This window comes from Grus americana, chromosome 14, assembly GCF_028858705.1.
Source record: "Grus americana isolate bGruAme1 chromosome 14, bGruAme1.mat, whole genome shotgun sequence".
Taxonomy (NCBI): domain Eukaryota; kingdom Metazoa; phylum Chordata; class Aves; order Gruiformes; family Gruidae; genus Grus; species Grus americana.
The window spans coordinates 10400025-10542988 of NC_072865.1; the positions used below are offsets into that span (position 1 = coordinate 10400025).

Consider the following 142964-nt stretch of genomic DNA (forward strand, 5'->3'; position numbering starts at 1 on the left):
CTACCTCTGAAGCCAGCCCTGCTTTGAGCACCAGGCTGGACTAGATAAGTGCTCAGAGGTCCCTTCCAACTTAAATTATTCCATAAAATACCAGAAACCTGTAACTTTGGGCAATGAACTTAACCTGTAATCTCTGGAAACTGAGGCCATAAAAATTCAAGTCAGAAATTTGTTCCCAATTTCAGTAGTGAAGGAAAATCAACCAGTACGCAAACCAAAGGATTCTACATTTCTAGCATCAAATGTAGAGTGACTCTTGGTGGAAATACACCTCAGCCAAGCATGGGACTCAACACATCAGGCACGACTAATTTCAACACTTGTGAAGATCAAGGTAAGGTAACAATCCCTCTGGTCTTAATCACAATGACTCAGTTTCCTGCAACTTGTGTGTCAAAAAGCTGCATGCTGTGTGTACTGCACACTCCCAGCTGCTGCAAACATCAGGAGGGTTTTCCCCGCCCCCCCCCCCCCCGAAGGTCACTGGGGCAGAAAATATGCAAATTTCATCTCGCAAGTTGTATGAGCAGAAAATAAGGTGACTTGCAAAGTGTCACAGAGAACATAAACCTCAGTTAAGCATCCATTTCCAGTAGAAACAGTTCACAAGCTCAGATGTGAAGCCAGGTACTGGCATGCCTACAGCTGCTGGAATCATAGATTTTCACTGACTTTACAGTCATTTTCACCCTTTACAGGTACATTTCAATACAGCGGTCTCTTAAGGAAAGCTCCAACAAGACTGTAGTAACTAACTTCCCATGGTTAGATCTCCTGTTTCACCACAACAGTGCCATATTCTCACACACGCAAGCAGGGAATCTTCCCCTCCATCCACGCACTATGCAACATTCCCATGATTAACTAATTATCTCTAATGTCAAAGCTCTGCCATGCTTGTGTGCTGTACGGATAACTGGAAGAGAGTTGCATTTGCAGATATTCAAGACAGGTATGCACGCTTGTATAAAGACAGGGTTCCTCACTACAGAGAGCTGTGATGCTCAGTACACTGCACACCGCACACTGGATTTGTTCCCAGACTTTAATATACATACACATTTACACATCACTAGTAAAAATCTGTACACTTCACATTACAGTACATACAAGCCACCAGTTGCTAGCTAACACCAGAACACTGATGAAGCCCAAGACGACTGCCCTAAAACAGGCAGGGGGGCTAGTCTTCCCCTCCAGGGAAGTTTCTTTGGGTTACACATTCCAACGAGACACTGCTTTCCAGAGGGGCAAGCGAAGAAGGTGGACCAGGTCCCAGAAACGGACCTCCAGCCTTTCTTCCTCCTCCAACAGCTGTTAACAGCATCTTGCTTGCACTCCAGCTCTGGATGCCAGGTGCTGGGATTTTCTGTCTGCCTGCAGCATCATTTCTTCATCTTCATGTCTGCCTCGATGGCACAGCGACGCCCTCTGGTGCCTCCGTCCTAGTCGCAAGGCAAACAAAAAGAGAGAGTTATGCAACCCTAAACGCAAAACACTTCCTCCAGCACTCGGGGAGGTAAGGAATTGTGCATCTGGTAACAACTTTTCATGCCTTCCGAACAGGAGAAAGGGAAGCTCTCCTAAGAAGGCTGGGGGAGGCCTGCCTGCAGACCTACCCAAAATTCACTCTGGACACAGCAGGGGTGCTGGGATTTGCAGCATCTCTGTGCACTGCTGGCAGCCAGGGCAGAGAGAGGCAACAAGGCTCTCACCCAGACAGATGCTTTTGGAGCCTGTACAGTGCAGGCTTTCTCCTAAGCAGCAGATTCTAGCTTGGCTCTTAAGATGGGAAGAGGAAACTGCTGACTAACCTACCTTATCAGCTGCTGATCCCTACGGGAAGTGCTCCTCCGGTTGAGTGACCCTGGCACTAGCTCCCTAGTTTCTCCGCACAGCTCCTTTCCATGAGTAGAAGGCGAGCTGAGAGCTTCCTTTGATCCGCTGCCCTCTCCCTCTGGCTGACATGCTGACTCTCCCGGAGTACTCCTCTGTCTTTAGATATATGCGAGAGAAAAAAACAACTCTCCATCTTCCTCCCCTCTCTCCTCCCCACAACTCAGAGACTTGGGGTTTCCCAGAGGGAATATTTTTCCAAACACTTCCAGATCACCACAGGCACAGAGCAAGGTATTTCTGCGGCATATCTTATTTGCTTTCTGGACCATGAATGATAAAGGAGTACACAGCTGACTCCTCACTTTCTCAAGACCTTTTGTACTGTCTCAAACGTGCGGAAGGGGCAGCTGTATAAGCATGAGAGATGTAGGAACTACAATACTGCACCACTTGGTCTGTCTTCCCACTTACATGGAAAGAAAGCAGGAGAGAAGTTGTGGAAAAAAGCAAAGGCAGATGATAAAACAAAAACACTTGGAACCAGAAGAAAAGACTGAAGCCCCTCCCGCTCACCCACGCTGAGAATAAGGGACTGAGATGTTTCTTCTCTAATATTCACGGTTGTACAGCCCCTAAGTTAAACACACACCGCTGAAATGCTAAGGATGCTGTGACAGCGCAGTGATCACCCAGACAAGGAGCAGAGCACACTGCCAGCAGTACCGCAGTACCTGCTGGAGCCTTTCAATACTTACAAAGAGAGAGAGAAGGAAGGCAGGAGAGCCCATTGGGACACTGTCCTGTTAAAAGGCCAAACAGAAGGACTTATCAGATATCAGATACGGAAATGCACACACCACATAGAAGCACTGAGCCCACACACGAGCGTAGAGAAACATGTGCCCCACTTCCCTTCCCGCATGGCATCAGTCTTATGCAGCAGGAACACAAAAACAGACAAAAGAGGGATACTGCAAGAGTCAGAATGCTAGGAAAGGGATATTCCCTCCTCAGCCGTTGGCAAGGCCTGGCCTACCAATCTCTGCACTGTGCAGCTGCCACTAGAACTAAGCAGGCAGTCCTTGCTGTCACAATGTTGTGTGCACCAGCTGAGAGCACTTGAGATCACTTAATCAGGTCTGGATGTGTCTTTACAGAAGGAAAAAGGAAATCTACACTGCTATTAGTTCAGATCAGTGTGGAAGTCAAAGGTTCTCTGGTGTGTTTTACGCAGCAAACCAGACAGGAGTGATTCCCTGGTTCTAAAAATCTGAGTAGGAAGTGAAGAACATGGCAGAGGCTAGTCTTCCAATTCTCTACACCTTCACCTTCCTGCCATACCACGGCTCTTCCAATACTCTGTTCACTTCCCCACAGTTTTCATCATTTGTCTTTAAAAACAGGGAACAGAAGTATTGGGATTACAGAAATAATTCGTAAGACCTGCCTCTGGGATGCTGTACAGCTCCAGAGCTAAAATCTCATTGATGGATACAATGGAAGAAAAATTTGTTCACATGAAGGTGCTGGAGCCACTGCAATCTCAGAAAACATTCTGCCTATTTTTGGTATGGGAACTTCATGCAGTACCGTGGGATTCTCCAAAAGATACCAAGTGCCCTTCCACAGGGTGTAGCATTCTCACCTTCTCTGAAGCATCTTGCTTGCGAGTGGAGTCTCGCCCACGCAGGCTCTTTGCACTGATCCCTGACTCCGATGTTTGCATGATCAGTTGTGTGGCCAGAAATTGCTGCAAGAAAACCACACTCTGTTAAGATTCTCAAACAAAACAAGCTCAGTTAGCGCACGTCAGTTAGCTATCACAAACCACGGGCAGGGAATGAGTGGGTCAGAAGCAGTTTCAGTTCCTTGTCTGCTGCTCAGAATAAGTTCCTCCATTTACCTCAGAAGCCACAAGTCCCAAGGAACTATAAAACCCCAGTTCAAACTTTGTTAGCCCTGCCAGTTGAGAGACTCTATTTCACAAGAAATTTTAAATGGCATATATTCACAGGACACGGTTTTATGTACACTTTAAACCGGCGTAAACCAGCACAGCCACCAAAAGAAGCAATCGCGTCCCTTGTCATTCACCGTTCTCATTGCTTGTTTCTGTTCCTGAACCACACCCTGGTTCTTGCTGTCCTAAGCATTTCCCTGAAGGAAATTAGAGCTGAAATTGGTCTGGGCTGAACCTAAAAAAATATTTTGCTGTGTTAGTTTTATATTATCCACAATCTAGTTCACCACAAACACCTGAGGTAGAGCAAGAGAGATGTAGGGAAAGACGGAACTACTTCACTGTAAGAGAAACTGAGGTCTTACATCCAGAAGTCTTTCCTATACCTATGGACCAAGGCAGATACTCTGTCCCGCACTGGCCTCGGTCAGTACTTTACCTGGATCTGCTCCAAGACATCTCGCTGCATCTCCACAGCCATGTGGTACACATCGTGGTCAGAGCTGTTGTACATAACCGCATTTTGAAACATCAGCATAATATCACGCTGGAACTCAGCTGTGGTTCGTATCAGCCCATTCTCAATGTTCTTTTTGATGGTAGATAAATCCATTGGCCTATGAAAGAAATGCAGTCAAAATAGCAACAGAAGTATTGAACTCTTTCCCCTCTCTTTTGTGAACAGCCCTGGGTCTGTGATGTGTCTAGTTAGACCACCTATTTAATTTAGCCAAACAGATTCTCTCACACACAGGCTGTGCTCCCGAGTACCAAGGCCTCGGGTCAGAAGACACAAGCTGTCCAACAGCTACCATGAATGGTAACAATGGCGTGACAGATGCCTCAGGAAAGGCTTTTGCCTTCCCCAGGCAACGCTGAAGGAGACCATAAGGAGCTAGAGCTGCAGCCACTGAACTGTTTAGGAAAGATTTTGGGGGCTAGGAGAGGATTCTGGTAATTCTTCCAGAAGAGTCCACTATCTGGGACAGTAAAAATACTGATTAAAGAAGATAGGTCTTGGAATGTCAAAGATTAAATCCTTCCCTTGGATAGAAACTGGAAGAAGCAGATCAGTGACATACCACCTTACTGATAAAAAATGTTCTGTGTAAGTCAGTGTACTTCATTCAAAGACAGGACTGCATAAAGTCATGTATCTGTTACTGAAGATGACCTTTTTTTGGGAAACCTGTTTCTGACTGAATCATGCCAGAAAAAAAATAATTTTCCAAGTCTTGCAGTCTGCATGGCAGCCAAAAATGACGTCGTTCCGGCCAGAAATCCCTACACAAATATGCAAATATAGAGTTCTAATGACAGAAGACTGCTGAGACTCACCTCTGCACAATACTGTGGTAGCCTGGTGCTATATCATCAGTTACAGGCTGCAGGAAGACATTGGCATACCTGTGGAGCAAAGGAGTCCACTTAGTACCCTGTCCTTGCTGGTAAATATTTGTTTCATGCTCTCACGTTCATTTGTCTGCTACCAGTACCAATACGATTCATCATCTGCTGGTACCAAGGCAGATGAGCCTCCGAGATGGGAGAGTGGAGACTTGTCTAGGATGAGTCACTTCTTTCTGCCAGTTCTCAAGACATCAAACTCACCTGTGATTAGCTGCGGCTCTCCAAACTAGCATGATGGCTTTCTTCCAGATCTTCTGGGCCTGTATTGCTTCCTGGTCCTCGCTGCACACTGAGCTGGGAAGAAAAGAATAGGGCTTCCTTCAGGAGTCTGCATACTGGCTTGGAGCAGAAACCTTGTGGTTTATTTTGCCTTTGAGATGTCTATGCTAATCCACGCCAAAGACAGAAAGAAAAAAATGGGACCTGGTAATATGGTGCTGCCTGTATACTTGCACTTGTAAGCAAGGAGAACCAAATCAAAGAACCAAATCATCAAATTCCCCCTTCAGACCCACTCAGTCAGCAAAAAAGAAATTAGAATCCTACGCTCCCTCCACAAAATAGCGTGGGATTTGCACCTGCGTGCCCAAGAGCTTCACTGATACTCACAACTGCGAGGAGGCTGGGCTGCTGGGGATGGAGTCGGCTAGCGTGTGAGACTGTAAAGGTGCATTATGGACACTGAAGCCATCATCGCTCTCACTCACAGGAGGTTCGTTATCCATCTCTGATAGATATCCCTCACCCTGATCTTCTTCTTTGGGTTCCTCCAAACTGGCAGCCTCACTGGCACCATCCTCATCGTCCTCTTCACCCTGCCCATCCTGAAACACAGAGTGTTCATGAGCCTGCACAGCCAGCTAGAGCAGCAGCTCAGAGCCTCCAAAGCAACTATGGTTCTGCAAGCAAAGTGATTTTCCTGCTACAGCTGCTAACATACAGGCACTTCCACAAAATCCTACTCGCTCTACACTGCCCTGCCTCCCCTCACAGACACACACGTACACACAGCTTGGTAGTGCCTGCAGCAACCTCTCCTTTAGCTCCCCGCAGACTGCCCAATTCTCTTCTTGGTGCAGAAAGCTGAAAGCAAGCTTTGCTTTTCAGCAAGTGGGAGCCAGGAAGCAGCACCAGCAGCGAGATGTTACTAATGAACCCAAGATGACTACAACCAACCCAGAATTACCTTCATCTGACTCCTAAACAGGGCTTGGGCCTCCTCCTTCATTGAGTCTGTGAAAGAAAGAAAAGCAGAAAGGTTGACTCTCCAAAGCAGTCTTTCCTACAAAAGCTCCTGCACCAATGCCTACTGTCCTGCAGTAATTACCACTGTTCCTACACATATCTTTTCTCCCTCCTCCCCAAAAAACCTGAACCAGATCACTGACATCTATCCAGCTAATAATGTTGCATGTAAAAGATTTCCTAGCTGAATTAAGTTACCTGACAGCTCAAATTTGTGCTGAACATCAGCCTGTGAGGAGTCTTCACTCACATTTGGGACTTGTGGAGGGGATGAATCATCATCAGGTGGGGTCTGGAGGGAAGAGAAATGCACAAATCTAGATGTTTGTGTCAGCTTACTTCAGTGAAGGTGTGGGCACATCTCACTCACCCTAACCTAACTCAAGGCAATGAAGTTCACTGAGCACCTTCCCAACAGCAATTCTGCACATGGGCGGGGGGAATACACAAAAGTACTGCCTAAAGCAGAGAGCTTTTCTGCAGATCGAACAGATCAGCAGCATGACTCCCAAGAAAACAGTCAGTCACATTCATTGAAGGGTCACCTTCAACCCAGCAGTCATCATCCTTCCTCTAAACTTCTCTCCTACCTGCCACAACTGCTCTTTCCTTCCCCACACCAGTTCTAGACAGCCTCTCTGCTCACATACCTCTGTCTTCACTGTATTGTGCACTGCGTCTTCTCCCTTGGCCGATTCTATCTCAATTTCAGAAGTCTCTCCTGCTGCTACAGCTGCTCTTTGATCCTCTTCTACCTCTTGACTTCTAAGCTCTGGTGTTTCCGTCACTCTTGCAGTTGCTGGTATGGTTTCCTCAGGGCCCAGCTGATTCTGCTCCTGCTCTGCAGGTTCTGTCTTTATTTCTGATCCCAGCTCGCCAATGCCCATTAGGTCTCGAATTCCCTTTGCCTCTGGCTCCTCACACTCCAGTCTCTCCTGCTTCACAGTCACAGACACTTGGGGTATCTGGGCCTGTTTCTCATGCTCCTGACGAATTGAGTGTTCCCACGGGCCAGGCAGGGTCTGAGGGTCATCGGTATCTTCGCAGAAAGAAGACAGAGCAGCTTCAACAACTGCTGCATCCAGGACTTCGGGGTGATCGTCTACCTTTATTGCCAAAACAAACACACAGCAGTGCAGGCCAAGGTCAGAAAGAGGGATTAAAATAAAAGTTCATGTTATTTGGTAATGAGACAATTGTGGAAAACCCAATGTACTGGGTTTACAAAGTTGCCTTTCGCAGCCAGACTCGTATCACTCCCTGCGGAGTGTCCCGTGGAGCTTCAGTTTCAGAAATACAGCAGCACTCCTGGAAAGTATGCTGCAAGCAGCGCTCATTTGTCTGCCAGAGATATGACCCAAACCCTACCCGACATGAGGAAGAAAGTTTTCTTTTTGCACTCTGAAGAGGAGCACCAGGCTAAACGTGGCAAACTAGCAGCAGTGGTGTCACAGGGTCACTTCCTATTGATCTGAACAACGATGGTGAGAACGTGCATTTTGGAATAGTTATTTCTTGCTTGTTTAAACTAACTAAATTGGTGAACAGCAATCACTTGACATTAACCTAACTGAATGTGGAGCAAAAGGCACTGGCACTCTGCTTTGCCTGTTTACCTTGTCCTCAATGATGGCTATAATATTTCCAACAGTATCGAAGTCCAGCTCTTCCCCCGTATAGGACACTGCAATATCCATTTTCTCAGCCAAATCCAGGTCTTCTTTCCCATCCATGCAGTGATCTTTGGAAGACCCTGCAGCGCTGCCAGCCCCAGAACCCAGGCACTCTTTCTTGATGGAATCAATGATCATGGATATTTCACTGCTGTCCATGGACACTGTCACAGTATGGGAATCAGACACTGCCTCCATGGAAACACAGGCTTCTGGTTGGCTCACTGCACAAGGATGAGAGTGACAATCAAAGACCAATCTGGAGAAGTCAAGCCCACATAAACAAATACTGCAGTGGATAAGACTAAGCACCAACCACAAGTATCTCAGCTCCACCCACACCACCACGGCTTAGAAAAATAAGACAACTATGGGTTTACTTTCCCACAGTAGTGACAAAGTGAGGTTCCAGCCCTTGAACCACAGTCCAGCAACATACCATTAGCACCCCCCGACCCAGCAAATCCTGTTTAAAACCATCGGTTTACTCCAGAACCCAGCCATAACCATGCTTTCAGCAAGGATGGCGAGTCTGAGGTAATAAAACGCCAGCTGAGAGCTCGCTGGGTGCCAAACCCAAGGGAAGTTCTGCTTTCCAGCAGTACACGACCTACGAGTGCGTAGTTCAGGAACGCACCTGTGGCTACGCTTTCTGGAGCTGCAGCTGGTGGCACAACGGATGGTGCTGACAGCGTGGGCATCATGACAATGGTTGCCTGAGACACAGGCTCTACGGGGGGTGGCAGGAGCTTAGCTGGAGGTTCGCTGGCAACAGCGGAGAAGGAAGCAAGAGGTGAGGTGAACTGTGCAGGACCAGCTTCTAAAAGCCGGGAAAGCGTAGGAGCACCTAACAGAGAGTAGAAGGGAAAAGCACATGAGCAAGAAGCAGCCACCACTGAAGGCCACAAAGCCACCACTGGGCTCTTCACTGTCTGGTGGCTTCTTCTGGGAAAAGACACTGAGAGGTACCTATAAACAGTCCCAAAAGCTATAGGGAGAACCTGCACCTAAAATGCACGACTCCTTTGTCCGTGCAGTCTGAGATAGAATCATGCGGACTATGGGACACTGTGTTCAATGTATGGGCTGGACAGGCTAAGCCACACATGCAGAAAGATGCCCTTCCAAAGGCTCATCCTAATACAACTACGGGAAATCCAAAAACCAGTGCTGAGAGAGCCACACAAGGTAAGCCAAGACAAACAGTCATCACAGGAGCTGGAAGGGAGCAGAGGGGATCTCTTTGCAGGTCTTTCCTGGAGAATTCCTCTTATTTCAAAGGTTGCCACTCATCTTAGCTGTAACTTCCAGTCTGAATTCACTGAACTGTCTGGACCAAATCAACAGGTCTTAAAGAACAGATGTGGATAAGGAAAGTGAGGTTATTCATACAGAATTATATATGAATGAATCGCATAAATCCTCAGTTCCAGACAATGTGATTAAACCACTGGTTAGTGTGAGCTGAGAAGAAATTTGACCATAGGCAGGTTGTTCTGAAAAGGCCCAATGCAAAGACTCCTGCACTGTCCCTCTCACGCCCTGCTCTGTGGAACGTACTCTGGAGCTCAAGAGTCCACTGTGGTCTAATCCTCAACAGACCTCTAAGCTAAAGCAGAGGTAAGACACACAAGTTCCCAGATTCACAGGGAGCTGTAGTTTGACACATTGGGAACTGCACACTGGACCATATTTCCCCAACTCCCTGTCAACTAACCCTTTGTTTCTACACCAAAATGCCTGGTATTAGCCAGTGTCAAAACCAGAAAACTAGACTGCATGGACCAGGATCGAATCAAGTCTAATTGTTTCAGCCATTTTAGATCAAGGCACTCTTTTTTCTGTAAGGATTAGGGTCTTAAAAAAAAGTAGGGGTGAGAGGGACGGGGGTACAGAAATAGGAATACAACTCGTAAAGCAGCCCCAAAACCAGCCAGGCTAGATGTCCTTCACCTCTCTCCAAAGAGAATTCATAGAACAGTCTGAAGGTATATCTGAAGGGAGAACTATACAGGGAGAGTCCCGAGTTACCTGAAGCAGCAGGAGATGCAGGGACAGCACCAGGTGCCGACTGCATTTCCCCGCTGTGCAGCACTGGAAGGACGCTTCCTACCTCCAGCAGGACTCCTGAGCTGTTCATGTGACCAGAAGCCACTGCCATTTCATTTTCACCAACCTGCCAAAGGAGGACACAACTGAAATTCCTGGACATACCACATCAGTGATTCTCTGCCCGATATGCACCTCCAAGAATATGTCCATCATTTGCTGCCTCAGCATTTCTTCTGTACTTTTTGTCCAGTCTAGTCCCTGCCTGAGGCCCCTTATACAAGTACACAACATGACAGTCTGAAGCTAGTTGTTGTTCTTCAGCTACAGTACAGCTGCAGTGCCACCTTCCTTTGGAGTGAGGCCAAATACATCATTTGCTCTACCTTAGTTCCTCTGTTCAAGGACCTCACAATCCTTTACAGATACCAGCCTCTCTATCCTCTGAGATGGCACAGAATTATCCCTTATTTTCAGTTGAGGGAAACAGAAGCACCATGATGGAAAGTAACTCTATCAAGGTCACAGAGTAAACCTATGACAGACCTTGAAGCAGATGTAAAACAGTCCTGGTGATACAAAGAAAACCCATTCTTCCACAGCCATTACCTTTCCTTGCTCCACCCTATGTTACATTGTGCCCTGCCAACACAGAACCCATGGAGCATTTACCCTAGCTAACAAAGAGAAAAGATCCCAAATCTGACTATTAAAAAAAAGCGAGTCAACAGCAATACACCTATTCCATCACACAAGCACCAACACAGGGAATCCGTGCCACGGGCAGGCTGATGGCTGCTAGTTTCAGACTGGGCTCTGAATGCTGTCAGCAATGGTCGCCCTCCTCAGACTTCCAGAGTCACTGACACCAGAAGTGGGTTGTCATCACAGTGATTATAGTAACTGTCTACAATTCAAGCACTTCAATATTGGTCATAAACCCCATTAAAGGGCTCCCTACTCCCATGCTAAGACCCAAATACTGAAACTCAACTTCCTGCCAAGATGTAAAGACAAACTGTGAGCCCAAAGTAGAAATCATGAAGAACACCTCCATGGAGGCCGATCAGGATGCTGCTGACTAACATGCTCCCTCCCTGAGGGAGAATGATTTCCTTTAGCAAGGCCTGCAACTCCAATTCCTCACGACTGAGGGGGAATAACCAGTCCTATGTGCTGCATGATCCCCGCAGTCCTGCACCCACAGCACTGCTGGGAAAGGGTCCCACCTCTGTGGCTCACAGAGGTAATTATATCTCTCAGATATCACTTCTGTTGGGACTCTCACAAAACTGTATGTTTTTAAAAAGCCTTTGCAGCTCCCCCTTTTTCAGTGGGAGAGTCTGGAGCAAATTGTTTGTGTGGTTGCATATACGAGCAGAGAGCTCCATACCAGCCTGGGGCTTGTGGGCAGGAGACTGCCCTTCTTCAGCAGCTCTGAGAGCAGAGGGGAAGGAGGCGGAGTTGCTTTTTGTCCTAGCATCTTTTTCTGGGGTGAATCATCAGTGACAGGGGTCATGGGGGCATCCAGGGGAGCAGAGCCTGGAGGGGTGTCAGGGATTCCAATGAAGGAGGCAACTGGGGTGCTGGGCAATGTCCCTGGAGTGACCTGAGAAAGAGAAAAACCACACTGTTCAAAGCCACACTCCACCACACGGACTAGCCCCACTTGCTCCTTCCCCCAAGAGCATTGATCCAGCACACCACAGACACCTACTCCATTCACTCGCTACACCTACTCCAGGCATATGCTCTCACCCTTTCCCTGCCCTGTAGCGCCATTTCCCAGGCACACACACAGAAGATTGCCTGGCCAACCCACTGACGCCCCTACGTAGCCTTTGATCCAGGCACCTGATCATCACAAACATGGAAGAGGACACGTATCTCGAGCAGCACTGTACATCAACCACACTACAGCACTACCACAGCAAAAAGTCTGCAAAACAAGGCAAGGGCTTCTCCCCAGGCTCCTTTTCCACGACGGACGTAGAGCCCCATGTCCCAAGCTGGTCTTTCCCTCTTACCGTGAGAAGGATCCTTACCCCTGGACTGGCCTCATCCACAGCCGGCTGAGACAGATCTCCCAGAGCATAGTCTCCCCCTGGGGAGGTGGAGCCTGCAGGGGAGCGAACCATCACACCCGTTAATCGTCGTGGTGGATTCTTAATGGCCTGACGAGCTGGAAGAGAACAGAACAAAAAGTGAGATTCTTTGACTCCATCTTGGACAGTCTCCCAGAGTTACCTCTGACTTTATCCTAAAGAACCCCAAAAAAACAATTTATACTGTAGGAATTTCTTGCACCACACCACGCTCAGTAATGCCCTTTAATTTCAGATTTCTGTAGCAGTTGGGTATTCACCACCTCCCACCACTGGTAGATTAGTTCACTGAATTGCCCCAAGAATTAGAAATGAATTAAACATTCAGAACAAATCTCTCTTCCTTTTATCTTCAGACAACAGTAAAACTATAGGGAAAACTAAAGGGGTGAAAAGCCTGACATTCTAACGGACAGCTCCTTGCTAATCCTGCTTCCTCTTAGATATACCTTTTCTACAGAATTTGTTCCCTTCTGAGAAGTCTCTGCATTTTGCCCTGTTACAAATACAATGCTGGAAAAAGAATATAATTTTCCTTTCCAACTCCTAGGGTCAAGGAATTCCTGAACAGGTCTTAACAACACTTAAATATTTCCCAAGTGTTCTTATGAACATAAGCATCTCCCTCTGAGGAGGAAGAAGTAAGCTCATTTCCAGCTTACCCTGATAAGCAGCATCTGTAGCCTTCCTCTTCACTTCTGCCTCCTCCTCCTCCATTTTTTTCTTTCTGTATATGGAACCAAAACCTACTGTCACACAGTGTCCCACTTCCCCTTAGTTCCTCCCGCAGCTTACTGCCCCCCACCCCATTATCTCCAGACAACAATGTCCTGCCTCTGCAGACTCAGGCTCAATTCCGCTGAGGAGGGAAGCAGTTGGAGGCCAGAGAACCACACACTGGGCAGGAAACTTCACATCCAGCCGATTATCAAAACGAAGGAGGCAAGCATGATGTTGCAAGCCATCACCAAGCTCTTCACTGAGAGAATCCAAACGATGTTCCACACAAGCTGGTGCCCCCCAGTCTAAACTAAGCCCACCCTCAGAGGCCAAAGCATCTGCCCAGCTGCCCTGTTTCTCTTAACCCAATGTATGCGGAGCAAGACGTGTCTGACAAACACATGACTTCAGGCAACTACAATCTCAGAAGAAAGCGTAACATGGAAATAATGAAATAACCCACATCATAATCTCATTGCACAGCTCCTCCAGTCTGTTATCCATGTGTCCAGCCTGGATCAGCTCTGCATCCTTCTTGAGTTGCCTGTAATCAGAAAATCTTCTTACTTACTTATCACTGAACAATACGCCCCAAGCATCACCCCACTTAAGCTGCTTTTTCAAGACAGGACTCTCAGGTGTGCCACAGCTTAATGCCTCTGCCACATACCTGTATTTCTCCTGCGTTTCTTTAATCATTTTCTTCAACTCCTCAACTCGTTCTGCAGTCAGTTTCCGTACAATAACATCCTCCACAGTTTCCACAACTTCTCCCTTCTCACCACGTTTTCTCCTATAGAATAAGAGAAAACCAAACCAGTTCAGACACGAAACACAGAAAACCCCAGTTCTCCTTTCATAAATGGCTGCCATCTGTCATTCCTGACACAAACATGCACCAAAAAAAATAATCAACCTCTTCCAATTTCTCTTAAGTGATATTGGACAGCACAATGTTCAAACAAACTCTTCTGAAGTTTATCTAATTCTTAAACACGTCCGGTGTTAAAGACTTCAGGAATAGATTAAAGATGCAAGCCCACTGCAAATTCTCAACCTGAAAAAAACCCAATCACTCAACTTCAGAGAAGCTTCTTACTACCCACGAAAAAACATCTATTTTTCTTCCTCAGTAAGTCTACTAAGTCCCGTGTCTTTGCAACTCTAGTGCTGAAGATAACCCAGCACTCTCACAAACAAATACTACTTTTAAACATCCTGCCTTTAATTTCATTTGATGTGAATTCTCAAAACAAAATGCCTGGATTTAGGAGTGAGAAATACCTGAGACCACAAAGCTGTAGCGATAGCATTGATAAAAAGAAAAGAAACCACTGCCAAAGATAGACAAATACAAAATGTTTCCCCTTCTCACTCTTGCTGTCTTTTCTACCCCTGTTCTGAAGGATAATTTTATGTGTAAAGCTGCTGATCAATAAGACTAATATGTAGTGTTTTATTCCAGCCAAATAAATGTTTCTTTTTCCTGCATTGTCTCCAAATGCACACTGCAACTCTTACAAATGGAGCTGTGGCAGAGAGACCCTGATTACCCTGCCATGTATTGTAACGACAGTAGGCGCACGTGGAAGACACTGACAAGTACAGAGTGACCAGTTTTAGAACCATGTAATACTGAAATACCTGGGTCTTATGAAAAAGGGGAGACAAGATAAGGAAATATGGGAAGCACCTTCTAATACCTTGGGCTTGCCTACCTCCCCCCTCTGCCATACTCTGATCCCACTGTCCACAACTGAATCTCCTCATTCCTGTATGCTCCTTTTGGGAGCAGCACTATCAAGTCCTTTGCTGTAAGAACTGACAAGTCCACCCAGAATTGCTGCAGACTGCACTCGCTTCAGACTTTGTACTCACTTAGGGGTCTCCGTAGTCTCCAAGAGCTCTGAATACTGAGATGCACAGTGCTAAGAAGAAACAAAGAAAGTTAGAGGACACCAAAGAGTTGGCTTCAGCAAACACCTATCAACAAAGCCTACAGTGCACTTATTCCTACTTCTTCAGAGGTCTCACATGTTACAAACGTATCTGACAGTCTTCCCCCATGGCTATAATTTAGCGCAGCTCAAAGCGAGGAAGCATATTCACTCTTTTACTCTAGCACTGCCCAGGCTGATCTTCAAAACAAAGCCAAAGAACAGATGCTCCCCAACTAACAATTCAGAAATCAAAGCAAACAAGCATGATTAAGAAAACGGTAGCTGTAATGCTTCTATCTGTGAACAGGAACCAAAATATTTCAATAGAGAAGACAAAATAACATTATCTCAAGGTCAGTTTCATAGCTTAACAGAAACAGTAAGCAACATAAAAAACCCCAACATCTCTGCCCTTGACTCTCTTAATCTCTTTCAGTCCCTTATACAACAAAAATCTCAGGCGCCTGCCCAAACAGCAGGGCACACCAAAATACATGGGCATTCACACATTCCTGGGGCAAGGAATTCTATAGTTTAATTACATGCCTGGTGAAGAACAATCTCTTTAGCTTTGCTTTGAACCTGCCTCCTGTTAGTCTTACTTAATAGCCTCTAAATCTTGTATTGGACAAAGCACTGAACAATTTATCCTTGTTCATTTTCAACATGCCACTTCTGATTGTGCAGACATCTGTCATATTCCTGCTACTCATCTCTTTTTTATGTTAAGGGTTCTACCTTACTTAGCCATCCCTTCATGTCTTTGATCATCCTTGTCTTTTCCTTAACTTTATCCAACTGTATTCTAAGCTCAAATTTAATTTCCAAAACAGGGAAAAGTATTTAATCTGATTTAAATAAAATTGATTTTTTAAAAAATTAATTTCTCTATCTTTTTTAAAAACAAGAAATACATTCTCTTAGGCAGCTGTCTCACATATCCCACGCAGAATTCATTTTTTCCAAGATTCAAATGTGAGTATCTTACCTTTTGGGAAAACCAGTCAGGTGGGCGTCCTGGCTCTGCAAAAGGTTTGATAGCTCTGCTGACTGAGACCCTACAGGAGAGAAATGGCAAGTCACTGCCAACTTACTTTCTTCCCCAACCAACATGCTGACCTGCTTTGACATTCACCACTGAATAGCCCCTCTAAACTCAATGAACTTGCCAAGGAGTTGTTATGTTTGGGAATTATTCAAGTACAGCCCTTGGACTCAAAAATATTTGCCTGCTCCTAATAAAAAACCAGCTTTACTCCCTTGCTTCTTAAAGCAAGTTTCTAGCTTCTGACGACACCATTACATTTCCACAAAAACCTTACTTTGGTGAGGGGAAGAAGGCAGCAAAACAGAGCTACAAGTTCAGAAGCAGTGCACAGGAATGTGTTATCAAATATCCTTCCTGACCATAACTCACCTCTTCCAATTTATAAACATGTCACTCTCTGTTCTGATTAACACACTCCTGCTTTCACGCAGTAGTTACAAAAGAAGCAAAAAGACCATCAGCGTACGCCTCTACTACCTCCATCTCCAACAGCCCCATCTTTGTTGTGAGCAGAAAGCACACAGAAAGCAGAAGTGTTTCCGACTAGCTGTCGCCCAAGGAAGCGGCGGCGTGAGCAGCCGCGCACCGGTACCGCACACAGCCCACGCACACCCGAAGGCAGAGCGCCGCCGGGCCAGCTCGGCGCTACCGCGGGACTCGGCCCCCGCCGCGCCCTGCTCCCTTACCAGTTCTGGTCCCCGCTCCGCATGACGGACGAGGCCAGGCAGAGCTTCTCGCGGATGGACCAGGGCTCCGTGGGACCGGCGCTCAGCAGCTTGTGCTCTGCGGGAGAGGGGAAGGAGTGCAGGGACCCGCGGGCACCCGCCGGGACCCCAGGCCTGGGACCCCGCCCCCGACCGCTGGCCCCGCCCCTCCCCGCGGCCACACAAGCCGTGGCCCCACCCCTCCCGGGGCCGTTGGCCCCACCCCCCTCGCGCCACCGTTGGCCCCGCCCCCTCCCTTCGGAACCGCTCAATTCTCATCGGGCCGTTCCCCTGCCCCCTTCCAGTCCCAGCCTCGCTACCGCGGGCCGCCGCCGCCGCTCCCTCTCCGCCGCCCACCCGTTCCCCGCCGGCTCTCCCGACAGGCCCCGCACTCACTGCCCGTCCCCGCCGCCATCTTCCCCGCCCGGCCCGAGGGAGGCAGGGCGGAGCCGCGCGCAAAGCCCGCCGGGAGCCGCGCGCACGACCAGCCGTCCCCGGGCGCGCGGGCGGTCGAGCGCTACGGGCCCCGCCCCTGCGGGCCTCACGACGGGCGCTGATTGGCGGGCGCGCCGACGTGGCTCCTCATTGGCGGAGAGGGCGGGCGGCGAGGTTTGAAACCCCAACAGTAGGCGCCGCGCGGGCGTCAGGTGTTGGTGCCGGAGTCGGAGCGGGGTCGGTGCCGGTGCGGGGGCGTCTGTCCGTCTGTCCGTCTGTCCGTCTGTCCGTCTGTCCGTCTGTCCGTCTGTCCGTCTGTCCGTCTGTCCGTCTGTGATGATTCCCTGTGTGGCGAGCAGCCCTGTGCGGCAGCCTCTCTCTGTCCGTGGGCAGGCCCCGTGTGCTCGTCTCTGGGGTGTGCGTGGGGTGCTGTGTCTGTGGGGACCCGTGTGGTTGGGGGGGTGGGTGTGTGGGTCCTCTGTGGTGGGGGGGTGTGCACGGAGGGGTTCAGCGTGGTGGTCCGCGTGTGTAGGTGCTGTGTCGGGCCCTGTGTGCTGGTGGGGGGGGTTGCGCATTTGCCGCAGTGTTCTGCGTGTGGAGGGAGGGTTCTGCACGGCAGCCTGTGCCTGGCTTTGTGGGGAACAGATGGGTACGGCAGCGGTGGCAGACTGCGTGTAGTGGGGTGTATGCGTGGGGAGCAAAGCTTGTGCTCCAGGAAGACTGCTGTAACATCGCTCTGTCCTCGCTGTGTCCCTTTTTCTCCAGGAACCCTGTGAGAGCTATGGCACAAGCACTCGCCTCCCCAGGGCTGTTCTCTGATGATGATGTTGCAGCCTCGCCTGTTCTTGAATCCACAGCAACAGGGTTTGGGGCCGATGTGCGCAAGGACCTGCTGTCGGAGTTCTCTGCCATCTCCCCAAATCTGGAGGGCTCCCAGCAGGTGAGGTTGGACCTTTTCTGTCACAAACAGGGCAGTGTTTTGACTTGTGGCTGCTGTCTCCCTGCACAAAGGTGTTGTAATGCAGGGCCAACAGTCTTCAGAAGAGGCTAGAACACGATGTTGTACTGGGGGGGAGCAGTTCCTGTTATAAGCAGTGTACTGTAAAGCGCAGTCAGTAAGCGCCACCTAACACGATGCCTCTTAGTGTGGTGCTTGGTCTGGGGGCTGGTTTTGGTGTCAGGTCTTCAGGTTGTTGGTCTGAATCACTAGATAAACAAAAGAAATGCTCGTGTGCCTGGAAAAGCCTTGGAAAGCTGGCATTGCTGGGGATTTTGGGACCAGAGAAGTGTCCATTAGTTAGAGAGCACTAGTCAGGGTAGCCACACGTGTGTTCCATGCTGTGATTTCTGTTAGTGTTCTGACAGATGGTTGTGTCCTGCCTCTCTGTTTAACCTGTGCTGATTTTTTGCAGGCTGTACCTGAGGACAAAAATGGAAAATTAAAGGTGTATCTGAGAGTTCGACCTCTGAAATCTACAGAAGTGGAAAAAGGGGAAGACCAGGTGAGACAGAGTGAAGCAGACTGAGTGCCTGCTGGGAGATGCTATTATCTTTTGCTGTCTACGCTATGGTCTCTTGCAAGTCACTCTGATGATGGAGTTTTATGTGTTCTTTAGGGCTGTGTCTGCATTGAGAATTCAGAGACTCTTCTTCTAAAAGCCCCTAAGGACTCCTTCACCATGCGGAGCACAGAACGTGGAGTGGGACAAGCAGCACATAGATTCTCTTTCACCCAGGTGGGTAATTGGGACAAACAATCCATCTTGGAAATGTTTCCAGTTTAAACCAGCCTTACAGCTTGAAAAGCTCACTTACTGATACACACTGATTCCAATGCACTGTGTGAACTATGTAGTTTTGTCCAATCCTCTCAACTTAAGTTTGTTTCTGTTGCCATTTACTTAGTTTTTCTCTTTTTAAGTGAATCCTGACAACTTTGTCTGCAGCAAATGCCAAACTTGTTTTGTTTGTGAGGCTCTAAACACACTAGAGGCTGCAGTGATACAAGATATTACTGGATTAAGCAAGTGAACAGCTTGTTTTTGTAGGGGGCTTGGACTGGAATTACTGGTGGGTCTGTTGCTCATGATGCGGGGCTAGCAGAGAGAACAAAGGACTGGCTAATATTGCTTGAATAACTACTAGCAGTCAAAAGATAGGAAAGATCTACATGAGGCCATTTTTCATGTCCTGTTTGCAGATCTTTGGACCAGATGTGGGGCAGAAATTGTTCTTTGATGAGACAATGAAGCAGGTGGTAAAGGATGTACTGAATGGGCAGAACTGGCTGGTTTATACCTACGGCATTACCAATTCAGGGAAGACTCACACTATTCAGGGTAAGGAAAGCACTAGTGTTAGTAGCTTGTTGAGGAAGTTGTCTGCTCTACGTGTGAATCCTCAGCCTGCTGCTGCTGTTCTTGCTTCAGGCAGCAACAAAGATGGGGGGATTCTGCCCCGCTCCTTAGCGGTCATCTTCAACAGTGTGGGGGACCGGCTGTACCAAGCTGTGGATCTTAAGCCTTCCTTCTCCAATGAGGTGGTCTGGCTGGACAGCAGGCAGGTGCGACAGGAAGAGACCAAGAAGCAGACCATGCTGCGGGGTGGTCTGTGGGAGGTAAGCGTGCAGCTTCTAGGCTTAATAATAATAAGGAAAGGATGGGGGAGCATACACACTCACGTTCTCCGTTTCCTTCCAGGAGGAGCTGTTAACACCACTGAAGAGAAGTCACAGTGCCGAATCTCAGCTCCAGGCCACCACCAGTGGCAGTTTTGACAGTGGAGTTGCTGGCCTCTCTTCATCTAGCCAACTCACCAACCATTCAGACATCAGTCAGACAGAAGGTATGTCTGGAAGTGTATTGTGTGCTATCTGCTGCTTGTTGTTGGAGGATGAGGGAAGAAAGGGTGACAGCTATTTGGATGCCGTGTTGTGGGTAAGGTAGCAAAGCTGCTGTAGTCTCACAATTTTCCCTTTGAAAGACAAGGATGTTGGGGCTGAAGAACTTTGTACGTATGTGTTGCCAATGTACAAAGAACTCACCACTGCATGATAACTCAAGCCTTGTGAAACTAAAAGTTACCTGATACCCACTTACTTTGTTCAAGGGATGTGGTTATTGAGCAGCTGAATGCCACGTGATTGGGAGAGGTGGAAAGTAGGGTGCTAAAGTGACGTGTTGCAGTGAGCACTTGCACCCAGACTTTCAAACCTAGGAACTACTAGCTGATTAGGTATCTAGAAGCATGGAGGGACTGAGGTAATGAGGACTAAAACTTCACTTTTACTGGGGAGAGTTCATGTTTGAAATATCCTATACTTCTGCAGCCAAGATCAAGTGTTTAAGAAGCCCTTACTTGGAAAGAAGGATACTTTTAAAGGGAATCTCAGGCTGTCTGACTGGGGACAGGCATTAGTGTAGGTCCAAATCTATCCAAATAGATTTGAGTCTGGGATAGTGTTCCTGCTGAAGATGGATACCTCAGTCTATAGCTAAACCATTCAGGTTGGACTGGTGAAAAGCTGCAATCCTGACTTTTTACCTTTTTTTTCCCCCTTTATCTTTCCCCAGAACTGGGCCCTCGCTGGGCTGACCTGGACCGCATTTCACTCCCCAACACAGGAGATGTGCAGTTCTCCATCTGGGTCTCCTTTTTTGAGATTTACAATGAGTTAATCTATGACTTGTTAGAACCAGCTTCACCTGGCCAGAAGCGCAAGAGGCAAACACTGCGGCTCTGTGAAGACCAGTCTGGCAACCCCTATGTGAAAGGTAGATTTACCTGAAAGATATTTTTAGTGGCCTGCTAGGGAGACTTGAGGACTGGGTGGGTGGCTTGCAGTGGCGTGTTGGGGAGCATGATGTCCTCTACGGCCTCTGGGAGGTCTCAGACGTCTGGATTATGGGAATGTTAAGTTTGTTAATGTCAAGGAAATGCAATGGTGAAGTTGGGGCTGAGATAATTAAATTTTCTGCCAGTCTCCTAACTGCCTTGCTCAATGTGTGCCTGCTTTTCCAGATCTGAACTGGATTAATGTCCAGGATGCTGATGAGGCCTGGAAGCTCCTGAAACTGGGTCGGAAAAACCAGAGTTTTGCTAGCACCCACATGAACCAGAACTCCAGTCGCAGGTCTGAAGGGAGAGGGGCGCTGTTTAGGCAGGCATACAATTCTGAGGGGCTTTTTAAGGTTGCATTTCCCTTTTAAAATATCTGCATGTTTCTTTACAGTCACAGTGTCTTCTCCATTCGGATTCTACACTTGCAAAGAGGTAGCAGTGAAATTGTTCCAAAAATCAGCGAGTAAGTTTCATGCTCTCTACGATTTGGGGGCGTTCTCTGTGGAATCAACTCTCCTGTCTCTCTTGTTGTGGGCCTGGGATGTGGGAAGTATCTTGAGGAAGGTCTTGTTGAAAGTACTTGGAAGGAGTAAATGTTCTTACTCTTAAGTCTTGGAACTGACCGAGGAGTTTGTGAGGAGTACTGCAAAATACAACTTGAGGTGGTTCTCAGGCTTTTTGAATGAATGTAAATGTGAGTAACCCTGCTCTTGCAGCAGGGCTGATCAGAGTGCTGCCAATGCCTGTTCCTGTGATGTAGTTATCTGGAAATGGGTCGTCTCAATACTCAGGAAGCGGCTGTCCTGAGGACCGGCAAAGGATCTTTGAACTTGACACCGCAAAGCTTGCGTTGATGCTATCTTGTGTAACCCTTATACTTAGGCTAGGCCTTTCTGTCCAGCAACAGCCCATACACCCCAAAAGAGCTTTCTGTGCCCTTACGAGGAAGCTGGGAAAGCAATCACAGGGTATCTGAATTGTAAACCTGGCTAGAACAGGACAAACCTAATAGGTCATGTGAATGTTGCCTGTGTTTTCTTCAGGTTGTCCCTCTGTGACCTTGCGGGGTCAGAGCGCTGCAAAGACCAAAAAAGTGGGGACCGAATGAAAGAAGCAAACAACATCAATACCTCCCTCCACACGCTGGGTCGTTGCATTGCTGCCCTCCGCCAGAACCAGCAGTCCAAGTGAGTATCCAGAACTCTGCAGGGAGCATGTGGGCAGGCTGTTTTGCTTTCCCACGGGCTCACTCTTGTCTCTCCCCACAGATTGAAGCACACTGTGGTTCCCTTCCGGGACAGCAAGCTAACCCGCGTGTTCCAGGGTTTCTTCACTGGACATGGGCGCTCTTGTATGATTGTCAACATTAACCAGTGTGCATCTACATATGATGAAACTCTGTATGTAGCCAAGTTCTCAGCCATTGCCAGCCAGGTAAGTAGCACGTGCCGTGGTCAGGATACATTCTGCTTCTGTGGGAATGGGCCCCTTGCCATCACAAGGCAGGGGGAATGCCTTCCCTATGCTTCTCCAGTGGATTATTACCTTTACAGTATTTCCAAGCTCTGCTGAACTGAAAGGGTTGACAGGTTGCAGAGAAGTGGTGTGTTTAAAGACTATGCAACTTCCAGGCTTTGTGGACTAGTAATGATGGCCTCTTCCCCTTCAGCTTGTTCAGGCACCTCCCACAAAGCTAGGACTCCCATCCATACAATCAATCATCAAAGAGCACAGCAGGCGAACCAGTGAGGGTGCAGAGGCAGCAGCAAAGGAAGAAGTAGAATCAGAAGATGACAGCGAGGATGCAGCAGATGCCGCCGTGTATGAGAAGGAGGTGGGTTTGATTTGTTTTAAGCCTTTACGGATAGAGGGGCAAGGTTTAGCCTGGGAGGTGGAGTGGGAGCTTGGCACTATACCAAGAGATGACAGAGAACCTCAGAAGGATATGGGACCTAGGAAATTGGGAATCCATGAGGAAAACATTCCACAGTTGTTCTAAATCTGAAGCATGTGCTTAATTTGGAAACACTGTCATCTGTGGAATAGGGACAGTAAGAGCTCATGTGCAGCCCTATAATCCCTACTCTGGAAAGGAAATCTAGAGATCAGAAAACATGCAAAACAGATGGTTAAATTGAAGAAAAATAATTATACTTCCTAGATACTCAAAGCAGGCAGCTGGAATAGCTGAAAGATCATGAAGGAAGTCAAATATCTACAGGGAATTGAATTGTAATGTATCAAGGCAGCAAATGCAAGCACAGTCCTGGGCAGTGCAGTGGGGGAAGCTGCTCTGGAGACAGCTCCATCTGGAGTGCAGTGTTGTTTAAGTCATCTCATGGGAGAGGAATTAAGAGCAAACCTGGCAACTTCATTTTCCAAGCGACTACAAGAATCTTAAACCTAGATCACCCCAGCCTACAGACACGGGATCACCTAGTTTATTCTAGGTCTCAATTCTGTTGTGCAGTGTGCACAATGGAGTTTGTGTCCTTGCAGGACTTGTTGCGTGTAGTGGAAGCTGCACGAGAACTGCTGGTGCGAGAGCGGCAGGAGAAGCTGCAACTAGAAATGCGTCTCCGTGAGGAGATCTGCAATGAGATGCTGGAGCACATGCAACAGAAAGAGCAATGGTGCAGGTACGGCTTATGCTGATCTCCCTCCCTTTGTTCAGGGTGAGCTACAGTACCAGGAACTGCCAGACCCTGACATGTAGTTGTTTGTTCTCTTTGTAGCCAACATCTGGATGCTCAGAAGGAGCTGCTGGAGGACCTGTACGAGGATAAACTGAATAACCTGAAGGAGTCACTGACTGACTATTACCAGGAAGAGATCCAGGTTTGTTCAGGGCAATGAAATGACAGCAGGAAAGTGGCAGTGGGTTGGGAGGGGACTTAGGGTACTTGAATCCAGGAAGGTGATTTATACAAGCTGAAAGATTTTGCTTTTTGTGGTATTTTTCTGATTATATTTGATAGTTTGATTCACAATTTTAGCTTCTTGTCTACTGCTTTTAGGTAGTTCGCTAGGCTTTCTAATTTTCAGCCCTTAATCTGGAAGCTAATGTGCAACCATTCGGATTCCTCTGTTTGTTCAACATGATTCTCCCTCCCCTTACCCTTTTTGCTAGTGGCTTGCTTTGCACTCTTCAGAGTAACACAAGTTCTGTGACTCTCTCTTCTTACTCTTGCTGTGATGATGAGTATGGGCCTGTCTGTATTTTTCATGCTATGGCCTCTGGGACTTGGTGCAGACATCTCTGAAGATGCCAACTCAAAAAATCCCTTGCTCGTAGAGGCTGTAAAAAAGCGGTTTAGATTCCTAGGAAATGGGTTCACTTTTTTCACTTAAAGGACATTAAAGGCTGGGTCCAACATGTGAAATGTGTGATTGAGAGGTCTCCCAGAAGACAGACATTGAAAGTTTCAGAAAAGCTGCATTAAGAAAATCTTGCTGAACATTTGAACAAACTTGCTTTCTAAGGAGCGCGATGACAAGATTGAGGAGCTCCAAGCTGCTCTACAGGAGGCAAAACAAAAATTGGAGAGCCTGGATACTAAGCAAAAGGACTCAGGGCAAGGCTTGCGTCGATCAAAGCGAGTGGCTACCTCATGCGCTCTGCAACAGGAGCTGGCAGATACTAAAGCTGAACTGGAGCAATGTCAAATGAAGTTAAATGCTGCAACAGCAGGTAAGGCACTGATGCCGGACTGGTTCTGAACTATGCCTGAGGAATCCTTGTAGAGTGTTAGAGATACTTATTTCAGTAGAGTGTGTTGGATTTGGACATCCTGAAGCCACTATTCTGAGTTGTAGATGATAAGAATAATGTGCTGGATGGACATGGTTTCATGACAGTTTCACATGAGAATGGACTTCAGGGCAGGATCATCTCCCTGTTCAAGCTCTAAAGTCCCTTTACGTAACTGAAAGGGAGAAGCCTGGAACGTTTGTGCATGTCTGTGCAAACTCAAAGCTTTTCTCGGCTTGCCTGTGGCCGCTTGTCACAAGGGAAGTCCTGACTTCAGAAAACCCAAAAGCTTATGAACATACTGTTGCTCACTGCTTCTTCTCTGTTCCTAGAGTTGCGCAAGTACCAGAAATTACTGGAGCCACCTCCCTCTGCCAAACCCATTACTGTGGATGTAGACAGGAAGCTGGAGGATGGACAGAAGGTAACTCCATCTCCGTTACAGAAAGAAATGGTTGCAGGGCAAGGTGGTTGCCAGTTTAAACAGTATTTATAGCTGCTGTTTCCAGGTTTTTAAACAAATGGTTGAAGTTGAAATGGGTCTGTTGAAAGCAAACCCTTACTAGAGATGTGGAAGGTGTTGGTATCTGTGATCCTCTTCAGTACTGCATGTCCGAATTACTCTGGAGTGGCTTTGGCAGAGCGATGTCAAAGCTAGCTGTTGTTTTAAATCTTTCTCCTGCAGAATGTCAGATTGCTGCGTTCAGAATTACAAAAACTTGGGGAGTCTCTTCAGTCTGCAGGGAGGGCATGCTGCCACAGTACAAGTGCAGGGAAACTTCGAGAAGCCCTCTGTACATGCGATGACATTCTGGCTAGACAGGTAATGTGTCTGTTTTGTTGTGGGTTGCGCAGGGGGACTTAGTCTATGCACTCTGCTGTAATCAGCAGAATAACCTAGGTTCTTGCAGCTGCAAATAACAATGACTTATCTAGATGTGTGCTGTTTACTACATTAAGGGAGCTATATTGCTAATTTTTTCAATGGCTGAGTCAGATTGCATATTTAACTCTCCAAAGGAGACCCAAATTGTTCTGTTAACTGACAGCCTGCACTTGAAGTAGGAGAATTCAGAGTTCTCATTCCCTTATCCACTTCACTCTATCACAGTTACTATGGCAGCATGTTTGCAGCAGGATGGATTCAGCTTTTTCCCAGCCTTACTGTTCCTATTTTGTTATTGAACTGCTACACTGTTGACAGTAGAAGCTTTTATGCAAGGCCTTATTTAGCACACCCGTTAGTGAATTTTGGCAAAGGCAGTTTATCCTCTTCGGTTCATAGTAACCAGGGCGTTAGGCAACTTGTCATATCTTAATGTATATTGCCTTCCCCTTCTCAGGACCAAACACTGGCAGAACTGCAGAACAACATGATGCTGGTAAAACTAGACCTGCGGAAGAAAGCAGCTTGTATTGCTGAACAGTACCACACTGTGCAGAAGCTCCAGGCTCCTCCAACATCTGCCTTAAAGAAACGGTTCTGTACTAACAGGGAAAACCTACAACCTAATCAACCTCCTGGTAAAAAGCCCTTCCTGCACAACCTGCTGTCACGTTCAGCTACCCGTCCTGTTGCTGGCAGAGGGTGGCAACTTCGTTCAGTTGCTCTATGACTTTTCACAAAGCGTTCCCTGCCACTGGAACAGGTGGCAAATCCAATATAATAGCATCTGTTTTTGTTTGTGCGCTTGTTTATTGTTATTGTAGCTGCTTGAGAGCTTATGTAAACATTTTTTGATATGTATGGTTAAACTTTTAATTGATACCAAAGTGGACAAAATGACCTTTTGTAATTTAAACACTACAACAAGGAAAGTCTTTAAATAGAAAATAATGTGGCTGATCAAAGTTGTTTAACAAAAGGACAAGTTAAAAGTGAGTTCTCATCTTTAACTACGTTGGCACATGATTCAAAAATAAGTTCACAAGATCCTCCTTGAAAGATATTTTCCCTTCCTTGAATTATAATCCTTTATTAAAGTATACACGTTCTAGTTCAGGGCTGTTCTCTTGGATCTTGGCTTGCAATTCTGGTTCCAAGCGTGTTACAGGCATAGAACTAAGCAAAAGAAACAGTAAAATAGTTATATATAACAAGCACTTGAATGTAAAATAAGATGGATGATGCATCTGGTTAAACTTCCTGGATTGTGAACAGAGTTTTTCAGATCTTTTTTAACTTCTTATGAAGGAATTGTGCTCACAGACCAGGGGCAAATGCATCCCTGCTTAAAAGGCAGTAAGTCTAGAGAGTCAAGAAACAGCTGTTGCTACTACAATGAGGATAGGAATCTACTTAGTTGCTGGCAATAGAAACTTACCTTCCTTAAGGTGTTTTTATTAAATATAATGTATTTGCCTATTTAACTTACTACCTGATTTTGTTCAGTTGAATAAAAGGTTTATTTTTGTAAGAGTCATCTCACAGTAAACTGAATTAAGCTGCCACGTCATTTAAACAACTGCAATTCCTTAAATACAGTTTAAGGTCTAATCTTCCTATGAAATAGAGAGCCCTGGTTAAAACCAAGACCTGTACCACACTTGCACTGCTAGTTTGCCAAGTCACCTCCAAGTAGCCTAGTGACCCCTAATCACCACAATTCTATGCCAGGCAGAGAAGCAGATGGTGTCAGACTGCTTTGTTGTACTCAACTGCAACAGATGAGAATTAGATATTGTTTTCTGGAAGTCAAAAGCTACTTTAGTTGCTCAATGTTTTAACTGATTCAGCTCCAGCTTGCATTGTTTAAGCTACATTTGGCAGCTTGTCAAGTTTTGACAACCACTAATGAGAGGGAGAGCTTCATTGAATTTAAGACCCTGTTCATACTACATACTGCTGCAAATTGAGCTAACTTTGTAGGTAACCTATCCAGGTTTCATTATGATTTCAGCTATAATGAATATTGTTTCTAAGACAATTTTCAGTACTGAGCTATTTGTGTATTGATGAAAATTTTTTTCTGGAAAAATATGAATCAAATTACAAATAAGCACATATAGTCAAGTGCCGTTCTGTATAACCAGAGGAGTTTCCAGCTGAAAATAAAATGGGCTCTGACTGCATTTAATGAAGCCATAACCTTACTGGACATAAATATACTGTTTGGACAACATTAGCTTTTTTTAGGAATCATACCAGTGATTCCTAAGTCTGTACTATCAAGCTCAAACTTCTCAGCTTGAAATCGCGTGGTAAAACTACGCACCCAAACTTCTTGTTCACTGATTCTATGTAGTTGCATCTCAAGCTGCTACGAGTTTGTAAATAGATAAACCTAATTCAACTATTATATATTACTGATGAGTTACATAGTTATTACTTTTATGAATATTCTCATGTTTATCACACTTGTTATATGGCAATTAAGACTGTATGCCCTGGGAGGCAATGACTGCTTGTTTCTGTCTTTTTGCAGTACCTTGCATGCATTGGAGAGTGTAACATTAAAGAAAGAAAAATGTTAACAGGAATACGTACCTTTTTTGAGGAAACAGTGCACAACACAGGGGTGTGGCAAACACAAGACTAGAGGAGACAAAAATGGGTTTACAATATTTAGGGTGCTAAAAGAGAATTCAAAACCCTTAGACATGGTGGTCTTGGCAGGAAACTTTTTTTTTCCTATACAGTGAGGTAAAGTTCCATGAAGTGCTATGTAACCTTTATTTCTCATTAATTTTCTGCATTATACCTTATGAATTCATTTACTTACTATGTAGTACTAAATGCATCAGTCCCATGCTTACAAATGTGTATAAAATTATTTGATGTCCTTTCAGTGTTTTGCATTGGTGTGCATGACAACATAAAATGTTAAACAACAGCAAATGAAACTCTACATTAACCAAACGTTTCAAGAATTCATCAACCTACAGGATTAGATTCTAATTATTGTTATGGAAGCAGCAGCCAAAACATCTTTTCTAATCAAGCTGCTATATGCTTTTTTTTTGTGCCACTCCCTTTCTTTCTCCCTCTGCTTTTCTTGGCAGCTTCTTCATTACTAACGGCTTTTTTTAAATGGTATTATCAGTTACAGATATGGAAGTGAAGTAACTGCTGTAGCCTCAATAACTCTCTCAACTTCTCTTTCTTTAAACAAAGTGCAAATATTGCTACCTCCTCCAAAAAACCTACAAGTATCTCTTAAAATAGCAGACAAAACCTGAAGAAATCACTCACCAGAATCCAACTAATCCAACTTGAATGGGAGCACTCATCCAAGGAAATCTCTGTTAAAAATAAACCACACAGAATGAGCATGGTACCTTTTCTTCCCCCCCTTCCTGGAATTCTTGTATTGTAAGAGACAGATTGCACCTAAAAAACCTCTTGGACATGATGACAGCAAAACAATTACCAGCATACCTTAAAGCTGAGCTCCAATTTGAGAGCCCAATCCCTTTGAAAAGTAATAAGAAAATTCCTGGTGATACCAATGTACACTGTTATCCTGAGTAAGTGTCCCTTAGAAACTACACTAGGTGGCTGACTTTTACAACCTGATCCTGAGTCGCACAAGCCCACAGCAGCTAGCAACATGGCCAAAGTTTGGAGTGGTGCTGCAGGTGCAAGGTGCTGTGGCACAGGCATCCCTAAAAAGAGCTAGGTCTGGTTACAGCTCCTCTCTGGTGACATCAAGTGTCACTTACAACTGGAAATTTACTTTGTGAGCAACAGCAATTGCAGCCACCAACCATAAATAAGGGAGGTGTCAAAGAAAAATACAAGTCTGCCTCTCTCAGCCCTTTCTCATGATTTTCTTTGATGTGGAGGAGCTTGCCCCGTAGCACAGTCTGGTACACTCCAGTTCTGCAAGAGGTCACCTTATATTAAAGGAAAAAAGGTAGAAGAATTGGGGAAACAAGGCTGAGAAAGCAACACATAACCTATGGATGCATTTTTTAGCATATTCCTCATTAATGTAACTTTTGCAGAACTTGAACATATGCCAAGAAATATGATAGTTTTCTTGTAGGCCTTTAAATGATTTAGGAACCCATTCCCCCCCATGTTAGAATTTTAGTTGAAATTACTAATCAAATAAGACCAGACCTGTTTAAATGGCACTGCTACAATGCCCTTATGTTGCTACAATAAAATCAGTGTCTCCAGTAAGTTGATTTTAAAACTAAACAGCTAATGAGTTAAAAATCACATGTTACAGTGGATGATGTTTTCAACAAAGAAAGATGATGTTTTTTTCTGCAAGAAGCGTTTCTCAAGATGTAGAAGTTAGAAGGGAAACAAAAGATGGGCACTATTTGAGAATAGAAATAGCAAAAAAAAAATTAGAAAGCTCGGTAGGACAAAGCTTGGTGCTAAGGAAAGTCAAAGCAGCGTAAGAGGCATGGAAAACAAGCCTGTATGGATTAAACTTTCTCCAGAGCCTGAGGGAGAAGAAATGATGTAGAAGATTGCTTCTTTTTTTTTTTTTTTCCTGGAGTCAATATACAATCCAGAAATGAGTGCAAGAAGAACTGTGCAATTCAGCAATAACCTGCAACAATAGATAACAAATGGAAAAAAGACAGCAATAGCAAGAAGGATAGAGAGTGAATGCAGTAGTGCTCCGCTGTTGTGGCATTCCGCTAAACACGCTTTCATTTGACTCTCAGCTGAGTTAAATTAACTCAAAATTCTTCACATTTTATACATCCAGAGAGTTCACAATAAGAGATGGTGTGACTGACAGCAGAAGGGATGTAGGACTGTGGCATTGGTAAATATTACGCGGATTTGGGAACACAATTCAAACTGCAAATGACTTCAGCCTCTGAGGAGAATTAAGGGAGAGAGATGCTACACATCGCAGTGTGAGTCCCATGATACGTAATGGAAAAGCCACAAATATGATTTCATAACTGAAAAGACTGTTGGAGGGTGTCATGAGAGTAATAGCTCAAAAAGTTTCATGCCTTTATCAGAGTTGGTCATTAATCTGAGATGGAAAGGTGTCTGCTAGTACAGACAATATAAACAACATCTATTTCGTACCATTGAACATTTTTTGCCAAGGTACTTGATCTGAGTTACAGCCTTTATTTTTTCAAGGATGTTACCAGGCTATGCTAATCAAGAAAGACGGTGAGGTAAAACTCTGACACTGGGAGGTCAATATTAAGAATTGGAGTTGCCCAGGTAACAATGTAAAACAATAAAGCAAAACCCAAATGCAGGCTGTACATCCCTACAAAGAGATAAAATGGAGGAATACAAGACAGCAGAAGAATTTACTGTGTTAGATACTATCATTTAACTCTGGAAGAAGGCAGTACCCGATGAATTAGGATTTAATTTCCAGCTGTCTTTATGGCATCTTTAGTGGTTAGTGCAAACAGAGAAAATGGAGAAATGATAATTAAGCAAACAAAAGCCATAGGGAGAATCAGCTTTTTTCTAACTGCTTCCTTTCACTGTTGCATCTCAAAATCTGTCGCCTTTCCCAGGCTAGCTATGCCTGTTTTCAAAAGGAAAAAAAAAAAAAAAAAAAAAAGAGTTAAATTAAGAATGCATGGAGGACTCTAAGGCATAAGACATTCAAGAACAATGCTTAAAAAAAAGGCTCTCTGTTCTAGTTTTGTAACAGTTTTGAATACATATCTTAGTTGCAGACTAAGAGACCCCAAGGAGCTTGTTTTAAGGATATATGAGGAAATTTCTGGAATCAACTTGGATGTTAATAAAGCATGCAGAACAGGAGAGAAACAGTAGCTGAAGCTGTAAGACTAATAATATAAATAACTTCAGCATTGATTGGAATTTTCAGAAGTTTCTATGGAAAAAACCCAATTTCTTTCCTTAGGAGAAAGGTTACCTGTTACTAAAATAAATCTATAAATAATGTGCCTCAGAGCGAGGTTGTTTATGGATCCTCCTGCTGCAGCAGATAAAATAACTTGGTTCTGCACAGAGCTAGTCAAGTGTATGTCAGTAGGGATAACGAATACAGACATTATACAGCCTAATCAAGAACTACTACACTGCATAATTGCATAAAAGGCAGCCAAAGCCACTGCTGAAGCCTGTAGCAAAAGCACATATATATAAAAAAAATATTTTTTTCAAGTCAAGAAATAATTAGATTCTTTTCAAAGCAGTATGTGCTAGTGTTCTAAAAACATTCTTGAGCCATTTTCTAGCAATAACTTTTGGAAACGTTGTTAATTCATACTAATGTTACCATCAAAATGTCCTCATGCAAAACAATGTCAGAATATGAGCAATGAATAGTGCTACATAACCTACATCTTATTTCAAATATCAGAGGATGATAGCCTGCTATCACTGAGAGCAGCATTCCAGAAGCATTTCTTTTTCTCTCTCTTACTGTGGAACATCATTCTGTTTTCTTCACTATTTCACAACCATTTGGCTATTTTCTGGCCTTGTGTGTTGCTTAGTAGGCTTTGGCAAGCATACAAGAATTATTTTCCAGAGTGATGGTGTACAAAGCAAAGGCTAAGGATAATGAGTTAGTAAAGCGTTGTGTGGATGGCGTTGGAGTACTGCAAATGCGATGGTGCTTCCAAAACCTCAAGAGAACATGCAGAAGCTGCTTGTTAAAAATGCAGCTCATTCCTTAATGGTTTTAATACTAATCTCTACGATGTGTTACCGCTGACTACCTGTAGAGCAGTGTTTCACCTGAACTCACAGTCTTTGAGGCTGAGGGGGAGGAAGAGGTGAGCATAAACGGTCATGATGGTACCAAAGACCATTGAGTAGTCACTGAAGAAATCGCTCATTTTTGCTGATCTGAAAAATTCACAACACTCTTATATTGATTATACCACACAAAAACAATAGATATTTGCCTCCAAACCCTGAGAATTGTTGCAAGTTCTTCACAAATGTCACGTATTTGTCAGTTGAGTTGATTGCATTTGTGACATTTCTCCCATGTCAAATACATATAAAATAATCTTTGCTCTAAATTTATGAGGGTTTTTTTTTTTTAAACAAGGGTTAGTGTTCTTGGTATCACATTCTCAAGAACATAACAGTATCACGAGCTGCTTAAAGCTACTCTGCAAACAGGGTATGGCTCAAAAGAAATCAGCAATTAATTAGCCAAATCAGTATAGGGCTCTTCATGCTGCAGACAAATAGTGCATTCGATGCACTACAGTCTCACTTCTTTCAGGAGATACAGGCAGCACACACTGCCTTTCAGTCTAAAACACCACACTTTCTTTTTTTACATTCTGAGCAATACTGTTTTCTGATAACATGGGTGGAGGGGAAAGCAGCAAAGCGCTTCAGGGAAAGTAAGTTTTTAAAACTGGAAGACACTTGGGACCACTTCCCAATGCCTCATTTATATATACAGAAGCACTTTCAAGTGGTGTATGCAACTGGGTAATCTAACTCTGCACAAGGAAAATGAAGGGCAGAAATAATAAGAAATGCAATTTAAATATTTTAGAAAGCTCTGTTTTAGACAAACAAAACCTGGTGACTTCCCCTGCTCGTCCTCCCTGTCCCTACCCAAACCACTTCTCCAAGGGAGGGTCTGGAAACTCAGAACACACTTTCTTTTCCCAACTTTTTCTAACAGGAAGGGTTATTGTTGCCAGCTTCTTGGGTGGGTTTCACAGGCAGAGACTTTGCCTGGAGCCATCCAAGTAAGTAAATGGGTGATAGCAGCTGGTGAAGATGAAACTCCCTTGACTGATAAAAAAATTATAGAGTTTCTCAACTGAATATTATTTCTCTTTTGTTAGACAGCCCTGTAATTAATTTCATTACTGTTCTTTACCCTCTCATGCACACACAGTGCCTAACATTGATTTAGCTTATGTATTTACCAGGTGTTTGACTTCACACTACATTAGCATAAACAGAATATAGGAAATAAGTAATCTTTGATGAAGCACGCCCATTCTATGCCTACTTGCTCATCCACTAAATTTTAAAGGGTCATTTCCAAAAGAGATTTTTATCACCATTGTTGTTTCTAAAGTCAAATTGTTACTACTGCAGCTAAGCAAAGCCTCCTTTGTGATATCCTGAGAAAAAAAACATTATAAAATTTAAAAATTTTTTTCTGATAAACTGTGTTCCAAGTCTTGGCACAAGGAAGGTTTATTTAATAGGAGGAGCTCTGCATTTTAAGAACAATTATAAAAATAACAAAAAAGTTCATGTTTTCTTAATGTTATTTTACGCTGTGATAAAAAGAACTAAGCTATCTCTAAGAAAGGCATAAAGAAAGCGACAGCTGTAAAGCAAGCTCTACAGCGATGTCCTCCCAGCGTGGAGGCACATTTAGGAGGCAAATCTGAATACTCAGAAAGTATTTTAAATTCATGAAAATATTAACTTAGGATACAAAATACATGTATGTAGATTATCTAAGACTAACCTTTAAAAAGGCTTTCTTTTCCAATGTATTCATTATGAAGGGAGGAATTGCTGCAAATGAGAAAAGAAAAGCATTAACCCTGGAGAAAAAGGCACTTTGTCGTAATTTTCTGTTAAGATGAACTAATACCATAATACAATTTTCACAGCCTTTTGTTGTAACTGAGCTTTCATTTCACGTTGCCAATTGAAGATACTGGATTGGTATTTACACAGGTAAATTCTGCCAATAAGCAAAATTTCTAATTTCACACATAAGTAAACCTGAGCTCAGTAACTTGGCACTGGTCAGAGCACCTAGTCCTCACTAAACTAGTTCCACTCACACAGAATTTGCCACCATTCCTTTGCTATCTGGATCTTCTCTGCAAAAGCACTCCAGGAGCTTTTCTGCTGCACTTTAGCGTAACATACTGTAGATGTTTTCACAGTAAGAAATGTGCATTTGTAAATACTGCCTGCATAACCAGATAATTTGGCCTCTGAGAAAATCACTTATATAGAATTTAAGCTCTCACATTAGGAACTGATAATCAGGAGCTGCACACGACTGCAGTTACTCTTACCCATGCCAGGAGCAGCCATAAGAATCCTTGATATAACCACCTGGGTAATTGCCTGCTGAGCTGCTTTTGTTGATTCACCCAGCCTGTTTCCGTTCTCATCCGTGATGGGGATTCCAAACTTGAGTTCCCTGTCGAATAAGGGGTAAACATAAAACAGTGACTGACATCCATTTATTCACCTTTTTTTGTCACCTTATCTTTGTCCTCTTAAAATTGTCAATTATAAGAATTATGGGTTTTATTTTCTTTTCCAAGTTATTTCAAAAGGCAGAGAAAGATCTGGGGAAAAATATACTGAAAAGCAAACAACTGAATATTTGTAACACCAATCTGCCACTTGAGCCTGGTGACATGCATTCCAAGGGGGGAAAAAAGGAGATGTGTTATTTTTGTAGTCCACAGAAGGGAGAGATTCCTTCAAAAAGCAATTCAGAAAATCGGAATTTTCTGGAAGCAGTTTGTCCTTTCTGACAGGGAATACAGGAAGACTTGTTTCACTGAACTAAACCAGAAGTCTTTGTGGAAATTCCCCTCTGGCATTCTAGTCTGAGTTTTCATTTCAACCACTAAGAACATATTTGAAAGTATAAAATGATGCACAAAACAAATTACATTTCTATAACTGTTTATTCTCCATTAGATCTTTTGCTCAAGTGCAGGGTTAGGTGTTAAACTCACATACTGGGGAGAACTTCTAGGGAAGTGAGAAGCAGACAGAAGGGCAGATATACTGAGGACTGCCTTTATTATTCTCCTCATCTTTTATAAGAGATAAAATACTACCAAGGATTGAATTTCATTGTAAATACAAACTTTAAATATTCCCTTTCATGCCCATAACCTTGTGTTTGTAAGAGGATGCTTTTCCTGTTTTTCCCCGCTTCTATTTTTAGTCCTAGTCAAATCAGAATACATATGAAATTTTGATTCTGCAAAAGTGCGTATTTTTGTAATCTCAGATGCTTAAACAGAACTGCAGAGCTTGACCTCTATGACTAACTTCTGCATGTGGGATTTGAAGCACCATTTTTGAAACGACTGTATTTTGCCAAAGCGGAGTTTGTATTTAAAGGGTCCACGTGATCAAGTTGTGAAGGACTGGTACTTGGTTTCTGAGATCTAAGACTGAAGAACTCTATGGGTATTTATCTGAAGCAAATGAGGATGTTCTATTTTATACCTGTCATAATCAATCAATCAATCAAAACAAGATCATGCATGAGGTTTTTGCAAGGTTCTGAAACAAGCTAAAGATACAGAACATGCTTTATTTAGTAACTTGCTGATCTAAAAACTCAATAACATCCTTTATTCTAGAATGAGTGATCTTTGTTCTTTTTCCTACCTTTGTCTCATCAGTGGAATGTTAATGCAGTTAGCAGCAGCAACAGCAGCAAAAGGAACAAACCGTCCTATAAGAGGTGAGACGTGCTGTAAAAAACACAGTAAAAAAAGAAAGAAAAAAGAAAAGAAAAAATATAATTACATAATGATTTTATTTCCCAAAGGTCATATTGAAATGCTTCACGTGCTAATGATAGACGAGACTTATTTCCTTTCAATTAAAGTTCAGTGAAAACTCACTGGTGGAGCAGAGGTAAAACAACAAACAAACAAGACATAAGTCATAAATACTTCTTGCAGAGTGAGCAGTGGCAGGAGACTGGAAAAAACAATCTTAATTTAGTAGCATCATTGCAGAGGAGCGTCAGCTTCTGAGCACGTCTGTCAGCCCAAAGGCAACGCTACATAGACCTTAACTTCACTGTCTCCACTGGCAAGGTCACAGCCAGCGACATCCATACCAGCTGCTCTGCATCGAAGGGCACCAACCATGGAGGCTATTCATCTAGTCTAGCTCTTGGCTAATCTGAATTACTCTCCTTAGAATAGTCTCTCAAATAGCTTGTCAATGCTGTTCTACTCCCAGTACATTAAAGCATAAGCAGAGGGGTACAAAACAGATTTTTGCTGGGGTTTTTTGTGTGTAAGGGACCTTTTTTTCCTGTGTTGTGCATCTGTTTAAAGAATTTGAGTTTTCTGCATTTAAGAGTGGCACCTCCTTACAAGTTCTTCAGCCAGTCTAGAGTCGGTGTTCACGTTTGCAGAAGTGATACTGCACCTTAAAACCACACCTATATGGTTTATGGGATAACAAGTCCACACTGTTGTAATTACACATCCACTTCAATTAACTTTCAAATGCTATTAGATACTTTCACATGTAAAAAAGAAACTGCAAAAAAGGCACCTTACTAGATACAGTTTGTATTAACAAAACAGAAGGCTGTTTGATATACATATAAGGAGGACAGACTGTTTGAAATACATGTAAGACCATCTGCATGGGGCAAAAATAAGGTTGGGATCTAAAGAAGGGAGCTGCCAATGGCCATTACAGCTCCACCATGGGAGCTGTGCATAACATGACACAGATGCACAGGAGGAGAAATGAGCCGTTAGCATCTCATTGAACATCAAAGTCTAGTTAAGAACGGAAAAAAATGTCAGCAATACCTTTGTTAGTGCATTAAGTCCTAAAGCTGTTGCAACAGCACCCGTGGTAGCAGAAACATAGGCTGTTCCCAGCTGGCTAAAACAAAAATACAACCATTTGCACACGCACAACAACTACTTTTATGTCACTTTTTAAAATAATTACATTTTACACATGTAGTTATGCCACCCCAAAAGTTAAGATGTAAATCTTTCTGTGACATTGCAATAAGATGTGGATGGAAGATTCAAATGGGACACTAAATTAAAAGCTTTTCTTTCTCTAGTGGTAAAAATAAAAATCACATGCAAGCAACATTTTAACATCGACTCAGGTTGTTCTGGTTCTGTGTTGCTATCTGTTCAGCATCTTCTCATGTGTCTGGATGAACACCTTGAAGGATTTAGTTCTGTATTTAATTTCCTAATTGTTTAAACTAATAAAATCAGTTTGCGTTTCTAAGGCCATGTCTACAACAGTAATTAAAATCAACTGCACTGAAGCCATGCAGACCAGCTATACTGCAAACACCCAAATCCTAGCCAAACTGCCCCAAATCATGCTTTGCATACTTCCCAGCTAGGAGGTGTCTGTATATCCTCGAATCCACTGCTTTCTCCCAGACATCTACAAGGAAGCCAGCCTCAAAACCAGGAAGTCAAGCACTGCAACTCCAGTCTCCTATTCATGATTTCTAGCTTTCTGCATCTACTTAATCTCCATCTTTGCCTTCAAGCAGAGACAAGTACTGTGCAGACCAGTTCCTTGAAGGCTCCTCTTTTTGTAAACAAGCACACAGTGCGGAGTGTGCTGTACTGCAGGGCACAGAGAAGAAGGGAACACAGAAAGACATCTGAAGGTCCACACAAAATACCAGCTTAGAAATATCCTGGTATAACACCCAACCGATGAGGCGCTTTCAAATGGTTGACTGAGCAACGCAACACAGACTCCTATTAAATCCTACGCTGTTGAGTGCTTATGATCCAGGTGCTTAGGCTTATCTTTAATGGCAGAAATGGAGTTCTCACCTGCATCATACTTCTTGTCTGCACATATCAAATTAATAATAATGATGAAAAAAACCTTATCCCTCTATCACCTCAAACTTTAAAGCCCAACCATGTTTCAGTACATCAGAGAGCAATTCATAAACAAATCAGAAGTATCTGGCTCAGTGTCTGACCTGACAGTAATTGGGGCATCACCGCTCCTGTTCGTGTAATTTACTATAGCATTGAAGGACTGGTTAATCCACTGCCAGAAAACTACCGCTGGTGTCGTTCTTGAAAAAAGAAACAACTATTAGTACTAAAAATACAGTTGAATCAACAGCACAGAAAAATGATGGCAAAACAAGAAAAGACAGTGCAAGCAGTAATCACGCAGAGGTTCTTGTTTATCTGAATGAAACAGTAGAGTCAATGAGATACTGTCTTATTAATGAAAGTACAAGCTACTTCTAAAAATAGAATTTAAAAGCATTGTAATTAAATAGCAATATTCACTTGGGATAAAGATTTGTTGTAATAACAAAAGCATTACAGCAAATCTCTCTATGAAAAACACACAGAGAAATATGATAATCTCTAATTGCTAGAATACTTTTCAGGGTTATTATTCCTTTATAGCCTGCTAGTTCTCTTTGGAAGCTCTGTAAGTGACTGAGAGGTGGATTTTAGGAGAGAGGGTTTATCTTCTCTGTCTTCAGAAAGTTATTATGATGCCATTGTTTTAATAAATCTCCGTGACATTAAAACATTCAGTCGCATGTAGAACCATATAAAAAGGCACTTAACTCCAAAATGAAAAAATATTTTCATGAAAATATCTATCTGCATGTTTAAGAACTACAGGTGCAGCACAGAAATTAATCTGGTTCAGTACAGCATGAACCAGAAGATCAGTCATCAAAAAAAAAAAAAAAAAAAAAGAAAAAAGAAAGAACTCCAAGGAATCCTCATAAATTATGTCAGTGCCAGAATGCAGCTGCCTTAGGACAAAAAGGTGCTAACTTGTGAGCAAGGGTGGGGGGCAGTGAAAAAAATATGTTCTGTACAAGCTGCAGAGTCTGCATTTAACAAGGTAATGAGGTCCCTGTTAAACTGCAGATATAATCATTTTACAAATGGTTATGCTGATAAGTAACAAAAGTGACAGTCAATTTGTGTCACAATATACCAGGCTATCATGTGGAGGGATGAACACTTTTGCTCTCAAACTAGTAGTATATCTAAACAACGGGACAAACGTAATGAAAAAGAAATCCTCAAAGGGCCATTAAAGAAACCACTACATCTGGATCAGAAACTTCCTGATCCACAGACAGCTGGAGGCTCGGAGACTATACCAGGGAAAAGTGTTTCTTCGTATACTCAGACCACAAACTCTGCCCCAGTGGAAACACCACTGAAGGCTCTGCTCCACCAGAATTTCAGTCAGGGGAACCAGGCCACCAAACATAACGTTGCTACTGAAAACTATTTCCTGATCATTAAAATAACTTTTCATAGGCCTTTAAAGCTTATACTTAATTAAATTATTTAATAACACAGGCAGCAATGGTAACAGGAACATGGTTGTCATTGGAGGGCTGATATGGAAATTACAAGTGCTAAAGAAGAAGCAGTAGTTGTACAAATGATTCTGTAACAGGTGGGAAAGCAAAGAGGAGATGTGAGAGTAGGTGTGTGTCTATCATGAGGCTCTGGTTCTGAAATGGGAAGATATGTTATTTCTTTAAATTGCAAAAAATTGAAAGATTCAGGATATTTGAAAGTGTATTCTATTCCCTCTGGTTTCCAGTATCTGAATCACATACCAAAGTAACGGTGATAAACTAGCTGGATTTTTTCTATCACTACTGCTGCTGTTCCTCCTTTCTGCGTGTGCAACTTCTCCTGACTCATCTGTTTCTGCTTCCTTGCTACTGGTGTGTAGAAGATGTTAGGCCTGCTATAGTTTAGGCGTGACTCACGCTGCCTTCCTGCATGCCCAAGAGCCCTCATAGATATAACGAGGTATTTGTTTCTTTTGGTGGTCAGCAATAACCAGAACACAGTGATGTGCAGTAAGATGACGCTATGCTGTGTCATCCAAGGACTTCTACACGATCCTGTTTGTACTGCTGAGGGTTTGGTCCAAAGAAACCAATGTCTTCCCGGCTAATAAATCACCTAGTTTTAAATCTGAGTGACTACTGATAATGCAAATAAAAGGTGCATAACTGCTGTAAGTATTATAGACAGTAACAGGACATGCATAAAAGCACAAGCAATAGCAGGAAGCAGTGCTTGTGAATGGGCAGCTGTACTGACGGTTTTATTCATATTCCTGGCTGTTTTTTAAACACACACACATATATGCAGCATTCAAAATGGCTGTGCTTTTCTGGAGCGTGAGTCAAAAATTTGTAAAATCTCAGCATCAAAACCACTATTGTTATTTCCTCTGAACCTCCCACCAGTTCTTGCTAACAAAGCATTGTGTCACAAACATATATCACGATACTGGCTTCTGCTGTGGACTTCACTGTGCAGGTGATTCAAGAACTACTGAGGAAATGGAAGGATCAAACAGGAGCTGGAGAAACTCGATGACTGATGGACTGAAGCACACTGAGTACTCACTTGGCAGACATAACATCCTACATGCCAGATCTCTAAGGTTAGAAATTTCCAGGTATCTCTTCCTCTTTGTCCTCCACACAACTCCCCTACAAGGATGGGATGCTGGAACATTCAACTTTTCCAGTTTGAGGAAAAGTGAGATGGTGAAGGACAGGGGCTAAGGGCTTATCTCACAAATACTTCCAGAACAAACCATTAATCAGTGTGAGGAAATGCACAGAGAGAAGAGAAAAGAAAGCAAAATTTTACATTTAAAAATATTTATTATAAATCTTCTAAAATGCTCTTTTGAGAGTAACATTGATTTTCACTTATCTAATTTGTAGGCAAATGTTTTATGTGTTATATTGCCATCGCTTACCTATAAAAGGTCATCATACAACCTGTGATAGTCATGTTCATGGGTACCTGAGCTGACATTCGGCCAATCAAGACCATCTTTTCACCAGTGTCTGGGTGAAAGGCTGAATCATAGATATATTTTGCTCTCCACAAGTCATCTTCTGTCAAGCCAGGTGCCGCAATACCTTGTCTAGGGACAAGTTAAAAAAACCAAAACAAGACAACAGCAAAAAGCACAACTGTTATAAAATGCTGCAACCTCCAGTGACAAATGTGGCATCAGGGGATTTTGGGATGTTCATACTAAGTTAATCTGGTCTCATAGTTAGCTTGTAGATCTTCAGCTTTTAAATGGACTGGTGAAATAAAAAGAATCAAAACTTCCAGCAGTGGTTATGTTGGCTGAGTTGATATATCCGGCACCAAATTTCTATTTACTCCATCCTATACTAGATTTTAGAGCTAAAACATGGAGCTAAAATCTTTGCAGTCATTAGCATGAAACGTTGAAAGTTTAATTTGCAATATTTAAGAAACTACTTGCTCCAAACAACGTAAGACATAAAAGGAAGTTTTAAACTCTGTTGTCATATTAGCTATTTTCAGAATTAGATGCTTCTGTATTTCAGAATATTTAATAATAGGGGGTTCTCAGATGACATAATTTCCTTATTCATTTTTTTAAAAAAAAACAAAAAATCTTTCAAGCTCTGAAATGAGAAGAAAAGAGTGGTGCAATGAATACAGTGTTTTAAATATTTTCTTTTAAATATATAACCATGTACTTATCATTAACATAGACTTTTTTGGGCCAGCAGTAAAAGTGATCAATGCCATACCTGTAATCATGCACAATTTTTCTTGCATTTTCCAGCTGGGCATCAGATAACAAAATATTCCGGGGATCTGTTACAGTAAAGAAATGACTGGCTCGTCCAACAAAAGTGCTTTGATTCCATCGGGGCTCCTTGATATTAATATTTAATGGTATATCTGCTGACATCTTCAAAAACTCTGCGAAGAAAACATGAAAATTTGCAATTCAGAATTCCACTTATTTCATAATGTATCTATAAACTGCAAGATGAAAAGTGGTTTATGCTTAGAGTAAAAAAACCAGAGAATGAACACCAAATAACTTGCAGAACTGAGGTTAAAAGGGGCAAGTGTACATCCAGAAAGCAAATGATGTCAGATATCATCATGGGTTTTAATGCGGTTGGTATTGATAGCAGTAAAAAAGCAAGAACTTAGTTAAATGCCTACAGAAATGGTTCTGTGCCTGTTTCCTCAAGACATTTATACATTACATCTTTGTAAAAGTATGAGTATTTGTTTATGAGGCAGAGGTACATGATATATATGTATAAATATCTGAAGATGAGGCAGACGCAAAAGAAGTATAGAAATTTATTAATAAATAGCTGTACTAAACTAATCAGAAGTCTGCTTTATTTCTGTGATGATTAGTGTTTGCTGAAAATATTGTCCTGAAGGAAAGAAGAGATTAAATACTTCAAGAGATGCCTGAAGAGCTGCTATAAAGTGCAGTGACAGAAGAAATATTTAATAAAATCCATTTAACTTCTCTGGCATAGCAAAACAAAACAAAAATTAGAAACACAAACTCAACAATTTCTTTTAATAAATGTTGTTTCTCTAAATCCACGTTTTAACAAAACAAAGATTATATAACGCAACAATTTGCCACATTATGAACACATGACCAGATCTCTTAATGATACTTCAAAGATGGTTAAAGAACTACAATGAAGGGCACTAAACTAACCCAGTTGTGCATTTATGGGGCCTAAAGCCCAGAAAATTAAAAATTACTTTAGGTTGACTAAGTTTACTTCAGCATCTGATGAAAGAAGGACAGTCCCTGCATTGCACAAGCTATATGAACTTCAACTTTCTTAAGAGAAATTTCTGCAACATATTCAATAGCCAGTTAAAAAAAAAAAAGCCATCCTCCATTTGCAATTCAAATGGCTGAAGCAAATTTGATCTATAAAAATAGAGATATCACATAGCACTTTAGCTGTTTTAACAGGAAACCCATCATCATTATGCGGACGACTGATAGATACGGTGTAAGTCACCACTGAAGAGTATTTTCATTTTAACTCAAGAACACCATGAAGTTGTCTGAGACATTTTGGTTAATTTGATGAAACATATAATGTAGAACAGGAAAAAAAAGTCACAAAAAAAGTAATCATGTAAAGTGTATCCATCATAAAAAAATGTCAACTTCATGGGAAAAAAAGGAGAGATCATTCATGAAATCTGAAGAAGCAATTGCCCATCTCTCAAATGTAATGATGATCCTTCTCCTCTACCTCAAGTGGAAAAACTTTGAAGTCTTTGGGAAAGTAAAAACTTCTACAGAAATAAAGGCTTAAGTCTCCCCATCTATCATAACCAGCCCTAAATCACCAGCAACAGGAAAGAGGGGAAAACTAATAAATATTTACAAGACAGTATAGAACAGCATTTCTAGGAAAAACAAAAACCAAAAAACCACCAACTCCCCAAAAAATCTGCTCTTGAAAGCGAGGTAAATCAGCTGACAGTCATGCAAAAAGGAGATTATACATCTTTGTAACATCTCTCACAGGAACCATGAAATCAACTTTTCAAGCAGGAGGACTGTGTAAAAATTATTCTGCCTTGGACCACTAATCAGTCAGAATTACTCTTAGAGTGGGAATTATTCAGGTAAAAGACTGTTTTCCCTGCATTTACCCAGACTTAGCATTTTTCGGCTTAATAGCACAAGCACGAGTCTTATGTAGGAATTCTGTGGTTATTATTACTGTGATTTAATGACAGTGAAAACCTAGTGGCTACATACTATTTTACAGTGGACTATACAAACATTATGGGAAATATTTCATTTTCTCATAGATCATCTGCCAGGAAGAATCGCCAATGACATTCAGATTGCTCAAATGTTTCCCCAATGTTACACATGCCAATGATGTCAATAGAAACTGTGTATGCACAAGCACGGTGGCACTGAGCACCAGACATGATTGTAAAGCTGTAAAGATAAGGTTGCGAAAATGCAGAATAACTGCATTATACACGTAGATAAGCAATGTTTAAAGAGGATTTGGCAAGTACATTCTATGCAGCACCGCTGAATACTCGAGGCAAAGTCCCACATGTGGTAATGAAGAAAGCAAAGTAACCTACTGCTATTACATCAAACTCGGAGAACCCAGAACGGATTAAATAAATAATAACGAAGGGCTGTCCTTCCTAAACACAGCGTGATTAACAGCTGGATGATGAAAATGTTCTGTCTCAGCTAGTACTACTAAATAAGATTGTTAAAAATTTATTAGAAAATCCTAGTTTGGTGCCACTTAATAAAACATTTACTGGTAATTAAAGTTTCTTTAAGTTAAATAATCAGTTTCTACTAAAAACCCAAGGAGTTTGTTTTCATCATATGAAAATAAACCAAAACATTTAGGATGTTTATGTATTATTTTTATGTTTAGCTTATATTATTTATGATAAACAGTGAAAAACCAAAAGCATTAAATAAGAAAGATCTCTGCTTTCCACCAGACTCAAGCTCTTCCTCAAACAAATAATCTCCAATTCTATAGGACAGATCTTATTACTGAATTTTATACAAGCTAAATCAATTTGGTTAAAAATCACACAAAAATTGTAAGTACACAGATATTCCTGTGTCTCACTCTCTAAATTTTCCTGCCATCAGGAGAAACTCAGAGCTGTACTGGCAAAGCAGAGCTGTTTGCCTTTGCAGTGTAGAGAGCCATTGTGTAAAGCCAAGCAGTGTTTCTACAGATAGCTGAATTCTGGATAATCATGAACTGACAGCACAGACTGCAGGTAGGACACCAGTAGGATTCCTTTTGCTTTTTCCTGATAAACTGTATTAAGAGCTTAAATGCTTAATTAATCCTTTGCAGAAAAGTTTTAAATTCCCAGTTTCTACTCCAAGTCATCATATGCAAGGTTGTTTCAAAGACTCCCAGATCAGTCTGAGCTCTCACAGTTTTTATTGCAATAATTAACACCCCCCCAGCTATTCGCCAAATGCATCAATCATTCTGAATACTTGGATAAAGGAAAACATACTGAAGTATCCCCAGAAATGGTACTGTTTAACACATGTGATCATGTGAAATCACAAGGCCAGGGTTTTCTATATCTGTCCATCCAAGGCAGTGCTCTTTCTGTATTAATATGTGAAACCGGAACAAATGATGAAATAAAACCAGTTTCTACTAACAAAACTTAAGACCTTCTTATGACCAGCACTGACCTTACTGAGAATGGAGCACAGAGCTGGATTTACCCCTTTCTCAAAGGTTAAACAGCTCTGTTCACTTGGCACTGACCCAACCAGCAGCTCTGAACCCCTGGGTACAATGAAGACTCTCGTAGCACAGTGTCTCCTTTCCCATCAGGTGTATACTACATGGAATATGAGCTATTTGCCGCAGTAATTTATTGCATAATTTTAGTTTAATACATTAAAATGATACCATGAGGTGCAACAGAAGAATATGCCGATTGTAATTTGGTGAACGCTATTCACTCTAAAGCATTTTAACTGTTAAGGAGGTGATCCACTACTGCATAGAAAAAGCACCCAAATATGTGTTTCAATGACTAAAATGAACATTGGTAAATTTATTTAATATTATTAGAGCTGACCTACTGAAAACACTTTCTTGCTCTTTCACTGAGTCATTTTTACCTAGTGGCCTTCAGTTTTTCTTTGGTACAAGAGACCTCAAGAAAAACATACTGTTCCAAAGGCCTGTTCATGTATTAAAGCAGTCATTAAATATGTAAGCATAAAGCAAGTATACAAGGAGCATCAGCATTGCTGCTCCAACTTACAGTAAATATAGTCATGATTCAACTATCCTCAGATCTTAAAGTTTCACCATCAAGTTAGGGAAGGTCCTAAAGCTTCCCAGGATACCAGAAGGCTAATAAATGTGGTACAGTAGGGGAAATCAATCTTTTCCCCCCTCCCTCCAGTCCTATTTCCCTCACTGTTAAGTTCATTATTGTATGGCAGCTTTTAATAAGATCTTTACTGCTAAGACAGGATTTCCCTACAGTGAAACAATAAATCTTACAAACTTCAAGAAAATAAGGTGCCATAGCAATATATCATTTACTAAGCTAACCTTGAAGCACGAAGGCATTTGTATCAGAATTATAAATAACTGACATCAGACCAGTAAAATCTGACACTACTTCTTTTTGTAGCCTGCTCCAAAGACATTAGAGGGGCTACTGGCTTTTCAGCATTCTTCTCCCCACACAGAAGGTAAAAGAAACAGAGAATTAAATAACATGACTTGGCTCAAGACCACAGGTCAAGTCACAAATGAAAGTAGAACCTAGACCTCCTGACCTGTGCTCTAAGTATTGCTGATATGGCAAGACACAAGTTGTTATTTCACAAAAGTAATGGCCAGAGATGGAAAGGTGCTGGGTAAGAAGCAGAGAATTCATCCCTCACTTCCAGTTGAATATTCTTGTCTTTCTATTCCACATTCCTGTTTGCAGTACCCTAGGAAAGCAGGCTGAACTCATTTATTCAAAAATTCTTTTCCACTAAAAAAAATAAATTTCTGTACATTAGGGCTGGTAAGTCATTCTATGAATGCTTCCCTATTGGTATATTATTTGTAGGAAAGTCCAAGTTCCAATATTTTTATAATTAAAGTATCAGTTTCATTAAAAAAGATTAAAAACTGCTTAGGATAGCTTATGTTAATCTGTTTAAAGCTGTCTAATGAATGCTTAATAAAGCAGTCCATAAATAGAAGCTCTTTTCTTTCTTTTCACTCTGATTAGCATATATACTACTGGGTTCTCTGTGAATTGTTTTTATACACTTATGACACCTCTGTCCACAAACCCAAGTCATTTAGTAATAAGAAATCTAAACAATAAGGATCTGCCTTCATTGCAGATGGTTCATGGTTCAATTCAGGATCGTTTCACTCCATTTCATTTAGCCTGCCCTGGCAAAGGTGGATCTACAGAAAATACTTTCACATCCTATCTTTATCCCCTTCCCACTTGAACTACTCTATGTCCACTCTGATGCTCCTTGAATCAAAGGTGCTGATATAACTTACAACCCTAGCAGAAAAGTAATGCAGCAGAAAGAAAAGAGAGGCCAGCTCAGTCTCCTAGATTAGTAGTTGAACTGGCACAGCAGAACATCTGGGAGGACAAAAGGCCTGCGCTCCTTCAATAGACTAACCAGTGACCACCTTGGGTTACCATTTTGCTCAAGTTCAGGATCTGCAGATGCTGGAGGAGCCAGGTAATACAAATATTGAAGCCTAACCTTAAATCTGCAGGGAAGACAATGAAGAAGAAACATAAAGCATAGATAAATGCTGGGGGCCCCAGTACGGGAGAGACATTGAGCTGTTGGAGCGATTCCAGAGGAGGCCATGAAGCTGATCAGAGGGCTGGAGCACCTCTCCTATGACGACAAGCTGAGAGAGTTGGGGTTGTTCAGCCTGGAGAAAAGGCAGCTCCGGGGAGATCTAATTGCGGCCTTCCAGTACCTGAAGGGGCCTACAGGAAAGATGGAGAGGGACTGTTTATCAGGGAGTGTGGTGACAGGACAAGGGGTAATGGGTTCAAGCTGAAGGAGGGTCGATTTAGATTAGATGTTAGAAAGAAATTCTTTACTGTTAGAGTGGTGAGGCACTGGAACAGGTTGCCCAGAGAAGCTGTGGATGCCCCATCCCTGGAAGCGTTTAAGACCAGGTTGGATGAGGCTTTGGGCAACATGGTCTAGTGGAGGGTGTCCCTGCCCGCAGCAGGGGGGTTGGAACTAGATGATCTTTAAGGTTCCTTCCAACCCAAACCATCCTATGATAATTTAAAACGTTTCGGCTTGCCAGAGTCAAGAGATTGAAAGTCCACATTATAGACCTAGAATATGGGTGCAAGAGAGACCTAACTTGCTGTAAAGTGGAGAAACTCTCAGTCCTTAAGTGTCTACATAGCAAAAAAAAGGTACGATGGTAGAAAGAGCTAACATGACCTAAGTAGTAGGGGTAAGAGATCAGCCAGGGTGGCCGTAACACATGCTAGCAGAGTAAAAGCACCCCAAAGACAACCCACAACCACTGTGGTTGCCAGCACAAGGTAAAACTCCTGTTCCAATGCCATTCTCATTGCTATTACCCATGCTGGCCAGGCTAAGCTAGCAGAAGCGTGTCAGCACATGCTTTGGTCTGTCTCCTTGTAAATCTACCAAAAAAGGGTTAGTGCTGCAGCAGCAAAAAGCAACCTAGCAGGAAAATGGAAAACATACATTAATGGAGGACCCTTGGCATGTTCTACAATAAAAGATGATGCTTGAAATCAGTGTCTCTTTAGAAAGACAGCAACAGAAAACATTGACTTTAATACTACTAATCTGAATAAAGATAAAGGATAGTATATAGTCTCCAATTCTGCATAGGGTGGGGGGACAGGATGGGTGTCCACCCTGCAAAACATTACATCTCATTCAAAAAAGGATGAAACCTTTAGGTGACATCTATTTAAGTACACAAAACCATTTTCTTCTAAATGATGCAATTGACATAACTTGCTTGCACTTTTAAGAATATATGTAGGAACAAGGCCGTTTCAAGTAAGTTTAAAATAAAAATAATAAAAACTGTGGGCAGGGAGAGACCACCAATGCCCACAAAGAAAGAAAAATACCATGCATACAAGGGTGTATAAAAAGTTCAGACACTGGTATAACATAAAACTTGCAGTGAAGTAAAAAAGGTCACTGATTTTGCCAGTCTCGGGACTCTGAGTCATAGATCTGTTACAATGGTGCCCAAGAGAACCAGTGAATTTCTGCCTTGAAAACTTACAAGTTTTCCAGCAAAATATTTTTAGAATAAAAGCCCCACCTCTTGTATTAAAGAGACTGTATGATGCTACTCATGATTCATCAGCCCCTATTAGTAAATGCTGAAAAGGATAATAAATCCCACAAAGCAAAACCATAAGCCAATAAAATGCCTATGTACTTCGAAGGGATCCTCTTATAAAACAAAATGTCCAATTATAAAGTAAAAATGGTGACTGTACACAAAAATGGTTTCATCAACATATTATACAACAGCCATGCAGTCATCATCATAAACTGTATGGCTTTTTTTAAACAGTGAGACTGTAAAACTGCAAGAAATAGGTACAACACCCTCAGTTTAAGTTGTGGCAACAGTATTTTACCTAACCGTCACCTTAATTTTCAGATACAATTTTCGAGGGATGCTGCTGTTTGTATAATCCATTCAAATATTCAATCACAAAAGTGCTGTAATAAAACTATTTAATTATTATTTTAAGTACAATGCTTTGCCAAGGGTGTAACTCCACTACCTTCAGTGATATAATTATCCATATACATTGTGTGGCCAAGATTTAAGTTCTCATTATCCATATATCCATAATAGAATTGTGTAAAGAAAAAATAAAGGACTTTTGGGTTAAATCAAATTAAAATAAATCCAATTGAACCCCTGAGATAAGTAGAAAGTTTGTAAAGGGACTGGAAAGTAAATGCACAAATGCTCTAGAACAAAGATAAAAATGTTTGCTTTGTGACTGTCAACTACTGAAGGCAAACTTCAACAATTACCTAACACTTAACTGCCTATATATAAGCATCTGAATTTATTGTTCCCATACTTGTTGCTATTCAGAAAGTACCAACAGAGGGGAGAGCACCTGTGAAATAGGACAAAACTTTGAATCACCACCACCTTACTTTTTAAGGTGGAAAGGGAAGCAGCAAAATTACCCAATCTGATCTTGAAACAATTCTCTTCTTTAAACAACTCCATTAACAGAGGATTTGGGAAACAACATTAATTTTACAAACACATAATTGTTGCTGTAATAATCCATACTGAAATGTCATTCTGAGGTCATGTTCACACAGGAAGATCAGCTGTACTGGAAAGGACAAAATACAATGTCATAACGCAGTCAAATGGTTAACACCTATCATGGAAAATATGCAGTAAGGAAGGAAACAATACATATTTTTGGTGTTTCAAACACCAGATCAATTAGAAAGGTATGTAATAGAACCACTTGTACCTGCAAATCCTGAAGCTGGTAATAGTCCACACTAGTAAATTAAACTAGTAATAAAGAACGGACTGTGCTCTCTAGCACATTCGTATTATTAAACCCTCAGTTTCCAAACTAGGGCTGCTGAATCCAAACTGCCCATGGAGAACAGCAGCTAAATCCTCCCTTGTGCTGCCGGATTGTCTGGGTGAGCATCAGCTGTCCTGGGCAAAACTGCTCCACGCTGTGCTCCAGCAAGTTAACAATACGGGGAACCACGTTCCCGTGACTAGGAACACTTTTTGGCACTGTTTACCTCCCCGGCACCGACCCAGAAGTTTGATTATCCCTGTTTTTCACGCTGTGGCTCTTCCTGTGTACCAAGGCATATTTTCAGGCTCATAACTGAGATTTCATAGAGTTTTTCATAAACATATGACTGTCAAGCTAAAGAAATGGCCGCGGCTTGCCATGAGCTTGGCACCAAAAACTGAGCTGAAGACGTGGTTCTGTAGACCGGAGGGAATTGGATGTGGTGATACAGATGGCAGATCACAGAGAGGACACCGCTGTGTGAAACTGCACTTCCCAAGTGCTTTAAAGCAAATTTCACTGCCAGTCTCTCCTCTACCACACTCTCTCCAAATCTCCCTGCTGCTGCCTCCTCCTCTCTCTCCCAAACGCTCTCCCAGCCCTAGTAACTGGAAAATAAAAACAAGCTAAAAAGCAGAGTAGAACTCACTGATGGCTAAAACTAAGGCCTTTGTTTATTTGAAGAGAAACTCTCAACTCTGTATTTTTAATAATCTTCTTAAAAAAATCTCTATTTTATATCAATAATTCTTTGACTATCTTTTTCATCTTGTACTTTCAATTAGAGAGTGACACTGAACTGAGCTGGAAGCCCCAGTACCAAGCACATCCAAATTTCTTGCCCTCTCTGATCAGATGGAATCATCTGCCAGTTCATGGTCTAACATTTAACTGGAAGAGAAAGAGGGCTTAAGAGTAAGTGAGAGTGGCCTCTCTTAAAAAATAATGACATAAAAACCAGCACAAAGTCTGATCAAGTTTTAGTACAAAGGCTACGTTTAGATTTGCCACAGACCCAGCAATAGTAGAAGACTTTAAACCTTGTTTAAAGGTTAACAACATCAGTGGCAGCAATTCTACAAAATGCAGATTCAGGAGTTGTCAGGAGTTCAAGTCTCTGCTGTTCCTTTTCAAAGTTCACCTTTTAAACAACACATTGAAGGTCATATAACCGCCTTTCAGACCAAAGCAATAGCCAAAAGAGTAGCAATGACTATTTAATTTATTTCAGCCAGTAACATACCACTCAATCTTGAACAACCGAGACAGTTGATCACTTATTTTAAACCCTGTTGCATGACTGAATAATCCAGATGGGCACATGATCTAGGAAATTTTGGGCAACTTAAACTCATGCAGCAGCGTGTGAATGATGAAGAGCAGCTTCGCTACCTTCCTTGGAACCATTTATATTTTCTTATGTTACTGACACCTTGTATTTTAACCCAAGTCTCGAAAAGTCCACTCCACAATTAAGAAACTTTGTCAGGTATGTCATTAATTCTTCCAGTATCTAAGCTAAAATTGGGAATAGAGCGCCCGAATTCTCTTAAGTGAGGATCCTTTTGCAAACGTCCTTAGATTGGGTACCGGCTAGGGTACTGCTTCACTCTATACAGAATTTTCTGTTGCTTTTTGCTTTTATGGGGGCTGGAGTCCAGATTATAGCCTCCTGCACCTTCCCCTACAGAAGCGGACTCTATTAACCAGAACGGCCTTTCAACTCTCTTGCATGCAATTTCAGAAAGTCAGCAAAAACTGAGCTGGGGGAGGGAGAAATCTAAAGACAGAGAAAAAGAGTCTACATCCAAAAGCAGTGCAGACATAACTGGGATTATCAACATTGCGACATCTCAATTCTTGGTGCCCAACTCCCACCCTGCAACTTGCAACCCTCTCTTACACAGTACGGGACATGCTGGGTACTCTAGCTTAACAGAGAATTCAAACCAGCCTGCATACAGAAGGGCAAGTGAGTAAACTAGCCAATGCAAATGCTCAAAGAAAAGTGTAACTTCAACGGTGTCCTTTACCAGGACTTAGACCCCTAACTTCAGGTGATGTAAAGGTGGTCAGGTCAGATCATTACTCACAAAATCTCCTAAGTTCCTTTTTGGAAAAATGAGAGTGAGGCTTCTTCTTGAAAACCCAGTAAAACCAGAAAGTAACAGCAGTACCTCTTTCTTACCAGAATCCTAGAGAATAGGAATAGTTCAAAAGTTAGAGCCAGGGGCTGCCGAAAATGTGTCATGTGCAGAGTCACTGGGAGAGAGAAAAAAAAGATTTGACATGCTTAGGCCCCTAGATCTCCATTCTGCAAAGCAGTCCCCTAACAGCCTGATGTCCAGCTGTCACTGCCCTGCTCTGGGAAACAAGAGATGTGATTAGAACATCTTTAGGTTGAGAAAAGTACCTGTTGCTGTAAAATGGGGAGAGGAACGGACTCTCTTCTTCCTCTGACATGTTTATAAACCAAAGTACCCATGGCTGTTTGTTTGTTTTTGCATACCTGAGTTTTTTTGAAACATTTCCCATGCTGCTTTGATAGAGAAATATTTAGGGATCCCATTAGGCCTCTTTATTCCTCAAATATCACATTAGCCCTTTTGGGGGCTCCTGTGCCTAAACAAACTCAAGATTTTTGTTTTCCAGGACCAATGCCGACCACAACAGCTGCTATGTTGGCTCAGGAGAAAAGACAGGAAATTAACTACCTTTTGATTAGTTAAAGGTGACCTATTCTACTTTAAAACTAAAACACGTTGGCACAGCAACAGTAAAAAGGCAAACCCAGCCACTACCCATATTTTAATTGCTCTGGCAAAGAAAAGAACACAATGCATTCTGCAAGGATGTCAATCATGGCAGTATAATTAGTTCAAATGAGAAGCACTAACAGATTTTTAGGGGACAAAAGCATTTTTGTGTGATGGCAAAAGAGCACCTATCAGACTTATTGGGGTCATTAAGCAATGGTATTCCTCTATTTGCACTATGTTTGCTACCACAGTTTGAAAGAAGCAGCACAGCTGATGACTGGGGGAAGTATGATGCAATGTACTTACACCAAATGTTAACAAAGCCACTTGCCAAGTTTTCCTTCCCCAAAGCAGCTTCTACCAGTAAGTATCTATTTAAATCACAAGGAAAAAAAAAAAAATCTGTGTCTGCACTATTATTTTTCCTACTGCAATCATAAAAACAAATTGAACACTGGGGAAGGCAAATCATGGCAACACTACAAGATACTTTTTTTTTTTTTTTTTTTGCTTATAAATGTACGTCCCGCTTGTAGCCTAGCAACAAAAGCAGCAGTCTGTGGTAAACGGATAGAGCCTGCTGCTGGGGCTCTCTCCTCAAAACAGCAGCCATCTTTGGCGTGTAACTTGACGGGAGATTTCATCATTCTGCATTAAAGCTACATCCAGATGTTAGAGGTTGCCGCAGCCAGCTCAGCACTGTCAGCTTTCGATTTGCCACCTCTTCTGCCCTCATGTAAGGTTTATCGCAGAGACATGTCACACGTTCACCTCGTCTCTTTGTTAAGAAAAATAAAGCTTCTTTGCTAAAAAGGGTTAGTGCAAGCTCTTATTTTATTTCAGTCCTGACTGCTGCAAACTTGTCTCCGCTCCTTATTTATTAACCTCCCCCCAAACTGAAGTAGGATTATTTGGCTCTAGCCAGGCATGTTCATGGCCCTCTTCTGTAGTTTTTCACTACTTCATGTATCTTTTTCTGATAGAATCCATACAGGTGATTTTTTAATTGCGCATTGGTACAAAGGCAGTCTTCACCTCCCCCCGCTCTCCCAATACGCCTTATAATCACAATAAATTATTTATAATTCAATAAATTAAACAAATAACCAATACTCATAATTAAAATCCCTGTTTCTGGCTACCAGGTGCCTGACCTTCGAGTTATTTGCTGTGGTCCTCCCCTGGAAAAGACGATCCCTCAGCAGGGAGGCTTGTTTCCTGCAGGCCGGGGATCCGTGCTGCTGCCACGCACCACCCTGCGACAGACAGCCCACGCTCAGGGACGGCTCATGGTCAGGGGGGGATTTTGGGAGCGGGTGGGGAAGCAGGGAGCTGGGATGTGCAGGGAGGAGGTGGGAGGGAAGGGCTGTGGCAGCCCCCAGCCAGCTGCCTGGCACTGCGAGTGTCCGGGCGGCACCTGCCCAGGAGAGGGGTGACCTGCTGGGACAGCGGCTGTGCTCCCACTGAGGGGATGGGGTGACGCATGGGGCTGGGACCCTGCGGAGGGGACAGGGGTGACAAGCGAGTCTGGGCCCCTACAAAGGGGACAGGGGTGACAGGCGGGCCTGGGACCCTGTGTAGAGGACAGGGGTGACCCGCGGGCCTGGGCCCTACAGTGGGGACAGGGCTGACAAGCGGATCACGGCCTCTGCAGGGGTAACACAGGTGACAGACGGGTCTGGGGTACGGGGGTGACATGCGGGGCTGGGCCTGCGGGGGAAGGACAGAGGTGACAGGCAGGGCCGGGGCCCTGCGGCGCGGACCGGGGTGGCAGATGGGGCCGGGCCTCTGCGGAAGGGACGGGAGTGACACGCGGCGCCGGGCCCCCGCGGAGGGCACCGGTATGGCACCGGCGCTGGGGCTGGCACCGGCGCTGCCTCCTCCGCCCGCTCCCCAGCCCCACAGGACCCCGAGCCGCGGGGACGCCCCTGCCCCGGTACTCACGGCGGCCGCCGCGCTGCCAGCTCCACGCCGCCCCTTGCCCCGCTGCCCGGAAGAGACTCGCTCGGCGCCGCGGGCGAGGGGCCCAGGGAGGCGGTCGGGCCGCTTCGCTCCGCCCCGGCGGGGCAGGGCAGGGCCGGGCCGGGCCGGGCGGGGGTGTGCGTCCCGCTGGAGCCGGCCCGGGGCTGCCGCTCACCTTCCCGTGGCTCGGCCGCTCCCCTGAAGCCCCGAAGAAGCCCGGGATGATCCGGTGGCAAAGATGGGTTTCTGCTTGCTTTCACGTTTTCGTCACTCCCGCTTTCATACCTATTGCAGAAAACAACCAGAAAACAAGTGTCAAACCAACGTGGATCCTTGATTTTGTTGGAAGGCTGAGAATGAATCCAGAGCATTTCTTTCCTTTTCGTAATTATGGTCAATCCACATTTTATAGCATCCAATATCTTCTCTATTTGAGAGCAGATGTGCAAGCATTTCAGATTTAATAAAAATAGTAGGCAGAATCAATTACACTGATGAACATAGTGACAGAGGCACAAAGTAGGTCCCTAACATGTTTCAAGAATCAGCACATTAGTGTTTAAGTCTGATAGTGTTATAAGTCAGCAACACGTGAGCTGGCCTTCACCCAAAAGTGATGCTTAGTCTTCTGGGAATGGGGGAAAACGTGTTCAGACACAGCTCTACTGCATCCCATTTACATCCTGCAAACCTCTTTTGTGGACCAGAATAACGTGCCAACACAGAGCCCGATTGAAACTACCGCCTACAACCCAGCCCAGCTCCTTTAAGGTCTTCTGTCAAAATTGCCTTTGTAGGAACGCTGCTCTATCCACAGGTCTCATCCCTGAAGGGGTGGAAGCTGTGCATGCAGAGAAATCTTACTCTTTAACACTCTGAATATGGGGCTGGCAAGCTCTGACCTCCCTGGCACTGCTTGTTGCAGGATGCTAAATGGGAATTTTGTATTAAAAAGCCAGAACTCTCCCCAGGTATTAAATGTTTGTGGAGATACACTTACTGGTGAAATCTTTGCTGTTAAAATGGAACTTCTGTGAAAAACTGGATTTTTTTTTTTTAAATCTTCATAAAAATATAATTGTGTAGGCTGGAGTTTGTTTTCAGCTTTTAACTAGCCTACTCACTTTATGATTTTCAATGAAAAATTAAGATTCAACTTTCATTCTGGCACAGGGACATCAAATCTCAGATGTCCACTTATGCATTTGCCCTGTAGCTCCACAGCCTAGGTCTTATGGATATATATAATAGTTGCAAGTGCAAATATATAAGGTGAGATTCCATCATGAAAGAGTAAAAACTGGCACTGATACCCTTGCACTGCATTTTTCTTGCACAACAAAATTTGTTCACAATTTATGTACTGTACTGCTAGTGTCTTTAGCTCTTTTTAATCCTGTCAGGCAGATCCCAGTCTCCATCACCACTGACAGATCCAATACTGAACACATCTTTGATGGTATCTGGCCCTCACACTTGTTGCTAAAAACATTGCAATGACCAAGTGGGAAAGATATCTCATTCAGAAAATGGAGACAGCTGGATGTCGTGCACAGAAACAAATTAGTTGCCAGTGGGTATTACTGATACCGTGGTATATGGTTTACATTCTGATGACTAATGTCTTCTGCCTCTACTAGTTTTCTTATATGCCAAAGATACTAACTTGTTAATCTGCTTTAAAACCACACATGCTCTTTTCTGCACGTCACAACAGAAACCCTGCTTGCAGATTCTGCAGTGTAAAATATATTAATACCTGAATATTTTCTCTGAGTTGCTACATGTAAAGCTATGGACACATTCATTCATTGAGTTAATGATTTGCTCTATATTCAGTGCAGATGGTTTTGAACAGCTACGTAATTTCTCTTTCACTAGACTAGTTTCTCACATTGCTGGGAAGCAAATCTGATTTTTTGCCATGAATCCTGAAAAGTCTCAAGATGGCTCTGACCAACCAACAATTGCTCATGAGCCACAAAACTGGAAGGCAAATGGGTGAATATGGGTATTCACGAGGAATATCTAATCTCTGGGTACATGTGTTTCTTTGTCTGCACTGATGTTCACACTTAAATGTTTTCATCCGCATTAAAAAAAAAGCAGAATCCAGGAGGATGTGCCAGCTCCTAGATCCAGATGTGTGTTTTGGCCTGATCCTGCTTCTGTTCTGAGGTGAGACCTGGTGTACGGATCCCATCAGTGCCCTCCATGAGCAGGAGGGTTGGGTGGGTGGGCTGGAGGGGCTGCCCTGGTCTCCAGCCAGCTCTCTGCCTTGGAGGATCAGGAGGGACAGACCCCAGAACGTGGTTTTGAGCATATTGATCTGCAGCTGAATAGTGCGGATTTGCTCTTCAAAAGTCCTGGTCCCCCGAAAAGACTCGTACACAGTCTCACGCGATCAGTCCATGTAACTTACCTTGGTCAGTGCCCCATTTGTAAGCTCAAGTGTGTGTTTTCTTACAGGTTCACGCAGAGTGTAGCATCTTGCTGGTTAAATTACAGTGCTAGTACTAACGGTACATACAGAAAGTACGTGCCTAGAGAATACAACTGAATTAATCAAATAAGCCCTACCTTAGGTCCTGCTGAAGCATTCCTTTCAGTTGCCTTATTTCCTAAGGAATACATTAACAAGACTCCTGCAAACCTCCAGATGTACATTCAGTCCTTTGCATTTGTTGAACTAGGGATGAATTTAACCACCTGCATGTTTTCACCTGAAAGAATTCCTGGACTATTATGGAGCAAAGGCTTCCCTGCGCTCACCAGAAAAGGAGGATTTCTGTTCCTCTACAATTACTGCCTCATCTAAGAAATAAGCTTTACTGTATTTGCTTTCCTCAAGCTTTCCTGTGTTCATAATATCTACATTGAACATTAATGCTTTTTACGTGTTTTACCATTTCAAATTGGCACTGGGAATCAACTGAGGAAAACCAAGAGCTGCTGCACGTTGCACATTGCATTTATTAACATAAATGTCCAGTAAGTGGCACTGCAGGACCAGGTTTTCTGCAACCCTGGCTCGCAAACAGTGCAGTCAAAGAGAGCAAAGGCAAGCGTGGGATATGTCAAGACTTTTCTGCTCCATGAAAAAAGTAGTCGTAGAGCAGCTGGGAAACTATGTGTGGTGACAGCCCTGAAGGTGCAGTGCGAGGAACTGGGGAGTTTTCAGCTGCTGGCTCTGGAAAACGGTGTTAGGAACTGGCCTTGGCACCAAGCTGGCTGTTATCAGGGGTTTGCCAGAAGAAAGCGGCAACATTTCTGGGAACTATTTGTTAGCACTCACTTGATGGGAGGTGCCTGTGAAGGTTTTGTGCTGGGTTTTGCTATCAGCAGCAGAATACTGGTCGAGGTGAACCATGTGTATACAGCATTTCCTATGGTCTACTGACTTGCTGTACATTAATTTTATGTAGAAAATCCAAACCCCAGGCTGGAAGGGACGTCAGTACAGTCTGAGGAGTGCCCATAAGTTCAAAGATTGTTTCTGTAAATGAGCAAATGAGCTAGGGATTTCTGCGAGTCTGTGCCAGTATATCAAAACCCATCACTCTGTTTTCCCAGTCTCAGCCGATAACGAATAAACTATTATCTAGGGAAATTTGGTCAAACAGACAAGTAACACTACACTTTTTGGCAATATAAATTGTAATGAAACTCTTATATAAGCTGATATAGGATTACTTACAAAATCAGTTAAAGTTTTTGGCTCTGTCTGCAATATTTGAACCTAATTTTAGGTTACTCATGCTATACTGTGCCAAACTAAATTGATGCATACCCAATTTTCCTATTTATCTAGATGAAAACATGCATAGTTATATCAGATAAGACTGGAAGGGAATGAACATGAAAAGCCAATCTGCATTTAGAAGAGACATGAAGCTACGTTTAAAGGGATAAACCAGCCTTTCAAGGGGATTAGGAAGCCATTTCCTCTATGATTTGGCTATTTTATAAATGTCTCCTGTGGGATGCTTCATGCTCTGAAGCATCTGTGCCAGCCACTGTCGGCAACGAGACACTCGACTAGGCAGACTGGTCTGGGATGGCAATATGCAGCTATGGATGTCGTACGGGGCAAGAGGAGGTGTAGCACCATCCCGTAGGGCACAGGGAACAGCCACAGGATCTCACAGCTGCTTCACCCAGGCCTGACAATTTTTTTTTTTCATCATCCTCGAGGGACCAGATATCACCTCCTGAGTCTTTCAGATTACTTTTGGAAATAGCAATTAAGATATGCACTTGATAACCTCTGATGGCACGTGGAAGCAGAAGATGACTCACACAAGAGCATGCTATAACAACACGGGAAGGCATGCAGTAACACAAGCAAGCAGGAGAGAACCATACATGACAGCACAACATATGACAAAACTAGACAGCATGGGACAACTCAGAATAACATATGACATGCCACAACACAAGATAGCATGCAACAGCACGAAGAGCATGGAACAACACTTGACACCATGCCACAGCACGATAGATATACCTGGGAAGCTGATAGAAATACCTAGAGAGCAGTGAGAGATTCATAGCAGCAGGAAATTACTAGAAAGGTATGGAAAATACCTAGAAAACCATGGGAAATTCCTAGAAAGCTGCAGGGAACTCCTGGAAAATGATGGGAAATTCTTAGAAAGCAGAATTGAATACCTAGAAAGCTGTGGGGGGACTCCAGGAAAGCAAAATGTGAATTCTGAGAAAGTTGGCTACAAATTCCTAGAAAGCTGGAGGGAATTTCCTATAAAGTAAGGAGGTATTGCTAGAAGACAATGAGGGAATCCTAGAAAGAAATGCATGGTTCCTAGAAAGCCGTGGGAAATTTCTAAAGAGCAGAAGGGAACTCCTGGAAAGCAGAAGGGAATTCCTATAAATAGTGCACAATTACTGGAAAGCATCAGGGAAATTTCTAGAAAAGCATTAGGGATTTCTTGAAAGCAGCTGGTAATTCCTAGAAAGCAAATGTAAATTCCAAGTAAGGTAAAAGAAACACTTGGAAAGCAATGGGAAGGTTTCCTAGAAAGCAATATGAAAATCCCTGGAAATTCCTGGAAAGCTGGAGGGGACACTCCCAGAGATCACTAGAAAAATCCTAAAAAAGCATGTGAAATTCCTAAAAAGATGTAGAAAAATGCAAGAAAGCAATGGAAAAATCCTGGCCAAGCTGTACATCCTGTAGTTCCTAAAGACCTGGGGGAAGTTCATAGTAATGCTGAGAAATGCACAGGAGAAAATCACCCACTCTAAAGAGTGGGGAAAAAAATGAAACCAAAATGTAGATAGGATCAGATCCCATAGCCTTTCCTGAAAGGTAACTTGTACCTAGAAGACATCCCTAATTGGAACTTCTCCTGAATGGAGAGGACCAGCTCACTCTGAATGCCTGCGTCAGTGGAGCTGAGCCCTATCGTGCACTGAGCCCTGGGCAGTTGAGCTTTGCGGGAAGGGAGCAGGGGGAACTTGCTGACTTGGAAGGCCCTTGACCTTGAATCAGATTTTGACAGATGGATGATGAAATTCAGGGAACGTTTCCAGCCTGGGAAAGTACTGTCTGTTAGAGACTGTCACAGCAACAGCTCTTTGCCGCACAGGGCAGGGAAAAGCCAAGGGCATCGAGGCAGGCTGCAAAGAGCGAGATGTTGCTTATGTTGCTGGGATGAAACAGTCCTGCCTGATGTGGTGGGACAGGCACAGAAGCTGGAACAGGAAAACAGATCCAGATGAGCTAGGGTGAAAGTGGATTTGGGATTATATCGTAGTTTGGGGTAATCCAGTCAGATCATTGGGGTTTTTCAAAAGTTCAAAGAAAGTTATGGCAAGAGGAGTGAAGCAGCCCAAACTTTAGACCATGGTTTGGATTCTTGTTTGGAATATCATTCTAGTGTTTTATTTAACTTGGTGGAACATTTCTGACTGCCATCAAGCCTAGACTGTGTGATATGGTAAGGACTTGGACAATCAGCATCTTGACTCCAAGAACTATTTAATCCTCTGGGTTGGTACAGCTGCAACCTCGCAACGGCTGTCTGGTGCACTGCAGAGGGGAAAAATGCTGCCTGAGACAGCAAAGCTCCAGGACTGGGACATTTGGAGTGGTCTGGTCATCGCTGGACTGCTGGTTGACCCTGTGTACCATAGCTGGACCTGCTGCGCTCCTGCGTGGGCACCGTGGGGCTGCCCCCCTTGCAGAGAGCCCTGGCTGGGCATCCCTGGCAGAGCTGCCTGCTCCTGTGGCTTCCTGCGGCACAGGCGTGAGATGCCTCTGTTGGTCTTCACTACGAACATGAAGTGATGCTCTGTGCAGTATCAGCTTCTATTTTTTTTTTTTGTAAGTATTAGTTTAATTATCTTTAATTGTCTTTAATTCAAGGATTTGTAGCCTGCCGATGGAAGGGCTGTGGAGCCTGACTATACTGGATGTGCAATAACATGGACTTAAAAATAAGCAACTGTAGTGCAAACTGTTGCTCACTTGCTCCACTAAGCTTTAGAGGCAACGGGCTCCAGTAGGTACCAAGCACACTCTTCATCATCACACGTCCTGCACCAGAAAACCACAGAAATCTGCTGGTAGAAGTTAAACAGTTCTTCTCCACCCGTCAGTCAGGGGCTGGGCTGGAATATGGGGAAGGATCCATTTTATGCTGGCACGGAGCTCAGGAGTAAATCTGTAACACCAGTTTAGGAGTGCCACCTACCAAGCCATCTGCTAAGAAAATTGTATTATCTGCAGTTTCATCCACTGTTGCTAGAAATCGCTATAGCACTCATCTGTGAAGAGTTTTGCTGCTAATATATCTATTTGTATTCTTTTTATCCATCCACTCAGAATTAATTATTTCTCAGATTAATTTCATTCTAATGAATCATTCTGTATCACTGGCTTTATTTCATTTCTGAGATACTAATTAATATGTCAAAGCCATCTTTAACATTAAAAGTGCTGTCATTTTTTTTCTGTGACTTTTCTTTTGATTCATATATTCAGTTTTTCTGAGAACCTAAAATGTCTGTCCAGTGTGGAGTGAAAGAAAAACATGCAAGCTATACAGTATTAAAAATAATTATGCATATGCAAATAAAGCATAAATTAGGAGGCAATGGCCCAGTCTATTTTTATGTTTATATACTAGTTTATGTGCTATTTCATATAGTAGGTCCTCAGCAATCAGCTGTGTAGGGTTTTAATATGCATGGATTAGAATACAAAATTCAGCAGCACGTCAAGTGTCTACATTTGTCGGTGAAATTAGCAGAAATTTTGAGATATTTTGTATTTCTTGATTTAGTTTAAGTTTTAAAGAAGGGGTCTTGTTGGTTTGCTATGGATTTCCTGGCACTGTTCTGCCGTGCCGCAGGGACGAGGCAGTTGGAGGAAGCGTTTTTCTTTCCTTAGAGCTCTCCTCTCCTCTCCTCTCCTCTCCTCTCCTCTCCTCTCCGCTCCGCTCCGCTCCGCTCCGCTCCGCTCCGCTATAATTTATTCTCATCATCCTCTGCAGCTTGGCTCTCTACCCACTCTGGAGGGAAGTGTTGGCAGGGCAGTAATCCCCCTCCTACCCTGGATCTGCAGCAGATGGAAATCCCAGAAAGAGAAGGGGGAAAATTTTAGGCTTCCCTGCTTGACCGATTTCCAGGGTGATGTAAGATCCAGTAATGGCCTTTGGTTTGACGGGACGGTCGAGCTGCGAGAGGAAGGGTCACTCCAAGGGTTCACTGCGGAAAATCTTTCTTTCTCTGGACCTGTGGGAGTGAGTGGTTGGAATTGGAAAACCCCATAAAAAGTCACTGCATAAGCTCTGCCAATTAAACAACACGGTTATTGGCAGCATCGCACCGAGCTTAAATTACCCATGGCTGCTGCGTGGCAGCAGGCTGGGGACTGTTTAGATGACAGCTTCTGCTCGGATCCTGGGCCACAGGTTTGGTATTTCTCTTTCTTTCCTGTCTTCCACTTCTCTCCAAAAAGAGCGATTTTGTTGTAAAATCTGGGGATTTACAGCTGAAACCAACCAGCTTTGATCTGCGTTTGCACTGCAAATGCAGAGAGGGAAGGAAAGGGGAGCAGAGCCTGAATGGAGGGGAACACCGCTCCTTTCCCTTTACAAACAACCAGATTATGGTTTCCACCACTCCTCAAGCTTGTGCGTGCAGAGCCCTGCAGACACGAGGCTGCTTTTTGAGTCTGCTGCCTGGTCTCCTGCAGAGCAGAAATCCTTTCTGCAGGCTTCCTCCACCGTGGCCTGGGGATGGAGGTGGGCTCTCCCGGCTGGGGCCAGGGTTGTGCTCCGACATTCGAGCATCAGTGTACCAGGAGGGGAGATGCCAGAGGAGCAGCGTGCCTGGTCCTGCCTCGTGAGCACCCCGAAGCCAGTACATGAGCTCCAGATCCTGAAAACTAGTAGCACTGCCGAACAAATCCTTCCCACTTACACCCTCCTTGCATTACCCCTTGTGTCCAGCTCTGCCGCTGCCTGAATTAGCTGCCTTGAAAAATTAACTCAGACTTTCATAAATGATGTTTCTGGTTTTTTTTTTTTTTTTTTTTTTAGTTTTCCTTTTCCCTGTCAGTGTCCAGACTTCTGCACATACTTCACCAGTGACCTGATACCCAGGGATGCTTCGTGCACCAGTTGCCATTGGAAATAGTGCACAGAAATATGTTTTTTGAGATCAATCCTACTGAATCCTCCAGACTCCGAGGTTCAGCTGCAGATGGACATACTACATAATCTACAGTCAAAAGAAAAAAAAAGCGCCTACACTCAATACTGAATATTTAGGCCTCTTGTCATCAGTGTTTGGGGACTAACAACCATTTTTCTCACTGATCCTTTCTCCCTGCTGGTACATCTTTATCATTCAAGAATGAGCTTGAGATCCTTGGAGATGGGGGGGGGGGAGGGTTTTAGCAGCAAAGTAATAGTTTTTTTCTGCTTAGCTCTTTGCTCTGTGCTTTTGTACTCACTACTGTGGTTTTCCCTGTGGAATGCCCAACACGATAATATCAATTTAGCCAGTGTGCTTCACTGATCTTTCAGAGAGTTCATAGCTGTTGTTTGATTTCCAGGAACCCTTGATTTTTGTGAGAAGGTTACATTGAGGCTAAAGTTATCTTGGCTTATTAGCAGTGATTTAGAAACCTAACAGCTCTTTTAGACATTAGTTCTGCTAACATGCCTCAGCTGATTTCATGTTTAATAAATCCCATGCATGCATACTCAAAAAGTCATCCCGAGGGTGACGTGAGTACAATTTTATCCATGTACTGTAATATTATTTCGTAAATGAAGCTGCCTTTCTCCAGCTCTAGTATGGGAGCTATTTTGTAGATTAAAGCATGTTTATCTCTGAATGCAAGATCTGGACTTCGTTCAACTCTGACTCGGTCTTCCAGTAGCTAATTCCTGTTTGGATGAAGATCATTTGGATCAAGGTGTTACTCAGTATTTATATTTTTAAATCTTCATATGGACCAAATAGGACTTTCTCCAATCAGAGTCTCCTGGGAAGAGCAGGTGCCTTGCAGGGTGGTAATAGAAACACAAAAGCTTTCCTTTGCTGGGCATTGCTTTGATTCCAGAATCATTCAGTAGCGATTGAAAAGCATTAAATAAAATTAAGCAGCTGTTTTATGTGGGTACCCAGGGAGAATTAAACAAGGTCTGTGCTTGTTTCTGAATCCCCAAGAAACACCTGCACTGTCGTCCTGTTGCTGGCAGTTTTAGGCAAGTCCTGACCTGGACAAGAGCTGATCCTTCTCACGCTGGCTGGAGGCATGTTAGCCAGACAGCAGCGAAAGGAGAATTCACCCTATGCTTTGTGTAACTGGCTCCCAGTGCCAATCAGCTGCCTAATCCCACCACTAAATTTACTGAAATAAAAATAGGAGTTTAATGGATTTCACTTTTGTTCCTCACCTGGGTATGACTATTAAGTCATGAAAGTTTTACAAGCTTACAAATTAGCTGACGTGACAAATGAGTACAGCGGGGTGGCCTGCATGAAATGCTGGCGTTTGAAACCTGCGTAGCTGTCGGAGGGGCTTTGCTCCACTAGTATGGTCTCGGCCGAGCCAGACCCCTGTTCTTCCGTGAACTGGCCACGCAAACTTAGAGATGGGACAGAAGAGAGACTTTGACTCCTAAACAGACACTTGCCTTGGCTGAACAAAGAACCATGAGATTCTTAAAGGCTGCTGTGAGTAGGAAGCTAAAAGGCTTTTTTTACTGTCAGATTCAAATGGAAGTTTTAAACCCTCACCTATATGAGCAGCATTAGGGTCTTCCAAGGGTGAATTCAGCCTCTTTCCCAGGAAAGGCTATTCCCTAGCAAAAATGAACTGAAAAGCAGAGTTTGCTGGATGAGTCAATAAGCAGATGATTGAGAGCAGGCTGCTCTCTTCTCTGCAATATGTACCTCGGCGTTTCTCTCCAGTATGCCTGAAAGATTGTGCTGTTTGTGTATTCTGGAGCAGTGATTTCTCCTGGAATAATCCAGGATGGCTGTGGTAGAAAGCCATTCCGGAGGGGCCTCTGGAAGTTGCTACAAATAAAATCAAGTGCTCAGTGACTTCTTATGCAGGCAATGCTGCCCTCACCCTAGGGTATCTACTGAGAGACAGGAGCGTGCTACATTTTCAGAAGGTAAGTACCACGCAGTAAACCTCATCTGTGTTGTGCTTTAAGAAGAACAGGAGAAAAAAAGAAAAAAAATCTTGCAAATAGAAAAAGAAAACTCATGAGTTTCATTAGAGATCTCTATTACCAAACAGCACAGGATTCATTTTCTTGTCTATTTTCACCCTCCTGATGTGAATGATGATTGAAGGACAGGATAATAAGAGGAGGGGAATGAGAACTTGCTGAGAAGCAGTTAAAAAAAAAAAAAAAAGAGCGAAAGAGAGGGGGAAAGGAAAACAAATGTTTTAGTTAGCTAGTCAAGGTTAGCTTAGCACTGTATCTGCTTTAACTGACATGATGAAAAATTATAGATGGCACAAAAGCAACTTCACTAATGCTGAACCCCAGGAAATTTATCTTGACAACTTAGTGAGCTTATTTGTTCTTCTAGGAGGTTTTTAATCTCCCTGCTATGTCTTTTACCTTCATTTTCTGATTTTTTTTTTTTTTAAGAAAGAATCCTATGCAAAGGTAGCAACTTGCAAATCAGCATGTTCACCTTCCTTTGTTGCTTATTGCAGGTAAGGTAAGGAAGAAAAAACCCTTTTGGAGAAAGAAGGGGTTTGAGATGTAACCGCTCTGGTCTTGGTGCTTACTACCGAACTTGAAGATTTTTGCAGAGAAAACACGGTTTGAAGAGAGTGACAGATCTTTGTGCACAAGGACGGAGTTCATTGAACCGTTTGCAGACACAAACTCAGCTGCCCCGAACTCCGCATCTGCCATCAGGGGGTGCCCGCCCCGAGGCTCCGGCGGGTCCGAAGTTGTTCCTCTGCTGTCCCCTCGCCTCATCTCGAACAAGTTAGTTCAGGGTGCGCGTCCTCAGGCAGCTACACACCCCTGGGAACCCGGACTTTGGCTTTCCCCCCCCTTCCCTCCCTGCCTACACGCAGGGATAACGGCGCCCTTCGCCTGCGTTAGGAACCCGGGGTTTAAGCTCGTTTGGCGGCGGGTCCGGGCTCGGACGGGGGGGGGGGGCGGGGGGGGGGGGAACGGTACGCGGAGCATCCCGGCGCAGCCCTTCCCCTCGGGGCTGCCTCGCACCCGACGGGGTTGGCGGCCGCCTCCGCGGGGCGGCGCGGCGGGGCGCGGGGCCGCAGCCGCCCAGGAGAGGGAGCCCGGCGGTCGCGGCTGCGCCGGGAGCCGCGGGGGCGCGGGGCTGCGCCAGGCGGCGGAGAGGCGGCGCGGAGCGGTGTGCTGCCCCGGCTGCAGCCCGCCGCCAGCCCCGGCCCTCCCCGCGCCGGTGAGTACCGCCGCGCTTGCCACCCCTTCCCCGCTGTGCCGGGAGGGGGTCCCGGCTGACACCACCACCACCCCCCCCGCTTCCTGAGCGTGCCCTGGGGTAGCGCTGCTCCCCCGGGGGTCGGGGAAGCCGCGGGTGCCTCGGCCTGCAGCCCGCCTCCTGAGCATCGCCCAGCCCGAAGTTAGGTGCCGGTACTTACTTTCCGCATCAATTAATTGAACTCAGCTGGCTCGCAGCGCCGAGGCATCACAGAGCCCCCCAGGCGTCCCGGAGCTCGGCGGAGCTCACGATAGGGCAAAGTAATCCCGTCTGCGCTGAACTCCAGGAGCCCGGCTTTGCCTCTCGCCCCGGCTGCCTGGCCGGCCGGGCCGTTATTCCCCAGGAAGGCAGAAAAATCGGGGAGAGGCTGCCCAGAAGAAGCTGCGCCCGCCCGAAGATGTTAAAGGAGGCGAAGGGGGGTTGCCTTTTGCTCGCTGCGTGCCTCCATGCCTGTCTTTCCCTTGTCTTAATCCTTTAGGAAGGAGACGCCAGGCAGACAGACAGACCTTTCCTGGAGGGGCGATGCTGCCGAGCCCTGCCCCGGGCAGAAGAAAGCCTTTGCCGCCGGGACCGCCCGGCACCGGAGATGCGCGGCCCGGGGCAGGCTGCGGGAGAGCGTGAGGAGCTGCCTCCGCCTGCGCTTTTCTGAGAAGGAAAAAGCATGGTAAAAGCTGGACCCGATCCCTGGAGCGCAGCCCCGCCGAGCAGGAGGTGGGATTTTCCCGGGGTAGTTGTGGAGAGCTGTAACCCGGCAGAGGAGCGTTAAAGCGACTTGGCCCCGCTGGAAGAGGAACCCGCTGCGGGCATCGCCGGCGTCGCACCCCGCGTCGTGGCTGCAGGGAGGTCACTCAGGTCCTTCTCCTCCTCTCGCCCTTCTTTCTCCTTCCAGTGAACAACACAAGAAAGAACTGGTACTCGGCTCTTGCCAGTGTTGGGAATACCGTGCCTTTTGCCTGGGATGATTTGCCCTGATGTGCCGCTTCGACGGGATGTACAAAGTGCGACTGGGACTGATCCGGCCAACAAAGTTTGCAGAGTGATCAGCAGGGACCGTGGGATGGAGGGAGCTGGGCGCACGCCGGTGGGGTCCGACAGCGCAGACCTGCTGCTCCCTTGAAAACTAACTCCTCATGGTCAAACTCTGCCGGCTCCTGTTTTTACTTCTCCCCTGCCAATTTGCACTTTCAGGGAAAAAAACCACACACACACACACCTGATGCAATGCAGTGGTTCTGTGTTGGCTTTGTATATAAGATTTGCTATGCAATTCCAAAACTAAAAGAGGAGGAGAGACGGCCCTGCATCCCAGAGCAAACAGAGAATCAGAGGTGAAAGGTAGGAGCCAGCATTTCTCATTTAAATAAAACTAAATAACCTGAGGTACTTCTTACTGAAAACCTTTGAAACGCACCTCCCGTATGTTTATTTTCTCTGTCTCAGAAGTGTAAAACTTAAACCAGTTTAAAACAAAGTGAAGAATTGCTCTCTGACGCTGCCCAGAACTAGAGAACTGATGCATTTTGTAAGAGGAGTGTACCGAGGAGGAATGATGGAGTGTTTCATCAGCAAGACATTTAGGAAACTAAACTAGAGAAAAAGCACCTCGTTTAGTACGCTTCAGTAAATATGAAGGGCTAGTGCAATGGACGCTGGAAACACTCGATCAATAGCCTATTTAAATGGGAATATATGCAAGCATGGAAAAGTGATTGCTTTCCTGTCTGTAGGGTATATTTGCAGAGGACAGCAGCAGAGCATTTGCAGGTGAGCTGTCTGAATTAGGCTACTTCATGCTGGGGTGGTGCAGTGTGTTTCTGAAGGGATTGCTTAAAAAACCAGTCTGTAGCATGGACTGTATTTGTGTGTTTTCAGTTCCTGCTATAGAGCTTTCAGTGTTGTTCAGGGAGATTCAGAGTGGGTGAAGTCCATCTGGGGGCAAAGGGACTCTAAGAAAGGACCTTTGGTCTGTTTTGATGATGAGTAATTAATGGACGTCTGATGTCTCTGATCTCTGCAAGGAAAGGAGCTGATGTCATCATGAAAATCATAATATGATTTTCCCTCAGGAGAAACTATGACTTGGAACGACACCACTATGGACGGGGAAGGGTTGCTGGTGGAAAGGGACTCTTCCTTTCGGATCCTCACGGGCTGCTTCCTCTCGCTGCTGATCCTCTCCACGCTGCTGGGAAACACGTTGGTCTGTGCAGCCGTCATTAGGTTTCGCCACCTCAGGTCCAAGGTGACCAACTTCTTTGTCATCTCCTTGGCCGTGTCAGATCTCTTAGTGGCAGTTTTGGTCATGCCGTGGAAAGCTGTGGCTGAGATTGCTGGTTTCTGGCCTTTTGGTTCATTTTGCAACATCTGGGTGGCCTTTGATATTATGTGCTCAACAGCCTCCATCTTAAATCTCTGTGTCATTAGTGTGGACAGATACTGGGCCATCTCCAGCCCATTTAGGTACGAGAGGAAGATGACCCCCAAGGCAGCCTTCATTATGATTAGCGTGGCGTGGACTTTGTCCGTGTTGATTTCCTTCATCCCCGTGCAGCTGAACTGGCACAAGGCTACAACCACAAGCTTTTTGGACCTAAATGCCAGCTTACAAGGTATAAGCATGGACAACTGTGATTCTAGCCTAAACAGGATGTATGCCATCTCCTCTTCTCTTATTAGCTTCTATATACCTGTGGCCATCATGATAGTAACTTACACGAGGATATACCGGATTGCTCAGAAGCAAATACGACGCATCTCAGCTTTGGAGAGAGCAGCAGTGCATGCCAAGAACTGCCAGAACACGAGCGGCAACAGAAGCAGTATGGACTGCCAGCAACCAGAGAGCAACTTCAAAATGTCCTTCAAGAGGGAAACGAAGGTTTTAAAGACTTTGTCGGTGATCATGGGGGTGTTTGTGTGCTGCTGGTTGCCATTTTTCGTATTGAACTGCATGATTCCCTTCTGCGAGCCTACCCAACCGTCCAAGGGAGCAGAAGCTTTCTGCATTAATTCCACCACCTTTGATGTTTTTGTTTGGTTTGGATGGGCTAATTCTTCCCTCAACCCAATAATTTATGCCTTCAATGCTGATTTCCGCAAGGCATTTTCAACCCTGCTAGGATGCTACAGGCTCTGCCCTATGTCCAGCAATGCTATAGAGACTGTTAGTATTAACAATAACGGAGCAGTTGTTTTTTCGAGCCAACATGAGCCCAAAGGGTCCAGCCCCAAAGAGTCGAATCTGGTTTATCTGATTCCACATGCAATTATCTGTCCGGAAGAAGAACCTCTCAAAAAGGAAGAAGAGGGTGAACTATCTAAGACCTTGGAGAAAATGTCTCCAGCACTGTCGGGTATCTTGGATTATGAAGCTGATGTTTCTTTGGAAAAGATCAATCCCATTACACAAAATGGGCAGCATAAAACCTGAACAGTAAGGTTTACCCAACAAGACCTAAGAGTGTGTATTGTAATAATCTCTAAAAGGAAAAAAAAAAAGATATAAAAGATTTTTTGGTAAGAAATTAAGCTCTAGGGAGAAAACCACATTTACACCAAGCCCAGAATTCGTTTTCCTGGCGTTCAAAGCAAATTTAACATTTAAAACAATAAGCAGGAAAATATACTGAAAATTGGTTAAAAAAAGGATATTAAACTGTACTGTTTGTACTGAGGAAAATATACAAATTTAGATACAGTGCAGTGACAAAGAAAATATTGCTTCTCTACACAGAGAAACCAGTTTCTAGCTTAAAATGAGGCAAAAGATAAATGTTAAGTATTTAAAGATTAATGTTTACTAGAAGTTAAAAGATTGCTGTGTCTTGTGATAGTGGGTGTTAACAGGTCCTAATTAAAGACTGAGGGATTGTAAAGGTAGATAGATGCCTTCTTAAAATTATTTCTGACAAATAATTGAGCCTTATAACGAGAATGGTTATTTTTAAAGCTTTGGGAGGTAATATGTTGATACTGGTTTTATTTATTTATTGTTTTAAATTGATATTTTTCATATGTTATAACAGATCTAGCTTTATGTTATTTAAGATGTTTAAATAATGGGATATTTTTGGAGTGTCATAACTGCATTTTGACCAGTCAACCAGTCAGCACTTTATTACAAGCTCTGATAGTCTGAAGAGCCGCTGAGGGGAATGAAGGGATGTTAAGAAGCTCAGCAAGAAATTAAGGAATCAACAAAACCGATGCTGTGTGGAGTTCGTTTGCTTGTGGGCTTATTTTGTTTTAAGTGGGGTTTCTTTCAAAAGATAGGACCAGCGTTGACTGAGTTGTGAATTCTTTTCCCTTATAGAAATAAAAGAAATTGCTGCTATTTATTTTTAAAAAAAGTTTCACGTTACAAAGACTTTGCTAGAATGTCAAGTTTGTGGATCTGTAAATACCTTAAATATGACTACAACCTTAAGAAGAATCCAATTTGAGAAGAAAAGCTTCTTAGATAACAATTCTTCGTATATAATGTTTTGTATTTATGTAAGATAAACAGCTTTGTCAGACTTTTCTTATTTCAAGTCTTGGATATCTTTTCTGAACAAACACGATTGGTTATAATGGTAGTAAACATGCCAAACCTCGTTATCATCTGTATTATTGCAGTACCACCAGGATCATGCTGTCTGTCTGCTGCTGTATCACGGTCAGAATTAAAAAGTGAGGTACCTAGTGCTTTACTTTGGAAACCAGGAGGACATTACATTTTAGTAATTACCATGTCAATAGTCCATTCAATAAGGAATAGTGCCTCATTACCACTTTGGATTAAGACGTTTCTAAATACGGATGGAACTGCAGCTCCCACCTCAAAAATGTCCTGTGAGCTCCAAAAAAGTTGCCAATGTTTAATTAAAAAAAAAACCTGCTCCTTTTCAATTGTCCTTCCTTGCTGCTTTCCCTTTGTCACGCCAAAAGCAATCAGTGAACGTTAGCAACAGGAACATGGGGTGTTACTATTCGGCAGCATTCAAAGCAAGCTATTTGTTTTCTGAATGGGAGAAAATACCCTTTGGAGCAACTTTTTCATAACATATATCAAAAAATGTGTTGTCAGGAAAAGAGAACTGAGAGGGGAAAAAAATTTTAAGTCTAATGAACTCTATACATCCTGCATCAGGTCTGTGTATTTATGTATTGTGAATGTTTTCATAATTTTATTGCCTGTATGCTGCTTTCATACATATAATAAAATTATTTTGTGAACAGAAGGTCAAATAAAACAATCTACATTGCATTTATTAAATATAAGCTGGGTTTTGGCAGTTGTAGTGATCTGTGTTGAAGGCAAGGGTGGTTCCTCTTTTTCCATTTGCCCTTATTTGGGATCACACCCGTGAGGCAGATGGGAATTTTTATTAGAAGCAGGAGAAAGTCCTGTCTAATGAGTGACCTCTGAGCCCTTGCTCTAAACTAGGATTTGGAAGCAGTAAACGCAGTTTGGGAACAGCCACGCTCTGCTTTAATGTGACTAGTTAAAATGTGTAAAGCTTGACCTACTGGTGACTCTTATTTCAATGACTTTTTTTTTTTAACCTTGGTGTAACAGGCTAGTGAACTTGGTTTATAGCTTGGTTTATTGTTGCTTTTTTTTTTTTTTTTTTTCCTTTTTCCCCAAGCTGCACAGTGCTTTTCAAAGCCCCACTGCTCGTCTCTGTTTTTTGGAACAAAATGAATCATTTGAGAAGTGAGGCGATGGTGGGTGCAGCTGAGGGACAGCAGTGTCCCTCTGTTCATGGCAACCCTCTGCTTGGTTTTTGCCTCTGTCAGCAGATTCATTTTGAAATGAAGGAACAAACGTGGCCACTTCTGCCTCAGGCATTACCAGCGTGACCCGTTCAGCAGCTGGGATGTGAGCTGGTGCACGAGCTGCGATGTCCAGCTCCCCCTCCTGTAGTGCCAGCTTCCCCGGGCAGCGAATGCAGCAGGTCTGACGGCGGGCAGGGCGTCGTGTCCACCTCCAGGCTTCCTTAGCTCCTTGGGTAAAATTTCATTGCCTGGTGCCTGATTTTTTTTTTTTTTTTTTGGTACCTTTGAAGAATTATTTTACTTCTTAAAAAGTATACAGGCCAAAGATGACGTTCTGTGGTTGCTTAGTCAAATACATCTGCCAACAAGAGCTTTTATTCTCAAAACTCCCAGCAAGCTGATATAATAGGAAGACACAAAGTATGATTTACGGAGGTCATGTAAAGCAAGATGCTGGTTTTGTACTAGTTTATATGGGGATGATTTGTATTCTGAAACAAGCGGTTGCTCTAGTGTGACCAGGGGCCGTCCCAGGACCTCCCTCCTTGCAGATGGACCCGAGTTTCTGCGGGGCTCTGCGGAGGTGGGTGGAGAACGTCTACCTGCTGCTGCTCCTGGGTGCTTCCCTGCGGTGTGACAGGCGCCCTGCTAAAGGCAGGACGGGCAAGACACTTTGTTGAGTTTATTTTATTGTTTTCTCTCTCATTCTATTTAAACTAATCTTTGCTCCTGACTCCTTTCCCTTACGTACATTTTAGAACACCACGAGTTCGCCTTGATCCTCGTTTACCGATGTACCACATTTGCCCCTTCATTTTCCAGCTTTCCCAACGCAGGTTTCTCTACCCGTCCTCTCTGGTTGTCCTCCCACCGCTGCCAGAGCCGTTCTGTCACCCTGTTGGGCTTCAGTGGCCCCAATAATCCTTTTTTTGGGAGAAAGTCCAAATTAAACCCCTGCTCCCCAGCACAGCCATGACTCCCCTTCCCACAGCCTGCACCCAGAAATACCTCTCTTACCTGTTGCAGAGCCCGGAGACCAGCGTCAGGGCTGACTAGAAGGGAGAGCAGCGTGTACCTGCTAAACTGCTACGCTATTTATGTGCTGAATTAATTGCTCAGAAGCTGTATTACCTGTTCTGTGCCTGCTCCCCAGCTGCTCGAAACTAGTGGTCTGCTGAAACTACTGGTCACACCAATGTCCAGGAGCACCCCAGGGGCTGGAGACACGCCAGACCCACGCCGATAGCAGAATTAACTGGTGAGGTTTGGCTGTAGTAACCCTGCGAGTAACCTGCGAGGAGTGCTTAGTGTTCCATGCAGCAGGCAGCAGCAGCCTCTCCGCTGTTCTGGAGGATGAGAGCAGCAGCAGTGCATTTGCGATAATGTCACCTCTGAGATACCAGCCACTTTGGGGAAACGCTTCCCCAGGAATGTTTTTCTCGCTGTGTGATGCAATATGCAGCCAGGCAGAGGCAGAGCCACCGAGAAGCAGCGAGGTGTCAGGACGCCGGGATGTCGCTGCTCCCGCCAGGACAGCCACCTTGTCAACCCCGCGGGGCATCAGGTGGCTTTTCTGCCCCCCTTGCCCCCCCAAGCAGTATTTTCTGCTGCGGAGCGAGCCTTGCTGTGTGCCGTTCTGATGTGCCTGCAAATAACCTGTGTAACCTTTTTTTTGGCATTGCTTCCTTGTGACTGAAGGTATTTTTCTATTTGTGGATGGAAGAGGTTAATAATTCACCTGATGGCCTTGATAAAGGAGCTGTTTGCAACAAATGAACTGTAATCACTAGATTAAATCTGAATACATTTCTCCCTTCCCTTGGCAAGCATTTTATGTTGATTTGGGTTTCTAACTTAACAAAGCGTACAAAAGATAGAGGATGAAAGAGGAAATGCCTTTGCTGATGTACACTCTTAATAACACGGTTATTGGGAGCCAGTCCTGGATTTCTTCAAATCAATAGCTTTCAGAAGCACCCAAATCTGACTGAAAGCTCAAAAACCCACTTTGACTAGGACCTCGAGAGACAGATAATTCCAGTAAATATTTTGGTTTTCTGGTATAATGTTAGAAGAATATGTTCCCAGAGATACAACCGATGTGGCCACACGATGAGTGTGACTTAAAGAACAAGGAAAACAATGGTATGTGTTTCTTAACCTTTAAAAGATTGAAACACGTAATGCAGAATGTTCTTGTGCTGTTCTGTTGCGGTAGAGATGGGCTGAACAGAGCACTGGGCTCCAGCCATGAACCTCGGATCAGGTCGATGTTGATCCCCTCTTTGGGAGCGGGTCCGGACTGTCCGGCTGCCTCCTCGAGCCCCGCGGCAGCTGCTGGGTTTGCACGGTGGTGCTCCTTCTCCAGCCCAGATCTCAAAGTCAAGGATGCACCGGTGAACGCCAGCCTTCCCAGGTGGACCTGCAGAGCCCCGTGCTGCCGGCGTGCTGCCCTCCCCAGCCGCGCACAGCTCTTCCCAAAGCACCACCGGAAGCATCTTTCTACAAATGGAGTTTTGAGGCTGAATGTGTAAATCGAGTATACGATGGGTATTTTCATGTTGGTTGTCTTTACAGTCCTGGTCAGAATGAAATGGTGATTTTTCTGCCATGCCTGTTTTTAGTCTATTTCTAGGAAAAAAACTCTGGGCAATGATAGGGGAGAAGGCTGCTGGCCCTGATGTCCTGATGGTCATTGCTTCTCTATTTCGATTGCATTTCCCTTTTGGTCCCATCAGGCTCTTCCTCCCCCTTTCCAGGAGGGACGTTCCCGTCGGTTCTTTGGCGAAGGAGTCCCCTCGGCGCCCGCGGGGGCAGCGGTGATGGACGGCGCTGGCAGGGTGGTGCAAAGCCGGCCACCAGTCACACGGAGCAGCCGTAACGGACCTGGGCTCCTGGTTGTGCACCAAAATATCGTGATTGGCATCAAGGGCACTGCTCGTTTCTGTCCCTCTGAATGGGGGGGTTCACCCAGGGAGGCAACACGGGCATCGAAGAGTTACCCTGAGCCTCATTCGGCATCGCCCCATGGACCCGGTGAGACGGATGATTTGGTGTAAAAGAGGCATAAAAGAGCAAGTGGCAAAGGGGCGCCGGGACTGGCCGCAGGGGAGCAGCGCTGGGACGGCGGCACTGGGGAAACCCTGTGCCCCAGCTCCCCCCCCACGGCCCCGGGCAGCCAGAGGAGACGGAGGAAGGAAGAGCAGATTCCTGTTTGAATAGTTCCCACCCAACAGATCTGTTTGTGGGATACTTCAAATGAAAAGAAAAAAAATAAAAATAGAAAAAGTGTTGTTCGAATATATCGTTAGAGGATGTTTTGACATTTTCAAAATAAATTTCTTTATTTTTAATTTACTTAACTTTTCAGTTTGCAGTGTTAGATTTTTAAAACTCAGATCAGATCTCTGGTTTGAAATTATTGACAAAAAAGTTAAATATTAAAAATAAAATGAAATAATTTAATATGACTTTGATTAAACGATTAGATTGTTCAAAACTTTTCCCTGCTCCCATCGCTTGATTTTCAGATCATTAAACTCCTATTCATTTCACATTTTCCTGAGACAAGGAAACATTTTAAAATCTTGAAAGAAGACACAGGAGAGAAATATTTGCTTCCCAGATTCTCCTTCCACTGATGTGAGAAGTCAAACGTTTCGCTGAACTAAACTACCATTGCAAAGTTTCTCTTAATTTCAGAGAGAGGGAATTACAGATTCAGACACCCAGACATTTTCCTCAGTTTGTTTTTATTTTCTTTCTTTCTTTCTTAATAAAGGAGTTTCTGGTGGTACTGCTTTTCCTAATCATTTGGGTGCCATTCTGTGTCGGCACCAATAATTTTGCTTTCATAGGCGCGTACCTCCACATACACAACACGTATCGTTCTCGATTAGTAGATTCACAGAGCGTGTGGAAGTGCTGAGAGTGAACTTACATGAATATATTTCTTTGCTGCAGAAGATGAACCAGGCCTGTATCGTCTGCATTAAAAGGACAAACCCGTCAGGGCTGATGATAGGTCTTTAGTGCCAGCAGTCCTTCACGTGTGACCTTGGGCTCAGGAGCACTTTTCACAGCACCGCGCTGGAAAGGGGCAGAGACTGGCAGGGAAATGCAGTTAATTCCAGCCGGTCGTGCTCTGCCTGTTTGGGAGCGTGTGCGTGCCCCAGAGATGAACCGTTCAGAAAACTGTAAAAACATACGCTTTGAAATTGCTCAGTAAAAGGTGTTTTAAAGAAAATAAAAAATAAGATTTAAGGATGCTGTTATGTACTTTTAAACTTTCTAGAATTCTGAGGCTTTTGTGACTATTTACGTAATGATTTCAAAGTTGTAAATTGTACCTTCCAATTTTGCTCTCTGTGCTCTTCTGTGGTTGTATGAGACTTTGATGCTGATTTGTGTTCTCAGCCGAAGACTCCGCTCCAGCAGCTCCTCCAGCCTGCTGACGCCTGCCAAAACCCCGGATCCCACCAGGTCCACTGGGATGTGGGACAGCAGTGAAAGGAGCCCCCTGGAAACAGCTGCTTTTGAACAGTGGGAAATTATTTTTGGGCAAAAAAAATCACTTTTCAAATTGGTGTCTATTTTGTAGGTCCTAAAAATAACCCATTTTCGTAATTTTCCAGATTTATTTGCAAATAGTTTGAATTAATTTTCTCAAAAGCAAGACATGGCAAGTTTTTTTTTCTCAAAAGCAAGTCTTTATACAATCTTTATAAAGTACAACATTTTCAATGCATTTTGTTCATGTGTAGCATTCTTCAAAATAATAGGACAATTTCTGATGAGAACAGTTTAATGAAACTTCCAGTCATATTTCTTTCTTGCTTGAGAAGATAAAATATAGCGATAGGTAGCTTTGTGATAGCTCGTAGCATTTCCCAGCAAACAGTGTAAGCAGTCACATTTAGACATTTAGTAATTCCACTCGTACTAGTTAGTCCTCCTCATCGTGCAATATGGATTATATTTAAAAATAAATAATTATCTAAAGGTAACTTCCATCATAATAAGTGCCATTAATTGGCCTTTTGCTGGGAGTCTCAACAGACCCTCCAAGGCCAGAGCTCTGGCCAGGACTTAGAGAACTTTTACCCCTCTGAATGGCATTTTTATACCCAGGCTACAGCACATGAATTCCTGCCCTCTGTGCCCATCTTACCGCCTTGCAGCAGGAGCAAATTCCTTCTTCCCCCTTCCCTGTCTTGTGTGCACGTTCTCTCCCTCCTGCCTCTTTCCCCCTCTACTTATTAGGATAAAGTAAACCGTAGGAATGTGATTTGAACTGGCACAGCAAACAGTTTTTACTATACCAGCACCAGATCCTGTCTGTAACTCAGCTGGTCCCGGCATAAAGACAGCCACGGGCTGAGCTTGACTCCAACCCTTTTCACATCCCCTGCCCACGCACACGTGCACGGGTGCAGCGTCTCAGGGAGCTTGGTTGTTGGTACGTCCCCCCCCCCAGCCCCGAGGTGAACGATGCACATTTGGAAGCAGGATGGGGAGAGCCTCAGCCAGTGTATTGATTGAGACATTCTCAAGAAAAGGCTAAAAAAATCACTGAGCTCGTACCCTTTTGGCTGTGACAGTATACTTAACCCCTGAAACAGCACTCCTCCAGTACGGTCAAGCATCTGCCCTTCCCAGCTCAGAAAACAGTTTCAGCGATTTTATTTTGCAGTATTTACTCTGCTCTAACGTGCAAAGACACCCATCTCCTACGTGTAATTTAAGGAAAGGCCCAGCTGCACCACAAAAGCAAATAGAACATAAAGCATAGTTATCAATCCTGACATCCAGGAAGAAAAACCCCATCAGCGAAGGGCTGGATTCCCACCCCCTTGCCACGGATGTAAACCAGAGCAACCACATCGCAACTGTGCCGCCCCGACGCGGTGTGAGCGAGGAGCCCGACCGGGATCTCACCCAGCGACAGCGCTGCGGTCCGGTCTGCAGTACGCACGCACTTCTACTCCGAAACCAGCACAATAAAAGAGACACTTTACAGACCACAGGCTGCAATCAATGGAGCGTTCGATATTTCAGTCACTTTCTTTTTCAAAATGACCGGTGATTCCTTTCCACTCCCATTTGCTGGCTGTGCTCAAAGTTAAATGTAGGAAAGTTTCACCAGTAAAAGCCTCTGGGGTTTATGGTGCAGCCGAACTCTTGCAGAGAGAGATGTGTGGGGTGGGATGGCTGAGGAGAAAATGCACTTTTACTTAAAATGGAAGGGCTTCCGTGATTTTATTTTATTTTATTTTATTTTATTTTATTTTATTTTATTTTATTTTATTTTATTACTTTATTTCATTACATTACATTACATTTCGTTTCGTTTCGTTTTATTTTACAGCTTTGCCTTGCTCTCAGCTGACAGAAAATCATTCCTGAATGCTACTTTCCTATGTGCTTTACGTAATCTTTCCAAACTATTACCACATGTGGATAATGAAGGCACCAGCTCACTCCCTAAGGTCTGCCCCAGGTGCTCCAGAAACGGATTTCCCTTCCTTGGGCTGAATGTCTCATTTATCGCGAAGGACTCCCCTATTTTAAGTGCTTTGTTGGGTTTTTCCCCTCCTCACTCAACTGACTGGAACTGGGAAATTCAGCATCGTCTTGTAATGTTGCTTCTTTCGATAGCAGCAAGTAGATGTTTAGTTGTGTCCTTAACTCCGGTGCGCTAAACAGACTGTAATTATTTCAACAGCTGTGTTAATCAAAACGCCCCTTATATTTTCATTCCTTGAGGAAAAGAAAAGATTGCCATGTAACGCTGCTGAGCAGCTCCTCAGTCTTGAAGTTCTCTCTCTGGCACAGGCGAGCTGCAGTCTGCGATGATGCGCAGTCAGAGCATGGGTGGTGGCGTCTGCCTACGGTGCGTGGAAAAACCGTACAAGAAAAATAAACAAATGAATAATCTCATGATACACAGTCCTACCCACCACAGACAGATCTCGGATATTCACAGTGCTAAGAAAAATATTATGATTTCTGTGATTGTTATGCCAGCGATGAAGGTATGATTTTTTACTTGGGATGTCAGGGAGGACGCAGTTACCATGTGCACAGGGTGTAATGCCATTTCGTACTTTAATTCCGGTTTATTCCAATCTATCACGTCCGTCTCAGTGGGAAGCTGAGATGGGAGGAACAGGTACGAGGACGTTTTAGTGCTGCTTTCACGTCGTTGTTTGTTGTGGAGGACCCATCGCCCCTGTTATCACAGCGGTCCTGGGCGTGTGGGTTCGGGGGACACTGCCGTTAGGTTTGCTGCGAGGACATCGTTGTAATGCTCCCAATTCGTCTTCATTACAGCCGTCACGTTGTGCCCCACGCTGGCATCCCAGATGACTTCTGCTTCCTCCGGTCCTTTCTGAAATCAGCCTCTCCCGTAAAAAAAATGAATCGCCTGTAACAGTCCCTCAATGAGCAATTTCTGGGGGCAGGGTCAGCTAATCCTGAATGCTCCATTTTGAGTAGATGGAGACATTCCCACCCACGCAGCCAGTAGGTGATGACTGACAGCGTGGGTGCTACCAAAGCAACCGCTCTGCGGTCCCGTGGTGCCTCCCATCAGCAGCGGAGCTCCGGGGGCAGCTTTCCAGCGTCGGCAAGAAATCCTTGCTGTGACCGCTGCTGCTGACACTAACGGGACTGCCCGGGCGAGCGAGCGCTTCTCTGGTGGGCAGAGACAGCCTGGGCTGGCCGGGGGGGGTTTGCTTTAGGAGAACGTAATGATTTCAGGAGACAAACGTTACTGATCCAATCCCACAGACTCCCTGCGACTCGACATGGAGCCCTTGGGAGGCTCAGCAAGCGCTGCCCAAGCACGCTGCCTTCTGCCCAGCTGATGATGGGAACACCCACACCCCCGGCTCCCCAAAGGCTGCCCAAATTTGCCTCTATGTTATCTCCCTGCCTGCAGCTCAGGAGCTACAGCAGGAGCCGATGCTGTAATTTCAGTGGAAGCCTTGATTTTATTCAGTGTGCCGCCAAAATTAGGCCACCGATGCTGCCAAGAGGCACGCTTTTTTGGTTTGATATGCAGAGAATGCATTTTTAATGCTATAAGTGCTGTTCTCTACCGTTGGACTCCCATGTGATGTATAACTGCAGTCAGAGCCTTGCAGTAAAACAACATTTGCTTCCAAGGAGGATAGAGAGAGAAATACAACAAATAATATTTTTTCATTAAACCAGGAAAATATTACTTTTAACTGGCGGGCCTCTGACCTTTCTCAGATCTCAGCTGCCAAGCAGTAATTCTGCCTTGTGAGGCTAGAACTGGAGAAAGAACAATTTTCTAATCAAACCTAATGTTTACCACTGCAGGAAAAGTTGTGTGTCTAGACATGGACACCAACCTTCAGCTAAAGCTGAGAAACATTTAGTATGATTTTTATTTTCTTTCATCTTGGTCATGCTGTGGACTGCTCCCTAATTGTAGAAAAGATTTGGGATTAAATGCGCAGGCTTCATGAATGTAAATTCTGAGCTGGGCAGAAAAGATTTAATACTAAAAACTACCTCCCCAAAAAATCCCAGACATCCTCCCCACCAGTGAAGAACTTGCTGTGAGGTGGAAACAACCAATTTGATTCTTGGACATCTGCGATTCCTTTCAATCATCCCTATGAAGACTAAGATAATAATCACAAAAAAATTTGGGAAAGAGGAGTAAGGATTATTTTCCTGCATGAATATCCGCTGTGCTCTAGATGGGAGAGAAATTCTTGCCTTGGGTTATCCCACAAAATAAACCTTTCTAGGGCATGGACAGTTGCCAACCTTTATGCAGAGTCATTAGGAAGCACACGGAGCGTTGCGCTTCGCTTTCTCCATGGGAACTGGGTATTGGGGTGCTTGCATGAGAAAGGAGAGCAAAAACGTGGTAGTGACTTTAGGTCCTAGTGGGACACAGCCTGCTGCTTCTCGCTCGCTCTGGGTTGCAGTTTCTCACTAAGTCACCCTGGTGAGCAAGGTTTCCCATCCCAGAGGTTTTCTGATTGCAAAAGCTACCTGGTCAACACCTAGGAAGAAGAGTCATTGCAAGGAATTAATGAGTTGACTGAAATATAGTCACATAAAAATACGATGTTTACCGAAAAACAATGAGTTAAGCAAAATCTAAGCAATAAAGCGTTCACAAAAGCATTTTGCTGTCTCTGTGTGCCTGTGGTTCTCCCAGCCACGTGCAGCAGGAGGGAGCCGGATCCGGCCGTGCCGCCATCACAACAAAGCGAACTAAAGCTGTTCCCTCGCTCCTGTCTCCTGGCGAGGGTTGGGAGCAGCTCTGCCGCGTGGGATCTGTGTGGAGCGCATCTGGTTAACTTGACTATCTGTGTCATTTGGAACAAGATTAGAAACAATGGCTCAGGCAATCCCCGCTTTGCCTGGGAGCGCTTTCTAATCAGCAAGTTTAGGGAAAGAGACGGTGCCAGATGAGCAGCTACTTCATTTCTGATGCATCCTAAAGCACGCAGAAAATGGGGTGCATGCTTACAAGAACCCGGACAACCGGTCTCTTTCTGGATTAATGTGAAAGGCGTTTTCAGGACAGAGATGCAGTGGTATGAATCCTCTCGAGCTCTGAGGATTTTCTATTTCAGATCTTCACAATCTGAGTTTACTGCGTTTTTCCATGTGGGGGCATGGCTACGTATCTGCATTCATTTGAGACAGGAGGCCCTGTCTTAGAGCAGTTGTGCACTTGAAATTCTCCCATCAAGCAAAAGGCAATTGGTTTCTTCCTCTGTTTCCTGCTTAGCAGAAGAAACGTTCCCTCCTGTGGGGATGCATTAGCAGGGAAGAGACTGTACACACAGGAAAGAAATGTTGGAGTCACTCAGGGACAAATGTTGATCTATTACAGCTGAATAAATCCACAGTAATGTAATTTATTCCCTGGGATTTGCCTTAGATTTATCCTGGCATATATGAGATCGCAACGTTCTGCGCGCACGGTTCCCCTGCTGATTAGCACAATGCGATTCTGATGCAATTCCAGACTACCTTAAGACTGTCTGATGTTTCCCTCAGAAGACCCTTTTTTCAGTCGCTTATCTCTTTGCTGAACCTCAGCCGTTTGGATAGAGATTTTTTTATGCCGGATATGTGCCTCAGGCAAATCTACAAACTTTTAAAGTGTCAGCCACAACAGCGAAGTCAATGCGGCATAAGAGAACAGGAGAAAAAGAAAGTTGTGTTTCCCACATGAAAATTTATGGCTGTTGTGAGGAGAAGCTCAAAGGTTGCTGCGCTTTGTAGCGAGGACAGATAGTTCTGCAGGTGGCTGGTGCTGGCGGTGCCGTCTGTTGGATTTTGGTATTCCAGCAGGGAGAAATATACCCAAACTTCAGCAATTTAGGTGTTTCCGGAACCACCTCACTTAGCGTGTGCTCGGGAGTGTGTTGAGCAGCTCTGATGAACGCATCCCCACCAAGCGTGCTCCTTCTCCTTCCACCTGGAACTGGGCTCTCCTCCACTGAGCTTTTGAGCGTGACCTAAGACAAGGTTTGCAGAGGCTGAGGAGGATTTTCTGTACCTCCACTATGGTGGTACCACACGTGAGAAGAGAAGCAGTCTCCATCCTGTCCTTCAAAAACCCATTTTGATGCACCCAGGGAGGTCTGCCCCTGCTTACCTGAGACATTTCAGTTTAAACATAGAAGAGATGAAAAATGCTCTCCTTGCAGCAGAATCACCTTATTGCATGAGCAGGTTAACAGAAAGGAGCCAAGGTATTTTTCACTTGATATTAGAAAAGGTGGAAAAAACAGGGCTGAGGAGGTTTTCTGCCCAGAGAAGCATGTCCAGCTAGACAAGGGACCTTTTGGTGAATTGTACAGAAAAGTTACAGGCAAGTGGGGAACAGCGCTGAGGATGGGAGCAGGGACCTCAGGACCCTCCGCTCCCAGTCCCGCTGCAGAGGGGATTTATTATTAAACAATAACAAAGAGGGAGAGGCTTCATCCGCATTTTTTTTTCTTTAATAAAAGGATACAGCAGAGGGTCAGAAAGGGGAGATATCGCTAATCACTTGCTTCCATGCGTGTGTTTAACTGGCAGTTGTGTGCCCAGGGTGATTCCAGCATTGCCATCCAGGAAATGAAACCAGCAGAAGTTTTTCCTGTTAAAGCTGACGCAGCTTGAGAGGGCTTAAACAACAAAACTAAAAAGGAAAATGGACAGCTGGAGCTTCCATTCACATTGAGGCAAAAGATGGGGGAGAGGCACGAGGGACTTGGTGAATTTGAAAATGAGGAGTAGTGTCCCACTCATTACATGCTGCTGGCAGCAAAGATCAACGCTGGTGAGTCGCTGCTCCCACCCGTGATGCCCAAACCCAGCTCCAGAAGGCTTCCTTGGGCAGACGTTTGGGGAGGAACAGTCCCCACAAGGCTGTCAGCCTGCATGGCTGGAATTCACACCAGTTTTGCCTTGTACTAACAACATATCCGACTCGTGTTCCCAACCCACCATACAGAGAGTTTCTCTGGTCTGGCTTCAGGCATCGCAAATGCCTGCTTTGAAGCAGGAATTGCTTGCAGCAGCTCTGCAGGATTGTGTTTTCTTGCAAAATGTACATTTAAAATAATCTGTGATGTTAAAAAAAAAATCTCCTCTGTATGTTACTAGTCTCTCTGAACAGGAGTTTTGATGATAAAGACTGTACAAAGTGGTCTGAAATAAAAGCAAGCTGCATTCCGGCTCTGTGTTCCAATTAGATGTGGCCTTTTTGAGGTATTAAAATGAGTGTAGAGAGGAGGGACAATTGTTGAAATTAATTTTTATGCCTATAGGCATCATAGTTACTTCTTTTTTTCTTAGCTGACTAAAAAACACCACCTAAGTGACCCTGTTTTCCTAATGCTCCCATCGACTTTCCAAACCGAAGCTTGAGGAAAGCAACTAAATTGCTGATACTTATCTGAGCCTAAAGAAGCAGAATTCCTTACAATTCTTGCATCACAGGAATTGAGAGGCAGCAAAAACATGGCAGTTCCATAATTTGGTTTTACTGACATGCTCAGGCAACAAGCGTAACATCTTGCAGGAGATTTACAGGATCAAAGGAAGATTTTTTATTACCAGAACTAAAAGACAAATCCAGAGTTCCTTTACATGATCCATTTCCATTTCAGGTATCCAGGTCTTTTGATGGAGCTGATAGGAAGGGAGAAGGACAGGAATTGCTTAGATTGGGGATCTGAGTTTGTCTGAAAGAATCAAGAAACGGATCAAGGTATGGTTTTAATTTTCTGGAGCATCTCAGAAGGAGTGGACACCTCAGTGCTTTTGTCTGTAGCTCCTAAAAGTTTTGATTTTATTTTACTGATGTCCTCATTTTCTTCCCAACCAATTTCTCCAGTGTTTGAAGCTTTCTGAAAAGAGGAGAGAAAGCCTGGAAGATCTACTCCACTGCCACATGTCGCAGGGTGACCTCACGCAACGGTCTGACCATCCCATACGTGATTTCTTCTTCAGACACCCAAAAGGCATCCCTTCCTGCTGGGCTCTAAACCTGCTCTCCTGGCCCACGACTGCAGCAACCACCTCCTCTCTGCCTGGGCTCATGCCTGGTGTTGGTTTGCTTATTTTCCCCTAAAGCTCACGGGAAGTTTGGACAAAGAGAAAGAAACCATCCAGGCTGATGGAAAAGCTGCAGTCTCAAAGGGAGAGAAGGAAAAGGAGGGAGAGGACAAAACCAGCCTTCATATTCCTCCAGGTCTCAGCCCCTCACTCATTTTCATCACCTACACTATTTCTTCATGCTACCAACTCGCCCATCTCCCTGCCGTGGACCAGGAATATTCCCTATCAGCCAGAGCAAGCAGAGCCCTGGCCATTTCCTGCAGGGAGCAATAGGATGCGTTCATTTATGTACGCGTGGCCTTGTGCTTCATCAAGAAAAGCATTCCCCATCAGCTGGAGCGAATGGCCAAGTGCCATCCTGACCGGTGGGCAGATGAGTGAGGCTGTGACAACTACAGAAGATCCTGCTTCTGGGTGATATGGGTGAAGCACAAAACCTTCATCCTCTCCCTGGTCCCTACACCAGCAGGCACAGCCTTGGGGTTGCTTGCGCCTTGCTGTCCTGCCCGTGTTGGTGGATGGAGCTTTATATACCTTGGGTAGGGCTGACAGGCTCCAGATGGTCGGCATGGTACCTTACAGAAGAGTCAAATCATAATTAAAAAAAAGCCACATGAGTGATTTTGAAAGTAATAAGATAATGTTGCCATAATACGAGCGACCTGGGATCAGAAAAGCAATCACTTTTGGATAAGTCGTTCAGCCATTTAACCTTCTTAGCATCTGAGAAATCCCCTGTAATGGACTCGCGGTTATATAGTACCACCCCGTCTGTGAAGCAGACACTGATAATGTCATTGTTTTATCCCTCTTCATTCTGCTGTCAGTTAACCACTGTTTTCTCTGTTAGATAATAATAAAGCTGATGTGCATTTTACTGTGTTCAGATATATTGCTCTCTAAATGAGAGGGAATAATTCCAGTTTAATGTCAGGCTCCAGTGAAGGAAGAAATGAACATGAAAAGCAAGTACCCCCTTGAAATATTTGTTCCAAAAGCAAAATTTATTACTGCATACTACATGCCCATTTTTCACTCGTGTTTTGTATAGTCACGGTGAATTACGTATAAATTGTCACAGCTCCATTGGCTTTAATAGCACCAGCACCTCACGTTGAAACAACCCTTTGGAATGAGTGATATTTAAATATGGGTGTGAACATTAAGAAATCACAAAATTGAACTTTTTTGCTGAGGCCCATGAATATTAGCTTGCTACCACATCTCTTGTCACTCTTCACCTATTTTCCTAAAGAAAGGGAAGATCTGCTGAGAGCTTGCTCCATTGCCTAACCGCCCACACAGACAGCGTTATCTCCCCTTCCATATTGTATTATCCATCATCTGATTTTATTGTCTTTTACCCTTTTAACAGCATTGCTACAGCGTGTGGCTGCGAATGAGGAGAAGGTGCCAGCTCGGACCCGGGAGACTGGCTCTGCTCAGAGGTGCAGCTCCACTTCTCTGCTGCTACTCTACTGCTTCTGCCCCGGCCCGGGGGGTGCCAGGGGGGACACCAGACCGTCCGAAAGCAGTGAATGTCACAGGCAGGGTTTCATCCTCCAAGGTGCACGGTGGTTGTGTACTGCCTGTCTGTGCTCCCTGCAGGGAGCAGTACCTCTCACTGCACTAGCTCGCAGGGAGAAGGTAATGTGAAGGGTTATATTTGTTCTCGGTTACTGCAAAGAAGTTGCATGGCCAGCGCTGTATTCAGAATTTCAATCTGTATTTTCACTTTCCTTGTTACACTTTTGCAGGCCCAAGTTCCCTAAACTTGCCTAACAAGTGCTGCTCTGATTTTAGTTTGAGTTGTCTTTCACCTTACTAGATTTCTTATCTATTATTCAGATAGCAATAGATAACTCTTCATGGGCTTTTAAAAAAGAAAAATACTCTGATTGAAATCAGCTGCTTGTTGTTTGTTTATTTCTTCAAGAAATGGCTGTTTTCGGATTTGAAATATAAATCTTATTGTAGCATATGTAGACTATGGTAAACATCTAAAGAAAAAGGCAAGCAGCTTGTGGTTGAGCACAAGCAATAAAACAAATTTCAAATTTAGCATCCTATTTTCTGTAATGTGCTTCTGCCCTTCACGCACACTGTAATCCATCCTGGGGGCTGAGTAAGGCATTGGCTGAATGCTCAAATAACCACAGAAGGGAATATTTCACTACGGGATAGTCCAGGAGCTCTATTCTGAGATGTATTTAACGCAGCCTGCCAGGAGACGAGGAGCTCAGGTAGGGCCACAGGGCTGATTTGTTTCCAAGACACTTTCTTCTGAAGCCTCTTCTTCTGCTGGTGAGACAAGCATGTCTGATGGACGACTGTCTGCAGACAGGACCAAGAGCTTGTAAAGCTAAATAGGATGTCTGCTGGAAAATATACTCAACAAAAGCAGCAGTTTGTCTTTGCAACACTCTGGTGTTTGCACTGAAGTTCACTTTGTCCTGGAAAGCGGAGTAAAAGAGGAAAGGTTGAATAACGCATGAGAGGTGTCCTGTCATGTATGTAGACATACGATGGGGCTCCGGCTGTATGCTTAAGATGCAATACCAACGTACAGTGAAGGCATTCAGCAGAAAGAGAGAAGTGGATTAAGACAGAAAAAATAACTAAATTTTCAAAAAAAGGGTCACGGACAGTGGATCTTTACAGTATTGTGGAGAGAAATTAGAAAATGGCCTGAACCCAAAGGAGACCGAGTCTGTGTGAGTCACAGGAACTCAGTCGCAAGCCCGAGAGGTAGAAAGTGAGCTCAGATTTTCAGTCATCCTCTCCAGGCAGGAATGAGTCAGACAAGCAGACATTTGATGATGCTCCTTCCAGAGAGGAACTGGAAAAGTTGCAGCGGGAGAAGAGCAGCCAGCGTGCGAGCTGGGCGGCCGTGGGGAGCACCGGGAGATCTCAGCCCAGGGCTGCTTGCCAAGGGCAGCTATGGAGAGGGGTCTGAGGGCAGGTTTCTAACTGCTCCGGCCCCCACCGTGCTCTCATCAGGAGACCTGAGATAAAATCCTCATCCAGGTGTAGCTCTTGTTGCTCTGGCCCTACTACAGTGTCATTTAGCCTCTCTTGTAAATAATAAAAGAGCACTCTTGCATTGTCTTGTTACTTAATCCATGCTAGCTTTGCTCTGGATCATTTGGCGTTGACTTTTGAGCTGATTTACTTTGTGGCTCTTTCAGATTTGGCACTGGAACTTTACAGCAGGAGGCCAGCGAGGCGCGTTGAAACCCCCAGCCCCGGCGCCGCAGCTCCGGCAGCACCTCGGCAACGCGCAACTGCTGCGCGGCTGCTTTGCAAACCGGGACCTCGCACCCTGCCTGGTGCTACGCAAAGGAGGCTGGGGGTGGATTGGTGATTTGAATGCAGGAATTATTATACACATTGTTTAGGAAAGACTGTAATATTCGAGGCCACTTCAGGGAAATAAAAGGTTGGAGACCCACACAAGCGCAGAGCGCTGCTTGGCGTGCCCCTGCGCTTGCTTTGCCGCAGGATTTGGGGAGGTTTGTGCATGGGGAAGTCATGAGCCTGCTCTGCTGGCAAGAGGCACTGGCTGTTAGGTGACATGATGGGAGGAATTCTTGGAGCAGCGTCCCGGAGCAGCTGCAGCGAGGCTCTCGCTGCCTTCACCTCCCAGCAGGCTGAACGCCTCTCTGCGTGCACAGGGAGAGCTCCATGCTAAAGGAGTCAGACCCGTGCCTCTCCCTTGGCTGTATGAGACCGGTGGAGGGAACTCTGCAAGAACTTCAAATGAAATGAAAGCCTCTGTCCCAGTCCACCATTTGCTCCGGGGGCTCAGTGCCGGTGGCCCAAGGAAGCCCTGGCAGGCTCTGTGCTCACAGGTCTGCAGCGTGGGGAGGTCCAGCCTCACCTCCGAAGGCAGCAACTTGCTCTTCCCCTTCTCCAGAGGCGTTGGGTCCAAGCAGAATCACAGCTCTGTTAATGCTGAACCACAGAGAATACTTGTTAGCACGAAGCACATGCTTTAAGCCTAACCCCTTTCAAAACTTTCCCCAGTGCCAAAGCCCTTTTAAAGTAAAGGTTTCTGTGTCTTTTTTTTTTTCCTTTCTCTCTTTTTAAGCGGTTCAAAGAGAATATGCTACGTTACATAACTCCTGCTATTTTTTCAAATATTAAAAGTCACCAGGCAAAGCTATGCTGGTGAGTCGGGGCTGGGTAGAGGTGGCTCTGAACTAGGAGATCCCTGGGCTGGGATGTAGATGTGGCACCCAAATCTAGGCTACTGATAGCCATAGATGCTCTCTTGGGCTCTGCCCCCCAGCCCCTGGTGCTGTAGGAGTTGAGGCATTTTCTGCTCTTTCCACATCTGCTCCTTCCTTTTGCCGAGGTGCCCTCTAATAAGGACGTACTAAACGCAGCTGGGTGGGCTAAGGGTGGTCTCAGCAGTTGATGTTTTTCCTCTTACACATGCAAAACAACCATAAAAAGCATCATTTCCTACGTATGCTGCCCCTACCTCGTTGGAAATTTTTCTGAGATTCCAGGCTCTGAGTCTGGATGAAGAAGTTCTCCTCCCACAGAAAAAGTAAAGATAAATGATTTGGTTATAAAAGCACGAATTCTTATTTAGTGTGAATATTCTCCTGAAATGGAAGAGAGAATTATAAAACCTTTTGTCTCGCAAAATGAAGCTCTTTCACAAAAAGAAGAAAGAGCATTAATTCATTCAAAAGAGTCAGAATTGTTGTTTAGAATGTCATGGAAAACATGCAGCAAAATGCAAAATACCAGAAATCCGAGCATTTTGGCGTGTCCCTGAAAATTCAGTGGGGCTAGTTTTGTGGGATTTTCAGTTGGAAGGTGATATTTTCCAAGCAATAGGACATTTTCTAACCTGTGTATGTGTCAGCGCGGCTATTTATTTGCCTGGAGTGCAAATGCAAAGCTATATCAAGCAAAAGTAAAACCTCCATAAATTTAATATATATTTAAAAATAAAGGGAAAGAGCTAAAACTGAAAAATAAAAGAAAGAAAATATTGCAGCTTCAAAGTAGCATAAGATTAAAGTGGATTTTCTCACTTTAGATAATATCTAGGTTATTAATACATCACATATAAAAAATAGGCTATTTTAGAAGTAACCTGAAGGCTTTGTAGTGAAGGTTTCTGTCAATCCCTTCCGGAATAACAGCATTTCCCCAGTTCAGCTCCTTTTCTTATGTTACCCAAATATATTAAGGTTTATCAGACAAGGGGGGTCCGCAGAGCTTGCAAAGATCACCATTGCTTTTCTGTCACCGAAGCTCTGTTCTCCATCAGCGGCTCTTCCTCCCCTGTGCACGGGTGCAGCTTGCCTCCCCGCTCCCTTCCCTGCAATGGTGATCTGAAATGGTTTTATTTCCCTTTACCACAAGGGAGCTCTACTGTTGTGCTCAGCGTGCTAACGGGGGCACTTTGTCATGACATTTTCCCTGGAAATTCCCGTCGTACAATGTAGCTGTCACGGAGGATCACTCCCTCTCCGGGGCTTGAATAGCTGCTGCTGAACTCCTGGACCTCTGCGGCAGCTCTGCTCGGCGTGCACGCATCTCTGACCTCTCCCACACGCAGGCATCTTCCATTAAATTAATGCCCAGGCTTTGCTTTAATCACGTTAGCAAACCCACGGAGTGACTGGAGCGCTGTGCTTGACTGCTCGGTTCAGTGAGGGCACAGGACGGTATCCAGCCACATCCCCATCACTTCTTGGGTTATATTCCAAGGCTGATTAAAGTATTTGTTGAAAAGGATTCAGCTCTGACAAAGAACAGGATTTTTAGCGGCATAGACCATTAAAATCTGGGCAAGATACACCCCTGTCAGGGTTAATTAATTTCTAAAATAATTCAGTTGTGGTGATTCCTGAATATACCGAGTGTGATTTTCTCCACTTTAACTGAATGACCATGTATGCAAAATATTTTTTTCCCCTCAGAACTCAGAACATCTTGAGGACAAATTTAATACCTTTTTATTGTCCTTTTCAGCACAGTTTTCCAGGGAACTGTCTAAAAATTTATCCTTTTATCCACCAGCTCCACGCAGCCCCTTCTGGGCTGCAGTAACAGTCTTTTTACTACATACATCATTCAGTGCAAACCAGCTTGGGGCAAGAAGGGAGCCGATATCCTCTATCTATTCACTTTGAAGGAGAATTGGAGGTAGAAGGCGGTTAACTGCTCACACTAAGCAATAAAAGCCAGATCTTTTATTTTCTGTTTTGCTCATATAAAGAAACCTAACGCAGCCTGACGCTAAGACAAAGCACACGATTGCCACGGATTTAAGCAGTGAGCTAACAGTAGATATTTTACCCTTCCTAAACTGCAGCTGTGTGAATTTTCTTCAGAGGTCTAGGATCCAGGACAGGATCTTGCTTACGCTGTGATGATACAAAGAAATCCGAGCCTGTTGGTAGGCATGTATGTATGTGTGAGGTTGCAATCGAATATTCAAAGCTGCCAATAATGAGTGATGCCAATGATGGCAAGGATGTAACTGAAATGACAGTGTAGAAATGAGCCCTGTGATCTTACACATACAAATTAAAGCTAGGCTGCATCCTAACAACTTTCATGAAGTTGCTTTGATGCATATTTTATTTTTTCCCACTAAATAAAATGCCATGTACTCTTTTGCCTGCAGTTCCCTCGCTCCTCGCATGAAGTCCTTCAGGATGTCATTTCTCAGAAAGTTCTCCTAAATCAAGACAGAAATGAAAGCACGAATTTACATGCCAACAGACTCGTTGGGATGGGTGGTTTGCAGGGAAATAACAGTTTAGTAACAGAGTACTCCCTTGCTCTACACCCCCTGCCTGACATTAGCTGACAGAGGGGATCTCGTACACGCTCAGTACCTGCAGCTCCCCAGATGTATTTGCAAAGATATTGAGTGCACCCGTTTCTTTGCAGAAACTGTTGCTTGCCACGTGACCCACATGAGTTAAGGACCAAATTTGCGCATGTTCCTTTACCTCATCTTGCATCGCTGGCTATGGCACTGCTTACAGAGAAAGGCAGTATAAGTGCTGTAAAGCAGTTGTGCTAATGACCAGGCTGCCCTGTGCGGAGTTGATGCTGTCAGATTTCAATATTGCAACACAGATTGATTTTGTACATTTTATTTTTAAGGCGAAGCGCAGCCAAAAATGTTTGAGGAATGAAATGTTTCTGCTGCAAAAGAACCAGCTGGCTGGGGCAAGGCAGCTCCTGGGAGCCACCCCGGTGTAAGTGCTCGTGGTGAGGCTCGGGGGTGCTGTGAGTCACGGGACGGGGGAATCGCCAGGCTGCTCTGCAGCCCCTTCCAGCCACCAACAGGCTCTGGTGCCCTGGGCAGCCCCACGTGGGCCACCACCCGTGTACCCTGCGCCCGCTGGCCACAGAGCTGCGTTTCGGCTCAGCCCCTCTGCCCTTGCCTGAGCTGTGCTGCCGGGGCGTTATGCCCAGCCCCGGGCCTTGGCCCTGTGGCTTCATCTGCAGCCGCCCCATCACTTTGCACTTCCCTGGGGCTCTGGACTGTGGCTGACCCCGGCTGCGGCCACTGGACCTGCTCAGCTCTTGCCCAGGTACAAGGGGGCTGCATCCCTGGCTGGGGGTGCTGCCCTGCTGTCACCCTCGGTCCTGCTTGCGTGTCCCTTGCCGAGCAGCCTGCTCCGTCCTCTCCTCGGCTCTGTCATCCACACCCCAGCTGCAGCCTGCACGGCGGTGAACCAAACCCTCAAATCCTGGGGCAAGAAGCGGGGAATAATAAGAGTTGTTTTCCAAATCCATCATTCCTCTTAAATGCAACTTTTTCCTCTGCACATAGGGCTGGAAGAGATGGCTACAGAAATCTTTGAGAAAGCACGGGTTAGAAATGTGTTGGTCCTGAAACGTGTTAGTCAGCTTATAGCCAGGAAGAAGGAAATCTCCAGCCCTTGCCTTGGTGACAATGTTCTTGGCAAGAAAAAAATGCAAATCAAAATCACTGTTTTTAAAATCTGGCCTCTTGAAGGAGAAAGGAAAGAGAGATGCTGAGAAAGCACACAGCTACAAAACTGGGAAAATGTGATTTTTCTGGGCTTTGGGAAACTTAACACCTTGTCCAAAACATTCAGATGTCCCTATCTCATCCAAAGCATGTTACACGGCTGGGTGATCCAGCAGCACAGAAATGTGCTGTCAGTGATACGGAAGCATCGCCTGAGCTAGCAGAAGGTGCTTACAGTGCGTCCGTGAGCAATGAAGCAGGAGGACACGCTCAGGTAACAGCACGGGCCAGACTGCGGGGCCGGGAGGCTGTTCCCCTAGAGCTGCTTGAACTGTGGTTAGAGAAGCTACCAAGGCAGGAGAAATGATGCTTTGGACTGTGATTTTCTATGCCTTGCACCTTCGGGAGAAATAAAAATAACCTGTGCTTTGCCAGCAGGGAAGAGAGCAGAAAGATGTTTTAACATGAGATTAGAATATAAATGGCAAATGAGGAAATTGAGAGCTGTGAAATGTGAGGGGAGCAAAGAGAGCATTGGCTAAAAATGGGGAAAATGGAAGGTTGCTCCAGATAAAGATGCTATCTTCTTCTGCACCAGCAGTACTGAGCAAGTCTCTGACTGTTTTGAAGGAACCAAAATAGGTTTCTTCTTCTATTTCTTTTCCGTGTCTCCTTTGACATGCCAACTGAGGGCTTAGAAGATTTTCATGAAGGTCCTCGCTCCCGGTGAGGCTGGCAGGCGTCTGCCAGGCTGGCTGCCGGGGGCTGATGGCAGACCCTCCTCCTTCTCCCTCGCATCCTGCTCCTTCCTCCACCTGCCCCGCTCCTGCTGCCAGCTCCTCTCCCTCTCTGGGGCTTGTCAGCTCCCTTCCTTCCCCACAGGCAGAGTGTGAGATTGAGAAGAGCCTTCCAGGCAAGCAGCCCAGGAAACGTCGCAGAAGAACACCAACATTTTTTTCCAGCAGAATTGAACATTTCAGGCAATGTTGCCAAAAAATCCCAAACCCAACGAACCAGGGGGCTTACCAGAACGGTTTGCCCAAAAGTGAGAATTCTTGACTCAGTGAGGACTGCCAGGTGAAATGGTGTGAGGGGCTGGGAGGCCACCTGGGAGAGGTGCAGAGAAGGTCCACCACGATGGTCAGGAGGGCAGAGAAAACCTGCTGAAAGCCAGGTGCGCTTCCATTCCCGACATGAGTGCTGAGGGGAGGTGGGATAGATGTCTATGAAGGCATTAGGGAATAAATACCCTGGAAAGGGAGGGGGGAAGCAGTTTACTTGAAAAGGGCATCTCATCAAGAAGCTGGTACACAGACGTCATGGATGAACTTCAGCAGGAAATTACAGGGTCTCACCCTCGGGATGCTGTGGCTCTGGGGCAGCTGGTCTCCTCGTGAGGTGCAGCGTGGGTGGGAGAGGCGCACGTGAGGGCTCCGAGCACCTCTCAGCAGCTCCATCGGGTCGTGGAAATGACTGCGCCATGCTTGTGCCCGGAGCAGCAGCTGGGCTCAACAACTCGGGAGGTCCCTTTTAATGCCATGTGCCTGTATCTCCTCATCTTTTGTGTTTTTTCGCGAGTACCTATCTGTCTGTTTCCTCAAGCAATGGAAATCATTTTTACCTTGGGTGAAACTTGCTAATGGCAAGAAAAGAAAAAGAGAAAACAATGTAAGAAAAATACTGACACCATCACTGTCAGAAATGTTTCACTTTTTCCCCAAAGCCACCACAAATCCACTCTTGAGTCTATTTTACATTCGCTTTTGAAACATCTGCATTCAGAAACTGTGCTTCAGCTCAGCTCTGTCATCTGGTCTATTATGTGCAAATCATTTACTTGCTTAAAACGTTAACATAAAATAACTTTGTTTCATCATAGTTAGAACTTTTTTCCTGGAATTTATACGGATTCTTTATTTTGGGAAGAAGTGAACTTTGATGGAAATGCACAAAGCAATGCCTGAGCAGCGAGTAGTGGATCAGAAACTTCTCCGTGTGCTGTGCTATATGAACAAAGGGATTTTGGAAGGTGGGAAACTGCTGGCAGTGGGAAATAATTTCATGAAACATTCACCTAAGCGACAGTCATTGAGAGCAAGAATTTTGACAAGTATTCCAAAGGAATTTGGAGTTTATAGGAATATCAAGAATATTCAGTTTTCAGTATTGATTATAATCAGAATTTTGGAAAAGCTGTTCAGCTTTGTGCATTTCATTGCTTGTGACCTAGCTAGCAGTTTTCAAATACTAAGCCACTGCCTTAATCATAAACTGACATTAAACCCAGGTAGATGCTGTCTGAAAGCCCTTTCTGTTTAAATCGCTGATGAATGGCCATTTCAGTACATCAGTGGTTTCATTTCTGTCCTCAGTGGCCACATCTGGATGTGGAAGGAAGCCCAGGCCACAGCTGCCCACCTGGCTGGTAGCCCGGGCGAGAAGGGGAGCTGCTGGGCAGGTCACGGACCCAGAGCTGTTTCATCACCTAAACACAAAGATGGGGACGGAGTCGCTGGGGAGGTGCGTGAGAACTTGCTCTGCTGCTTCTGTGGTATTGCCATCTTAGAGAACAAGGATCTTCTGTCTCACTACGAAAGAGGAAAAAAAAAACCCCATTAGCATTATCCCCAAAGCTTGTTCATCTGTTTAAATTCTCATGCTCAATTCTTTTCTGCTGTCAATCTACTTATATCTCTCCCCGAGGAAGAATTAAGGACTGAAACACTCCTCCAATAACAGTGGAACATGCCTCACATAATAAAGGGACAGAGAGAGAGCAAGGGCAAACTGTACCATGGGCACAGGGCTGGTGAAAACTCAAAATTTCTTGAAAACAAGAAGTGCTGAAAATTTGTGGTGTGTTTTTGTTCCAATTTGGAATGAAAAACATTGAGGGGAGGATAAAAAAAGAGAAGTGTGTTTTTCAAATATTTTTTGTTCAAGAATTGTGTTTCAGGTCTGGTTAGAGTTGTTTGCAGTTCTCTATTTTTATATCGGTCGCATATTTTTTCCCACTGTTTCAATGACCAAGTATGACATAAAAAAGTGTTGGTGTGAACTTATGAAACCAGCATGAAATCCAGTACTAATCCAAACTGTCCATAATGGTGATATTATAGGGTTTATACCACTTCTTTCTTGAATACCTAGTGGAGGCATTTTAATTTTTTTTTTTTTCAATTTTCAAATAATTTGAAGATAATTTTTTCAAACAATAAAAAAACACAAATAAAATATGCTGAACACTTTGTCCACCTACACTCAGAAGTAATGGTCCTCACTTCCAGTCACTATACCTCTTAAGTCTCTTAACTGACTTTGGTGAATAACTGAGCGCTGAAAACTGTAAGCTTCTGGAAAAACTTGAAATTTCAAATGAGGAAAAACTCTGAGCATCCCAGCCTGCTTTTACTGTCATCAGAGCTAAGGCAGAAGGAGCTGGAGGAGCAGCAGTGCCCTGACCTTGGCTTGGAGCATGGATCCTTCCGTGTCCCTACCAGCACGGGTCCTTGCGTATTTGAAACCTTACATCTCATTCAAGTAGTAGCAAATTTGCAATGAAGATTTGGGTGGCATAAATATACTTTTTTTTTTTATAGCTGAAACATGATTATTGCTTGTTACAAACAAGCACACAACTTTATATACCTAATGTAAGTGAAAATGAAACCATCTGTTGAATGGCTTCCCACTACCGAATAACAGATGCATTAAACATGTGCCATAAACGGTGCTGGTGGCTTTGAACCTACTGTGGGAGGCCAGATTGTTTTCAGTCTTCTCCCGCAGTGATTGATTACCCTGTGGGTATTGCTCAAGTCGCACGTCCCGCTTTTTGTCCAGCATGAGGCAAAATTGAGTGAACTGGTAGCTGTTACACGGGCTGAAGTCACAGAGTTCAGCATTTACTGGACTTCCTCTCTAATGTAGCCATAGAGCTTCACACTGTGGTTTCTGAATCTAGCTCAGCTCTAACTGAGCTAAATAAGTGATTTTTCAGCCCAAAGAGTTTGAGGACTCCTGACAGCTTTGCAGTAGAGCTATTAACTCCTGTGTTTCAAATTTGAAATGTACACACCATATACTGTTGAAGTTACTTGCACATATTTCACAACATTTGTGAAAATGATAGGTTAAAAACCCAGAGTGAAATTATACCTTTTAGCTTGAAATACATGCTAGGCTTCCTGTGCTTCAGGAGAGAAATGTTTGTCTTTGCACAAACCAGCCTGCAAGATAAAGGAGGGTATCAAAGGTACCAGAATATATTGGAGCTGTTTCTCGAGGGGTCTCTAAAGGCTGTTGCTGCTGGTGCCCCTGTACTGGGGAGTGTCTTTGTGTTCGGCCCTTCGTGTTGGCTTTTGCTGTTGATGGGCAGAGTGTGCATCAGGCTAACTCAGGTTGCGTTTAGCGACAGTTCTGATAAGCATGCACAAAGATACAGAGAGAGGATGATCTTACAACTTTTTTTTTCATTATAGCTAGACACATTGATTTCATCTCCTACTCTTCTGACTTTGTCCTGGAATTGTTCCATTTGACACCTTCCATTTTTGGAAGAGCTTTTGTTTCTACTGCCTCCAGCAGGCTGGAAACACATTAACTGAAATGCCCATCAGATAATTCACCTTTGGAGGTGTGAGTACAAACCACCACATTTCAGGGTTATTTTAGCAGTTCTGCTTGCCCTTCCCTTCATTGACAACATATAATAGATAGGATAGAGATCAATCAGCGTCTGGTTTATCTCAGTGGAGTCTTAGTTCTCTCATTATCTTGCACAATCAACCCTTGAACAAATTCAGTTTAATGACATTTTGTGTTGGAATAGACAAGTGTTTCTCAAGAGCTCCATAACAAGATTTCATTGAACATATATCACTTCTCCAATCTCCTCATCCTTTCTTCTGCTTCTTTGTTCCTCAGTGAAAGTACTATTTGCTGTAAAACATTTCTTTTCGCTAGCTATGGACATGAAGAAATTCAGATATTTCTTTTAAAGAAAGGGTTTTTTAAATATGTGAATACATGTAAGCGAGTTCTTTGAAGATCATTTTTGGTCTGCTGAGGCTCATAAAAATCACTGAATATTTATAACAACCACCACAACAAAAGGAAAGAAGAAAGATTTCAAGTATAGACTAGAGAAACTGCTTAAAAAAGATCTTCATCTCTTTGGGAAATGACTTTGAATGCAGTTGTCAAAGAAGCCTCAGGGAATTAGGTGCTCAAATTCCATTAAACTTCGTAAGAACGTAATCATCTCATCACCTTGGTCTCCTAAGTAGATCCAAGCTATGTTCTGAATATTGTAACAGAAAGAAGTGTTTAGAAATGAATGATCTGCGTCTCTTTTAAAAATACAGGATCATTTGATTTCCTTCTCATTGGGAAGATCAACTGTAGTTTTGGTTTGCAATGAAAAGATTCATGAAACACGGCAGGGCTACCCTGCCTCCGTTCCTGCCTGTGAATTCTGTTTTGGGAAGAATTTAAGGATTTTTACATTTGTCCAGGATTTCTCAACGGACCTGAAGCCCAGCTGAAATGCTGGGAAGGAGTGCAGAGGGGCTGCAGTGTGTCCAGGGTCCAGCATAGATGTGAGCTGCTTGGCTTGTGAAATAGGTGAGGGAATGACCATGTGGGCGACCAGCTGGCAAAAAGCAAGTTCTGCAAGAAGGGTGATAACAAACAATGGATCTGGTGAAAGCCAACCATGGGTCTCACTGCTATCATAATTTTGAGATAAATGTCAGCCTGAAAAGACCAAGTCATCACACCAATACAAAAAACCATTCTTGTATAGGCAGAAAATCGGCAGGATCAGGTCTACTGTTTGCTCCTGATCCTGAACTCACCAAAAGATATGAACTGGCTTTCTGAATGGAGCTTGTCACTGCGCCAGCACAACAGCCTGCCTAAATTCATTCATTAATTACATTACAAATATGATCTGGATGGAAGAAAAGCCACAGAAAAATTAGGTTTGGATTGAAAAATTGCATCACATTTGACCCTTTAACAATGCATTTATGAATTTGTTTCATTTAGGGGTGATTCCTTCCTTTAAAAATATATTTAAGTTAATGCCTAAACACAATGTTTTCTACAGAAAAAAACCCTTGGGCTTTTCATTAGAAAAATGTCAGAACCATTTTTTCTTTTTTCCCCCAGTTTTGAAATTTCTGTCTCTGGCTTTCTTAGCCAAACCAAGTCAATGAATTTGCCTCTCATACTTGTGAATGGTTCCAGCTGATGTAAATAGTGGGTTTTTTCTTTGATTTGCTGTAATGCTGAGTGGCGAAACTTGCACAACATGATCTTCATTTGATGGGATAGGCAATTAATCATTAGTTCATTAGTTTTACCTTCCAAGCTCCCACATGTCATTTCCTCTAAAGAACATTTAGTAAGTTTTGAGGTAATTTGAAAAGTCTTTACAAGTTAAGTTCAGTTGTAACCCCACTGAAGAAGCATAAAGAGCTTTGGATTTGTACTAGCAGAATTTCAAACTTCCTGCTTGGAGAGCAAATAAATGAAGGAATACATGAAGGAATAAATGAAGGAAAAATGAGAGGAAAACAAAAACCTACTTCAATATTTTTAGCAGAAAAGATACTTCATTAAGAAACCAAACTCTAAAGGTTTATTTGATGTGCCAGAATTACTCGACAGAAGCCACATAAGAAATGGTGCCAAAGTGGGAAGCCGAGGACCTTATACAGCAGTGAAACATTTACCGTGTCCCAGAGCTTGACCATTTCCTATTCACTGTTGATGTATGAACTGCATTACTCATGGTCTTGGCTTTTCTTGGTACCTGCAATGGGCTTAATTCCAAGCAGGTTGTTATGAATGCCAGTCATGCCACAGAACATGCCAGAAACTCATTACTCCGTGCTGGAAAAAGCTCAAGGTCCAACATCATCACACTATCTCCAAAATGAAACTGATGTCCATAACACCTACAGCACTTTCCTGAGTATTATTATCTTTTTTTAAAACACAGTAACAAAAGCTCTGCACAATTTTAGACTTTGGTTTTCGATTTTTTTTCTAAGACACAAATGTACAATTTGTTGCTTTGAAGAATATCCAAATGAAGACATTCTTATGAGTCTATGGCTGCTCTGGATTTATGGTTGAGGCAATGCTGCTGGAGGGTTTGTGGCACTGGGAGGTGCAACACCCGGAGCCCTGTGCTTTGAAAGGACAGTCTCCTCTGAGGACAGGCGTGCTCCAGACTTCTGGCACACAGCACTGTGGGAGAGGAAGAGTAGAACTGATTCATTGTTGTAGGGTGCTAGGTCACAGCTTCTGTGTAACATAATTATTTGAACATTTGAACTATCTCTGGGCTCAGGGGAAAAAAAAAAAAATCATGATGGCAAGAGGCAATACCAAGCACTAGTCCCCTCATTGAAAGTCGACCTCTCCAAGAGACCAGGTAGATGGTGCTCTAGAGGTGCTCTTTGTCTGGGCTGACTAGCTGAGACAAAGTGGTGTATGTCATAGTTGTCTAAGATGAGACAAAATAAACCCCTCTCTGCTGTTTAGTTGACTTCTGTTTTGCTCGTTCTCATCATTTTGTGACAAATTACATGATGCCAGGCATTCCTCTCAAAGCTCAGTACTTTCAGTCATGCGAATAGATCAGTTTTGGCTTCCTAATAATCCTCTGACCTTTGTGGCTGCAAAGAATAAACAAACAAGATCTCCAAAAGATCAGGATGATATAAAATATATATGTATAGATGATAACAGAACAATTCTATTGATCTCCTGTTTTGGACTTGCAGAAGGCTGGTATTTGAAATCCTAACAAATATGTCCACTTGTAAACTTTCAAACCAGGATTTAAATGCTTTCAGTAATCAGCTTTGTACCATATATTCAAAGGGTCTGAACCCTTTTGCATTAAAGGGAAGCTTTGAAAATTAATTCAGTGGAAGTTTTTAACTTTAGATTAAAATATTTAATATTCAAAAAGTGCATTCTCTAAAAAATTGTTCCTCGAATTAGAAAGGGAGCAGGAGCAGTCTCCTATTTACCCTTCTGTAAGGCATTATCCTTTTCACAATTTCAAATTATTTCTTTTCCATCCTTTCCTCTGCATCCCTGTCACTGAATTCATTAGTCATTTTTACTGACACATCTACTAAGTGAGCTAAGCCCTATTATGATTAGGCTTCAAAATATGCTAATCAAAAAACCTACAGTATAAATATTTAAATTTCAGATTTTAGTAAATCTACTGTATCAAAAGTAAAAGGAAAGAAAATGAAGCAACAGAACACATGTATTATGTATACTATTATTATAGGAATGTATGAGAAAGCCTCCACAGAAAAGCCTAATTTTTTTTTTTTTTTAAATAAGGGTCCTGTTGAGCAATGTTATTGCAGTGAGTAGGTAGGCAGCCTATACCTACGCAGCGATGGTAATTAGCGTGGTGCCTCGTCGTTCTGACAGGCAGCATTGCTATCAATCGATCGATCTGATCAGCTGGATTCAGCCCAGCAATTCTTTCACACTGAAACAGTCAATTTCTTTAAAAATATTTAATTGTATCCACATTTGGGTGACTCTCACCATACTTTTAGTCGATTCAATGAGGACCAGAGCCAGTTCTAATACCCCCAAGCCACATCAGCGTGTGTTGCCCCCTGCCCGGGGGTGAACATGGCGAGGGACCACCAGAAGCGCCCGTAGGTCCATGCAGGCACCGCTGTGCGGGGCGGGGGTCAGAAGGTGGAAGGGCTAAAACCCTGCAGGGAGCTGACTTGTCAGAAGGGGAAGAGGAACAAGAGCTTCCTGAAAAGTCCTCCTGAAGAGGCTGATCTTGGCCTTCCTAAGCTGACGTGCCCGGCATTGTGCTGGTAGGAAACACTGCTCTCCCAGCCATGGGTGCTGGAATACTTTAAGTGCTGGACAGGGGACAAAAATCTCTGTTGAAATGATAAAGTCTTTGGTGTATTTTTTTTTTCCTTCCATAGCTTCCCATAATTCAATATTCAAACATCAATCAATTTAACAGTCCATGACCTACAGCTTTTGTTTATATTTTGTGAGTTGCTCAGTTCCTCATGTTTTGCACATCAGCAATAAACATAAATTCCCTTGATCTACAGGTGAGAAGAACCTAATTTCTCAACCTGTGTTTAATCTCATCTTTTGCCATTCCAAAGCGTTTGGGGCCCTCTTGCATTGCCAGTGAATGGACAGAAAGGAGGAAGAAGAGGCTGTTGCATCGCTTGAGTATTTGTCCTGACTCTAGAAGAGAAAATTTCTATAGGAAAAGGAGTTCTGTGTCCCTTGCTGTTGATGAACAGATGGAAAATGTAGCTAATAGAGAAGTTTCATTTGCATCAGATTACTTGAAAGTCCTTAGGAACTACCATTACTGTGCACACATTCATAATTGATTAACGGGACAGTTTTTAATGTTCTTTTGGTCTGATGTACGTACAAAAGTCTGAGATATGTGAATTCATGCAAGGCCAAATTCTCAGCTTTTTCCAGGCTGGTTTCACTTGAAAAGTAGAAACCCCAGCGTCCTGCAGCTGTCCCAGGGTTTCCATACACAAAGGCTTATCCCATTGTAAAAGCCCAAAGGTTGCATGAAGCTTTTCCAGGATATATTCTATACCTTATTCTGTACCTATATCTTCCACTGAACAATTATTCTAAAACATTACAAGATTTTGCACGAATAAAGAACTGTGTATCTCATGCTGTGTATTTTTTATATGTGACATTATTCTTACATATCCATCTGAAATCGTAGAAACATTAAAAGGACAACAAAATTCCACTCTGATTTTATTTTCCAGAAATATCTTTACAATCAAGAACTACATTTTAAAAGCCGCTACGTAGCTAGATCAAAGCAGAAACATGATCTGGAGTGCTGTTAATTTTAGTTTGCTTTTTCCAATCATATTCATTCTTATTGGTATAAATCTTTGCAGACCACATGAGAGAGCCCAGAATGCCACATCCCTACCAACCTGAAATAAAAATATGCGCAGTATGAAAATATCAGCGATCAATAATTCCCAAACTGGCTTCCATCAGTGGCTATCCAAACTTATACTGCCCGAGGACAATTTCCTGCTGAAAACCCAGTCTGAAACAGGCGATTAAGAGAACGAGTGATGATAATGTGCTTTGAAAGTTAAGCCAGGGGTGATTAAATGTCTGTGGGTAATAAACAGAATTATAAGTATTTAGGAAACAAAGCACAACTCCAAACACAACCAGAGCATAGTATATCATTAGCTGTTGTAAGCAAAAGACATTCATTTGTGGGACAAGATAATGGTTGGACGTGAGAAACTGTCTGTTCCATTAAGTGCTGTTTTCTCCACTCTTTAAAATGCCTCCCCGTAAGCTAAGTGCTGTGTTATAAGCATTTAACATGCTCGATGATACATTTATACATTTCATAATTCAAAGCTGTTTCCACACCCTCAAAAGTCTCTTTGGCAAATGCTATTTTGAAAGAGAAAGCTTAACAAGAAGAGAATTTGGCTCTTTTGAAAATGAGCTTACTCCTGTGTCACATGGATCATGGTGAAATTTGACTGGGAGAGGCCCTTGGGACTTGAACTAGAACATATCAGCTCACATTTTGAGCCATTCACTTGCATCATATTTTCAGACAATAAAGGATAATAATTCCAGATTTAAACTTTGATGGCTTCAATTGCTTAGCAACAGTTTCAGCAAACTCGGATTGTTTCACTACGAAATGGAAAGAACCGCTGGGATCTGGAAAACAAATGATAGATTAATCTAGCTAATTCAATTCTTCATTTCTTCTGCCTTAATTGCAGGATAGCAGATTAGGTAAAATCAGTACAAGCAGTCATTGTGGGCTGAAAAAGCAAAGTGGTTTGTCCTTTAAGGAAGCTGTTAGCAAACATTTCTGTTTTGGAATATACAGGCAATAATAGCACAGAGTTATCAAGAAATAATCTTCAGAGCTTGGTCTAGCTCTGCAGAGCACAAGATTTGAATCAACAGGTCCTCATTGTTGTCAAACAGATTTCCTGATTAGTGTTAAAAAAAAAACCACCCAACAACAAAACTATTTTGTGCCACTAGACAGAGTCAGTTGAAGCCTGGGGATTTTTGCTATAAATATTGATACGCCCCCGCAACTGCTATTCTGACTCATTCTCTTTCTCTTTCCTGTTCCCCTCTTCGGCTTCGGTTTCACGCTAACGTTACACTTCTTACTCACCAAGCGGTGGAGTCACTTCTGCCTTCAGCACAACTTATAAAGCCTTCCTTCCAAATCTGTGGAGAGAAAGCACAGTCTGACAGATCACCTTTTATTTATCCTGTCTGCTTAGGAAGCCATCTGCCTAGGCAACGCGGCTTGGATTGCCGCATGCCTCCCATCCTAATGTGGGGTCTGGTCACCACCGGGCTTGTTGAAAGTGTTCCCCCTCCCTCCACTCCTCCTGTCCCTCCACAGCCTCATGCAAGCGCTGCTGGAATGGCCAAATAGAAAGGTTTCCATGTGGCACAGTTTGTCTTTTTTTCTTTTTTTTTTTTTCCCCCCTCTCTTAAATAAACAGGTTGCTCCAAAGAGAGCCAAAAGCAAATCCCAAAGAAGCCAGGAGAGCTTTCCCACTGGTGTTGGATCAGGATAAAGCACTGTGAAAGGCACATTTTTAAAGGCAGGTACAACTTTCCTGCCTGTGACCGGAGGATGAGCCAGTTGAAGCATGCGAAGCATGCAAAGCATTGGAAGAGTATGACCAGGCCTTTGAGTAAAGGGATTCATGGATTTCACAGGATTTCATGGATGATCTCTAGCTATGTTTGGAGGTTTGCAAAACCACTGTCCATTCACTTCTCTTTTTCAACTTTAAACTTAAGCCTGCAGGTTTTCAAGGTGCTTTGGCTAAAGTCACGGTTACGCAGGAGATAGGAATTGCTGATCTTGGCTTTCCACCTTCCTTTGAGTCTGATTCCAGGTTTTCTGAGGTAACTTCTTTTCACTGCAGTGATTTTTTAAACTGGGTTCTTCAACAGTTTTCAACCATGACAAAACTATCACCTTACATCTAGAAATACTGCATTTTATTAATAGCATTTTTTGATGGACCTTCAAGGAAACCCCAGAAGGACTGTATCACCTATTTTATCCTTTTATTCATTAACCAGGTAATATTACTGGATTGGACAAGCAGTATTCTCCTGTAAATAGCTATTCTGTTTAGTTTGCAACTCACTGTGATCTTCTAGTAGATTTATTATTTTACCTCTTTTTATATTTTCAATCAATTTCATTGTAAACTAAGACAAACTCGTTAGTTAAAACTTCCTGTAATCAAGGTCCTGCCCTTCAAAAGAAGGCTCCAGATCTTGGGTCCAGTTTCCAGTTTCAGCATTTTTATTTACATTGCCATTAACTCCTTTTCAAGATCCTTCAGATATCCTGCATCAATAATCTCTGATCTAATGACCACTGTCTAGTCTTTAACCAATTTATGTTAGCCACTGCCCCAGGCCTTTTCAGTTTATTACCTTGCTTCAATTTGTAAATAAAAAGAGAGGACAGCCTGGTCTTGATTTGAGATGTTATTGTCTGCTCTTGAAATGTAAAAAGAGTTTAAAAATAAAGCAAGAACCTCTCCAAAATGAGATGTTAAGATATTCAAACAGAGCTGACAATTGAATCAACTGTTCACAGTCTTGCAAGCATGCAAAGCTTTTCTCCCAGAAATGTGGCTGTAGAAATGAAATCACTGGTCTGTGTAGGCTGTGCTGGTTCAGGCTCGAGAAACATTTTTAGTCTTACCTAAATATTTCCCCTTGATCCCTGGCTTCAGATGAATTTATGATAAACCCCCATCCCTGGAAGTGTTTAAGACCAGGCTGGATGAGGCTTTGAGCAACGTGGTCTAGTGTAGGGTGTTCCTGCAGGGGGGTTGGAACTAGATGATCTTTGAGGTCCCTTCCAACCCAAACCATTCTATGATTCTATGATTCTAAACTTGTTGCTCTGTGCTAAATACCACTCCTGCCCCATGCCAATTGCTTTATCATTAATTTTCCTGCTGTTGCATCCTCGCTCTCCAGTCCTGCGCATTAAATTCCAGTAATCTAATTTCTACACCTTTCTGCCTCTATCCTGGGAACAGCCCACCCCAGACTGTTTTGATGGACATTATCCTGGAAGAATTTCCTCGGGCTTCTCTATTACATTTCTTGGTCTCTTGGTATTGGCCACACGTTGGTTGCTCACCCTTGAGCTATGAGCACCCAAACATGCAGGGTGACGGCGTCTGCCCCAGCTTGGCTGGTGGCTGGCAGTGGTCATCAGCTCTTCCATGGGCATCTCTGCAGGGAGAGCTGGAGAGCCAACATCTGCTGCTCCTGGAGGGACTCTGGGCAAGACAGAGAGGAGGCAGCGAAGGGAGGACACAAGAGGGCATCTGGGCAAGCGCCTGCCCTGCTCCTCCCCTTGTTTTCCTTGCTCCTTGGCTATAAATAGAGATGCCAGTCTCCAGAGCTGTCAGTCTAACATCCTCCACCCTCATGAAAGTAACTTTTTAAAAGTGACATGGATTGAACATGTAAAATGCTTTTTAATTTTCATGTAAATTCCATCTTTGCTCTCCTGAGTCTGGAGGTGTCCAAAATTTGAGAAGCAGAAAATAGAAGATTTTAAAAGAAACATTAAGCTATTTGCTAGCTTCTCTGTATAAAAAGCATTTAAATGTGCAGCATTCTGAGTCTTTAAATACCATGAATTGAGTTTTACATTATATTTTTAAGCTTTTTCCATGATTCGTATGTCAATAAGTCATTCTGTGTTTGCTGTCTGAGCACTTTTACCTTCTGTTCCCCAGTGTCATCATTACAGGCAGCTCTACTATTTCCCTGCGTTTGCCAACCGATCAGTTAATTACTGAGCCTGGCCCTCAGCACCCTGGGTTCTGTCATCCAGCTGAGGTGTGAGCTGGAAGATTTGCTGAAATATTGTTTTAAAGTGTTTATTTCACTGTGTTTTAAGAGAACAGGAACTGGGCACTGTAGGACATGAAGAAGAAAATTAATTGATGTCCCTTATTCTTCTGTCCACATAGCAATTTAGATCCTGTAAAGTCCTTCCCTGTCTGCCATCCACAGCTGCCAGCCACGGCATTGCTGCAGCGAAACTGCTGTTCCCGCAGGGATGCCTTAGAGGAGAAGGAAGAGACCTCAGCAGTGAGGATTAGCACTTGATTCACATATTTCTGGTTAAAAAAAAATTCATTGCACTGGAGAGCTAAAAGCCTCTGTAGAGCAAGGCAGAGCCAGGCTGTAGGACTGTGTGTGCCTGCAAGGCAGAGCAGCAAAGACTTGCCAGATTTATCAGAGGTCTCTCTCAGAAGCTTATTTTCCAGGTTTCCAAAAATGGAGATGAAAATCCATCCTTTTATCATCTCTGAAAGATCTTCTTTTGTCCTTAAGGATACCCCACTGTACACACACTTTGCCCAGGTCCACTGGGAAACTGAGTCATGAACACAATGCCCCTAACCATACTTAATTTCTGGTCCTGGCTTAGAGGAATATTGAAATAGGATTAATGCTGCTTCCAGTCAACTGAGGATTGGGTTGCAATTGTTGAGTAATGCTGAAGAGGTGAAACTATTTACATATGCTCAGAAGACTGAAACAAAGAGTTGGAGTAGACTAGCTCTTGTGTTTTATTATGGGATAAACTAGGGAACAGTGAGCTACACAAAAAGAGTGTGCAGCCTGGCATGGGAATTGCTTTGTCATGGGGAAAGTCCCACAGATGTTTCAGCTGACAGGTGTCAACTGATATGTCATGTTTTGGAATTTTTCCTCCTGTTCTCCAACAATTGAATACAGAGGGAATTTTACCTTCGAAATTTATTCCTGTTTTTTCAGCGAGCCTGGGTTCACAGAGAGGATATGGGAATTTTGATGTGCTAGGTCAGCTTTGGGGCCATTACAGCAGGAAAATGGGGCTGGTGAACTGATTCAGAGAGATCGCCCCACCTGTCTCCAACATGACCGCTGACGTGCAGCTTGTTTTGTACCTCATGCTGAATACTGGGGGTTCCCTATGGGGTTTTCAAGTTATCTAAGGAGGTTTTGAAATGAAAAGGTGTTTCAGTGAATTTTGCCTTTTTCTGGCTGCAAATTGCCAGCCAGAAGACCACCCCAGATCCACGGGTTTTTGCTCTTGCCTTACATTAATCAAATGATTTTTCTGAATAGTCCTTGGTTTGTGACACGCTATAAGTAGTTCATAATCCTTAACTGATATATGATATCAAGTGGCAAAACACAACTCCTTTTATTGCACATTATAGTCATATAGTATATTTTTCTTATTTGAAGGGATTTATAAATATGCAGAAAATCTTTCCTGGGGAATATCAAACCATCCTAATTTTACTTTTGTTGAATGATGTCCAATCTCTGCTTAAAATTCCCTGTTCTGATGGGTATTCCAGCTGGCAAACTAGAACAGTCACAGTAAATTCATTTCAAAGTGCAAATTAATACTTGCCAAGATGCACTCACTCTCTTTGCAGCATTCAATCAGCTCTCCCTAAAGCACAATGGGTGGAGAGGCTGAAATGGATGAGATACCTATTGCAATTCACATTAATGTTACTAATGAGAGTTCTAAATGAGAATTGGATCAGGCACTAGATGAATTAATATGTCTCTCTAGTACTTAATTAATCAGTCATTTTATCAGTAATTATGAATACAGCACTTCTGATCTTCAGGAAAAGCTCATCCCCCTCCTAGAAACCATGCACGTATCTGATTTTCATGACTGAGAAGTGTACATTTATGAGTTGCTCACTACAATTCACTACAATTCTGTCGTGTGGTGGGTTTTTTTTTTAAAGTTTCTTGCTTTTTTCTGTTTTTATTAAACGAGCATTTCCATGGAAAGCACATATTCCCACTGGAGAATTTATGTGAAAGCAGCCTTATAATCACCCTTTATCAGAACTGTTTTAAACATTCTCCAACCAGTTGCAGAGTTTGCATGTGCTGAGTGTCCTCAGAAACCTGGGTTGTTTTAATAGAGTAGGTAGAACCATTTTTATGTAGTACAGATGTTTTTATTGTTTCTTAGAGAATCACTAGAAGAAGTGTTTGTGCCCAGATGTTTTGAGATTGTATTTATTTATGATATTTAGGACTGATTTTTGTACTAGTATTTTATCAGACAGATATAGCTTTAGTGGGAGATTTCAAAATTAGTGATAGCTTCACTACAAAGAAATTATTTGTTTTGTGACTTGCAGGTAACAACCATAAGGGCTGAACAAACTTCAGCTGATTTGCTGGACAAAGAAGACAAAGAATTTCATAATACAGTGTGTTCAGATCCTGACACCTCTTCCATTTTAGATGCCCAGTTGAGCTGGGACTCATCTGGAGAAAGAATGGTCCAAAACATTGATATTCTGAATTAGCCTTGAAGTTAAGAGGCAAAGACACTGCAGGAAGTCACTAGATGTCAGTGCTGTGGGAGCGGGACCTGCGAAAAAGCGATGTTGGTAACAAGGACGCCAGACAGACATTTGGATTTAAGCCTAACGGTCGTTGCTGGCATACTTCAGTGCCACTGATGGCTGTGCTAGGTGACGTGGTAAACTTCAGGTCTGGAGGACTTGTAATGACATTAGCCTTGGAGGGATCTTGGACTTGAAGCACTGGCAGCAAAGTTTGCATCCCGGTGCTCTGGCTTTCTGGACTGTGGTAATTGTATTGAGATTCCTGGGCAGCTCAGAATTACTTCTTTTTCTTGGACAGAGGTTGGGAATGGAGCATATGAGCGTGAATATGAGATTAAAAAAAAATCTGTGGAACTGATGGTCTTGGCTAGTGGCTTCTCCGGCTGTGTCTTCTCATGTGTGACTTCACCAAGACCCTACATGAAGCGTAGCAGTTATGAGGCCAAGATATTTCATCTTAAGGTTTCTGCTGCTTCTGTGTTTTGAAGTTAGTGGTGTATTTTTTAATAGCGACCTGATCTTGGTTGATTTATTCTGTAGATCTTCTGTGTTGGTCTTTGTTGCGGTGGGGTATAAATCAGAACTAAGACATCTATGAAGAAGTGGATTACAGTGTACTAGATTAAACTCAGGGGCTGTCATCAGTAAATCTCTCTTTTGTGGATGATTAGTGGGAGAATCAAATGAGACATTTTAGACTCTCCATGTGGATAATCTGAATAACCATACTAGGAGCTGTCAAACTGACTTTTTTGGTTTGGCATTATTTTTATCTTTCATTTTATTCTCTCCTTTCTAAGTTTACTATGTATTTTTCACTTACAAAGATGGCTGTAAATTCAGTATAAAAGATATATTTTCTAAATAAGGGAAATTAACTCAAATGTTAATTGTTTCATTTGAAAACTGGTATATTAGCTGTTTTTTCCTAAACCTTCTGTAAAGTCAGCTCAGTTCAAACTTTTCAATTTGGGTAGTTGCAGAACATATTAAAAAGCTTGACTTTAAGGAAGCTAGCAGGATATTTATTTTTTTTAAAGTCAATCCCTCCCTCAATCTCCATCCATATTGAATTTAAAGTAGACTTGCATTAGGTAGCAAATTTTCACACACGAGTAACCTGCCTTACTGGCCATTCTCTTGCTATAAATATTGAAGTTTATTTTCAGTTTATACTGGAGAGCACAAAGCTTTCCAAAAGTGATAACACTGTGCCCTTGAATTTCTCTATGCATTGATTGTGTGGAGATGTGAGGCACTAAAGTATTCTGCTAAAGCAATCTTATTCAAGCTGAAAACATGCTAGTCATAGCTTTCTTTCCTTTTTCTCCTCTTTCTCCACAGCCTCTTTCTTCACAGCCTTGGTGGCCTTTCGTGGTTGTGGTGAGATGAAGTAAATCAGCCCCCTCAGCCTGACGAGTAGCAGTTAATTCCTGTGATTGATACATCCCTGACCAGGGCTGTCACTGAGGCAGAGTGCTGGATTTCAGGCTATTAATCATCTTCCCGTGTATTTCTGTTCTTCTTCATGTTGTTGTGACAGAGAATGTGCGTCACTGTAAAGCCTCAAGCAGCTGAGACTAAGGGTACGGTCATAGCCGTATCAGAGGTGAAAACGTTGCTGCCAGCTGACCCTAAAGGGGACTCAGAGGGAGCACCCAGCACCCTGATGGTGGAGGGGCTGGTTCACCAGGTGGGACCCGGCATGGAGAGGAGACGCTCGTGTTCATGCTGGTTGGTCTGGGGAGCCTGAGCACTGCCTGGTGTCGAACAGTCCCGCACCGGATGTACGCAAACACTCTCTGTGCTCAGCTAATATTGGAAAGGTTTAATCAATATTTTTCCAATGACAGTTTGAATTTCAGTGGGTTGGTGAGCCCAGCTGTGGGAGATGTAGCACTGTTCCCAGCCTCGGTGGACCTTTCACTTGCGAGCTGCTAACAACTATTTAATGACTGAGTAGCTTTGATGTTCTGCAACTGTGCCTTCCTTTGCTCCCTTGTAGTAGGTCTTTTCCAGTTCCCTAAGCTTGTTCGCTGCCTGGTTGAGCCAATGGCTTTGCCATTTCAATGAGAAAGGAATGGTTCGCTACACTCGAGCGTAAAAATATTTATTTGCATTATACATGCAGGCTGGAAGGAAATCCTTTAATTAAAGACCTGAGAGGTCAGAGAAGATATATGGGATGAATGAATTCAATTCATTTATTGGTATATGTATGAATACGCACAGATTCAATGAACTGGTGAAAGCTCAGTAAGTTTAATTCATGCAGTGAAATTTTGAAACATGGAAAGTAAAATAAAGGAAGGCTTCTCTGCCTAAATAATCAAAATTGGAACGGAGCAGAGATCAATTTAAAAAGCACACGTGTTGCCAGAATTCTCTGTGTTAGAAACACCTCCAGAATCACTGTTTAAGTATTTAAACATTTTTAGAATATTTTTAATACATATATTAAATACAATAAATAAAAGGAAGAGGAGGAAGACATATAGTTACAGAAATATATGCTAATTCTGCCCTCTGATAGTGCAAAGTTGTATTTATAAACTAATTGTTGGTCTTGGAACCACCAAACCTGTACAGGATTTCAGTAGTGAGGAATTCAGCACAAGATCTGGTGGCCTCTGTGATGGAATGAGACTATGAAGCGGACAATTTACAGTTGAAAAAAATTAACTCAGTATAAGAAAGAATAGGCAATTTTAAATTTCTAGGTTTTTAACGAATTTTGTTTCTGTAATGGAAACATAAGGTTCCTTCAGCTCACCAGTTACAGACATCAAGTGCCAGGCAGCGCATCAAGGTAACATACACCTGATCCTAATAGAAAAGCTGTAACGTGGATGGAGAAACTCCAGAAGTGGAGGAGCAGAGCTGCCCTGAAGTCTCCCTGCAGTGAGGATTTGAGCTTAGGGACAACCGAGCGTCTGTTTCCAAACATCCACGTGTTTCACTCTGAGATAAAGCAATGGGAAATTCTGGCTGCAAGGAATTACCAATCTCCCATTAAGCAAATAACATCATGATGAGGAGCGTACTGAGGCTGGAAGACTCTTTTGTGGAGTGTAATCTGGGTATTGTCATCTTTTGAATAGTTCTGCTTTTGGTTGTCTCTGCTTAACGAAGACTGTGCTTGGTGGTAGCACTTCCAGAATTCCCCCCGTTATTCAGATAATTGGTGCTATTCCCTTGGTTCTATCACTTCTTATTCCCACACATTTATTTCCCTGCCATTTTGGGTCCAGATCTATTCGTGTGTCGATTATGTTGTTCGATACAAGCATCATTGTACTGATTTCTGGATCAACAGAAATTTGACCCATCATTTACCGCTACCTGTAAACTCTTCAGCTTCTTTATATCCCTTTCAAAAATACTACGCAGGTTCTGTGTGTCCTGCCCATTTCTTGCCTTTGGCGCATATGCTGCGTTGACTCAGGCAGCCTTTCTCGGGGGGCTCTGGAAGCCCCCTTTTCCATGCACTTCGAGCACCCCTCTCTGCAGGGGCTGAGCCTGTGGGTCTCTCGCTCAGCGCTGTACTCGGGGACATGCTGTGCCTCATGCTTCGTTTTGTTCTTTCATTCACATGGAATTAAAAGTACTTTGCATCAAAAATAATGAATAAGTAGGGCAGGGTAGTGAGTTAAAAATAAGCTGTGACATGCTTCAAGCGTTCCTTCATGTCCAGTTACATCTGATTACTGTACTACTTGCAGTGACCACTGTCACAACCGTTTCCCCGGCACGGATAGAACAGCTAAGGCAGCAGCTTCCCTACCGCTGGGCTTCAGGACTGGAACTGCAGAGGAAAATGCAAAGCTGCGCTATCCTAACCATAGCGTGTGATGAGAAACGATCTCTGTTGGCAAATCCAGCTTTAAAACACTGTACTGAAAACATTACTCCATTATTTAGAAGGAGTGGGTGGAGCAGGCCTATTACCAGCCACTGCTATTACTCTATTACTGATGCTCTAAAAGTTTTTGAAGAAGACAAGCTGAAGTTGTTCAGTTATTAATAGCGATGTTATATTTTATTCATTTCAGATGAAAAAAACATAGGGTATGATATAAAATTCCCTGAAGCTGAAGTGAGACATGTTTTCAGTCATTGAAAAGAAGTCGACTGAAGTGACATTATGAACCTCGCATCTTATGGACATTTTTTCCACGTTTCTTTAAGTGGTCTCCTCACACCACGCAGCCAACCACAACAGCTACCCTTTAGGTCCTCTCTTCTCCCTGGCGGATTCTTGCAAGCATTCCCGTATCACATTTACTGTGCAGAGGACTTGAGTACGGTCCTGCACCTCTGCCATGGCACCGAGCTAAGGCAGGTGGCTGTGCACTACAGAAACAGCACTACGTGACTGTGTTTACTGTCCTGTGTGCTGCCAAGTTGTACCAGGGGCTGTCTAAAAAATAGAGGGCTGAGTTTTTGGGCATGCCTTTTGCCTTTGGTTTAAGGCAAGGCTCAGAACACCACGCTGGTGTGGGGTGATGGAGGAGAGGACCTGCACAGTAAGCAGCACAGACGTTTCCTCCTTGTATGAGCTGTAGCACAGACTACGCCAGGTTGTGCTAATGCGGGGACAGAGTCCTTTTGGTGTTTTCCTAAATTCACCCTTGCCCACAGGTATAGATAACTCAGCGTCTGAGTAACAACATCGGTTTTACTGGGTAAAGTTTGCTCAAAACCGCCAGCTTTGATGGATCAGATTCTTGCAGTGCTAGAACAAACGCTCTGTTCGTATTAACGCTCAGAGGCTGTGACAACTGTTGTGCACTTTGGGGTTGACACCTGTTCTATGCTGGTTCATCCTGAATTTGTCCCATTAAAATACAATCATGCTGTCATTTCAAATGTGGCTGTTTTCTGTACAGACATGCACAGAACTGAAAAAGCTTTTTTATTCCACTCCAGCTGCCTGGAGGAGATAAGTCCTATCTATATCTCACTTCCATGCTTTATATCCACCAGAGGTAGGAATCCAATACACAGATATCACTGGGGCATTGCTGTGTTGAAGAGTGGATGGATATAAATATTCAAGAAGGAAATCTTAAAGGCGCAGGAGTAGGACATCCCCATGTGCCAAAAGACGAGCCGGTGGGGAAGAAGACCGGCCTGGCTGAACAGAGAGCTTTGGCTTGCACTCAGGAATCAACACAGAGTTTATGACCTTGGGAAGAAAGGGCAGGCAACTCAGGAGGACTACAAGGATGTTGTGACATTATGCAGGGAGAAAACTACAAGGGCCAAAGCCCAGCTAAAACTTAAGCTAGCTACTGCCATAAAAGACAATACAAAATGTTTCTCTAAATACAACAAAAGGAGGGCTACAGAGAATCTCCATCATTTTTTGGATGACAAAGGCTGTGAAAAAGGCTGAGGTACGAGAGGTGCTGGAGCACGTCCAAAGAAGAGCAACAAAGCTAGTGAAGGGTCTAGACAACCAGTCTTATGAGGAGCGGCTGAGGGAACTGGGGTTGTTTGATTGTAGTCGCAGTGGCAGTGTTAGGTTTATGGTTGGACTTGATGATCTTAAAGGTCTTTTCCAACCTAAACGATTCTATGATTCTATGGGACTATGGAGAAATGCGTAACTCCCCTTTCCAGATTTTGTTCAGGTGAGTTTGCAGAATTCCTCCCCTGCCATTTTTTTTAACAATCAGTGTTTTCACTGGGCATCTGCATTTGCAGCCTAGCAGAGTTTGCCCCAGTTTCTCATTTATTGGTTCCTAAGGGTTAATCCAGTAGAAACACTTTCCCTAAATGCTAAAGGCAACTTGTGTTTTGCAGGAAGAATAAAGTTTATCATCAGGTAAGATGCTGATAAGAAAAATAGCTTCACAAATACATTGAGAGCTAAGAAATAATGTCTGTTAATGTTAGAAAGGTTCTGCTGGTGACATCAATATACACGTAGAAAAAGTCCATCATAATATGAGCGTTGGCAGTTGCAACTGTATTGAATGCATAAGCAAAAATGCCTCCCATCACATTTAAGTGGGATAAACTTTTGAGGAATGGACAAAGAACATTCCTTACTTTGTCATTCTTTTCCATTTCACTATTTTGTTTGTCACCCTTTTGATTGTAAAACACTTAGTATGTGATCAAATGACATAGACTGTGTAACAGTGATAATAGTTCACTGCAGAGGAAAAAAAGGAGTTACTTGTGACCCAGAAGGTTTCCATTTGCTGAAGCTATTACTTGTGGTTTCATGTTTTGGTCCCATTTCATATGCTGTGCTTCTTTGGGGCTGCAGACAGGAATAGAAATGCTGGAGTAGGAATAGAATGTTGGTGCTAATACAGCTTAGTTCACTCAAAAATCCCAGTGTGCTTTGGAGACCACTTAAACTGAGCCTCTCTGCCCTGCCTGTGGAAGGTATGAGCCTCCCATTTACTCCTGGGGAAAAGGCTGTGCAGAAGGAATAAGTGCTTCTGCTGGGAGAGGTGTGCCATTTACTTTTTGTGCCGCGGTCACACTCCAAACCAGATTGCCTTCACTTATTAACTTAATAGCTATATGTCCGCTCAAAACCATATGTACTAGCAAGGTGAGATGCTAGGATAGAGGTGAACAGCAGGAACTTCCACTGAGACAAGGCTTGTGAAGAGGATACATTAAATAGTATTTTTCCATTTGTGACAGCAAAAATAAAGCTCACAGAGAGACTCTTCGAAGTATAAGCAGAAGATAAACACCTATCCACAACTGAACATTAATGGGAGTTGCCTGCTCTCTGTACGCATACAATAGGTCAAAATCAAAGTGGAAAAGCTCGGCTAAATTTAACTTCCAACACGTGTGTTAATATAGAAGTTTTGCTATGGGATTATTCAGAAGTGATAAACACATAGGAAAGAAAATGCCAAACCCCCACAAGTTACAGGAGATGCATGCTTTTAAATTCATGGCGACTTCAGAAAATTAGAATAAACCCCAATCTTTTCAAAAGACCTGCTTTAGGTCCTGGATAATTGTTAATGAAAGTTTACTGGTGGTGGTTGGCTCCTGTTCTCCCAGCCATATGCAGACTCATGCAAGGAGACATTAAAACTGGTACCATCTGTGGCTGATAGCTTATAAGCCTTAATTAGTCAAAGTTTATCCTTACACTGAACACAACCAGTGTGTTTAGCAGACAGTAGGCCCACACATGTCAGCAAGATTTCCTCTAGATATGCCATCATCCATGCCAGAAGAGTGGGAGGGGAGCTTCAAGGAGATGGCTACAAATGACTGCAAAGAGAGACTTTTCCCTGTGGTACTCCAAGGACAAGGTTAACACAATCATTTTCACATGTCCCATGGAAGATATCTTCTCCGTAGCTTATTAACAGATAGTTGAACACTTGCATTTGAAACTGTTGTAATACTTCAACTAAAATGGATAGTTGGTGTGAACACATCTTGATGACATCTGTAATCTCCAGCACTGTCACAGAAGGACTCTAAGGTCTAGAAAATCAGGTTTTAACTTTTTCAGCCTATTTTGAATTGTGATCAAGATCTATCTTGGTCTGGGATTCATATAATCTGATTTTAGCCAGGCTTGACAGCTAGTTTAGCATGATTGTCAGCAATTCACCACATCCTAAGATAAGACGAGCCAGATGAATTGTCTGTCTCTCTCCTCTGCCTAGATGACTAGTTTTGATTAAACCTTCTCCTTTCAAGCTTAGGTGAGAGGAATCCTTTGGTGTAGAGGCACTTTGCAATATTCTCTATTGCCTCCACCCTAACTCCGTCAGGATTTAACTTCAGGTGTCTGGAATTAAAAATGCTTAATGTCACAGATCCAGTTAATATCTTTTTCTAGTGTTGGTTCCATCTAGCTCCGGTCCATGAATATCAGCAAAGCTAGGCCAGTGGTTTGCTCCAAGCAGCTCCGTTGAGAAAAGGAGATAGCAGAGCTTTTAGCTTGAAGGCTAATCCTTTTGAAAGCTGGGGGGATCATCGGAATGATCCTCATCTAAGAGAGCATGAACTATCTCATTGCTTCATGTTACTGACTGATAACTGGAGCAGAGCTGGCTGTAGTTTTGGAGGCAGATGCGAAGCAATTCTTCCAGATGGAAGCCAGAGTGAAGCAGGCAAGATGCCATCTGGAAAGAGAGGGGCATTGCTGTGCAGATGCACATTACAGAAATGATAGAAATATAAAATTGGAAAAAACCCATATATGGTGAATGGGATAGTTCACTGAGTATCTTGCCGCTGACTCCTGCCTTTCCAAAGAAGGCATTGTGCACAGCAGCATGTAGTCCGGTAATAAAGGTCAGAGTAAGAATCTATTTCCATCTTCCTGGATTTAGCTGGTTTTTGTTTGGTTTGGTTTTTTTTTTGAGTCACTGTTTATTTTACAGTGTGGGATTTAGCCAGATTTTGCACCCATCTGAATGTCGTATTTCCAAGAGCTGTGGCAAATAGTCAGAGGTTTGAGCTCTTGCATTGTACAGCTCCATGCACTCCACTGTATTTTGCCCAGAAACTGAAATGACAGACAGGAGGCTTCATGCAGTGGATAGGGGGAATTGCACCATGGAGTTAAAGAATGTGTTTCTTAGAAAGTACTTTTCAGTTTGATATTGGGCATGTTCCTTCACAAGAATCTTCTGGAGTCAGAAACAAAGAATGGACAAGGAGGAGAAAGTAAGAAAGCAAGGATGGTCTGGCTGGTGAACATGGGAATCCCAAAAACCAGATCTCTGTGTATCAAAGTTATCTTCCAGGCTATTTTTATACTGGTATTTACAATTGATCTTAGGGTTAGGCAAAGATCATGCCAGTGGCTCTTTGTAGTAGACCCGTCAGCTCAGCCTCTGGCAGTAATCTGTCCCAAGCTTGGAGGCTGCTGAATTAACCACTGGTTGCCTGACCATTCCTCTCTAGAGCGTGATGGGAACTCATCTGCACATCACAGCCCTCTAGTTTGCCTTGCCAGGCAGATGGCTTGTGATTTATCTTGAAGCAGCATCATTTATAGAGTATTAATTCATAATAATCTGAGGATTACTGGATGTGAATTCATTACAGACTGAGAAGGACAGTTTTCTGAGACAGCTCTTCAGTGCAATCCTGTCTAGATTTGTGAATACATTTATGTTCAAGAGCCATAAAATCTCAGACAGGCTACATCTGTCACATCTTTTTTTTAAAAAACTTTTTGTCATGGGAACAAACATGACAGAAGTCTGTGAGACGCAGAAATAACAATGATCCATCTCAGCTAGTCTTCAAATACCCTAATGAATTAGAGACCATGCATGGATGGAGTCAGAACTGCTTGGTTGTGTGTCACAGTCATACTGTCCTCATCTCTAATGAGGATGTACTTTTAGGACCTTTTTTCTTTCAGGTGGTAGAATTCTGCTTTCTGGAAGCAAATAAGTATAAAGGAGCTGCAGAACAGTGCCTGTGACTGTACAGCAACAAATGTGTGACAAATCTGAGTGTCTTGTAACACAAATTCAGTGACTTACTATCAAACTCCACCAGTCCACAAAGAAAAATCAAAGCTCTTTCATATAATTCTGCTGCCACTAGGACAGCACAAGGCAGGTAAGGCTGGGATAACGGCTTCAGCGGTTATGAGGAAGCTCTCGAATTGGATTTGGTGTTGCAGGAGAACTGGCATTCTGGGTACGTAATAAGTACATGTATTTCTGATGGGTGTACTGGGGCTTTCGTCTTGCCTTTGTTTTTAAAAAAGGACTGTGACAATGCAGAGCTGACAGCACTTCCCATCCGCTTTTGGGGCTCTTAGGCATGAAGCCTCAGAAACTTCAGGCTCTTATCTCCTTCGGGATATAAAATCCAATGGTTCTTCCATTCTTACCCCAGAAAACTAAACTGCAAACACTATGCTTCAGGCAGTTTTGCTGCAGCTGAGCTTACTGGACTTAAGAGATATAACTCCATTATAACAGCTCACAACCAATAGTAAACATCCAGCTGTAGGAATCTCAGCCGAAATTAATCCTGAAGGGATGACTTTTGACTGTTTAGAAAAATCCATAAAATCTACACAAATCCCTGGAAAAATACACAGGTTTTTCTCGCTTAGAGAAAGCCATGCTGAAGGGTCAATGGACTGAGAACAATTCTGAAGAAATTATGAGAGCGACTGTGATGCATCAAAAGTTTGGATAAGAGTGCTGGAGGAAGAGAACTTTGACTCAAGCCTTGATTAATCTTAATGTGAAGATACGATCTGAAATGCTGTCGTCTATTCATGCCAGCCAAAATATCTGCCCATGTTTTTCATGTACAGCCCTAGAAATCTGCTGTTGTTTGAGACTGAATGCTTGCACTGCTTCTAGGTAAGCCACTGCAGAGAATGTATACACTAATAAAAAGAAAATTTGAAATGAGAAAGTATCTCAATCAGACAGTACTTAAAGCAGGCAGATAAATTGGTGGTAAGGCTCTGAACCCAGGGGCAGCTGGGAGCGCTGAGATCCCACTGCCCCCCTGAGCGATGGTTTCCTGCTCGCAGCACTGCAGGTGAACAGCAATTCCTGCGCCTTGCTGTTTTTCTGCAGGAAAGCTGGACTCTTTCTTCTGGGTGAGATTGTGCCAAAGGGCTCCTGCTGAGCTCCTGAAAGGACTGCAGAGAGGCTAAAAAGCAGCTGGCCACACAGCCAGGTGATCAGCTGGCCGGCCATACATGTGGGGCTCTGGCTCAGCAGCCAGCCGCATCCCCAACGCCCACATTGACTCGGAGGCAGCTGGAAAAATGACTTGGCTTCTGCTCATCAGCAGTGTTTTACCCTGTGGAAGGCACTGTCTTCTGATGTGTTTTTGTGGGTGATGAGAAGGCAGCTGCTTACCTAAGAACTAGTCCCTGACTTTGCACTCTGAGCACTGGACTCCAGGTGAAGCCAGAGACACCACTTTGCTGATAAGACTGTGAGTTTTTGTTCACATTAACCAACAAAAAAATCATACTGGAAAAGATTAGAGCAAGGAGTTTGGAAGCAAAGCCTTTTTTCAAATTGTTGCTTGAAATGGTGTTTCTGGAACAGAGAAGCTGAGAGCAGCAATTCAAATTTTCAGCTTCTCTACTAAGCAGTATTAATTAGGGTCTAATGTCAATTGACTGCACTGTGCTTTGAATCAGTTAGTGCTGGACTGACACCTGACAAACCGGAAAAAATGAGCAGCTTTGCAAATCTATTCTTTATATACTGGCAAAGATGAATAAATCAATCAGGAATAAGATGGAAACTGCAATATAGAACTGAAAGCTGTCACAATACTAGCCAGATGTATGCGAGTGATCAAAGAATAAACAAATCATTACGTGAAACAGTTTCCTTCTGGTGCCATTACTTATCTGAAGAATTGAAAAAGTGCAGCCAGTCATTTAATGATTTTAATTCTTTGGTGTCTATATAATTCTGAATGTCCCATTTCCAAATATGAGCAATAGTGTGAGAAAGTGTAGGAAATGTCCTACTGGATGAGACCAATAACCAGTACTCTCTGTCCATCAGAGGCAGCAGGAGCTGCTATTTAGGAAGAACACAGAAAAATGTTCACATCCTCCAGTCCATTCCCACTGTATCCCCAGCACTCCCAGTTGCTGTATTTTGGATGTGGGAGGGCATGTCCCTTCCTAGTCCTCCAAGTATCCATTCAGACACCTGCTGTGCAGGAATTTGTCTTACCCCTTTGTCATTCTGCTAATACTATTAGCGTCCACAAGTGCCTGTGGCAACCAGTTGCAGTTGTTCATTGCTTTGTAATTACTTTGATTTAGTATTGCACCTCTGTATTCACTTTATTAACCCTCTTCATGAATTTTGTCTGCCCAGCTGCCCTCTCTCCAAACTGAAGACATTTATTTTTAGTGTCTTATAAAACAACTTCTTCCCCTTGATCATTTTAGCTGCCCTTTTCCTCTTCTCTGCCTCCACTACTTCTTTCTTGAGTTGTGGAGACTGGGACATCCACAGTACTCAAAGGCATGATCATGATCGACTTTTGCATAGCTGCAAAATGATGCTGTCTTGGCTCCTGCTGCACAACGTCCTGATGATTTCTGAGAACTGTCACCGATGACTCCAAGACCTCTTTCCATAGGTGTCAGTGCCTGTTCTGAGTTCAGCCTCATGTAGGTATGGTTTATATTCTTTTCTCCTAGATGTATCACCTAAAATTTATCTATCTTGAAGTTCATCTGCCAGTTTTGTGCCCACCACTTGGTTTTGTGAGGTCCTCCGAATCTGCATAATTTTGGTGCATTTGCTAGCTGTCAGAAAGCCTGGCTCAGTTGGAGGAGGTGTCTGAGGCACAGGTTTCCATCAACTTAGCCATTATATAGCAGAGACCCAGTGGCAAAATTCTATACTGGAAACAGCTAACTCTCTCTGCCTTCTGGAAAAAGAGTCAGACGTGTTCTAGCTCCAGCTCCTAAGGGGCTGTAGCACCGTGCCTAATTTTACACATATCAGAAATCCCAAGGAAAGGTTTCATACACCTGAAGTTAATATCTCAACACCTTCCTAAACCAAAAGCATTATCTAACAACCTGCTTAGGTTACTCAAGCCCTTGATTCTCTCTCATACACACAGATTTTACTGAGTTGGAAGAAGATTTCTCCAAGAGCTACAAGGGGTCTTCATCTCAGCAACATGCTGTATAAACTGTCATCTTCAAAGATGGTGACAAGCCGACAGCTTCCTAGTAAGAACCTAACACATTAGCACTGCTGCCCCAAGGCAGGCAGAAGAGCTCTTTTGCAAGTGCTGCAAATTAAAACCAGCGTGTCTTCGTACTATGAGATAGTGATGTGCTGGGAAGGAGGTACCTGGCATTGACAACAGGCAATGAAGATGTTCAGTTCAGTGGGAAAAGTGAATGCTGATTAGAAGTGTAGTGAGCTCTCTCCGTGTGCTATGAAGCATCTGTATCGCATCTCCACCTTGCTTTTTTCTGTGACACAAATGAAATCTTGGCCACTGGGAAGCTGATTTATAGTGATAAAAATAGATCCCTCTATTTAGTTCATAAGGCAGCAGGTGGTGTTTAGCCCAGTCTGTGTTTTGAGAGGCATCAGAAATGATCTGACTGGGAGTTTGTACACAGCTTCAACTTCCATGTTTGTGAACGTCTACTTAAACCAGCATTTTGAGCCCCCCAGCTGTGCTTCCACAGCTCCTTCTTAATGCCTTTCTGTAGTACAGAGAGAAAAAGTACCAGAATGTTGATTTTCTCTCCTTTCCCAAAACAACCTTGAATTAATTACTGTCTGTGGGGATGAGATGCAAAACAAAGCATAAAGATAAAATCTACTTGCAAATATGCCTGCTGGCTGCAGAATAACTGTAGTTGTTCCCTCGCCTTGTGATCAAGAACATGTGATCAATACCTGCTTATTGACACTTCATGAAAAAAAATTTCCCTGTGTTTTATCTAATTTTTCATTGATAGACTAACGTTATGTTTTCTTGTCTATTGTCTAACCACACACGGTGGTTCTGTCACAGCTGACTTGCTCACAGGAGAACAAGCAGTTCAAAGTAGAAAAATCCATATTCTATCAACAGTTCTTATAGTTTTACCAACTTGCCCTTCTCAAATCCCTCTAGTGACACTGCGAAAATTATTTTCTGAAAGTCTTTTTTTTGGCTATTGGGTTTGTTTGCTCTTTCTTAGCAAAGAATACGCATAACTTTCTATTGATAGATCTTAAAAACATTTGTCATATCATGTCAACTGCTTCAGGACATGAGCTGGTGCAGAGCCTAAAAATAGCTACTTGAAGATGATTGGACTAGCCTAAAGCCAGGCTGGGATCAAGGAGGAATAAATGTGACTTAAATTCACTTTTGCTCACTCATGTCCTAAGCTCTGACTGAAGACTGGATGAAACTAATTCAAATGGTATGGCTGTGTATAAAAAAGAGTGAGAATGAGAAGAGTGCGACATTTTTACTCCCATTCCTCTGTCATTTTCGTCGCTGACTATGGTAGCACATTGGCCACGTTTTAGGCACTACAGAGTCTGTAAAACAAAGAAGTTGGAAGTCATTGAAGAAATCAGTGGAAGACTGTTTCCCCAAATGGAGAGTAAGAGAAGGAGACAGAGACCAAGCTGCCTACCCCCTTCCCAAGCTGCATCTTCGTACAGTATCTTTTCTGCAGTTGAACCCTTCTTTAAAGCTAGCACGGCATGTTCCTGAGCTAACTGGACATCTGAGTCACACAAATCACCGGAATCACCATAGTGATAACAAATACATCATTTGGAAAAAAATGAGCTCTTTAAGATGGACCACCAGTGCCCCTTAAATAGATGCTTGCCTAACATTTGGGATTTGGAAATCTCCATGAATAGTAACCCCAATGAATGAAATGCCAAGTGACACCATCTCCTTGTGTGGCTGGCTTTGACATTTCCAAGCATAGCCTCTCTCCTGGGCCATCATTTTGCACCCACACTTGTCTGACAACTTGCTGAAGAAATGCATCCAAACAGACAATGAAATGCCTGGATGATTTATGCAGGAGGGAAGTAAACAAAATATCACTGAGAATAAAACCTTTTCAAATGCAACTATAAAAAGCAGTATCAGACAGTTCCAAGTGCTGGAAAATTGCTTTTCTCACTGCCGCTTGGCTCATTTCAATTCACTCTTCTGGGATAAGATTTTTCTTAATGAGGTTTGACCGGACTTTGATTTAAACATCTGAAGGCTCCACAACAATTGTTGCTAGGCATTTGGTGCCGTTCGTGTTTGGACAGTTAGCTCATAGCCATGGCACAGAGAGAGTGATTTTCTTAGAAATCTGCTGAGAATAAAGACATTCAGTAAATCAGTAGGACAGGGAGTGTGAAAGTGTCAAGTTCCCTGTCCTGTTCTATTGCTCAATTTTCATAAATGGTGATTACATTTGCGCATATTACAGCTAGAAATTATTTTGCCTAGGAAATTCTGTGTCCTTTAAATTTCACTTGGACTCATAGTTTTATCTCCTTTCAAATAAATCATTGGTTCCCAGTGTTAATCTTCATATGTTCTCCCCTCTTCCCTTCACCCCCATGTTACCTCTCTCATTAACAAAATGCAAGAATGAAATGCAAATGGTGATTTGCCACATTTTACTCAGACAGTATGTTGAGAAGCTATGAACAAAATCTGTGCTGTGCTGTTCAAACAAACGACACATTCATTAGATTCCGTTGAGCATGGGAAGAATATTGAAGATGATGTGCAAACTATAAACAGGTCACCTTCTTCAAGACAAAGTGGATAATTTCAGTGCAAGACATAATTAAATGCAATTTATTTGAACTCTCCCTTTTGTGGTCTAATGCAAGCCTATTTGGAAAAACAAGATTACTTTTTTAGCAATTCTGACTTTCCTACTTGTGGATATATTTGTTCTAAATTCCTTTTTGGCTCCCAGGGAGCTTATCATTTACAGATTGGGATTTTTCTATGCGACATAGAATGGCATCCTAGTTTGAACAGATCTCCTGTTTCAAATGAAAATATTAAAATATTGGAGAGCTATGTCTCCCACTTGCGAAATGCAGTTCCTGATGAATGTACTGATTTCTCCATTGTGTGAGAAACTGGTAAAAAACCATATAAATGTGTTTCAAAGCTGGGTTTTTTTGCAGAAAAGTCCACTTCTATAGAATAGTTTCATCCAGCCTAGCATTGGGCCAAGGCAAGTGAAATAATTTAAAATACGGGCATCTCCAAAACACTTTTCTAGTGAAAATGTAATTGTTTTGTTTTGACAGTGCTTAATGATCCAAAAATTGGGTTGACAGTTTTCAAAGTTTTCAGATCTGTAGGTGCTGACAGAGCAAATTTAAGAGCGGACAGAAAGTTTGTTTTTCGTGTCTCCTTGTTCAGACTTTCTAAAACAGACTGCTGCCTGAAAACCATGAATCATTAGACAAGCGCAGGGCAAGGGATAATGCTCTAGAGACCTTTTATCTAGATGGGTGAAACACATGGCACAGAAAGACAGAGCACAGAGACATGTGAACTAGATGCATCTTAGGCAACCAAGACCTTCTCAGCTGCTTTTTACTCTGAGGCACCAGAATATTGTAGGTGCCATATTTTAGTTATTTATTATCATGAAGTTTCCTAGACGCTTATAATCGTGCCTGTGTACCAGCCTAGAGTGGCCCAGGTTTGATGGGACTGAGTAGCTCATACATATCTCCACTTGACATTAAGCAATGGGGTGTTTCTCTGTCCAGGGCTCCAAAGGGAGGAGGTCTGGGCTTCCCAGGGATGCTCAACATCTGTCTTGTCAACTTCTTTTGAAATATGGTTGTTGGAAGGAGGAGGTGATGGTGACAGGACCCCGTCATAGTCAGACAAGAGAACGATGCAGGGTCAGCCCTCCCTTTGCCCAAAGGGATTGAATCCAGCCCCGAGTTTCCAGGCTATGGTTCTTCTGGAGAGGGTGTGTGTGAGAGCAAGCAGAGGAGGAGGAAAGTCTGTTTTCCACCTGTGCTGGGAAGATACAGTCTGTGAAGAGTTTAAGATTCACAGGAATGCTCTGCATGGTGGCCAGGGCACTTCCCTGAGAAAAGAAGTCCTAAATTTTGTCTTAATCTGCCGGGAGGAGGAATTTCTGCCAGTGGAGGAGGGATTTAATGTACTACCCCCTCTCCTTTGGTGATGCTTCTAGCCACTGGGTATTGTGTAAGACAGGATTACTGTCACCTTCTCATTCTCCAGCGATTGCATTTTAGTCAGTCATCCCTGCCAGCCCCATAAAAGGAAGAAAATCATCTTAGATTAATCCCTGTTCCCTGAATATCCCTGTTGACAGCCCTAGGCTGATGCTGGCTGCTTGTTTTTGACCCATACATTCCCTGTGCACCATGTAGGGACCTTATGTGCCTATTACCCCTAGGGTGCCTGATATTTAAGCAGCAAAACACCTACATTTGTTTACTGGATCTGGCCTAAAATGGTTTCCAAGATCACACCGTGTGTCAGCAGAAGAAACAGGACAAAAAAATATTGAATACTGATTGCAATTAATAACCAGATAAAAGTAGCTAAAAGCTTGCAGGAGTGCTGTGAAACTGTTGTCCTTACTCCCCTCCGCCCTCTCCCCCTGCAAAAGCCCTGCTTTGTCAGTACAAGGGGAGAATGGGCAAAAGCAGAGTAGTGTTGGTCCTCTTAGTCTTTGCCATGGAGAAGTCAGCAGGTTTTCAGACACGGGAGTAATGCATCCTCATGATGTCTTCTGACTCCAGGCTGGAAAGGAACCATCTGTTTGTTATACCACACACTGAGCCTGTGCTGTTGGCAATCTTCTGGGCTCTGATGAAGCCAGCTAAGCTTTGCTCTGGGGACTGCATACAGTGGGGCATGAAGCTAATTCTCACATTGGAAGCTGGTGAAAACAGGTCCAGAGAAGATATGCAAAACAAATATGTATTAAAAACAGGCCTACTGCTGCACAGAAACTAAGAGAGTAGCCTGAGGAGCAGCACAGGGGGGAAAAATGATATTATGTGATATTCACAGTGCATGGAGGCTCTAGGGAGGGAGCATCTTGAGGGGATGCTAAGTGAGAGCATGTACTGTGCAGGAGAGTTGTGGGGAGGAAGGGAGATGCAGCTCCATAACATGGTGGGCGGGAAAGCTGATCCCAGCAGAGCGAGGACAGGCAAATTCATCTCAAGAGATGGTCTCAGCAGCAGTGACAAACAATTTCACAAGATGTTGCTTATTTCCCTGTACATAGAATCATAGAATGGTTTCATTTGGAAGGGACCTCAAAGATCATCTAGTTCCAACTCCCCTGCTATGGGCAGAGACACCCTCCACTAGATCACGTTGCCCAAAGCCTCATCCAACCTGGTCTTAAACGCTTCCAGGGATGGGGCATCCACAACCTCTCTGGGCAACCTGTTCCAGTGCCTCACCACTCTAACAGTAAAGAATTTCTTTCTAACATCTAATCTAAATCGACCCTCCTTCAGCTTGAACCCATTACCCCTTGTCCTGTCACCACACTCCCTGATAAACAGTCCCTCTCCATCTTTCCTGTAGGCCCCTTCAGGTACTGGGAGGCCGCAATTAGATCTCCCCGGAGCTGCCTTTTCTCCAGGCTGAACAATCCCAACTATCTCGGCCTGTCCTTACAGGAGAGGTGCTCCAGCCCTCTGATCAGCTTCATGGCCCTCCTCTGGACTCTCTCCAACAGCTCAATGTCTCTCCTGTACTGGGGCCCCCAGAGCTGGACGCAGTACTCCAGGTGGGGTCTCACCAGAGCGGAGTAGAGGGGCAGGATCACCTCCCTTGACCTGCTGGTCACACCTCTTTTGATGCAGCCCAGGACACGGTTGGCTTTCTGGGCTGCAAGCGCACACTGCTGGCTCATGTTGAGCTTCTCATCAATCAATACCCCCAAGTCCTTCTCCTCAGAGCTGCTTTCAATCCATTCCCTGCCCAGCCTATAGCTGTGCTTGGGATTGCGCCGACCCACGTGCAGGACTTTGCACTTGGCCTTCCTGAACTTCATGTGGTTCACACAGGCCCACTTCTCAAGCCTGTCAAGGTCCCTCTGGATGGCATCCCTTCCCTCTAGCGTGTCGACCCACCACACAGCTTGGTGTCATCGGCAAACTTGCTGAGGGTGCACTTGATCCCACTGTCCATGTCGCCGACAAAGATGCTGAACAGTGCCGGTCCCAGTACCGACCCCTGAGGAACGCCCCTCGTCACCGTTCTCCACTTGGACATTGAGCCGTTGACCACAACTCTTTGAGTGTGACCATCCAGCCAATTCCTTATCCACCACGTGGTCCATCCATCGAATCCATGTCTCTCCAATTTAGAGACAAGAATGTTGTGTGGGACAGTGTCAAATGCCTTGCACAAGTCCAGGTAGATGACATCAGCTGCCCTTCCCTTATCCTCCAATGCTGTAACCCCATTATAAAAGGCCACCAAGTTTGTCAGGCACGATTTGCCCTTAGTGAAGCCGTGTTGGCTGTCACCAATCACCTCCTTATCTTCCACGTGCCTGAGCATAGTCTCCAGGAGGGTGGAGACATGTGCATATGTAAATAACATACATGTGCATATGTAAATAACAACATTGCAATTTCAATCAAGAAAACCACATCCTATCTTCAGATGAGAGAAGTTGCAGTTATGGGGGTGGAAGTGTCATCTGCACTGGGTGCTGAGACTTCAGATTCAGTGACAGGTGATTCCTTACTCCCTACAAGTAATACAAGCACTTAGCCTGCTTGCATTAGGCTCTGGGATTTTTTTCCCTGATGGATTACTCCAGTCAATCACGGCATATACTGCGACACTAATAGCTAACCACTGAGGTGCTCTGCATAGGCCTGTGGTATTTCAGTTAACTAAAACTGGCATTAGATTAATGCCAAAATGAAAATGCTGAAAATAGACCCTCTTTACTGACAAATTCTCATTTAACAGAATCACTCTTCAAGAAGGTGCTACTGCTAAAAGCTTTGAGGGTAAAAATTATAGGAAGAAGAGATTGCAAAACAAGATGTTGACTTAAATACAGAGCAAGCCTGGGAGACCTGGAATCTTCTGTTCATGCTCCAAGTTGTTAGATGCAAAAGACTTCTGGTTGAGATGTCACACACACTCATTAACCCAGTGCTATGCACAGGCAAATACATTCTGACTCACATAAGCTTAAAAAGCCATGCCAGCAGGGCATGTTAGGAGACTAGCACTGATTGTGCCTAAGTTAGCAAAGTAAGCCTTTATACATGCATACATACACAGACACACGTATGTACATGAAATGCAACTCAAATACATATATTATATATATACATAAAATGCAGTTTATTATTTCCAAATACATTTTATAAATAGAAAAGTAAATATTTGAATATGTTTTCTGAAATCTCATTGGTAATAAGTAGTGACGATGGATCAAGCTTTTGAAAGCAGTAGGAATCTGGTGATCTGGGAAGGCGAGCTGCCTGCATCTCACCCTCCCTACCAGCTTGTCTGGGGACATGACTTCATTAGCAGTGGTGTACAGCTTCAGCACTAGAGATGATTTGCACCTAGACAGATTTGAACAATCATGGAGGAGCTGGGTCTGCCTGTATCTGCCCATATACACATGCCAATAGATGGCAGACACATGCTATCAGCAAGGACCAATGCCAATATTTACATATGGCACTATACATGAGTGCCCCAAAACAGGCACTGGAGGGAGGACCACTGTAAATCTTTATGATAGGGATGCCTTGATTTGTGCTTGGCTGCAAAGCAAAGTGCACAGAGTGAAGTCTGGAGGTGGCAGAGCCCTGGAGAGCCCCAGACTTAAGAATGAAAGAAAAAGAGGCAGAGCACTGGATGCGTGGGTGCAGGGGGGTGAGATGGGCTCTCCTGACAGCGGTAGAGGGGAAATAGTAGGTGGCATGGTCATGTCTGATATAAAGGGTGACAGAGAAGTCAAGACTGCAAAGGAACTTCAAAGACATTAGTGATCAGTGTCTGTAAATCTGACAAGAGTTGAACTAAGATGGCAAATAGATGTACCAACTGCAATGTGTTTAGGGAAGTTGATCCAAAAATCAAGGGTCTTCCAAGAAACCTTCAGACGATGGTGTATGCAATGCATGTAGGTATGTGTATTTCTCAGTCCTACTAAGAACTTCATACCTTGAAATTTTTATGGTTCACTTTAGTTAAAAGGTTTCTTTTTGAATACTGGTAGTCTTCAAGTAACAGCACTGAAGATGGTGTTCCTAATTAGGGTGATCACACAGTTGCAATGTTTTAATTTTAAATTTTGAATGATATTCTAACTGTGCTAACATTTTAATAAATAGCAAGGCAGGTCTGGAGAGCAGGTTTATCTGTAGTCTGCTATTAAATACCTGTATGTGTACTGGATTCAAGGAACATCTTGTGTGGCTTTAATACAGACATATAAGAAGAAGACTGTCTTCCTAAAGATCTTAAGAAACATTGAAGGTCCAATGAAAAGTTGAATAAACAGACACTCTTTTAAAATTATCTTCTGATCTTGTTCAAATATTGTGCTTTTTTTCTTCAGAATCTTTACTTAATCTTTTAAATTAACCTCACAATAATAAACATGATAGAGTACAGAAATGCTAAAATGTAAGGTGAAAGGCATCAGATTTTTAATTAACCACCTGTATGCTCATTTTGCTACAGATTACAGTCTGTCTCATGAACACAGGTACATGAGGAAATCAAGAGACTGAGTACTTGTGCTGTGAATTAACAGAAAATATGAGTTCTGTTTTGAACTTTGCTATTGATCTGCTGCTTGATCTTGCGCGAGCCATTTCACCTTTCTCTGCCACTGTTGGGTGTTGTTTTTTTCCCTGTTCTTCTGCCTCATCTGGCTGAATATTTCTCTGAACAGGTTTTCCCGGTATGAATGGCTGGTGCTAGGCAGTGTGAAACCTTGGTCATCGCTACTGTGCTAAAAATGATGCCTAAGTCTTTAAAGTCTGAGTTACTCTGAGGGCAGCATGAGGCCGGTATTGGCCTCAGCGCAGATGGATGCTCACTTGGAAAGCCGCTGCCCGGGGGGTTCAGCATTCCAGATTCAAGTCTCCGTCAGAGGGACGAGTGATGCACGTGAGCATGTGATTGTCAAACGGAATTTCATCCTTGCCAGTCACAAGGGAACACAAAGCAACACAAAGTGCTCAAACAATTGATTTCGGTGCAAACATCTTGATTAAAATACTTCTCCAAATTAAAAGGCTTGTGGTCTTTAACGATTACAGATTTCATTGCACAAATGCACCTCAACCCGAGAGCAATCGCCTGCACTGCCCAAGGGGGTCACGGTACCAAGAGCAGCCTGCGCTGAGAAACCATCCCGCGATACCTGTGTGAGAGCTGTAAGACATCTATGGGCTTGTACACCCAGTCAGGGTAGAGCTGTCTAATGAATTAGCACCGACCTGCTGACCCCAGAGCTATCTGCATGCTCAAAGCCTGTGGCGTATGGGAGGCAGTTTGACTTAGTTCAGCAATAAAAGACGGATAATCTTAGATCAGATTGCTGGAGCTGTGGGTTAATAGCTTGCACATAAATGACTCCCATGACTGAGCCCACGTGCACTGAGTCGCTAAGCCACTGAAACTTGAGTGTGCCTGTATGACAATACTGCTTTTATGTGCAAATTTGGGTCAAGATTTATGAAGCCAAGTGTCACAATTTTATATTTGCAGCAGTTAAATAATCTACCCATTTTCTAAGGAATGCTAAGGCTCTAGCAGTGACCCCTATTTTTACCTCCACAACCAAATGACTCGGTGAAGCTGCACTGGGAGCAGCTAAGTATTCATTGTTTTTCAAATCAGGCCAATATTCTTTATAAATACACTGTATTGAACTGTGTCTGTATAATCTCATATTTTCTTAAAACTGAGGTGCACAGAGATAGCACCAGTTTTAATGTAGCCTTCCTTTTCAAATATATCACTCTAACACAAATACATGCTGGAGGAAATTGAATCTTGGAAGTCATAAGGTTGTGGGGCTTAAAAGTCGATAAAGTGCACTGCATATCCTGTTTAAAAGAACAATTGTTCTTCAGTCTGGATTCCTGTCTTCCACTGCACTTCAGAAATTTTTAACATAGTTCACACAGGTCAATCTCTATTAAGCATTAAAGTTACTTTATAAGTGAAAAAACCCCAATGTGAATGGATCACCAGAACTGGGTCTCTGCACTTTTATTAGCAGGGAATTTTTGGTTTTGGGAAATGCTTGCAATATTTCCTCCTGCTCTGGTGACCCAGACTTGCAGAGCTGAGCCATCCTTTTCCTTATTGCCATTGGTAATACAGGTAGGATTATTCTCCTGGCTTCTAAGGAAAACCTTATTATTACTGGACAGCTGTCACTGAGAGACAGTTTATATTCAATTTCATATATTATGCAATCGTCCTGGTTCTGACATAACGGCGGCAGCATCTCAGCAACTGTAAACACACAGCTGCATGAAACATGCACTGGGGAGACAAAGAAAATCAGTTCTTCAAGGGAAAAAATAAAATCTGGTTCAAACCTCACGGAATCAGACTGTATATGGTTTTAAGGCATTGCTGGCTTGGTCCTATAGCTTCTCTTCCTGTTTCTTCATTCATCACCAGAGTCATCATTGTCTTCTATTTCTACCTTTTCCTACTCCTCCTACTCCTGCCTCCTCTTCCTCCTCCTTCTCTTCCTGGTCTTGTCTTCTGGGGCTGCCATGCTGGCAGCTGCTTTCTCGCTTATGGCTCCTTTTTCTGGTAATCTGGCAGAGCCGCACCAAGATCAGGGCTACTTCACAAAGAGCAGAGGCCCAGAAGCAGAATTCCTGGATGCAATTGGACATATCTGCCCAGATCCCATAGCTCAGCAGCGTCATCGTCTTCTTCTACCTTCTCCTCCTTCTCCTCTTGTCTTCTGGGGCTGTCCTGCTGGCAGCTGCTTCCTGGCTTATGGATTCTTTTTCTGGTCTTCCAGCAAAGCCACAGCAGCAGGAGCAGGGCTATTGCTGCAAGAGTGGCAGCCCAGAACTACCATTTCTGGAATATTAAAAGAAGCAGGACTTTCCCAGCCACCCCGTTCTGCTTCTGGGTCTGCTCTCTATCTTGCAGCAGCTGAGTCATCTTCAAGCTCTGCTGGCATTTATTGAAGATCCTCAAAGCTAGAATCTCTCACTGAGATGCTGAACAGATACACAGAGGGAAGGCTTTATAGGGGAAATGGAGCTGCCTGTGTGTTAGTAACCCCACAACAAAGCGCAGGATTCTCAGTTATAAATGGATGTGCTAAGAAACGCCAAGGTTTCGTCCCCTATTAATGTGTTTTCTTTATTGAGATCCTTAGCATTATTACCTTAAAAAATGGCTCATCAGGTATGGTCAAAGAAGAAGCAGCTAGGAGGTGTTGGCTTTCCCAACATCTCTCTGACGTTCTTCCCAGCTGTGTGAGCAAGCCACAGGCCGTTATGAAGCTAGACTAGCTGCTGCGGACCCTAGGAAGCCCGGACATCATCCCAAACGGACACCACAACTGGTATCCCGAAGTGGGCACATCCTCCCTAGGCCAGCAAGAACATAGAGAAGGGGCAGAGCTCCTTGCCCCAAAGAATGCAAGTGCAAGCAGCAAGTGATCTAGAGCGGGAAGGTGAAAGATGAAAAACTATCCCCATTAAAATATTAATCTGTCAGAAGAGTGGCTACAAGAGTGTGGTCTTTGTCTCTTGTCACTTTTAGCTAAAAAAGACAGGCTGGTCACGCACAGGGATTATCACAGCCAAGGTTCTTTTCCAGGAGGGTGGTGTGGCTTAGGACAGTCCGCAATGCACACCATGGGGTAAAATAGATGGAAGTGTAGAAATCCACGTGGTGTTTTATAGCCTCTAACAGGGAGATCTCATTAATTACTTAGCAATCGCAACAGTTTAAGAGCTAGAGGTGTGGTATGCACTTAATCATGGATCTAGGATCAATTGTAGAGCTAATTTGCTCAGTAACAGCTTTTTTTTTTTTCTTCAGGGCTTCCACCTTCTTCAGTTAGGTACTTAATCAGGAAAATAAAGTGTTTGGAGGGAGTGGGAAAGGCCAGGAAAGCTAACGGCGTGAGCCTGAGGGGGCTGGAGAGCCGGAAACACCACCGCACTGCCCGAGCCTGCGCCTGAGGAGACGTGGGCGGGGCCAGGCCCAACGGCGGGAGGAGTGAGGGCGGTGTTACGGCCACTAGCAGTCACCCGCTGGGGCTACCAGCTCGGTGCTGCCGCGTTCAGTACAGCGGAGGGTGGCGGGGTACGGGGGCGGGGCGTTGCTGAACAGGGGAAAAGCCAGGGACGGTGAGAGAGCTGCTAGGAGTCATCAGCTGTCTCAGAGTGGGTGATGAGGCTCCGGAGGGGCCAGGTGCAACGGTGGGAGACTAAAATGTGGTGTGACTGCTGCTGGTGACTGTGGAAGGGCCTAGTTGTTACTCGAATTGTGAAACAAAACAGTGCACAGTCCTCGTTTTGGAGCAGCTCTGGTGGGAGTTCACTCACAGGTCTTACAAATAGAGGATAGGTCCAAGGAGAAGCTAACAGCACTTCAGAACAAATAGTAAGGGACATAACCAGTTTCCAGCACAGCAGTGACTGCTTATTATTATAGACAATTATCACTTTTGGGGAGGAAGATTTTGTGCCAGCCATGCCTGATGAACTACATCTAGGACGCATCAGAGCTCTCCTGACTGCAGTACTGATGGTAAAGCTGGTCTTTACCTACTCAAGGCTGAGGAAGGAGCCTGAGTCATCTAGTGGCACCCCAAAGATCATCTCAATGGAGAGGGTTTCCTGTCCATGCGTTAGCCTGATCTTGCAGGAGCGTGCAGAAGGCAGCACGGTCAGCTGGCAGTGGCGTGACAGAGGCAGAAGCTTCCAGGCATCTTTCACCAACATCTGGAACCAGCAGGCGGTTTTCTCAATGTCCAAGTACGACTTGGTGCAAAGGGTGTTGAGGAGGCTGGGGCCTTGACTTTTCAGCTCATTGCTGCTGTGGTGGAGGAAGCATAGCATGTCCTCCACCAGCTGCTCCCTCGTGCACATGCACTGCAGCTGCACACGGAGGCAGGAGTCGCTGGTCAGCATGTCCTTGGTGGTGCCCTGTTCCAAGCAGAAGGCATGCCCGGGGGGAGGCTGCAGGGGCAGGAGCAGGCGGTAGAGGACATTGTCCTCCCGGGCTGCCCAGCCTTGACAGACACAGCCCAGCCCGATGGCTGGCTGCAGCCGTGGCTTGAAGGTATTCCTGGAAAGTCTTTGGCAGGCACAAAGAAGATCGTCTACCAGCTCCTCCACCAACTTGCACGTGTCAGCCATGTACAATGCTGGCCACTGGATGGAATTGGCTGCATATCTGCCCAGATCATATTCGTCACCAGAGTCGTCGTCACCATCATCGTCATATTCTTGTATTTCTTCCTCCTGTTCCTCCTCCTCTTCATCTTGTCCGCCGGGGCTGCTGTGCTGGCAGCTGCTTCCTGGCTTATGGCTCCTTTTTCTGGTCCTCCAGCAGAGCCACAGCACCAAGATCAGGGCTGTTGCCCCAACAGCAGAAGCCCAGAAGCAGAATTGCTGGGAGGTTGTGAGAAACAGGACTTTCCTGGCCACCCCGCTCTGCTCCTGGGTCTGCTCTATGTCCTGCAGCAGTTGAGTCACCTTCAAGCTCAGCTGCTGTATAAGGTTCTGGATGAGCCCATGCATGGCTGCATGCAGCTCTTCACTCAGCTGCAGTGGGTTCTGGATGAAGCCCAGTACCACTAGGGCGAGGAAGACGATGACAGCCATGGCCTGCAGGAGAGGGAAGAGAAGGGGTGTCAGTGGGGCTGGGCAGGAGGGAGCTGAGCTGGCGGTGGGGGGCGTGGGGGCAGGAGCCACAGGGAAGGACCTGGGGACAGGTAGGAGAGGGGCGGAGGAGCTGGGAGGCACCCATCCCCAGTGGTGGCACCATGCCCTGCCCAAGGTGCTCCCCTGAGCCTCTGGACCCTCGCTGCCGGGTGAGCCCTGGGAAACCCTGGCCCTCATTGAGCCCAGCCTCCCCCCCCGGCGTGTGCACTCACCACTGGCGCAGGCTGCACTGCAGCAGCCCTGCCCGCTGGTGCCCGGGTTGACAGGCCCAGCCATTGTGACCCGTCCCCTGTGCTGTCACAGGCACCAGAGCCGCATCACAGTTGGCGAGTGAGGCGACGAGAGAAGGCGCCCCACTGGAGCTGTTGTTTGTGCACAGAGAAGGACTGGTGGATGGTGTGATGGTTGGAGGCTGTCTTGGGCATTGCAATCACGAAATGAGAGAGTTTTCAATACTTGGAGAATGAAGGCATGTGGTTATCGGAACCGCTACCTTGGACAGTACTGGAGGGCAGAACCTGGCCCGTTTAGGGGCCTGGTTGACAGTCCCTTGTGAGGCAGTCCTGAAGGGCAAAGCAGCCCAGGAAGGCCGTTATGAAGCTAGACTAGCTGCTGAGGACCCTTGGAAGCCCGGACATCATCCCAACAGGACACCACAGCTGGTATCCTGAAGTGGGCACATCCTCCCTAGGCCAGCAAGAACATAGAGAAGGGGCAGAGCTCCTTGCCCCAAAGAATGCAAGTGCAAGCAGCAAGTGATCTAGAGTGGGAAGGTGAAAGATGAAAAACTATCCCCATTAAAATATTAATCTGTCAGAAGAGTGGCTACAAGAGTGTGGTCTTTGTCTCTTGCCACTTTTAGCTAAAAAAGACAGGCTGGTCACGCACAGGGATTATCACAGCAAAAGTTTATTTTCCAGAGGGGTGGTGTGGCTTAGGACAGCTGGTAATGCACACCATGGGGCAAAATAGATGGAAGTGCAGAAATCCACGTGTTTTATAGCCTCTAATAGGGAGATCTCAATTACTTAGCCATCGTGACAGTTGGTTGGAGGCCATCTTTGTGTTCTCCAGGGCTCAGTATCTGGGCCAATTCTGTTTATTATCATTATCAATAATCTGGACAAAGGGATTGAGTATACCCTCTGTAAGTTGATACCATGTTGGATGGGAGTGTTGATCTACTTTAGGGTAGGATCTACAGAGAGATCTGACAAACAGAGGCAGCCTTCTGCTGAAAGAAAATGATGTCTACCTGCCACAATATTCGTGGCTAAAACCCAGATGGAAGTGATAAAACCTCCCTATATGAACACTTGCACCCAGACAGACCTCCCGAGAACTTAAAAAGCTGTTCAGACCCAAAGTTACGTGGAACTCCAGAATGTGGAATTCCCCCTATGGTCTGAAGGTAGGAGCGGATGTCACAGGTATAACTGCCCAGCTGGAGGAACTCTTCAAGCAGGTAACCTTGTTACAAGAGGAGCTTAACAGGCAGTGCAGTATCTGGGAATATGAGCAAGAGATCGATGCATGTATTGTGCACTTTCATAAGCTGAGTGATAGCCCTGCCTTCAGACTTTGCAAAGGGAAGGCAAGCTTGCTTCCAACCCTGATCTGACAGACTCAACTAACTCACGAGACAAAGGAGATTGGACTCTCATGTCTGCTCAGGGCAGGAGGGGGAATCTTCACTTTCCCCCTGAAGTGCCCCAGTGTAACAAATATGATACCCTCGGGCTGGAGAATGAAGAGAGCATGAGTAACGGGCAAGACCCACAAAAGCCAACCATGCAAAGTTGGTCCAACCACCCATCTGCATTAGAACAGGTCCCACCAGAAATGTACATAGGATGTTAGTAATTGGTGACTCCTTGCTGAGACACCCATTTGTTGTCCAAACAATGTCTCTAGAGATGTTTTCTGTCTGCTGGGAACTGGCATCTGTGATGTCATGGAGATGCTGCTGAGCCTGGTAAAGCCTGCGGACTATTGCAGGTTCCTACTGCTCCAAGTAATGTCGAAGGATGCTGCCATGAGGTGACTCAGAAATATCCAAAGAGACCTTATGTCCCTTGGAACAATGTTAAAGGAATTGGGAGTGCAGGTGGTGTTCTCCTCTATCCTCCCAGCTGGGCAAGGGAGTTTGAGAAAAAGGAGACAAATTGAACATGTGAATGACTGGCTGCGTAGCTGGTGCCATGCTCAAGGTCTCAGTTTCTACAGTCTTGGGCACACCTTTGAGAAACTGGGCCTGTTGACAGCTGACAGGGCTCAACTGACCAAGTAGGGCAAGAGTGTCCTGGGCAACAAGCTGGCTGGACTTATTCTGAGCTTTAAACTAGATTTAGCAGGGGAAGGAGATGGAATTCTAAGCACTAAAGAAGAGCGAGGGGCTGCTGAGGCCTTAGGAAGCAACAGGGAAACACCTGTGAATTGTCTCAAGGGAATTAGGGTGAACTCTGAAAAGGTGATGTTGCTGACAGGCCAGCTGAAGTGCATCTATACCAATGCATGCAGCATGGGACACAGACAGGAGGAGCTGGTAGCTACTGCCCAGATGGAAAACTATGATCTGATTGCTATCACAGAAACTTGGTGGGATGTATTGCACGATGAGAGTCCTGTGATTGATGGTTATAAACTATTCAGAAGGGACAGGCAAGGAAGGAGAGGTGAGGGAGTTGCCCTCTATGCAAAAAATGGGATTGATCACACAGAGTTATCTTTGAAGAACAGCAATGTGCAGATCGCGAGCTTATGGGTGAAAACTTTGTGGTTGGTGTCTACTACAGGACACCTGATCAAGGAGAGGAGGTTGATGAAGAGTTCTTTCAACTGCAAGAAGCATCATGCTCACAGGCCCTGATCCTGATAGGGGACTTCAACCACCTGGACATCTGCTGGAAAAGCAGCACAGCAAACTGCAAGCAGTCCAGGAACCTACTGTGTGTTGAGGACAGCTTCCTTGTACAGGTGATGGAGAGCATGATCAGAGGAGAGGCACTGCTGAACCTCACTAATGCAGAAGAACTTATCAGAGAGGTCAAGATTGAAGGTAGCCTGAGCTGCAGTGATCATACCCTGATAGAATTCTCAGTCCTGAGGGGTACAGGACCCTAAACCACTATACTGGGTGTCAGGTGGCAATGTGTGGGCAATGGGGGACTGCAGAGGGCCCTCTGTGACAAGAGAGCAAGGGCTGCTCTGTGATGGACACAACCAGTCCTAGATGTCTCTGCAACAGTCCCACTGCAGGACACAGCTGAGCCTATCAGCCAAGCTGGTGGTACCTCTGTGGAAATGTATTTAAGAAAGGGAAAATGCTGCACAGCCGTGAAAAGTGATGAAAAAACTGTGAGAAACAGCCCTGCAGACACCAAGGCCAGACAAAGAGGGGGGTGGGGTTCTCCAGGAGTTGGAGCAGATATTCCCCTGCAGCCCATGGAGAGGACCACAGTGGAGCTAATTTTCTAAATGAAAAAATTGCCATTTTGAAGCAAATTTTAAAAATTTGCTTAGAAAACATCCTGTAGGAATTTCTATTTTATATAAAACTAATTGCTTAGCTTGACGTTTATTCATGAAAAATTTATTTCCCCTAGAACCTAATTATCTGTCTCGTTGACCATTCTTCATAAAATTTGCCATATTCTTATACCAGTGTTTCAAAAACTATAGAGATTTGGCAGTTTAAACTCTGAACTGGAATGGAAACTTTATGGAGAAAGTGAACCAAGCTGTTGGGAGATAAGGGCAATTTTGTTGTTTCTGTCTAGCATCTCTAGGCAATGATGAATCATTAAGGCCTTCACCTCTTGAAAGACACCAAAGAGATTGTGAGAAATAGCGAATGTAAAAGAAATCACAGATCAGTAAACAAAAGAATAACACGCTGTCAAATCGAAGTCTCTGACCCGTGATGCTAGCAAAGGATACGGGGCTTCAAACTGAACGTACACCACTGTAAGGCAATGTTACTTATGAAAACTTCAACAGCTGAATTCCTACTGTATTGATGTTCTCAGTGATTTTTGGGTAATTGCTTTGGATTGGGTTTGGACATGAAGATTGATTAGCTTTCTTCCAATGTTCATCATCTCAGGAAGCCTGAGTCTGCAGTACATGCCATTTTGGGTCCAAATTGTCCTCCAGAAGATAACTGAGTTCAGTCTTTTATTCAGCAGACAAGGCCACATTTCAAGAAAAGTTTCACTCCTTCATTCTTCAGGCGTCGGTACTGGGACCGGCACTGTTCAGCATCTTTGTCGATGACATGGACAGCAGGATCAAGTGCACCCTCAGCAAGTTTGCCGATGACACCAAGCTGTGTGGTGGGTCGACACGCTGGAGGGAAGGGATGCCATCCAGAGGGACCTTGACAGGCTGGAGAAGTGGGCCTGTGTGAACCGCATGAAGTTCAAGAAGGCCAAGTGCAAAGTCCTGCACGTGGGCCGGCGCAATCCCAAGCACAGCTATAGGCTGGGCAGGGAATGGATTGAAAGCAGCGCCGAGGAGGAGGACTTGGGGGTATTGATTGATGAGAAGCTCAATATGAGCCGGCAGTGTGCGCTTGCAGCCCAGAAAGCCAACCGTGTCCTGGGCTGCATCAAAAGAGGTGTGACCAGCAGGTCGAGGGAGGTGATCCTGCCCCTCTACTCCGCTCTGGTGAGACCCCACCTGGAGTACTGCGTCCAGCTCTGGGGGCCCCAGTACGGGAGAGACATTGAGCTGTTGGAGAGAGTCCAGAGGAGGGCCATGAAGCTGATCAGAGGGCTGGAGCACCTCTCCTGTAAGGACAGGCCGAGATAGTTGGGATTTGTTCAGCCTGGAGAAAAGGCAGCTCCGGGGAGATCTAATTGCAGCCTCCCAGTACCTGAAGGGGCCTACAGGAAAGATGGAGAGGGACTGTTTATCAGGGAGTGTAGTGACAGGACAAGGGGTAATGGGTTCAAGCTGAAGGAGGGTCGATTTAGATTAGATGTTAGAAAGAAATTCTTTACTGTTAGAGTGGTGAGGCACTGGAACAGGTTGCCAAGAGAAGCTGTGGATGCCCCATCCCTGGAAGTGTTTAAGACCAGGTTGGATGAGGCTTTGGGCAACATGGTCTAGTGGAGGGTGTCCCTGCCCATAGCAGGGGGGTTGGAACTAGATGATCTTTGAGGTCCCTTCCAAATGAAACCATTCTATGATTCTATGATTCTATGGTCTTGGATTTATCATCCTGTTTTTCATATTTTAGGATCTGAGTCTAAGAGCTCAGGCTTTAAACAAATCCCATGCCAGGATCATTTCCTACTGATGATTCCACTTTAGCCCAGCATGAGTGAGTTGTCCATGTGCTTTATCATGAGGGGAGATGACTCATTTATTCACCTGGAGTCCCTGTCTTCTTCATATGTGGATGTAATACTCTTCATGCAGATCCACTGAAAAATTAGGTCCTCCAGGTGGGAAAACCATTTGGGAGATGAACAGCCAGTTAAGCATCTTGTGGATTGGCTTTAAGTGTTGCCAACAAAGAACAACAATCAGCACAAAGAAATAAAAGACATTTTTCTTCTTAAAAAAGCTGACAGCACAAGAGAAATTTGTTGCAAATACCCAGACCAGGTTTGTTTGTGTACATGTTTTTTTGTACAATCCATTTCAACCTTCATACACAGTCATATGATAGCAGGGCATCTCTGTCCTTATTTGTCAAACTCTATATAATATCTTGTCCTGCAGAGATCTGCCCATGAACCATCTATCTGATTTATAACAACCCCAGATTGCTCCATTTCCTGAACTGAAGCACTTACATGTATACCATAAAGCTATAATGCTACTGAGGTGTACGTACAACAAAGGTGAAGACCCAGATGAAAACTGAAGAAGAATATGAGAAAGTCTCCATGAACAAATTCTGAATAAATAGCCTTTTTATGTACACGCTGGGTCTCTTTGCTGCTCAGACTGCTGTATATCAAGAGCAGCCCCACTGGCAACAGTGCAACAACTACTGCAAGAGCTTAACTGGGAGAAAAATAAGGTGTTTATGAATTTCTATTCCTGGTAGTTTTTACTGTGAAATGTGATTTAAACAAGGAAGAATCACTGCTTCCTACCTTCTGTTCTTCCTGAAAACAGTGTAGCACAATATGTAAAGGAGTAAGATAAAATCACTTGATCAAAACAACTAACGTCCATTTGAAAAGAGAATAGCATTTGCTGTGTTTTATAATATCCCAGCTAAGACAAAGACAGCAGACTGCAGAAATATACCCTGTATTATATAAAAGAACCAAGAGATTAAAGGCTGACTGTGATCTTGTTTGCCCAAGATTTAAATTGATGGCTCTCATAGATATCAGTGTCCTTAACCTGCATTTGCAATGGCAGAGAGGAATATTCGGTCATAAAATCTGAGGTCTGACATCATATTAAAGAGAAAAACTAAAAGCCCTTCAATATTCTGCAACATGATAGTCCTTCCATTTGATCCTGACAAGTTATTCAATTACTTGCTGCCTCAATTTTCCCGGTAGTAAACTGGAGATAAGACTTTTGTGAGTGTCACAGTGCCACTGAGAAACTCAATACTAGTGAAGGGATTTGAGTGTCCAAATGATAGGCACTAAAAA

General features: G+C 43.9%; 5 protein-coding genes across 15 annotated transcripts; 2 read left to right on the top strand and 3 right to left on the bottom strand.

Annotated features, from left to right (window-relative positions):
* Positions 1-1031: 1031 nt before the first annotated feature.
* Positions 1032-17146, bottom strand: BRD8 (bromodomain containing 8). 4 transcript variants are annotated; one of them, XM_054841829.1, is made up of 22 exons: positions 17090-17146; positions 16676-16772; positions 15930-15999; positions 14880-14929; positions 13672-13794; positions 13465-13545; positions 12944-13008; positions 12222-12358; positions 11570-11785; positions 10159-10303; positions 8765-8974; positions 8071-8351; positions 7105-7560; positions 6653-6746; positions 6396-6442; positions 5819-6033; positions 5411-5503; positions 5138-5206; positions 4239-4416; positions 3485-3589; positions 2595-2639; positions 1032-1445 (listed from the first exon to the last, which is right to left on the bottom strand). In XM_054841829.1, the coding sequence occupies exons 1-22, from the start codon at positions 17106-17108 to the stop codon at positions 1386-1388; spliced, it is 2856 nt and encodes a 951-aa protein (XP_054697804.1). In that variant the 5' UTR covers positions 17109-17146; the 3' UTR covers positions 1032-1385. The 4 variants fall into 4 exon arrangements, with proteins under 4 accessions (XP_054697804.1, XP_054697805.1, XP_054697803.1 ...); XM_054841828.1 differs by lacking the exon at positions 1032-1445 and adding an exon at positions 1460-1995; XM_054841830.1 differs by lacking the exon at positions 2595-2639.
* A 622-nt stretch (positions 17147-17768) lies between these two features.
* Positions 17769-26335, top strand: KIF20A (kinesin family member 20A). The gene is made up of 18 exons (XM_054841487.1): positions 17769-18068; positions 18541-18630; positions 18745-18864; positions 19329-19467; positions 19558-19745; positions 19828-19972; positions 20701-20901; positions 21149-21260; positions 21360-21431; positions 22012-22155; positions 22237-22402; positions 22638-22802; positions 23468-23607; positions 23704-23806; positions 24452-24659; positions 25052-25143; positions 25405-25542; positions 26063-26335. Exons 1-18 carry the CDS (start codon positions 17910-17912, stop codon positions 26333-26335), a joined length of 2655 nt encoding a protein of 884 aa, XP_054697462.1. The 5' UTR covers positions 17769-17909.
* Positions 26336-26395: 60 nt separating this feature from the next.
* SFXN1 (sideroflexin 1) lies at positions 26396-73869 on the bottom strand. 5 transcript variants are annotated; one of them, XM_054841493.1, is made up of 13 exons: positions 73823-73869; positions 55242-55351; positions 54259-54360; positions 41969-42143; positions 41149-41319; positions 38345-38443; positions 37179-37254; positions 36007-36092; positions 34662-34789; positions 34097-34146; positions 28912-28961; positions 28207-28254; positions 26396-26781 (listed from the first exon to the last, which is right to left on the bottom strand). In XM_054841493.1, exons 4-13 carry the CDS (start codon positions 42130-42132, stop codon positions 26685-26687), a joined length of 969 nt encoding a protein of 322 aa, XP_054697468.1. In that variant the 5' UTR covers positions 42133-42143; positions 54259-54360; positions 55242-55351; positions 73823-73869; the 3' UTR covers positions 26396-26684. The 5 variants fall into 5 exon arrangements, with proteins under 5 accessions (XP_054697468.1, XP_054697471.1, XP_054697467.1 ...); XM_054841496.1 differs by lacking the exons at positions 55242-55351; positions 73823-73869 and adding exons at positions 53411-53475; positions 55049-55200; XM_054841492.1 differs by lacking the exons at positions 55242-55351; positions 73823-73869 and adding an exon at positions 55049-55199.
* DRD1 (dopamine receptor D1) lies at positions 66820-72258 on the top strand. 4 transcript variants are annotated; one of them, XM_054841491.1, is made up of 2 exons: positions 66820-68380; positions 69069-72258. In XM_054841491.1, exon 2 carries the CDS (start codon positions 69120-69122, stop codon positions 70473-70475), a length of 1356 nt encoding a protein of 451 aa, XP_054697466.1. In that variant the 5' UTR covers positions 66820-68380; positions 69069-69119; the 3' UTR covers positions 70476-72258. The 4 variants fall into 4 exon arrangements, with proteins under 4 accessions (XP_054697466.1, XP_054697465.1, XP_054697464.1 ...); XM_054841490.1 differs by having other exon boundaries at positions 69112-72258; XM_054841489.1 differs by having other exon boundaries at positions 66821-68380; positions 69064-72258.
* Positions 73870-135216: 61347 nt separating the features above from the next.
* Positions 135217-136278, bottom strand: LOC129212572 (inositol 1,4,5-trisphosphate receptor-interacting protein-like 1). The gene has a single exon (XM_054841338.1). It carries the CDS (start codon positions 136276-136278, stop codon positions 135217-135219), a length of 1062 nt encoding a protein of 353 aa, XP_054697313.1.
* Positions 136279-142964: the final 6686 nt, after the last annotated feature.

Coding starts and splice junctions, on each gene's coding strand:
- BRD8 (XM_054841828.1), bottom strand. Junction 10,304..11,569: donor TGCCCACAAGCCCCAGGCTG/GTATGGAGCTCT, acceptor CTCCTTTGGCAG/GTTGGTGAAAATGAAATGGC. Junction 6,747..7,104: donor ACAATACAGTGAAGACAGAG/GTATGTGAGCAG, acceptor TCTTCCCTCCAG/ACCCCACCTGATGATGATTC.
- KIF20A (XM_054841487.1), top strand. CDS start 17,910: ATGGCACAAGCACTCGCCTCCCCAGGGCTGTTCTCTGATGATGATGTT. Junction 20,902..21,148: donor TGGCAACCCCTATGTGAAAG/GTAGATTTACCT, acceptor CTGCTTTTCCAG/ATCTGAACTGGATTAATGTC. Junction 25,543..26,062: donor ATGACATTCTGGCTAGACAG/GTAATGTGTCTG, acceptor TCCCCTTCTCAG/GACCAAACACTGGCAGAACT.
- SFXN1 (XM_054841493.1), bottom strand. CDS start 42,132: ATGTCAGCAGATATACCATTAAATATTAATATCAAGGAGCCCCGATGG. Junction 41,320..41,968: donor AAAATTGTGCATGATTACAG/GTATGGCATTGA, acceptor ACTTGTCCCTAG/ACAAGGTATTGCGGCACCTG. Junction 37,255..38,344: donor GATGCCCCAATTACTGTCAG/GTCAGACACTGA, acceptor TTTTTGTTTTAG/CCAGCTGGGAACAGCCTATG.
- DRD1 (XM_054841491.1), top strand. CDS start 69,120: ATGACTTGGAACGACACCACTATGGACGGGGAAGGGTTGCTGGTGGAA.
- LOC129212572 (XM_054841338.1), bottom strand. CDS start 136,278: ATGGCTGTCATCGTCTTCCTCGCCCTAGTGGTACTGGGCTTCATCCAG.